Source organism: Hyla sarda, chromosome 4 (assembly GCF_029499605.1).
Source record: "Hyla sarda isolate aHylSar1 chromosome 4, aHylSar1.hap1, whole genome shotgun sequence".
Taxonomy (NCBI): Eukaryota; Metazoa; Chordata; class Amphibia; order Anura; family Hylidae; genus Hyla; species Hyla sarda.
Window position 1 is genome coordinate 189,439,944 of NC_079192.1, and position 144,179 is coordinate 189,584,122.

The window sequence follows — 144,179 nt, forward strand, 5'->3', positions numbered from 1 at the left end:
TGATTCGTACTCTGATTGGTCCCCGGTAATTAGTGGTGTACCCCAAGGTTCAGTACTGGGCCCGCTGCTGTTTAATTTATTTATCAATGATATAGAGGATGCTATTAACAGCTCTGTTTCTATCTTTGCAGATGACACCAAGCTTTGTAGCACGGTACAGTCTATAGAGGATGTGCATAAGTTACAAGATGACTTAGATAGACTAAGTGCCTGGGCATCCACTTGGCAAATGAGGTTCAATGTTGATAAATGTAAAGTTATGCATCTGGGTACTAAGAACATGCATGCATCGTATGTCTTAGGGGGGATTAAACTGGCAGAGTCACTGGTAGAGAAGGATCTGGGTGTACTTCTAGATCACAGACTACAGAATAGCATGCAATGTCAGGCTGCTGCTTCCAAAGCCGGCAGGATATTGTCATGTATAAAAAGAGGCATGGACTCGAGGGACAGGGACATAATACTCCCCCTTTATAAGGCATTGGTACGGCCTCACCTGGAATATGCTGTTCAGTTTTGGTCGCCTGTACATAAAAGGGACACTGTGGAGCTGGAAAGGGTGCAGAGATGCGCGACTAAACTAATATGGGGCATGGAACATCTTAGCTATGAGGAGCAATTAAAGGAGTTACAATTGTTTAGTCTTGAGAAGAGACGTTTAAGGGGGGATATGATAAACGTATATAAGTATATAAATGGCCCATACAAAAAATATGGAGAAAAACTGTTCCAGGTTAAACCCCCCCCCAAAGGACGAGGGGGCACTCCCTCCGTCTGGAGAAGAAAAGGTTTAGTCTAAAGGGGCGACACGCCTTCTTTACCGTGAGGACTGTGAATTTATGGAACGGTCTACCTCAGGAACTGGTCACAGCAGGAACAATTAACAGCTTTAAAACAGGGTTAGATACATTCCTGGAACAAAATAACATTAATGCTTATGCAGAATTTATAAAACTACCTCCCTTTCCCTTATCCCCTTACACCCTTCACTTCAATTCCCTGGTTGGACTTGATGGACGTATGTATTTTTTTAACCATACTAACTATGTAACTATGTAATTACTTATTGTCCGCGTACTAAGAATGTTAAGGCTAATGCCTTATCTTGGAGTTTCAGTGCTTCTCAGCCTATTGATTCTAATCCAGAGACAGTCCTCCCAGAGGGTGTGGTTACTTCAGCAGTGCCCTCAGATTTGACGTCTGAGATATTGAACAATCAAGGTTTGGTTCCTCCAGGGACTCCCAGAGGCAAAATCTTTGTATTCAGTCAGTTTTGTCTCCAAATTATTTAAGATTTTCATTGTTCCCTGTTGGCAGGTCATCCTGGTATTCAGGGTACAAGGAAATTGCTTCAAAGGAAATTCTGGTGGCCAACTCTCACCAGGGATGTGGAGACTTTTGTGAAATTTGTGATCCAGCAAAGACTCCTCAGATACGTCCCTCAGGAGAGTTGTGTCCATTGTCTATTCCCAATAGGCCCTGGACTCATATTTCTATGGATTTTATGACTGATCTGCCTCCATCTAAGGGAAAGACTGTTCTATAGATGGTGGTAGACAGGTTCAGTAAACAGTGTCATCTCAACTGAGAGCAAAGCATGTACACCTTCACTGCCCTGGACCACCAAGGACTGTAGCACTAACTCTTTTACTGTTCTAGATCAAATGTAACCTTACATCTTGCTCAGGGGTCATTTTCTGTACAAGTAGATTCATAAGGCTAGCGTCTTGTTAGTAAACCCAGAAATCTTGTTAGTAAACCCAGAAATATTTGTTGTTCACCACCATTCTACATAAATGACCTATCAACTCTAAAATTGTGTGGATGGCGCAATAAAGAAATTGTAGACACTAGGCACATTAGCAATTCATTTTATTTTCCTTAGTATGCACCAAATATATAATTTATAAGAAATGACAAGTAATTATCAATGTCTTTGATGCATAGAAAATATCTTCCTATAAAATGCAGTCACATAGCAAGCACCATGTGATATTGGCTCCGCCCTTATAACAGTGCTACGACAACCAATTATATTATTTAGAGACTGTCCTGATAGAGGTCACAGAGATAACAATGCATATAAACATTAAAAATCTAAACTGTAAGTTAACTGAAACTTGAATCAGTTTACATAAAGGGACACAACTAAACTTTGATTTGAAGCTAGAAGATTTTTCTCTCGACCACATTTCCGAATACAAGAGGTATAACTAAAAAAAAACTCTGAGCCCAGTTTTAAAGAGTAGCTTATGGTAGTTTATAATGCTTGTTGGTTATTTTGTGCTGCATTATTAGAATGTACACAAATTGTATGAATGTCAGTGATACTGCTGTGACCATGTGCACATTTTGTAAAGAATAAACTACAACATAAAATATATTAAGAAAATATTAAAAGTATCTAATCTAGAAACCTAAATGCAGTTTCCCTGTAACCAACCGTAACTATATTATGTCTCTATGACCTCTATCGCTTCCCCTTGCCCTTTTACCCCAAAAGTTCCCTCCCACAAATAAAAATAGAAAACAAAGCGCATATAAAACAAAACAGGTAGCAACATTAGAAAATAAAACACCAACCATACTGTAAAGGAAGATTTTGTAAAAAGCAGAAAGGACATGGACGTTGTGGGTGTTGCACATTTGTTATTGTATACCATGCCATTATCCTAAAGGAAAGTTCTTAGGTCAGACGAACAAAGGCACTTTGTGAATTATTGCTATGACAGTTTTTTAAATCAGTGCATTTACATAAAAAAAGGATAAGAGCCTGTCTCTCACTGGCAAGTTAGTAGGCCTCTTGCAAAGCCTATTGGGCTATGAATAAATTCTCAAGGCACTGAGACTTGAAAGGGACTTCCAGGAACATTCTGGTCACCCCACTTGACAATGAGGATGTAATCCCCTTTGTCTTTTACAGTGTAGGTCACATTGTACAATCGATTTCCCACGTGCTTCACATATACTTCCTCACATGGTGTCTTTGGCCCATGGACTCCTACCATCAGCATGTTGGTGCCTATGGAATAAAAAAAAAAAAATGAAGTCCATTGTAAATAAATCTAGTTTTAGTCATAAACTAAATGCATATACAATAAATGCATAAACAAATTATTCTCTCTCTCTCTCTGAGAGCATCATTGTTGCTTTTCCTCTCCTACAAGGTTTAGGTAGGAAGACCATGCAACACTGGGTACTCTGCTAGTAAGGAATAACATCCCCATCCCGAACCTCCGGGTAATCAGCTGTTATTGCTGATTGAAACTGTGACAGGTACATACATTATTCATTTTCCAACCAGATGTATTCAAGTTACATTTCGGCTCAAGCAAGAGCCTTTCTCAAGTCTTGAGACAGTCACTAGTTTAAAGGGGTTCTCCGGTGCTTACACATGTTATCCCCTATCCAAAGCATAGGGGATAAGATGCCTGATCGCGGGAGTCCCGCCGCTGGGTACCCCCGTGATCTTGCACGCGGCATCCCATTTGTAATCAGTCCCTGGAGCATGTTCACTCCGGGTCTGATTACCGGCGGCGTGTGACGTCACGCCTCCGCCCCCGTGTGACATCATGCTCCGCCCCTCAATGCAAGCCTACGGGAGGGAGCATGATAGCTGTCACGCCCCCTCCCGAAGGCTTACATTGAGGGGCGGAGCATAACGTCACATGGGGCAGAGGCGTGACGTCACACGCCGCCGGCCCGGTGGTCGCCCGTAATCAGACCCGGAGCGAACACGCTCCGGGGACTGATTACAAACGGGGTGCTGCGTGCAAGATCCCGGGAGTCCCCAGCGGCGGGACTCCCGCAATCAGGCATCTTATCCCCTATCCTTTGGATAGGGGATAAGATGTGTAAGCACCGGAGAACCCCTTTAAGCTGAAACATCATCTGAATACATGTGAATAACTGAATATGTTACTAGTGCAGTCATCTGTTTGCTGTTGCCTTTTCTATGGACTCCTGGGAAACATCTAATCAAACCTTGGTGAAAATGTTGCATACAGCCCATAATTTATGTGAAATGTCTATTTGTTTTCCCTTTCATTCTGTACATTAACAAATGAATACATGCAATTGTACATACATACTTTGTTATTACTAATTCTCACCTGCTTTGCTGCAATCTACCGTGAAGGTGTTCTTCTGCCCAACAAAGGCTTTTGAAAGACCGGGGCCTCTAGAGACTACTTTGGAAGCATCAGATGCAAATTTAGGCACTGCCATTCCATAGCCTCCTACAGAGGCAGAGGACTTTGTTACTGTCTCTACGAGCACCGTAGAGGTTTCATGCAGACTGTGCCCACCAGAGAGTCTTGCTCCTATTTAGAATATAAAGAAAAAATGTTGTGTAACATAAGAATAGAATGCTTAAAGGCATCAACAAGAATAGCATGCTTAGGTTTTGTTCTTAACTTACCTGTCACACGGGCCTTGAATGGACTTCCAACTATGTGTTGAGGTCCTCCATATTTGATTGTGATTAGATAATTTCCAGGAGCCATTGGTGTGTATGCTACTTTATAACCCTCAGGAGAATCTTGGCAATCTAACTTAACTTTTGAAGGCCCATCAATTGTTACAGATAGGGATCCAGACCCAGCATTCAAAGTATGTACTACAAATTCAGAAGGTCTTCCTGTATAAATAACACAACCCGAAAGACAAAGGTAGGATTAGTGTAGGGCAAGGCCAATTGTATCAATCCTAAAATTGTATCAATACTAATTAGAAATAATACTGTTGCATCACTAAAGCAATAAAATAATAACTAAATCAAAGTAAATATAACAAGTAATGGCTGCTAGGGTTGATCACTGTTCAACATAAATGAAACAATACAAAACAAAAAAATTCTATTAATTCTGCAAATCTTTTTGTGTACCACAAATGTTTTCATGATGCAATACTTTTTATATAGTATAACATCTCTTACCAGTGACTCCACCCTCAAGTCCAGGTCCATAGGCTGTAACCAGTCCAGGATCACCAGCCTGACTCTGCTCACCCACACGAATTTTGAAAGGACTTCCTGGGATATGGCGTCCATTGAACTTGACGTCAATTGAGTGAACTCCATTTTCGTGAGGAATGAAACGTATTGAGTATTTATCTACAAGTAAAATAAAAAAAATGATGGTTATAAAACACATAAGCTTTATACTTTATATCATACACCACATAAACTGTATAATAGATTATAGTTATCTCTTACCACTGTCCACTTCTGACACGTAGCATTCTTCTACAATACCAGATGGTGTGTGTACTTTAGCTTCTATTACACCACGAGCTCCATTTAACTGTACTGCAAAAGTGGCTGGTTGATTCACCTTCAATCCAGTCTCCTAGAATGATATATTAAAGATTTACTCAAGATACTGGGCAGTACTGAAACAGCTACAGCTCTATTACATAAACTGTTGTTATATATATTTATTCTTAAAGATTCTAAGTAATAATACTTTACCTGTAGGCTAGTGACAGTCAGTCTGCGTGCATCATCTGAACGAGAGGCTACTGGCACCACAAATGGGCTGTCAGGGATGTGCTCATCATTGAATTTAATGGACACTTCATAGTCACCTGGATTACAGATAGTATTACTTAAAAATTGGCATCTTTAATCACTACTAACTGAAGAAGTTAACATAAGTTCTACTGATTAATAGAATCTATGTAAAATGCATAAGCTTACCATCTTCCTGTACAATGTAGGACACTCCACAGGACCCATCCTTGCGATCTTCAAAAGAAATCTCTGCTTTACTGGGGCCTTCAACTGCAATGGACAGACCACCAGCCCCAGCCTCCCGAGTCCATATGCTGAACTCAGCTGTAGGATTAAATTACAGATATGCAGAAATATTTAGATATCACTTTAACAAAAAATGTCTGCCATATTTATATTAATTCTTTTATGACTACTCACTTGGGACTCCTGCAACTCCCTGCTCCAAGCCAGTGCCTCCTGCTCTTACTTTGTGGGCTCCTCCTTCACCCATCGGGCCCACTGTAAACTGGAAAGGACTTCCAGGGACATGTTGGCCTCTATACTTTACACTGACAGTGTGAGCTCCCATCTCTTGTGGAACAAAGCGCACACTGTATGTGCTGTCTTCTCCATCAATGATCTCTGCATCTGCTGTTTTTCCAGAAGGGCTGGTCACTTGAGCTGTCATATCCTGAGAACCTACTTCACCTGGAACAGATAGAGAGCATTACTTAGTAATGTATATTTACATAGATTTCATCTTTAGTTATTGGAATAAAGTGAATACAGTATTACACTGCAGACCCTACCTTCCTGTCGTGCAATGCTGCTGAATGATCCTAGACTCTCCCGGCCAAGAAAGTCTCCAAAAACATTGTGAAAGGGGTCACCTCCAACCTGTGTAGATTCCTCTACCCGCACTTCACGCTTTGTTTCACCTCCACGTGTCTTGCTGATCTCTGTGCGTTCTGTCCGTGTATATGTATGACTGCTGCGTGTGAATGTGCGTGTAAGGCGCTCTTGGGCTGATACCATTTGGAACCAGTTGCCTAAAACAAAAAAGGGAAAGACACAACATATGGTTTAAAGATCAGTTATAACAAAGGCTTACATAATACAGTTTTCAATACCATTGTACTAAATATCTTGGTAACACTTTGAGTTGTTCATAAGCTACACAATTTAATCGGGCTTCATACCTGGAATCTTGAGGTTGAGATCACATGTGCTACCAATACTGGCAATAGAGGGAGCTTGGCGTTTTCTAGTTATGCTCTCTTTCATACGTCCTTCACCTGTCACCTTCACCATGAAAGGACTTCCTATGGAATACATAGGGGTACATTGGAAGCATGGATTAGTGTTTGTGTGCGACATGGAGAATACATATAAAAAGTTTTAATATATCTAACCGAATGCATGAGTGAGCACATACTTCATGAACCATGTAAGTAAAATCTGTACATTACAAGACCATTATCATCAATGTTGTGTTTTACATACTGGGGAATATATCTTTAACCATTTCACACACTTTGACTCAGCCTAGATGTGATGTAAAATGACGAATTGTACTGCTACTCAAGTAAACAGAACTCTTTTAAAGTGTGTCACATGCATATATCTACACACCTGGTACATGTTTCTCTGCAAACTTGATGTTTATAATGTACGTTCCTGGCTCAGTAGGACAGTAAGACACTTTGCATGTTCCATCTTCCACATCCTCGCAGTTTATATCAACCTTGCTTGGGCCTTCAATAGACAATCCTAAACCTCCATATCCTAAAGAAAACAGAAAAAAATGTTATTCACAGAAAACAGCAAACGCATTGACATGTAGAAATATATTTGGAAAAATACTTGAGACTTACCTGCAGTTCTGGTGTCCACTATGAATTCAGACACCTCAAATGTAATGCCTTCTAGCAGTCCCTTTCCTGACACTTTCACTTTGCTTGCATCAGCAATCTCTGACTGTCCAACCATGATCTTGAATGGGCTGTTAGTGACGTGTTTTCCATTCTTCTTCACACTGACCACATGCTCTCCCACCTCTTTGGGAGTGAAGGAGATTCCTGCAGTTCATGATACATAATTTATCAACATTTAGTATATAGAAGGGTTGTAGTGAAGCAGGTATGTACCTATGTAAAGCTGCATTCATTTTCTTACCAATATGTCTGTTAGGGAGTCTCTTTAGAAGACATGGCTCCTCATTCCCAGATGGAGCTCTGATGCTGGCAGTTAATAGGCTTAGATCTGTCTCTGTGATCTTGAGGGACACATCGGTTGAGGTTCCCACATTGAGTTGGGAAGTTCTCATGGAGTCATCGCCTATTGGGATATAAATAATATCATGTTTTACAAAATATATTGGTCTGTACAAAAAACAGATGTATACATGTAACACCTATCATGTGTTCTAACGAATCACAAAGAGGTTCTATAATATAACTTCTAAGACAATTACACACACTGAACACTAGAGGCTGCCAATGATCAATGACGTTTTACAATCTAAATGAGTCCACAGGACAAGCCTTCCAAAGCATTTCATTAAAATTACCTGTGATTTTGGCTGTAAATGGACTGCCTGAAATGTGCTTGTCATCAAAGCGCACAATGATGTTGTAGTCTCCAGGAGCAGTAGGCAGGTAGGATACTGTGCATGTACCATCTTTATTGTCCTTGCATGTGATTTCTGCCTTTGATGGACCTTCCACAGCCAGTGACAAGCCACCTGAGATAGGACAAAAAATTGAGATATTTGGTTCTTTAGTCTAATACTAAAACATGTAAAATCACATATAAATTTATATACATAAAAACAATGAGCTCAAGGGAAAATGGTAATTTTAAAGAACTGTTTGTGGTGTTGCCTACCTTCTCCAGCATCCTTTGTAACAATAGTAAATGTGGCGGGCTTGTTTACCATTCCATGGCTAAGCCCTGGTCCATATGCACTCACATGTCGGCTGTTAATAGCATCTACATAAAACTGCAGTGGACTCCCTAAAAATAAAGGTATAGTAACATGAATGTAACGCTTTAAACCTGGTAAGTAAAACAGCTTAGAAACATTACAGGCCCAAGCACAGGAAGACAAAATGATTCTGGGGGACCAGCCTGTCTCTACACAGAGTAAGCCTACACTCACTTTTTATTTCTTCATATATAGTGACCCCTCGACCTACGATGGCCCCGGCATACGATAATTTCAACATGTGATGGCCTCTCAGAGGCCATCGCATGTTGAAGGCAGCATCAACATGCGATGCTTTTGTATATCGGGGCCATCGCATAAACGGCTATCCGGCAGCGCAGACTGCTTCAGCTGCCACCGGATAGCCGTTTACGGTGCCCTGTGTGGTCTGCTGACGATCACTTACCTTTCCTCTTCAGGATCCCCTGCATTGCCGGCGCTCTCCATCGGCGTCATCACGTCGCTGCACGTGCCGTTCCGTCATCCAATAGGAGCGGCATGCGTAGCGACGTGATGGCGGCGACGGAGAGCGAGGATGCATGGGAAGCAGAGGGCTTGCTGGAGCGAGTGGTTGTAGACCACTGTCCTATACTTTACATTGCACGGATCCCTCAACATGCGATGGTTTTAACAAATGATGGTCCGTTTGGAATGGATTACCATCGTATGTTGAAGGACCACTGTACTTTGTTGTTATTAACTGATTCCAAAATCAGGTCTAAACGGGATTGTCTTCTGCAGGACCTTTGAGACCTGTTGTCACTATAGAACCTAGGCCCATTGCCATATTCATAAAGGTTTGGTTGTATTTTTTTTTTTTACTTAAATGTACTAGCCTAAATATTCCACCATACACATCAGTTCCACATTTATTTCTTCTAATCTACATATTTAATCATATGAGTTACCTGGAATGTGATTTCCATCATATTTTATGTCCATTTCATGCAATCCCTTCTCCACTGGAGCATATTTCACAGTAACAGTGCCATCTTTGTTGTCAGTGATATTGGGTCTAGCGGTCCTGCCAGATGGCATGCGAACCTCACCTAGATAATGGATAAAGAGAATGTTCACCTTTTATACAGTTTAGTTACATTACTAATCAAGCAATTATCCTGATTTATAACATGTTATACAGTCCAGAGCTGCATTCATAATTCTAATTGTTTATTAAAAGCTTGTGGACATGGTAGCCGGAGTTCATACAGATGATTAGTTATAGTGGGTTTTCCTACAACAAATTCCTGTGAAATGTTTGGTGTAGAGACTACAGTTTGCAAAATGCAAATCACCAGAGAGAAGTCTTTAAACATGAATTGTTTTATGTTGTTCATTACATCCATTACCTAGTTATGTAGTGTTGTAGAACATTTAAAAATATTTCCCCAGATTTATCAAGCTGTGTGAGAGAAAAAGTGGAGAGATTTTTCCACAGCAGCCAATCACAGCTCAGCTTTCACTTTACCAGAGCTTGTTACCTGAGCTGTGATTGGTCGCTGTGGAAAAATCTCTCCACTTTTTCTCTAACACAGTTTGATAAATCTGGGCCAACGGCCCATATTTATCAAACTGTGTTAGAGAAAAAGTGGAGAGATTTTTCCACAGCAGCCAATCACAGCTCAGCTTTCACTTTACCAGAGCTTGTTACCTGAGCTGTGATTGGTCGCTGTGGAAAAATCTCTCCACTTTTTCTCTAACACAGTTTGATAAATCTGGGCCAACGGCCCAGATTTATCAAACTGTGTGAGAGAAAAAGTGGAGAGATTTTTCCACAGCAGCCAATCACAGCTCAGCTTTCACTTTACCAGAGCTTGTTACCTGAGCTGTGATTGGTCGCTGTGGAAAAATCTCTCCACTTTTTCTCAAACTGTGTGAGAGAAAAAGTGGAGAGATTTTTCCACAGCAGCCAATCACAGCTCAGCTTTCACTTTACCAGAGCTTGTTACCTGAGCTGTGATTGGTCGCTGTGGAAAAATCTCTCCACTTTTTCTCAAACTGTGTGAGAGAAAAAGTGGAGAGATTTTTCCACAGCAGCCAATCACAGCTCAGCTTTCACTTTACCAGAGCTTGTTACCTGAGCTGTGATTGGTCGCTGTGGAAAAATCTCTCCACTTTTTCTCAAACTGTGTGAGAGAAAAAGTGGAGAGATTTTTCCACAGCAGCCAATCACAGCTCAGCTTTCACTTTACCAGAGCTTGTTACCTGAGCTGTGATTGGTCGCTGTGGAAAAATCTCTCCACTTTTTCTCAAACTGTGTGAGAGAAAAAGTGGAGAGATTTTTCCACAGCAGCCAATCACAGCTCAGCTTTCACTTTACCAGAGCTTGTTACCTGAGCTGTGATTGGCCGCTGTGGAAAAATCTCTCCACTTTTTCTCAAACTGTGTGAGAGAAAAAGTGGAGAGATTTTTCCACAGCAGCCAATCACAGCTCAGCTTTCACTTTACCAGAGCTTGTTACCTGAGCTGTGATTGGTCGCTGTGGAAAAATCTCTCCACTTTTTCTCTAACACAGTTTGATAAATCTGGGCCATAATCTCAACCAATATATACATAAATACAGTTTATACTATCTGATACTATTGTTATAATATAGGGTCATTCTTGTCATATTCAAAGGTAGGTTGCCTAGAAGTGGGTTATACCCAATTTTTTCAGTTGTATGTAGGTATACAGTTTATATAAAGTGATAACATAACTGAAACAACACAAGTTCTGGAGTGGTGATTGGACTAATGTACCTGTAATCTCTCCTTTCTGCACAGTGAATGGAATCACTAAATTGAATGGCCTGAGCATGGTGTCCAAATTATCAACAGGAACAACAGGTTCTTCAGTAGCCTGTAAAGTAAAGCAGGGCCATAAGTAGTCTAAGCACTCAAAAAATTACCAGCATCAAGAAAAAGTGTGAAAATTGTGAAACATGATAAAGAAACAAAAAAGACAATTACAAGCAAGATAAAGAAAATCTTATGCGATGTCTATCAGGAGGCAAAGGAAAGATAAAGGTGGATATAAGAAAATATAATTATATGGTCCACAAAACAAATGTGAAACTAAAAGCGAAAATCCATCCAAATATGATCTTTGGACAGAGGAAATAAACAAGTGAATAGATCAAAGTTGGGGAGTCTGTAAGATCAGACCTTGATCAAGTTACAAAACTAGAGAGCATCCAAAACCTTTTGCTTCAGTTCAGAGGTTTCTGTTATTGTAATTCTCAAATGCAGACTTTAGATAGCAGAGTTCTATATACTCCACCAGGAGTCAGTGTTTAACTTATTATTAACAGATTATTAGTTTCCCCATAACTTAACACTGTTGCTTGTATAGAATTTGGCTGGTTCTGTTACCTTGACGGCATGTGATCCATACTTAAAGACGTACTCCAGGGGTTAAGACATCTTATCCCCTATCCAAAGGGGGCGGAGCCATCACGTCACTATGCTCCGTCCCCGTGATCGCTAGTAGTCAGACCCGGAGCGAGCATGCTTCCGGGGGCTGATTCTATTGGGGTGCGGCGTGGAAGACCACAGGGGGTCCCCAGCGGTGGGACCCCCGCGATCAGGCATCATATCCCCTATCCTTTGGATCGGGGATAAGATGTCTTAGCGCCGGAGTACCCCTTTAAAACCAGTTATTCTAGACTTAACTATTACCCAATGTTCCTTCACTTCTTCAAATGTACAATTTATAATTTTTCACATCCCTAATGAATAAAGTGGACAGCCTAGACAACCCCTTTAAGACTAAGGCCTCGTCCACACTGCGAACATTACACCCACGGAATTCTGTTTGCAGCAGAGTTTTTCAATAGAATTCTGCTGCTCTGTTCAGTCTGTGGATTCACCGCAGCAGAATTATGCCTGTGGAAAGTACATCCACACAAAGAATGAACATGATCATTCTTTGAGTAGAATTCCGCTGGGACTGTATTGCCATCTATAGAGACGGCAATGTCCGCACAGTCCAACCTGCAAGTGGACATTCAGCCAGGGGCTCTGCAGCCATGATTGACAGGCGGAGAAGCCTTAAGACCTGGCAGCGTGTGACGTAGAGACCTCTCTGCCTGTCGATCATGGCTACTGAGCGCGATTACAGGAAAAGAGCCAGGACTAGTTCTGCCCTGCCCCATGCCCCTAGGACTTCTTGGTGTTTAGTGGTATATTTTGCATGCTGGATCATAAGTCCTATTTTCAGGCACTTACACCACTTGGTTCATACTACAAGGAGATGGTAGGAAACAGAATTATTTATCTTCTACACACTGGCCATAGTTGTATAACCCCAATGCTGATGACAGCTTCCCTTTAAAGGGGTACTCCACTGGAAAACTTTTTTCTCTTTAAATCAACTGGTGCCAGAAAGTAAAATTACTTGAAAATCTTAATCCTTCCAGTACTTATCAGCTGCTAAATTACTTCTATTAAAAATCATTATCCTTCCAGTACTTATCAGCTGCTGTTATGATACACAGGAAGTTCTTTTCTTTTTTAATTTCCTTTCAGCCTGACCACAATGCTCTCTGCTGACACCTCTGTCCATTTTAGGAACTGTTCAGAGTAAGAGCAAAACCCCATAGAAAACCTCTCCTGCTCTGAACAGTTCCTAAAATGAACTGAGGTGTCAGCAGAGAGCACTGTGGTCAGGCAGAAAGGAAATTCTAATGCAAAAGAACTTCCTGTGGATCATAACAGCAGCTGATAAGTACTGGAAGGATTAAGATTTTTTAATAAAAGTAATTTACAAATCGGTTTAACCTTCTGGCTCCAGTTGATTTAAGAAAAATGTTTTCCAGTGGTGTACCCCTTTAAATTCATAGTTATACCATATAAATGTACTGTACATAGCTAGCACAGGATAGAATGCAAAAAAGTATAAGCAGTATATAGGAAAGTAATAAATAGATATTAGAATTCTAAACAGATAGGGATAGAGCAATGGAGCTAGGAGTTCTCTATTATACCCAGTGAGTTGGATAGCCAGGTAGGTGTGCAGCATAGGGCTGATGTAACTGCACAGTGTCACATGGCTCTTCTATGATTGGGATGGTATCACAAGCCTGGCAGGAGGAAGGGAAGGGAATAATTAAATTATGTTAAGGGAACAAGTTAAATTGGGAATGTTACACATGGACCATTTCTCACCACTTGTTGGAAACCTACCACCACATGGAAGGGACTGTTGGGAATGTGTTCTCCACCAAACCGAATGGTGATGATGTATTTCCCTGGTTCTGGTGCTGTGTAGTAAATGTCAAAAGTACCATCCTGGTTTTCCACCACATCGACGTCAAGTTCTGCCCCATCTGGTGTAGACACCTTACAGGTAACTTTTCCCTTTCCTGCAGCTTTGGCATCTACTGTGATGACTGTCTCCTCTCCAATTTGAATGGTGGGTCCTAGGCAGGCTCCTGAACAACCCAGGTAACAATATTAATTTCTAGATACAGTAGTGGCAAGTCACATATAAAAGCACATTTGTACCAATACATTAAAATAAAATCATCCAATTAAAGGGGTACTCCAGTGGAAAACATTTTCTTTTAAATAAACTGATGCCGGAAAGTTAAACAGATTTGTAAATTACTTCTATTTAAAAATCTTAAGCCTTCCAGTACTTATCAGCTGCTGTATGCTCCACAGGAAGTTCTTTTCTTTTTGAATTTATTTTCTGTCTGACCACTAGTGTTGAGCGGCATAGGCCATATTCGAATTCGCGAATATTCACGAATATATGGACGAATATTCGTCATATATTCGCGAATATTCGCATATTCGTTATATTCTCGTTTTAATTTCGCATATGCGAAAATACGCGTATGCGAAAATTAACATATGTGAAAATTCGCATGTGCGAAAATCCGCCTAGGCTAATTTTCGCATATGCGAATTTTCGCGCGCCAGTCTCACACAGTAGTATTACAGCCTTCTTTACACCACACAAGCTGGAAGCAGAGAGGGGTGATCACTGTGATGTGTACTGTGAAGAAAAAAAAACAAAAAAAAAACGAATATTCATAATTACGAATATATAGCGCTATATTCGCGAAATTCGCGAATTCGCGAATATGCGATATTCGCGAATAATATTCGAATTGCGAATATTCGCGAGCAACACTACTGACCACAATGCTCTCTGCTGACACCTCTGTCTGTGTCAGGAACTGTCCAGAGCAGGATAGTTTTTCTATGGGGATTTGCTCCTGCTCTTGACAGTTCCTGACATGGACAAAGGTGTCAGCAGAGAGCACTGTGGTCAGACAGAAAATACATTCAAAAAGAAAAGAACTTCCTCTGTAGTACACAGCAGCTGATAAGTACTGGAAGGATTAAGATTTTTAATTAGAAGTTATTTACAAATCTGTTTAACTTTCTGGCACCAGTTGATATACATTAAAAAAAATAGTTTTACACCTGAGTACCCCTTTAATAATAAATCAGGCAGATTTTTGTTAAAGCAGTACATAAAAAACTTACCTAACCCATGTCCTCCAATGGACACTAAAAGAGAAAAAAAAATGTATTTAAGTAAAGGAATACATGTTTAATAATATATTCTATATTACATATTTACATTATATCTTCAATCAATTAACATTTATTAATTCACCATCGCTTTAATGCCAATATGCAGTATATCACAATATTGTTTAGAGATTGTCATCTTTTATATTGGAGCTCACCTGTCACTAAGCACTTGCTGGCATCACCAGTGGGTACTGCATGAATACGGAAAGGAGAGTAGGGAATTTCATCTCCACCGTACTTAATGGTAATAGTATATCTTCCCGCCATGTCTGGCACATAAGACACTGTGTAGGTACCATCACCATTACCCCGAATATTTGCTTTCTTTGGCTTTCCTTCAGGGTCCTGTGTAAAAGCAAAAAAGCCATTGTTATATATATATATATATATATATATATATATATATATATACGGTATATATATATATATATATATACCGTATATATATATATATATATATATATACATACATACATACATATACAATCAAATCTTGTGAACATACTTCTACTGAAAAAAACTAAAGTCTGTCAATTTTTGTCTTCGACGGATAGAAACCAATCAAAGCTCAGCTTTCGAGTCTCAAAATGAGCTGTGATTGGCTGCTGTCTAAGACAGATTTAAGACAAATTGTTACATCTGGTAACTTGCTACATTATGCACATAAATACATCATGAAACATAAGATGCTACTATATGGCAATATTAAAGGGGAACTCCAGAACATACAAATTGTCGCCCACACTGCCGGCAGTAAAAAAATAAAGCTGTACATACCTTCCTCCGCTCCCCCTGGGGCCTCCGGTAACCGGCTCCGGTCTCTGCCGTGATCCTCTTCCCGGTTGCCGGTGGTCGGAGAGTGTTACTGCGCTCAGCCAATCACCAGCCACAGCAAAGTCCGACTCGGCCGGCGATAGGCTGAGCGGCAGTGTGACGTTTTCGGCCCCGGCCGCAGGTGCCGGTGTAGTGAAGAATTTTGTGTCCTGAAGCGTTTTCACTGCCGCTTAACCTATCGCCGGCCGAGTCTGACTTTGCTGCGGCTGGTGATTGGCTGAGCGCAGTATGATTCATCCGACCTCCAGCAACCAGGAAGTGGATCGCGGCGGAGACCGGAGCCGGTTACCGGAGGCCCCGGGGGAGCGGAGGAAGGTATGTACATCTTTATTTTTTTTACTGCCGGCAGTATGGGCGACAATTTTTATATTCCGGAGTTCTCCTTTAATTCCAACTCTTAAACTTCCTTGCAGTTTTATTGAACGAGTTCTACATTTCCATTTCAATCCAAGTACCATTTGTGGTTGCTACCTCTTTCTATACTACTAACAGCAACTCTTCAACTTAATCATATCTGCAGAATATCATGTATCCAGAGTTGTGTGACTCACTAATGCCTGTGTGAATATTTCTCTCCTGCCAGATGGTGACTGTTATCTGAGGATTAATTCTTGTATTGACTGAGCTCCAACCTTCTCCATTACATGCCCACCTATTTAATTCAGCCACCAATAGAGTATATGTCTGAGAGTAACGGGAGTGGACACTTTTCATTTAACATTTGGTAAAGTGTAAATATGACTTGTTTTCAAATACAAAAGAGGTTGAAAAGCAGATCACATCAGGCACATCTTGCATCTTATAGTGAAAAATAATAATAGTGAAGCAAATATAAAGAGAATAACAGATACAATTATAACACACCCTATTAGCTAGCTCCCTCAAATATATACATATAATAAAAGCATAATACAGTTGACAGATTTTCTTTTGTTTTGATTTAACTTTCCCTATTTTTATTACTAAGTATTTTTTATTATTTTACTTTGTAATTTAGACTGAAGTTTGAAGAATTTCCCCTTGCTTCCACTAGGTGGAGATTTACTGTCACTTCTCAGCAGTGCCGAAATATGAATGAGCTCATTCTAACGGGATGTACAAATCTCCCAGCTGCTCAAGAAGCCCTCAAAGGGGTTACTTGTTTTTATAAATATACCATATGGACAGGGATTGTGTTCTTAGATAAGCAGTATTTCTGTTAACTATTTTATGGCAGTGACAAAGGTAAAAGAAATAGTGGATAGAAAAGTGTCAGAATTATGGATCAACAGCCACATGCTTTATATACTTTATATACTTTTACTGTACTAACTGTCAATATAGTAATAGGTTGATTACATAAGTATATACTGTATTTTTCGCCGTATAAGACGCACTTTTTCTACCCCAAAACTGGGGGGGGGGGGAAGTTGGTGCGTCTTATACGGAAAATACCTGTCCTATTGCGGTGGTCCCTGCGGCCATCGACGGCCGGGACCCGCGGCTGATACAGGACATCACCGATCGCGGTGGTGCCCTGTATTAACCCTTCAGATGCGGCGATCAAAGCTGACCGCTGCATCTGAAGCGTAAATAACACTAACCCGGCTGTTCAGTCGGGCTGTTCGGGACCGCTGCAGTGAAATCGCAGCGTCCCGAACAGCTTACAGGACACCGGGAGGGACCTTACCTGCCTCCTCGGTGTCTGCTCCCTGCTGGGATCCCCTGCATGGCCGGCGCTCTCCTTCGTCGTCATCACGCCGTCATGCGTAGCGGCGTGATGGTGTAGCAACGTGAGAGCGAGGATACCGGGCAGCAGAGATGTTCTGGAGTGACGGGGACACCCCGGGGACGCTGCAACAGCGATGGAGGGCGACATCCAGGGCAGCGGTGATGAGCGGTGACGGTTCCAGAGCGGCGGTGACACGTGAGTACTACCTCCTATACCAGTGGTCTTCAACCTGCGGACCTCCAGATGTTGCAAAACTCCAACTCCCAGCATGCTGGGAGTTATAGTTTTGCAACATCTGAAGGTCCGCAGGTTGAAGATCACTGTCCTATACTTTACATTGTATTTCAGAATCTTTATTTTCTAGATTTTTATCCTATAAAATTAGGTGCGTCTTATATGCCGGAGCGTCTTATATGACGAAAAATACGGTATGCTGCAGTAAACCAGTTTAATTTACATGAAGCATTATGCGTTATACTCACCAGAATTTGAACAGTCAGTAGTCCCTCGCCCGCATCACGAGCATCAATGGTAAACTCAACAGGCAAGCTGGCTGGAATACCTGCTGTGTTGAGACCTGGACCACTGGCACGTACTTTGCTGGCATCATGAGTAGGCAGCACCTTGATCTTGAAGGGGCTACATAAAAATAAATCAGAATCTCAGAATCTGTGGACACATTGTGATAAGGCTTTTAATGTTCTTAGGTAACCACCTTACCTTCGTGGCACTTCCTGGTCCGCATATTTTACAGATACTGTATATGGGCCATCTGTGGCAGGAGTATAGTTGACCGTGTGAGTTCCATCCCCATTATCTCGTACATCAACTGGTTCTGCCAAACCTATACAATTCAACACAAGATAGGAAATGGATATTTTACATAGAAACAGTCTCTTTCTTAATAATAAGCTTTTCCTTTTATCGCTCATAGGTACCTGATGGTCCATGTACCAACACTTCTAGAGGTGCCAGTCCAGCCTTGCTGCAATCTACAGTAAAGGTCTGGGGAACATGTGCTCTAACACCAGCTCCTAACCCAGGTCCTGAACATTTCACTTTGCTGGGGTCCACCACCTCCTTTACTGGCACACGGAAAGGACTTCCTGCAGAAGATAAGAACTTTGTAATTAGACTATAGTTCATACTTGGCTCTCTCATATAGTAGAACAAGAAAATGACATTTAATTTACCTGGTATTGGTCGCCCACCGAAGGTGATATTGACATCGTACTCTCCTGGTGTGAAAGGGATATATTCCACACTACAACTGCCATCTTTATTGTCTTTGCATGACATCTTTGCTTCAGAAGGACCTTCGATTGCAAGTCCAAGACCACCAGTGCCAGCACCCCTGTAGTAAGACAATCACATTTCTGTAATCTGGAAGGTCATTTTTGCATTTCATAGAGAAAGTTTATTCATCGTGTTAAGAAATGAAAGATAAGCCTCTTATTTGCTGGATCCCATAGCAACATCTATTTCTAAGAACTATGAGCACTATTCCCATGTTTGTACAATATTTTGGATATCTGTTCCTCAGTTTTTCATAGTCTCAAAATCTGTCTTGTTATGTGCTACTGTCACAAATACATGATAAGACTTGTACCTGTGTAAGGAGCACATTTTCTGGACAGGTTTTTAGTTCCAGAATGTAAGCAGTTAAAGGGGTACTCCGGCGCTAAGATATCTTATCCCCTATCCAAAGGATAGGGGATAAGATGCCTGATCGCGGGGGTCCCGCCGCTGGGGATCTTCCACGCCGCACCCCATTAGAATCAGCCCCCGGAGCGTGCTCGCTCCAGGTCTGATTACTAGCGATCACGTGGAAGGAGCATAGTGACGTCACGCCTCCGCCTCCGTGTGACATCACGCTCCTCCCCCTCAATGCAAGCCTATGGAGGGGGCGTGGATAGGGGATAAGATGTCTTAGCGCCGGAGTACCCCTTTAATGTTTCTGTTCAATTACTTCAAGCTGATATCTGGAAAACTGTAAAGTAGGGCTCTTTATTCTATCTGAATGTATATAATGTCCGCACCTTGTTTCTACAGTGAAGCGATTAGACTTGTTGAGAAGTCCACCTTCTAGCCCAGGACCATATGCTCTCACACGTGATGGATCGCAGCCTTCGGTTACAGGGACTCGGAATGGGCTCTTAGGCACTGGAACCTCGTCGTATAGTACCTCTACTAAATGAATGCCTGTGGATTTAGAAGAGAAAGGTGAAAAAACATCTACTGAAGAGAAAAAATCACATAAGCTATAAAGTTTTTTGCATGTTTAATGGTATGATCAAAAAGCATAGTAAGTTAAATTAAACCTTTATGTCAGTGACAGCTGCAGGGTATGTTTGCAAGTCAGTTGCAGAAAATTTGCAGTGTTTCTATAGAAAAACAAACCTTTGTATTTAAAATCATTTGTAGATCTGCTGCAGAAAATCAGCAGCAGATCTACAGTGTGTGAACATATCCTTACAGTCAGTCAGCAACCAAATTAATTTTGACCATTACATTTTATGATGATGATTCAGGGCTGTATTTGCCACTCGTAATGTGTACAGTACAAGTGCCTAATGCAGCCACAAGCTGTAAATATGGCCATGCAGTGATTTCTTGCAATAAATTGTTTATACTTGCTTCTTACCATCCTCAAAAGCTGTGTACTGTACAAGATATGTGCCATCCCCATTATCAGAAATAAAGCTTTCAGAGACAGCACCAGAAGGGCTGATTATGCGGGTGGTCACATGACTTCCACCAGTCTTTGTCAATGAGCGAGCATCCACAGTAAACTCTGTAGTGACCTCACGTAAGACGCCTGACGGAGGAAAATAAGTACTATTACATTTTCTCTAATAGTGCTTACGGATACAATAATACATGTTAACACATTTAAACCTGTTTAAAACCTGATTTATAGCCTTAAAGGGTTACTCCGCTACCTAGCATCTGTAACATTGAGTTCCGAACACTGTGTGCGGGCTTCTGTGTTCACGCCCGCCATCAGTGGCCGTAGCGCCCCCTTCCCATAGACTTTCATCGAGGGGGTAGGCTGTGACATCACGAGGGGGCGGACGTGAACACGGAAGCCCGCACACAGCGTTCGGAACTCAATGTTCTGGACGCTGGGGAGCAGAGTAACACTTTAAAACTTCAGAGTTAAAATCTTTCAGTGATACTTGCTGCTTTAGTAGACACTGCATGCTAATATAATGTAGGGGCAGCTAACTGTCCCACTGCATTATGGAAGGTCACGTAAGCTGTTAGGGATCTGTCTGGTGAAAAACTCACTGGCTGTTTCCAACGATGACCAGCCAGTTCTATTGGACATGAAAAAAACAAATAATAAACAAGTTATTCTTACCTACTCCAGTCCACTGTAACTGCTGTTCTACCTACTGCTGTTTCCCCGTTGCCCACTGTTTCTGCTGGCTTCTAGGACAGGAAGTCAAACCAGGACCTGTTCGCTCAGCCAGTCACTAATCACAGAGGTGTCTTGCTTAGGCCAGTGATTGGCTGAGCAGGCAGAGCCTGCTTCAACACCATGACAAAAAGCTAACAGAAACAGCAGCAGGAGATCAGAAGTGTGTGGAATGGAAACTTTGGTGGACTGAAGTAGGTAAGTATGACTTGCTTGTTATATATTTTTCATGCCCAGCAACATCTTTTATTTTCGTTGGAATACTCCATTAAGTTTCAAGGCATCTTAATTCTTAAACTATACCAACTTCCTCCATGTAGTACTACTTAATTTTTTTTAAATCTACATAGATCTACTGGTAAATCTGCAATTTCAAACTACTATTTAATAAAGTGCAGCAGTGATAGTGCTAATCTATACATATATTTAATTTGACTCTATACATTTTCATCAAACATACAACATATATTTTAACAGTTTACTCAGCATACTCACCTCTGGGCTCTACCCCTGGACCATAGACCTTCACTCCACTAGTGTCCACAGCTGGTTCCACATTAACCTGGACTGGGAATTTTGGAACTGCATGTCCACCGTATTTGATCGTGATGGTGTAAGCTCCAGGGCATGATGGGATGTATGTAATACTGTAGGTACCATCACTGTTATTTTGAATAAGAACCTCAGCTTTAGCCCCTGAATCTGACAGGATCTCAATGGTGAGCTCAGCATCACCAGCTTTGGAGCAATCCACAGTAAAGGTGGCTACCTCACCAGCCTTTCCCCTTTCTAAGCCAGGTCCACTTGCGGTCACTTTGCTGGGATCAAACACTGGCCTAATGTCAGCTTTGAATGGTGAACCAGGGATATGGGCATCTGCAAACAAGATGTTTATAGAATATTCTCCTGGTTCAGTAGGGAGGTATGAAACTGAACAAGAGCCATCTCCATTATCCTGGCATTCAATCTTGGCTTCACATGGTCCTTCTACTGTCAGACCAAGACCTCCTGTACCAGCTCCTTTGGTGTCAATGGCAAATGGAGCAGGCTTGCCCACAAACCCACCTTTCAGCCCTGGTCCATAGGCACGAACCTAGATTAAAAAAAGTAAAATATATAGTATGTAGCTATCCATGTAAAATCTTAATACAACATCCAGGTTGAGCTGCTTAGTAAAGGAGATGCCTTTATTCCATTATAGGCTTTTTTTAATGTAAGATCTTACTCTTGGTACTATTATGTTCTCTATTTCCTTAAGTTGCAGTACATTTTGTAATTTCCTTTAACCAATAATACATGATGTCTTACATATGCTAGGAAAGGAATTACAGGATTCAGGCACAAACTAAATAAATGAACAAATAACTACAGTATGTCTGCCAAGATCTAAACCCACATTTCTCTACACACTGCATTAATGAAACAGTCACATCTGGGTAGAAACAGTAACTATGAAATAGATATGATACCGATACAAGAACCTTTATGTAAGTGAATCAAGATTCTCTGCCAAACAGGAACATTTATGGTAAGGTAATAATAATGCACTGAACTTTCCCAGTACATCCTTACTATATGGTTTTCCCAGATGTCAGGATTTATATATAGTATATGTAGTATTCAGTAAAAGAAGGTGTGGGAGAGGAAGATTATACTTGCTCTGTGTTACATAATGATCATTTAATCCAATGACCTTTGAAGCACACATACTTTACATCTTTAGTATACCATTGTCATGGGACAGTTCCTTTACGTTGCCTGGTCTAATCTGACACTTATTTATCTTAAGATGATCTGTCAAAAATTCATCCAGCAGTAATAATATATAGGAAATGTAGTAAAAGGATATGTTTGGGGTATACATTCTCCACCCCGGAATATGAGGTTTCTCCAGGGGCTGTTTGCATATCTTAACCAAGGGTTTATTTAAACATAGCTATGTCTCCCCTGCTTTCCTGCCTGCTCCGGCCTGACACTCACCCTGCATCTTGCACACACAACAATGAGAAACATATGGCTTAAAACCATGCATGTGCCAGGAATGAAAAAAGAGAGCAGAAGAGAAGAATAGAGACCAAACATGAATGATGTAGGTAGAGCAGCGAGGTGAAAAATATTATGAAGTCAGAGCAATAACAGTGAATGAAGAAAAACGCAATTTAAAATATATAAGTTAGCATGACATATAAAGTTAAGATACATTGATAAAAAAAAAAACATACACAGTTCTATTACCTTAGAAGGATCAGGAGGCATTACTGCCTCCACTGAAAATGGGCTTCCTGGCACAGGATGGCCATCGTAGCTAATATCCACCTTGTATGGTCCCTCCTCAGGAGGCATATATTTTACAGTGTGAATTTCACTGGTAACGCCAGTCTCCACCTTGCAGGGAATTGGACGACGTGATGGAGATGTGATCTTAACATCTACCTTTCCCTGACCGCCAGCTCCACTAGTATTAATGGAGAATTCTTGATCCTTTCCAACATCCACTTCTGTAGAATTGGAAGTAAAAAATGATATTAAACTAAAAGAAAAGTTGGGGAGTGAGCATACATATTTAAGTGCACAAATTTGTTTTATACTTATTATTATTAAGATGTGTACAATATACTAAAGGAACTTCATTTTATAAAGCTGTTACTCACTATTGTTAAGTCCTTGCACTTTAACCTTGCCAAGATCAAGAGGTGGAGCCACGTTGACAATAAAGGGACTTTTAGGGATGGGATCCCCTCCATATGTTACTGAGATGCTTATATTACCCTGTTAAAACAAAAGAACATGAGTGCATGTGCTTTCACATGTATGCAATAGATACATTTCCATGTACTACCAGCTACCTTTAGAAGTAACTACCATCCGCTAAACAATGTGCATTGACAGTGTATGAGTGGCCAACAGTGTACATGAATGATCATAGACTATAAAGGGTAAGCATACCTGTTGCACAGCTGTATACTTCACAGTGTATGAGTAGTCATGGTTGTCAATAATTTCAAAGTCTTGAACTACTTCGCTCTTTAAGGTCCCAGTAAACTGGACATCCAGCTTGGCCTTTCCAGCACCCTTGGTGTACACAGTGAAATGAGTGGGCTTACCAACTTCCACCCCTGTATGTAAAAAAGAGTTTTTTTGAGGAACATTATCTTTTGCAACATAGCATGATATGCCTGGCACAAAACATCATAAAGTAAGCAACAAGGTACTATATCTGGTAAATGCAACAATAAACAGATCTTTATATCTGTGTACACAGAAGCATCATTTTTGTTCTGATTTTAATAAAGGGGTATTCCCCTCTCATAAAGTGGTTTTCCACTAATACCCCCAATAATCATTAGCATGAAAAGCCCAGATTGCTGATTCAGCATTGCTTTCCTTCATTGTTTCTTCCAGCACAGCGGCATTCCCTTCCACCCATCTGTGCATGGAAGTGGAGCTAGCTCTTTCATGTGAATGACACTGTGTTGGGAAAGACTGTAAAGATGCCCTTCTTTAGGCATTTTAGGATAATCAATAACAAAATGTAGTCACTGTACTTTTTAGTATCACTAATCCTTTCTATACACCAGCTGCCTAATAACTGATGATATCTCTCACCTGTGCGGCTGAGCCCTGGACCTTCTGCTTTTACTTTGTTGGCATCATGTGATGGGTCTACCTTGACTCGGAAGGGGCTTATAGGTATTTCCTGTAGAAGAAAAAGGTATTGGGATATAAAAACTGGACTATTGTCCCCTAGGGGCATGTTTCACACTTTTTTTGCATTGTAGAAGAGCATGAAATTCAGCATTTTTATTAACACAAATGTTTGTAGCTAATTTGCTCTTACCTGGTCAGCAAATAAGACCATGATGGTATACCTCCCAGCTCCCGGTGGAGTGTATTTCACAGTGAAGGTATCATTATCATTCTTAATAATGTCAAAATCAATATCTGCTTCAGCTGGTCCCACAACACCAGGGGCACATTTAATCCCAATGCTAACATCCCCTGTAGACAGATAAACACAATGAAATATTCTCAGTATTAACCTTGATTAGAATATACTGTGCTCCAATATTCTCCCACAAGAAATAAATATTGGAATGTTGTGGCTTATTGTTAGAAGTCCATTACCTTGTCCTGCCTCACTGCAGTCCACAGTGAAATAAGTTGGCTCATTGGCTTTCAGGCCTGTCTTTTCAACACCAGGTCCATAAACTTTAACTTTGCTGGGGTGACTACCTTCACCCACTAACACCTGCATTAATAAGATAGATGATTAAGGTACAGTACTAAATATTGACTAGGTGCGCATAATACTTTTAATTATTATACAGTATTACAGGTTTAAGGAAAACACCAACTACACTACTATCTTACAGAACCTTACCCGGTATGGGCTGTTAGGGATGTTAACCCCTCCCCATGAGATGATGATGGTGTGCTTGATTGGTTTGATTGGTACATAAACACACACGTATGTGTTGTCCCCATTGTCCTTGATCTTTATGTCAATGGGTGTTCCCTCTGCATCCTGTAAAAAAGATGAAATTAAATATGTATTCATGTTTACTTCACAAACTCATTCCCATTCATTCAGATGTATAAACTCAGTATTTGATGTATTCCAAAAAGTTTACCTGTGCATAGATCTTCAGCTCAGCGGTTCCAGCAGCACGGGCATCAATGGTGAACTCAGCAGGGTGTTCTACTATGCAGCCTGTGGGTTCCAGACCAGGACCAAATGCTTTCACCTAAAAATAAGAATAACTATTCTAAATATTTTTTTTTTCAAAAACTTCCTATGTATTAGACTGATCTAAAAAAAAAAGCTCAATGTATATTTTTGTAATACAGTGCAGTATTATTTTTGTCTTCCTGACAGAATGTCTCACGAGCTCCTAGTCAACTTGTAGTTCATGAGCTGGAGATATCTTCTGTTCCTTTGATGCTAGTAATAGTTTTCCAGTCATATAAATTATGTTTGGCAAGGAACGAGGGATTAGAAGATGAGCCCACAAAGGTCACAGCCCAGTTAGACAAATGTCTCCCTCCCTCATAACTTGAAAAAGAACAGCTGGTGTGACAGACAGGGATAACTTTGAAATAGGAGAGGGAAAGCTAGTAAAGTGAAGGTGAATGGGCATGTTAAGCAAAAATGACCTCAACTTTTTTTTATTGGAAAATGGAAAATATGATAATTGAAAGATCGTTTTGTGCTACTTTTTTATTCCTCACTAGAGAGATTCATATGTTGATGCTTCCACTGTGACTATTATAGGTCAGCCTAAATATTATATGTAACTAATACATTTGCCCCCTAAGAGCCATCTAAATTTTACTCAGATGATCATATCACTTGGCTGTTACCTTCTCTGGAAAGCCTTTGTTGCTTGCTGGTAGAATGTGGGCAATGAAGGGGCTATCCTTGATATCTTCATCATCACAGATCACATGCACAGCATACTCGCCAGGCTCAGTTGGCCAATAGCGAACATCACATGATCCATCTCCCTTGTCATCACATTCAATTTTTGCCTGGGAGGGTCCTTCAATGGAAAATCCTAGAGGAACAAATATGAGGTTATAATAGATATCAGGAACAGTAGGACATATCATTAGCTTCTTGTATCATATTTACCCCTTAAAATACTTACCAAGTGTTCCAACTTCTGTACCGATGGCTTCCACTACAAAATCTGCTGATTTGCCCACCATGCCAGTCTCCAGGCCAGGACCCCATGCCCGCACTTTCTGTACTCCTACTTCAGGGCTAATATGGACCTCAAATGGACTGTATATGAGGAAAGATGATGTAACATGAGAATGTAGACTGAAAAATATAGTACTAGCAGACAGAATATAGGTTTCACAGAAAACAGAAATTATTAAAACTTGGGACATGTTACGAAGATTACGGGGGTCTGACCACTGGGCCCCCTGCCATCTTGAAAATAGGGACCAGAGTCTTGCGGGTCTAAGCATCTATCTTGGGCAGCTCCATAGACAATGAATAGAGCAGCGGCGTTCATGCTGGTATCAACACTCCATTCAAAAACAAGACTCATATCCCCGTTCTCAAGATCATGGGGGTTCTAGCCACCAGATAGGGGATATGTATTTTAACTTGGAACACCCCATTAAGGTAAATTGGAGCCTGGAATCATACAAATTTAACCATAAAATTACAAAGCAGCAATAAAGGCAAAATACTGCAGCACCATGAATGGAAACAAACAGCCTACTTTTTTTTTATCCCTGAAAGAACTTTGCAATATAGGTCCATAAAGCTAGTATATACGTTTTATTGTATTTTGTTTTCTTGATGGATAAAGTTAGAAATGACTTTATCCTCACCTTCTGGGAATTGCGTATCCACCCCACGTGATTGTTACAGTGTACTTTCCAGGCACCACTGGATAATAGTCGCACTCATACACACCATCCCCAACATCTTTGACTTTTACTGGCTCCTCTGTGCCCTCTGTTAAAAAGAAAAAGGCAATAAGCAACTTATGTAATAGCCTTCAAGGATAGTCTTAATCATTATATATAATAAGGGTGCGTTCCCACAGGGCGTATATGCAGCGTATTTGATGCTGCGCAAATTTTACGGCAGCAGCAGGAAATACGCTGCGTATCCCTTGCTCACTATACACACAGGGCTTTCCGGCAGCAGCCCTATGTGTGTAGTGAGTTTTGGAGGCGGGGCCGTGTACCGGCGTGTCTGTGACACGCGGCCTCACCTCCCAAACTCACTACACACATAGGGCTGCTGCCGGAAAGCCCTGTGTGTATAGTGAGCAAGGGATACACAGCGTATTTTCTGCTGCTGCCGTAAAATGTGCGCAGAGTCAAATATGCTGCGTTTACGCCCTGTGGGAACGCACCCTAAAAGGTATGAATATATAGTGCTTGAAGAACAGTTTGTTATAATAAATGAACTGTAAATTCAATATATCTACTTACTGGGTCCTTTAACTGATACTTTCAGTTCCCCACTACCTGCTCCTTTGGTAAATACTTTGAAATCAGCAATTTCCTTAACACGAACACCTTTTGGCTGAAGTCCACGACCTGAAGCTCTGCAGGCATTAGGGTTACAAGCTGCAAGAAAAACAAAATGTGTTTTATCCATGACTGTTACACAACTAACACAAGTTAAATCTACTTAAAATGCATAATACCTATAATTTGCAAGGCAACACATTGTAACCAAAACATGTTTTTTTCCTTAGGACATTCAGCATAACTGAACCCTGAATCCCAGCAAATGTCCACATGTTATGTAACGTGTGCTTATTCCCGAGTGCTGCGTATTTGTATAAGAATTCAAAGCCACATGCAAATGCAAATAATAGACATACAAAATATTCTATTTATCATTTGAAGAGTGCGGTCCCCAATGGTGCACCTGGTTCTTTTATGATGACAGGAGTAAAAAAAAAAACATATTTTTAGTACTGGGAAAATCTGCCAAAAAAGCTGTTACTATATTATGGCTCACACATGATAAAATTATACAAAACATATGGCCGTAAAATAGGCATAAAGAAAGAGCCTTATTTTTATGTAATAATGTGCACTATGGAAGGCTATGGTAAAATGTCCATCAGTGCACACACTCTTTAAAGGGGTACTCTGGTGAAAACCTTTTTTCTTTTCAATCAACTGGCTCCAGAAAGTTAAACAGATTTTTACATTACTTCTATTAAAAAATCTTAATCCTTCCTGTACTTATTAGCTGCTGAATACTATAGAGGAAATTCTTTTCTTTTTGGAATGCTCTCTGATGACATCACGAGCACAGTTCTCTCTGCTGACGTTACTATAATAATAATAATAAGTCTTTATTTATTGTTGTCCTTAGTGGGATTTGAACCCAAGGCCCCAGCACTGCAAGGCAGCAGTGCTTACCGCTAAGCCACCATGCTGCCCTTAGCATACATCTGCTATGCACGGTTGCTAAAATGGACAGAGATGTCAGCAGAGAGCACTGTGCTCGTGATGTCATCAGTGTTCCAAAAAGAAAGGAATTTCCTCTGTAGCATTCAGCAGCTAATAAGTACTTGAAGGATTAAGATTTTTTAATAGAAGTAATTTACAAATATGTTTAGCTTTCTGGCACCAGTTGATTTAAAAGAAAAAAGGTTTTCACCGGAGTACCCCTTTAACAAATTCCATTGCAGACATTAGCAATACAGCCAGGACCTATCCTTGCTCTAAAGCCAGTTCATGGAATAAACCTTATGAAATTGCCTCTACGAGTGATGGCGTCTTACTTCTGCATTAAACTTTAATGTGTGTTTGAATGCAATGTTATAAAAATAAAGATGAGGATTATGATGATGATGATTATAAATATTATTTTTGTTATTATTATTATTATTAATCAACCATATAAATATAGTGGGGATGTTCTCTATAATTTTCTGCCATTTTTCCCCATTGACTCCAATTCTTCTAACAATAGGTGGGCATTGCTTTGGGCAGGTCATGCTCATGGCATGCAAGGACACAGTTGTCACTTTTTGTAATACAGTGGTCCCTCAAGTTACAATATTAATTGGTTCTGGGACGACCATTGTATGTTGAAACCATTGTATATTGAGACCAGGACTCTATGGAAACCTGGTAATTGGTTCTGAAGCCCCAAAATGTCATCCAAAAATAGGAAAAAGTGAGAATTAAAGATGAATAAGTAGATAACTAATATAGATAAAGCAAATCCTTCCATATAATAATAGGAACGATCTGCTGGGAGCTGTAAATCCCTGTCTATGTCAGTGTTTCCCAAGCCGTTGGCTGTCCGGGCATGCTGGGAGGTGTAGTTTTGCAACAGCTGGGGTCACCCTGCTTGGGAAACACTGGTCTATGTAGTGGACAGGAGCTTCTTCAAGATCCTGTACAGTACACAGTGTCCTAAAAAAGTAATGGAGTCGCCCTCACCTGGTGTCCAAAGGAGCAGCTAACCCTGGTACAGGTAAAGTATACAGAACCTGTAGTACCTCCCTGTACTGTAGAGGACGCTACCAGACACCAGTCAGTGCATACACTTCAGTAATACAGGGGTTTTACCAGTGAATGCCCATTTTGATTGGTCAGTTCTTCCAGCCATTGACACGTTTCACAGATCTGGACTGTCTGTACATTGTATGTTGAGTCTGGTTTCAACTTACGATGGTCCAGATAAGACCATTGTATGTTGAAACTATTGTATGTTGAGGCCATTGTAAGTTGAAGGATCACTGTATAAGCTCACAAAATGACTCCCATGCACAAGCTAGACTACTCTATCTGGGCAAGCCATGCTACGGCTCTTGCCCTTTCACTCTTGCCAGGCCATACTAACTTGACTTGCGTGGTTTAGGTTTGGGTGGAGGAGGGGGAGCCACTTTCTTAGCTTTTTCAGGAGGCGGGGTGGCAATAGCCTGAGGGGTGACCTGAAGGGGAGGGGTGCTGAGAGCCGGGGGCAAGACTGCAGCTATTGGAAAAGCAAAGAAACATAGGGGAAAGAAAGTCAAATAAAGCAAAGGCGACTTATGCAGAACGCTTAATTACACAAAACGATGACGTAATATAAAAGCACACAATGACAAATACATATTTAATGACAGACAATGACTGATTCACATTCACACACATGCACTGATCCATGCAAACTACTGTATGGAGTATGTGGGCATTTACTGGCAACAGTTTGTAGATTTATATGGCAATCTACCTGAAAATAGTAATAATGGCTCAAATAAAATAAGAGTTAACTATTAACAGAAACTCTGCCATCGATCAACAATCATTTGTGGTGCTTCACATTTACATAAAAAGCTGAATATCTTAGTCAATACTTTATAATTTTTTATTTATTTTTAGATAAGGTCCTGGAGGTTTCTTCTCTATTAGTTACTAAAGCTAAGTTCAGTAGCAGACAACTAGAACTTATATCCTAGAAATATGGGGGCCATCAGGATTTGGAAAGCATCTTGAGATATAACTGGAAAAATTTACAAGAAATGATCAAATTGGTATAAAAAACAGTAAATCAAAGTATTTGTAAAGTTGCTCCAGAACATTTATAGCTTTAAAATTTGAAATGTTTTAAAAGTGGAAAGATGTTTTAACCCCTTAAGGACCAGGACCATTTTGGCCTTAAGGACCAGACCAATTTTATTTTTGCATTTTCGTTTTTTCCTCCTCGCCTTCTAAAAATCATAACTCTCTTATATTTCCACCCACAGACCCATATGAGGGCTTGTTTTTTGCGTCACCAATTGTACTTTGTAATTACATCACTTATTTTACCATAAAATGTATGGCGCAACCAAACAAATATTATTTATGTGGGAAAATTGAAAATAAAACTGAAATTTAGCAAATTTGGGAAGGTTTTGTTTTGGAAGGTTTTGTTTTCACGCTGTACACTTTCTGGTAAAAATGACATGTTTTCTTTATTCTGTGGGTCAATACAATTAAAATGATACCCATGTTATATGCTTTTCTATAATTGCACCGCTTAAAAAAAATCTCAAACCATTTTAACAAAATTAGTATGTTTGAAATTGCCCTATTTTGACCACCTATAACTTTCTTATTTTTCTGTATATGGGGTGGTGTGAGGGCTCATTTTTTGCGCCATGACCTGTAGTTTTTATCAGTACCACATTTGCTTAGGTTTTACTTTTTATAAATTTTTTATAAATTTTTTTGGGGAATAAAATGTGACAAAAAAAGCAGCAATTTTGGACTTTTTTTTTTATTTTTCTACATTTACGCCGTTCACCGTATGGGATAATTAGCAATATATTTTAATAGTTCAGACTTTTACACACGCGGCGATACCAAATATGTGTATTAATTTTTTTCACGCTTTTTTGGGGGTAAAATGGGAAAAACGGACATCTTACTTTTTTATTGGGGGGGGGATTTTTCAAATTTTTTTACTTTTTTATTTTACATTTTGTAACTTTTTTTTTACACTTAAATAGTCCCCATAGGGGACTATTTATAGCAATCATTTGATTGCTAATACTGTTCAGTGCTATGTATAGGACTGTGCTATGTATAGCACTGATCAGTGTTATCGGTCATCTTCTGCTCTGGACTGCTCGATCTCAGACCAGAGCAGAAGACCCCAGGAGACAGCCGGAGACAGGTGAGGGGACCTCCAGCTGCCATGCTGGATGATCATCTATTCAAAGTACCGCACTGCCGCAGATGACATGATCTGTGTTGATCACAGCATCTGAGGGGTTAATGGCAGACATCCGCGTGATCGCAGGACCTGCCACGTATGATGCGAGCACCGCTCCCATGCTCGGGGTCATGGCGGCATGTAAATGTACGTCATGGTGAGTTAAGTACCACGGCACCATGACGTACATTTACGTCCATTGTCATTAAGGGGTTAAAGGGGTAGTCCAGTGGTGAAAAACGTATCCCCTATCCTAAGGATAGGGGATAAGTTTGAGATCGCGGGGGGTCCGACCGCTGGGGCCCCCTGCGATCTCTCTGTACGGGGCCCCGGCTCTCCGCCGAGATAGCGGGTGTCGACCCCCGCACGAGGCGGCGGCCGACACGCCCCCTCAATACATCTCTATGGCAGAGCCGGAGATTGCCGAAGGCAGCGCTTCGGCTCTGCCATAGAGTTGTATTGAGGGGGCGTGTCGGCCGCCGCCTCGTGCGGAGGTCGACACGCCCCCTTCCAGCGGGCTGTCGGGGCTCCGTACAGGAGATCGCAGGGGGCCCCAGCGGTTGGACCCCCCGCGATCTGCAACTTATCCCCTATCCTTATGATAGGGGATAAGTTGCTCACCACTGAATCACCACTGGACTACTCCTTTAAAGGCATTGTTTTATAAAGACAACACATTTTTTAAAGCAATATTTGGCTCTTTGTTCAACTCATAGAAGCTCTTTGCTCTGGATCATTAAAAGGGGCTCCTTTTGAGGGAGCATATAGAAAGAGGTTGTCTATAAACCCTTTCAGTTTATTAACTTGCATGCCCACAAACATGTGTAAGAGGACTTATAGGTGATAGATAGTAGATAGATAGATAGATAGATAGATAGATAGTAGATAGATAGGAGATAGTCAAAAGGTGCTTGATGAAGAGTTTTCAATGAACGAGAATGACTAGTTAGCAAAACATAACTATAGATGAAAGACTGTATGAGACATAATTTAGAACACAAAATATGATGACACTGCACAGGACTTGTTCCCGACAATGATTTTGCTCATATTTGACAGAAGATATAAACTTACCTTCAGAAATGTTAACAACATAAGGACATTTGGGAATCTGAGCTCCAGCAAAGGTAATACAGATCTTGTGAGGTCCCTCCATATTAGGTCTATAAGTGCAGCGATAGATGTTGTCACCTTTGTCTTCCAGAACAACTTCCACTGTGTCCTGACGATTCTGGGGATCAACGATGACCACACCAACATCACCAGAACCAGCACCTGTGGAAACAAGGCAAACATATACGTCTAGTATCTATATCACATCATTGTATAATACTTTTCTGTGAAAGACCACCTCCAGAATCCATAAAATCTGCTTTATTTTGCTAAACCTGGTATATATATTTTTTCCATAAAACCATTACTTTAAAGGGTACTCCGCCTCTAGACATCTTATCAGTTATCCAAAGAATAGGGGATAAGATTTCTGATCGCTGGGGTCCCGGGATCTCGGCTGCAGCACACCGCTGTCATTACTGCACAGAGCGAACTCGCTCTGTGCATAATGACCGGCGATACAGGGGCCAGAGCATCGTGATGTCACCGCTCCGCCCCTTGTGACATCCCGGTCCGCCCCCCTCAATACAAGTCTATGGGAGGGGGCTTGGCGGCTGTCACGTACCCTGCCATAGACTTGCATTAAGGGGGCGGGCCGTGATGTTACAAGGGGCGGAGTCGTGACGTCATGATGCTCTGGCCCCTGTATCACCGGTCATAATGCACATAGTGAGTTTGCTCTGTGCATTAATGATAGTGGGGTGCCGCTGCCAAGATCCTGGTGGTCCCCAGTGGCGGGACCCCAGGGATAAGATGTCATGGGGTGGAGTACCCCTTTAATATATCTTGAATGGTCCATTGATGTTATAATGTTACTGTCTACTAAAATCATCATCAACAAATGAGATGACATTTACCTGCTGTGTAGATATCAAAGTATGTAGGCTTGTTGGCAACATTTCCCACAGGTTCCAGACCAGGTCCTCTTGCTGTAACTTTGTTAGCATCTCCAAGAGCCATGGCTACGTTGACATCAAATGGACTCTTATTGATGTTCTGACCAGCAAACAACACGGTAACCTATAGGTTACAAGAGTAAATCAGGGTAAATATTTATAACTGCATACAAAGTTCCATTGAGTGTATAATTACTAGTGATGAGCTATGTTCGTTCACTTTTTTGCATGGAAAATTTGCATAAAAATTTGTATGTGAAAAAAAACAAAAAACATGAATATTCTTCATTATGAATATATAGCACTATATTCTAAATATTAGGGAAATCGCCAAGTGCCGATATTCACGATAAAAATTAGCATTACGAATATTCGTGCTCAACACTTATAATTACTTAAACTGTAATATCAATATAATAGTCTAAATAGTTTTGTGCTTGCTAAAGGGGACCCTTGAAGCTTTGGGGCTCTAGTGAAAAAGGGACTTGCAGGGTCAGCAAACTGATACAAAATTACTTTATAATGTAAATGTTTTTAGCCTCCCCTTCAACCCCCATTGGGTTTCTTTATTGATGCAAAAGGAAGAACGGACCCTCTAAGAAAGGATTTTTATTTAATATATCTTACAGTTTAAAGGTTGAGTAAGCTGACAATTAAATTAACAAGCATTATTGTGATATTGTTAGTATCCAATGATAAAGAATAACATCAATATAGTAACTACAGATCATAATAAAAGTTCATAATGTTCTTGACTGGTATATTTGAAAGAGGCAATAGGTTTATGTGTCTTACCTTGTGGAGGCCTGCCACCTTTGGCACATAACTGACTGAGTATGTTCTTTTCTTGTCATTGTTGGGGATAACTTTGGCCTATGAAGTAACGTAATAGATTAAGAGATAAAGCAAAGGAAATACATCTTTTAAATGTTAGCCCTCATTTAAAGAAGGTAATAAAATTGTTAATTAATATAGAATAGACATGGCCATGTAATGATAATTTCGAGAGATATCGTATTTTTCGCCGTATAAGACGCATTTTTCTTCCCCAAAACTGGGGGGGAAACGTTGGTGCGTCTTATAAGGCGAATACACACCAATCGCGGCGGTCCCTGCGGCCATCAACGGCCGGGACCCGCGGCTAATACAGTACATCACCGATCGAGGTTGATGCCCTGTATTAACCCTTCAGACGCGGCGATCAAAGCTGACCACCGCGTCTGAAGCGAAAATAACACTAACCCGGCGTCCCGAACAGCTTACAGGACACCGGGAGGGACCTTACCTGCCTCCTCGGTGTCTGCTCCGTGCCGGGATCCCATGAATGGCCGGCGCTCTCCTTCGTCATCATCACATCATCGCGCACGCCATCCTGTCATCCAATAGGAGCGGCGTGCGTAGCGACGTCATGGCGGCGACGGAGAGCGAGGATACCGGGCAGCAGAAACTTCTGGAGCGATGGGGACACCCTGGGGACGCGGCGACAGCGATGGAGGGCGACATCCAGGGCAGCGGTGACGAGCGGTGACGGGTCCGGAGCGGCGGGGACACGTGAGTACTACCTCCTATACCAGTGGTCTTCAACCAGCGGACCTCCAGATGTTGCAAAACTACAACTCCCAGCATGCCCGGACAGCCGTTGGCTGTCCGGGCATGCTGGGAGTTGTAGTTCTGCAACATCTGAAGGTCCGCAGGTTGAAGATCACTGTCCTTTACTTTACATTGTATTTGGTTCAGAATCTTTATTTTCTAGATTTTTTTCCTATAAAATTAGGTGCGTCTTATATGTCTTATATGACGAAAAATACGGTATTCTTTAGGATGCGTTGTGATGTACACTCTTTTTTTCATTTCCTTATTATTAGTAGTGAAATACCCCTGAGTATGCTTGTTTTAAAGAAAATGTAACAATGCTACAATATTGAGTCTTCACCTCTTCTGTGTGTCCCTCAGGATCCTCTACAAAGACTAGCACTTCACCAAGACCAGCTTCAATAGTCTCCACGGTGAAAAAGGCCGGCTTCAAAACCATGTTTCCTTGAGGTTCAATACCTAGAAGAAAAATGACCATAATATGTAACATGCAGCACCGGATCACAAAGGTTATGTTTAATAGCCATAAAAGGATTACACACGATAAGGTCCTAGCATATAGCAGTGCAAATACTAATGGGACTCTTCAGTATTCCCAAATAGAAAAAATCCCCAGCACTCACGTTTCTGTTTATGTATTTGCATCAAAAAACTTTTTGATGCAAGAGAACTTTTTTCTATTTGGGAATACTGAAGTTACCTTTACTGTGAATCCGATATCACCGCGTACTCTAAGGGAAGGTCCGTTTCCATATACTGCAAATCCCTCCATGATAAACTGTTAAAGGGGTACTCCGCCCCTAGACATCTTATCCCCTATCCAAAGGATAGGGGATAAGATGTTAGATCGCCGTGGTCCCGCTGCTGGGGACCCCGGGGATCGCTGCTGCAGCACCCAGCTATCATTACTGCGCAGAGCGAGATCGCTCTGCACGTAATGACGGGCAATACAGGGGCCGGAGCATCGTTACGTCATGGCTCCGCCCCTCGTGATGTCACGGCCCGCCCCCATCAATACAAGTCTATGGGAGGGGGCGTGGAGGTCGTCACGCCCCCTGCCATAGACTTTCATTAAGGGGACGGGCCGTGATGTGATGAGGGGCGGAGCCATGATGTCACGCTGCTCCGGCCCCTGTATCGCCCGTCATTATGCACAAAGCAAACTCGCTCTGTGCAGCAAGGATGGCGGGGTGCCGCAGTGGCGATCCCCGGGGTCCCCTGCAGCGGGACCACGGCGATCTAACATCTTATCCCCTATCCTTTGGATAGGGGATAAGATGCCAGGGGCAGAGTACCCCTTTAAGTGGTGCTGATCATTCCTTTTCAAGTGTTACTAATGGGACTCTACATGGGGCCTCAATGAGGTATTATATTCTTACATAGAAGCAGTGCTGCTAGGGGTAAACACCTCTGCAATATGGCATAAGTTAAAGGGGTACTCCCGTGGAAAACTTTTTTTTTAAATCAACTGGTGCCAGAAAGTTAAACAGATTTGTAAATCACTTCTATTAAAAAATCTTAATCCTTCCAGTACTTTTTAGGGGCTGTATACTAAAGAGAAATCCAAAAAAGAAATGCATTTCCTCTGATGTCATGACCACAGTGCTCTCTGCTGACCTCTGCTGTCCCTTTTAGAAACTGTCCAGAAGAGGAGAAAATCCCCATAGCAAACATATGCTGCTCTGGACTGTTCCTAAAATGGACAGCAGAGGTAAGCTGACAGCACTGTGGTCATGACACCAGAGGAAATGCATTTCTTTTTTGGATTTCTCTTTAGTATACAGCCCCTAAAAAGTACTGGAAGGATTACGTTTTTTTAATAGAAGTGAATCACAAATCTGTTTAACTTTCTGGCACCAGTTGATTAAAAAAAAAAAAGTTTTCCATGGGAGTACCCCTTTAAAGATGAAAACAATATTTGTTTTCTTATGGACTGTCACAAAATCGCACAGTGAAAAAGGAGAGGAATGGGTGTTCAGTGTGGGCCTGTAGATTTCTACAATCTGTATTTTGAATCTATGTCAATCTCTGTAACATATCTATGAGTGCTAACAAGAGCAACAGCTTTACCAACAGATAAAAGAACACCAAGGAGACAAAATAATGAAAAATATTTAAAAAAATGTTAGTATTCCGGTGACTGTGATAGTATTGGAAAATGTTGTAAATCTAAGAAAACAGTAATGCACTTAAAATAGTTTATGAAAGTAATATGTCAAGACTAGAGATGAAAATCGAAATAAGCTTGTGAATGTTAACATATACTACAGTATATCTTATATGGAATAACTTGATTTGGGACTATAGTCATGCTCACCGACCTTCAGCCTCTCCCGTTATTGTATTTGATTTATTAATGGTAAAATGGTACACATGGTAAAATCATAATAAGAATACGGTTGTAAAATAGGAATAAAAAAACTTCCCGTAATGTGCTTTATGAAAGTCAATGGAAAGTCCATCAGTGTACACATTGTTAAAAAAAATTAAAATAAAAAAAGCCTATAATTCCAACCGTTAATTAATTTTTTACATTTTTTTTTTATATTGTGTGTACTGACTGTGGCTGTTCCATAAACTTTCATAGAGCACATTATTAGATTAAAAAAAATATGTCCGTTTTTCATTCCTCTTTTAGAGCTGTATTTTTTATTTTGATTTTACCATGTGTAAACCCAGCCTTAGTATCTATGGCATATATACAATTCTTGATCACAAAGACACAGGCCCTTATTTACAAAGAGTGTTGTGTAGGTTTCTTTGTGGGTTTTAATTCCCTACAATTTATTTTCCACGGTATTTACTAAGGTTTCCCTACATTTTCCACTTTCCCTACATTTTGCTTTTTTTTTTACACATGTTCTGATCTGTAGGGTTTTCCTCAGCTCAAATCCACCACATTTTATGTCGAAACCTTAGTAAATATGTTTTTTTTTTTGTGAAACCTATGGAGACCACGCCCCCTTCCCCAGCAGCCGCGCCCCTTTTTCGTATTTTCTTAGCAAAATGGAGAGTTAGTCGGGGTTTTTTCAATTCTGGCGCAAAATCTGGCGCAGGTGGTATGACTAAGGCTCAACATTCGGGCCGAAACGCGTCACTCTGTATGTTCTCCATGTGCTGAAGCAAGATTAATAAAGAATTCATCCGATCCATCTGCGCTGGACACTCTCTTTATTCACAGACAGAATTTCTGGCGCAATGCAACAGAATCTGGCGCACAACCCGACAAAACATGTCGGGTTTACAATAGTAAATGAGGGCCACAATCCCTATATAAGTTCGTACAAACAGTGATGCCCAAGTTAAGATTCTGGAAATTCTGTTTGTATTCCGCTCTTTTTCATGGACATCTGAGTTGTATTCATAGCAGTGACCAAGCTACGTTTTCATTTTTTCATCTGCAGAACTACATGGAGATACTGGGACGGACTCAGTAAGGCCCCACTGGAGCTTGTTTTGTGGTCCTGCCTGTCTTCTCATTGTCCACATTTGGGAGTTTTGGCAGAAAGCAGTTTGACTGCTGCAGATCAACATATTGTTACAATCGTGACGCTGCCAAGTAGAGATGGAGCAGAGCGGATTGAGAGCATGAGCTCACCCAGACATCGTGTTACACTAACAGAGCCAGCAGAAAAGGAACTGCGGGGGCTACCTGATCTCCCACTTTAACCCTTGCCTGCTAACACAAGGGTTCTATTTTTAAAATTGATCTAAAAATACAAGCCTTATTTGAATAATTAGGAACTTTTTTTCCCTAAATGTTCTCATATAGTCTGAACATAATATTTAATATAGAATTCAAAGAACATTTTTGAACAAATGATTCCCATACCTGGACCATACGCAATGGCTTTCTTGGGATGCAGCTGCTTAGATCGAAGTGGTGCACCGGGCTTCAGCTTCGCCTTGGGGAACTGGGACAGGTAGGTCATGACTGAGTGTTCATCTACATTTGGATCCACAATCTCTTCCGGTGCGATGACCTACAATTCATAGCAAGAATAAAGCTAGTTAGAGATGGCAAGATATTGTGAGTAGTATATAGTAATCCAATTGTAATTTTATTTTAATGTACTTGCAAGAATGGCAGACAATATGGCTAGATGCACCATGGTTGAAGGCAGTCTTGACAGTAGGCATGCAGGCTTTTCATATAAACCAATGGTCTCCAAACTGTGGCCCTCCAGATGTTGCAATACTACAACTCCCAGCATGCCCGGACAGCCGTTGGCTGTCCGGGCATGCTAGAAGTTGTAGTTTTGCAACAACATCTTGACGGTCACACTTTGGAGAGCAATCATATATAATATAATGACTGGGTCCTATTAGTGAGATTGGAAGGTGAAGAGACACATAGGTCAGTGGCAACCATCTATATAAATCTACTCTTTGTATTAACAGGTATGTTATATAATGATTTAAAGGGGTTATCCAGGAAAAAACTTTTTTTTTATTTGTCAACTGGCTCTGGACAGTTAAACAGATTTGTAATTTACTTCTAAAAAAAAAATCTTAATCCTTTCAGTACTTTTTAGTTGCTGAAGTTGAGTTGTTCTTTTCTAAGTGCTCTCTGATGACACGTGTCTCGGGAACTGTCCAGAGTAGAAGCAATCCCCTAAGCAAACCTATTCTACTCTGTGCAGTTCCCGAGACAAGCAGAGATGTCAGCAGAGAGCACTGTTGCCAGACAGAAAAGAAGAACTCAACTTCAGCAGCTGATAATTATTGGAAGGATTAAGATAGAATAGATTTTGAATAGAAGTAATTTACAAATCTGTTTAACTTTCTGGAGCCAGTTGATATATAAAAAAAAGTTTTTTCCTGGAATACCCCTTTAAGGCTTACTTCTCACTTGATCGCACTATTCCAAATGTTATTATTGTTCCCCTTCCAGTAACTTCATAAACGTATTATCTGATGTTGTTTCTTTTTGTTTATTTTATGTTCATCACATGTCCACAGTCATTGTCATTTTCCCCACAATATCCTGTATTATCTTTGTTGTTCTGTATTTAACTTTTTCTCTTCTATGTGCCCACGCAAGAAGATGAGATCATATTCGATTATATCTTCCAGCATATTGTACAGCTAGTAAGGACTAAAGAATTTTTCCAAAATTTTACTCAGGATTATATCTTCCCTATGCAAATAACTGAAAAGTACATTGACTATACAGACGCCCATTGATTTCACAATGCTGCTGATTAGTATCTAGCATACAACATATAACAGTCACAGGAATATACCAATTTTTGGACAGATTTATCAGTCTGTATGGGACCATAACTGCTTAAAACAACCAATCACAGCTCAGCTTTCATTTAAAGGGTACCTTTCATCAAAAAAAAATTGATATATTATAGATTAATGTATGCAGAATAACTTTCCAATAGCATGTTATTAAAAAAATATGCTTCTTTCTATTTAATTTTCCACTTTGAAAAAATGACCACTATGGGTCTCCCTACCAGTTCTTTTTTATAGATTTCAGACTCATGCAGGAGTCCTAAATCTCAGACTGCAGCCGGAACACAGACAAACTCAGCACTGCTCACTGGCAGGGAGTTAGTCTGTGTTCCGGCTGCAGTCTGAGATTTAGGACTCCTGCATGAGTCTGAAATCTATAAAAAAGGACTGGTAGGGAGACCCCTAGTCATTTTTTCAAAGGGGAAAATTAAATATTTAACATGCTATTGGAAAGTTTTTCTGCATACATTAATCTATAATATATGAAAAGTTTTTTTGATGAAAGGTACCCTTTAAGCTGCGTTGTTTAAGATATGAAAGCTGAGCTGTGATTAGTTGTTATGGGTAAAACCTAACAGTTATGACTGATAAATCTGAGCCTTTTTGATAAAATATATTTATTTATTTAGTTTATTTAAAAATTATTTTGATGTACTGTTTAATGGAAAATTCTGATTCTCTCACCTGTGGTACTCCGAGCCAGTCATCTGCTTGCTGCATTGCCTCCCTTGCATTCTCCACAGGCTGGTTGGGGTCCCATGCTTCCCAGTCTGGGCAGAGGCCTACAGAATGAAGAGTGTACGTTGTTAGTTAACCTGTAGCACCTATATTATGAAGGTCATTACAAGTTAACCAGCAATACTGGCCTTTATGGCCATCTGATCGGGACCTAACATTGTAAATTCCCCCAGACAAATCTGGCAATGCTACAGTAAGAAAATGTTCACATTCTAGTTATGGATTTCATGTGTTAAATGTGTAGCTTAGATCTGGAATGGACGTACATTGGTGTATTTATTGGAAGTCAAAAACAAAATGCAGATCATAGTAAATACTGTAAATGTCTGTGACATTATTACATGTATGTATTAAATTCATTTTAGAGTACAGCAACATACATCGGTGCTGTAAGGTAGTAAATAATGAAGAATATAAAGGCACATATGAATCAGTAATATGCAGGGGAAAGGAATGAAGAACTGTATCCATATGACTTGTGTTATCCACTTAAATGATTGTGTAAACTAGGATATATTCTCTCCCTCTTGCCTTATATGAGATTACACACTTCTCTCCTCCACCCTCCTTCTCTTTGGCAGGCAGACAGACTGCTAAACTGGATAATGTTATTACTGCATTTCTCCCTTGTCATAGAAGGGAACAGGCAGTAGCATACAGTAACACTGAAAACTGTTCTGTGCATGCACATAAATGAGAATTTATCCTGACCTGTCCACTTCAAGAATTAAAGGGGTACTCCCCCCTTAGACATCCTTTCTCCTATCCAAAGGATAGGGGATAAGATGTCTGATTGTGGGGATCCCGCACCCGGCATTCATTTAGAGCATCGTTTGCAGCGCTGGAGGCTCGTGACTTCATGGTCACACCCTGCTCGTGATGTCACAGCCACGCCCCCTCAATGCAAGTCTATGAGAGGGGGCGTGGCGGCATTGACTTGCATTGAGGGGGCATGACCGTGGCGTCACGAGCGGGGGGGGGGGCATGATTGTGGCATCACGAGCGGGGCGTGACCGTGACATCAAGAGCCTCCGCTCCACTCGCCAGTCAACCATCACAGAGCGAAATTCACTCAGTGCACCGGATGTCTGGGGTGCCGCAGCCTTTGGATAGGGGATAAGATGTCTAGTGGCAGAGTACCCCTTTAAAGACTTTCTCCAAAGAACTTAGAATTCAGCTCACCATACCTGCATCCAATTCTTCCCTCCCTTTCTTATGGTGCCCAGAGGCACAGGTACACCAGACAAAACAAAAGTGGGAAAAGTCCAGCTCCATGGCAAGGTCCAGTTCCAAGATAATTTTTATTGAAGTTTACAAATCATTAAACTATTACAGGTCCCTGAAATGACTGACGCATTTCAACCTGGTCTTTGCTCATGGCCAAATTGGGGACCTGTAATGGATTTTATGATTTGTTACTTCAATAAAAATTACTTTGGAACATGACCATAACGCAGTGCTGGACTTTTTCTACTTATAATAAAACCTTACTAACATATTCACAGTGGTGGCTTGAACATTTTGGGCTTTGAATCAAAAACTTAACAGTCATGTGTTCTGTACTTGACTTTTTCTTTTGAGGGGGGGGGGGGGTATATTTGTATTAGATTCCCACAAACCATAACCTATGACACAAGACTAAAGTGATGCTAATAGGGTCATCCATCTTCTATGCTGCCTATAATACTATTTCATGTATATGTATACATATGGCAGATATTGAAAGAAAGCAGGAGCACACATAGCACAGCTTCTTATTCCCCATCCCAGACTATTCCGAGGGAGGGGTCCCAGGGATATCTAGGAATATTTTTGTCTATGACCTAATACTTGGATGCTGATCACAGGGATCCAGATCACCCATGGGTTGGAATGCAATCTGTATGTTATACTTGTTAACCTATTTATTACTAAAAGGGCCTAAAATATAGGTATTGCTGAGACTTTTCCCAGTATGAAATATCATAAAATGGTACAGTACTCTAAACTGGACCTAGCATTTTCAGCATCATATATTTTATGAGACATTGCCTTTCTACGGCTTGTGTTAGCCTTAACATTCACTTAAAATTTTTACATTTCCTGGGATAGATGCAGTATTTTATATTAGAGTTTTTCAGTACATGGCGTCAAATAAAATTGGCAACTAAATTCCTTTACGGTTATTAGACTAAGGACATCTTACTTACCTGGCGCACAGTTATCTACCAGTGCACCCAGTGCCTTGCCATCCTGCCAGTCCCTATGGAAGTTAGTGATAGGCAATTGTGGTATCTTATTCTGAATCCACCCCAGAAGTCTTTGCTTTGGTGTTTGCTTCTTGATGTCTTCTTCGTCCTCATCCTCCCACATAGGCATAGAAATAGAGTAGTGCAGAATGAGTGTCCAGATAAGACCCAAAATCAGCTTGAGATTTCCATCCACAATTGCTTTTGAATCTGAAAATGACAGGAAAGAGACACGATATTAGTATAATATCAGTATCAATATCAATATTAGTGTAGTAACCCTTTAAAAAACTATCCTTATCATAATCTAATTACTTTACTGTAAAATAGCACTTTCTTGACAAGGATAAATTGTGCATATAGGCATTGTATAATGGTGCTAGTATCATTACTTTGCTCGATCAGGCACTGGGCATAAGCGAACCATATAGACAGAGCATTTTAGATATTTTATTAAGTGGATACTTTGGTAGTCACAGATTTTATTTTAGGGAAGGTAGCTTAAAGGGGTACTCCGGTGGGAAAAATTTTTCTCAAATCAACTGGTGCCAAAAAGTTAAACAGATTTGTAAATTCTCTGCTGACCTCTGCTGTCCATTTTAGGAACTGTCGAGAGCAACATATGTTTGCTATGGGGATTTTCTCCTTCTATGGGGATTTTTTTCCTGCTCTGGACAGTTCCTGACATGGACAGAGGTGTCAGTAGAGACCACTGTGGACAGACAGAAAAGAAATCCAAAAAGAAAAGAATTTCCTCTGTAGTATTCAGCAGCTGATAATTACTGGAAGGAATAAGATTTTTTAATAGAAGTAATTTACAAATCTATTTAACTTTCTGGTACCAGTTGATTTAAAAAAAAAAAAAAAAAAAGTTTTCCACCGGGGTACCCCATTAAGGGTCTATTCACATGGCAGAATTTCAACTTGCGCAATTCCGCTCAAATTAAAGCCCATAGACTTCTATGGGATTCTGAACTCCCATTCACACTTCTGAATTTCCGCTTACCGTGTTAATAGACCCTTAGTGTTTTAATACCAGTTTTATTTACATTTTGTATGTTTTCTCATTTAATTAGTGGGTTCATTTAAATAAATTTTTTTACTAACAATAACGGCTACAAAACAAATGAATGATGTAATGTTCTGGATCACTGTATCATAAAGAGATTATATTAGCAAGGAATCATTTATCATACAAGAAAGATTAATTCCTAAAAAAGTATTTTTTCACAAAGTTTCTATACAGTAATAAAATTTATAGTCTATAAATCAGTCACACAGCTGTCATATTGTAGAACAGGTGCCGACATGAGTCATTGGCTCATTTAACTCCTAGTTCTATTAAAATATTAATAAAATCAACTTTCCAGGAATAACATGTAGCTTAAATTCTTCATGAGTCTCCTTGTCATCTATATGTTAAGTATAGCCCAGTACACACCCTGCTTCACCATACACCCAATTCACCTGATTCCAGTATTATCTGTTGTCTATTGAGTCATTGAGAGTCTTTGGATAGTTTAGTATTTAATCTGCTTTAATCATTATGGGACTTTCTATGATTATGATATAATAACTTAATCCGTATATACTGTTGCACTGATCTATACATAGCCGAAAAACCCCATAATTGTGTGTTATGCAATCTCTTATTGTGCAAATAAAACATTAGAGCATTTTCACATTGTTCTCGCAAACATTGTCAACACAAAGGTCAAAATGTTTTGTCTAGACAGAGAAATATCATCTTGGGTTCTATTAGATCTGACAACAGTACAACATTTAGAAAGGAAGGATAGAAAATGTGCGGAATGCCGAACATTCTGCACATCACATTTGAATGTTCCGGCGGACACTCAGCAATGTGCAATCTCATAGATGGCAATTAGAGATGAGCGAACTTACAGTAAATTCGATTCGTCACGAACTTCTCGGCTCAGCAGTTGATGACTTATCCTGCGTAAATTAGTTCAGCCTTCAGGTGCTCCGGTGGGCTGGAAAAGGTGGATACATTCCTAGGAAAGTGTCTCCTAGGACTGTATCCACCTTTTCCAGCCCAGCGGAGCACCTGAAAGCTGAACTAATTTATGCAGGAAAAGTCATGAACTGCCGAGCCGAGAAGTTCGTGACGAATCGAATTTACTGTAAGTTCGCTCATCTCTAATGGCAATGCATTTCCAATGCAGAATCCGCAGAAAGAATAGACATGTCTATTATTTCTGCAGACACTGGGATCTGGAATTCACCTGCATAAACATCTTCCGTGTTTGGATTTCCAAACAATCTGTCTGCTGCTCTTGCAAAACTACAACTTCCAGCATACTGGAGGAATAAATTGATCCCTTAGAGCCACCTATCGCATAACCTCTTTTTTAATGACTTGCGTAGATAGTTAAAAAAGATACCTGGTATATGATTGTCCGCTATGGACTACTCTGCTTATTTTGATGCCAGTTTGTACATGAGACTGTATTGCTGTGCCACATACTCATAAATATGTTAGTGAATAGGTAGTTTAAAATTCGGCATATATTTTTATACTAGCTGAGTGCCCGGCATTGCCCGGTTTTTCCTTCCTAATCCTTGTTGTGTAGGAAAATCAACAGAGGAAGCTTTTGACTTCATATCCCGTCCTCATATATTGTTGTCATATCCCAACCTCATATCCCGTCCTCATACCCCGGCCTCCTATCCCGACCTCTTATCTCAACCTCCTATCCCGACCTCCTATCCTGTCCTCCTATCCCGTCCTCCTATCTCGACCTCCTATCCCGACCTCCTATCCCGACCTCCTATCCCGTCCTCCAATCTCGAGCTCCTATCCCGACCTCCTATCCCGACCTCCTATCCCGTCCTCCTATCTCAACCTCCTATCCCGTCCTCCTATCCCGACCTCCTATCCCGACCTCCTATCCTGACCTCCTTTTCCGTCCTCATATCTCGACCTCCTATCTCGACCTCCTATCCCATCCTCCTATCTCGACCTCCTATCCCGACCTCCTATCCAGACCTCCTATCCCGTCCTCCTATCCCGACCTCCTTTCCCGTCCTTTTATCCCGTCCTCCTATCCCGTCCTCCTATCCCGTCCTCCTTTCCCGACCTCCTTTCCCGACCTCCTATCTTGACCTCATATCCCGACCTCCCATCCCGTCCTCATATCCTGACTCGTAATATGTATTGAAATATCTCCAGCCGTACGGAAGTTATGTGAGAACATACATTTCCCATTGATTTGCATCAAAAACCCTGATCCTAACAAATGGGGGTATTTAAGGGTTAAATTAACTAGCCTATATTTTAAGTGGACATATAAGTAACATGTGACCAAGTATTATCGAAATATCTCCAGCCGTTTGGAAGTTATGCAGTAACATATATTTCCCATTGACTTCTATGGGACTTTAAACATAAACCCTGCCCCTGGCAAATGGGGGTGAGTAAGGGTTAAATCCCCTACCCTATGTTTGTTGTTGACCTATAAGTAACATGTGTGCCAAGTTTCATGTTAATATCTTTAGCCGTTTGAAAGTTTTTGTGGAACATACACACATATATACATACATACATACACACACGTTGAGTTTTATACATATAGATGTAGCTTGCTGTTATAAACTTTCTTCACACAAATGTCATGGTTTATGTCAATTTTCCATTAATTGACACAGGAAGAATAATGTAGTCTACTATGCTGTTCTGGTCAGTAAAAACGAACTCCTATTGACCCATTATAACTCAACGAAATCTGACATTAAGTCAAAACTAAACCTAAAGCGACTATGCTGCCAACATAAAACATGGAATATATATATAGATATATATATATATATATATATATATATATACAATTTTCAACTGTAGTGCTATGTTTAATACATTATTTTTACCGTTTGCCTATGAATAACATGATACTTTTGCATAAACATAATGTGGATGTGCTGTTTTAGCCTATAAGAAGGAATAATATGTACAATATATACCTACACATTATATTTTAGTATAGCACAAAGCACTGTACACGCAATACAAGTAAAGGAGTACACAACCACTTATGTGCAATATGTCAGATGTAAACACTAAGTCATGAGTCATGCGTTCGCTCCACTCCACTTTCTTCTCAGTTTTTCCATAAACTATAAAAGAACAAAGGAAAACAAAATGCCCAGGAATATAAAGCAATGGAAATGTGGAGATGTGACGAGTTTAGGTAACTTGTTAAAGAAACACTCTGGGAAAATGTTAATTAATTTTATTTTATTTTTTGCTTATACCATGCAATAGGCTATTATTAGAGAATAATGCAGAGATTTTTGTATATGCCTTGTGCTTACCTGTTTTAGCTTATGTGGCAGGCATGGGTTTGCTGCTATACTGAGTGCAATTTCTTTACTGAATTGATTTCCTAATGCTGTCTACATTTCCCATGTCTTTGAAGAGAGAGTGTGGAGATTGATCACTGCATCTGGTTATCTATCTATCTAAAGGGGAACTCCGGTGGAAACAAGTGGAAAACAAATACTTTCAAATCAACTGGTGTCAGAAAGTTAAACATACTTGTAAATTACTATATAAAATCTTAATCCTTCCAGTACTTATCAGCTGCTGTATACTACAGAGAAAATAGTGGACTTCTTTTCTGTCTGACCACAATGCTCTCTGCTGACCCCTCTGTCCATGTCAGGAACTGTCGAGATTAGAAGCAAATCAACATAGCAAACCTATTCTGCTCTGGAAAGTTCCTGACACGGACAGAGGTGTCAGCAGAGAGCACTGTGGTCAAACTGGAAAGAACTTCACAAATTTCTCTGTAGTATATCTGTAGTATACTACAGCTGATAAGTACTGGAAGGATTAAGATTTTTAAATGGAAGTAATTTACAAATCTGTTTAACTTTCTGGCACTAGATCATTTGAAAACATTTGTTTTTCACCGGAGTTCCCCTTTAATGTTATTGGTGCTGGAGATCACCCAGGTAAACTAATTTGACTTATTAGGTTGAAGTCAGTTCACATGATGGGCCATTTTGTTATTCAAGTATGCATTTTTGTATTTAAAGTGTGTTTTTTAGAGAAATATTGCCATGAGGCGAAAAGGATGTGCCTATAATCACAATTTAGGTGTTTTTTAAAGTCTTAAAGGGGTACTCCAGTGAAAACCCTTTTTTTTTAAATCAACTGGTGCCAGAAAGTAAAACAGATTTGTAAATGACTTCTATTAAAAAATCTTAATCCTTCCAGTACTTATTAGCTGCTGAATACTACAGTGGAAATTATTTTTCTTTTGAAACACAGAGCTGTCTGCTGACATCATAAGCACAGTGCTCTCTGCTGACATCTCTGTCCATTTTACGAACTGTGCAGAGTAGGGGAAAATCCCCATAGCAAACATATGCTGCTTTGGACAGAGATGTCAGCAGAGAGCACTGTGCTCATGATGTCAGGAGACAGCTCTGTGTTTAAAAGAAAATAATTTCTGCTATAGTTTTCTGCAGCTACTTATATGAAGGATTAAGATTTTTTAATAGAAGTCATTTAAAAATCTGTTTAACTTTCTGGCACCAGTTAATAAAAAAATAAAAATAAAGTTTTCCACCGGAGGACCCTTTTAAGGTAGTGATCTATGATGCGGTCAGTTTGGGTCATTGGACCTGCGTTTTGGACAGGGACATTCAGCTCCAATAACGATGCAAAAATGTCATATAACTCTTGTGTGAAACCATCCATAGGTTGCGATCACACGTCAGTATTTGATTGACTTTAAGCCAAAACTAGAAGAAAAAAGTCCTAAACACAGAAAAAAATATAATGGATACATTTATGCTTCTATTTCTTGAGTCTCTCCAGTCCTGTTAAACTGATAGATGAAAACATACTGGTCAATTTCTAAAGTGTGAATGCGGCCTAAAGGTAATTGTAGAAGAAAGTGTATGGATACGTGCAGTGCACAAACTTCACACACTCACACTAGAAGGTAGAAGATTGTCTGGGGACAGCTGCCATAATAAAAGAATGCAATCGTGACTCCAGATCGGCAGGCTTTCGTGTTCTCAGCTGTTTCCTGCTGTAGAATCAGGACCAACTGTTGAAGTCGCTGGACCAAGTGGGTGACACCTGTCACTGAACCGGCAAGCCTACACCACCTGCCCCATAGCAATAATCCAACTCTGTTACCCCCCATAGTCTCGTCTGTTCCGTAATTTAGCAAAAGAGGCAAAGAGTGCACAGTAGGAGTCTCACTATGTCAAAATGTAATGGGTCTCTATACTGTACAATGTTGCAATAAAAAAAGAGTCCACCTAACCGGTATGCCAGACCTGCCCTACAGCAGTGGTCTTCAACCTGCGGACCTCCAGATGTTGCAAAACTACAACTCCCAGCATGCCCGGACAGCCAACGGCTGTCCGGGCATGCTGGGAGTTGTAGTTTTGCAACATCTGAAGGTCCGCAGGTTGAAGACCACTGCCCTACAGTATGAGTTTCCTAATCAGTGTGCATTCAGATGTTGTGAAACTACAACTCCTAGCATGCCTGCACAGGCAAAGGCTGTCCAGGAATGCTGAGAGTTGTCATTTTACAACAGCTGGAGGCACACTGGTTGGGAAACACTGTCCTAGAGGCATGTCAAAAGTTAGAAGTGGTCAGAGTCTGGGAAGTAAGACCCCCACCTATCACTAGATAGAGCCAGGAGAAGCACTCGGCTGAGCGTTTCTCCCCCTGGCTTGCTGTGATCTCTAGAGATGAGCGAACTTACAGTAAATTCGATTCGTCACAAACTTCTCGGCTCGGCAGTTGATGACTTTTCCTGCATAAATGAGTTCAGCTTTCAGGTGCTCCCGTGGGCTGGAAAAGGTGGATACAGTCCTAGGAGACTCTTTCCTAGGAATGTATCCACCTTTTCCAGCCCACCGGAGCACCTGAAAGCTGAACTAATTTATGCAGGAAAAGTCATCAACTGCCGAGCCGAGAAGTTCGTGACGAATCGAATTTACTGTAAGTTCGCTCATCTCTAGTGATCTCCATATCAATTACAATGAAAGCCGTCTCCTGCATCAAGAAGTAACAGGCAGCGAACTGGGGATTCAACTGCCTAGCTGCGTGCTTCTTCTGGCTATATCTAACAATTAGTGAGGGTCTGAACACCCAGATAACGAACGGTTGACAGTGGCAGTGCCCATGATCTTGCAAGGTCTCATTCACATGACAGAATTTCCAAGTGGAATCTAGCATAAATATTCTGCTTGGAATTTCTGGTGCCACAGCCTCTCATTGTTTTCAATGGAATTCTATGCACCCAACACACAGCAGAATTACTACATTGAAAAAGTCTGCCGGGAAATTCAAATTCCAGACTCTGCAGAAAGAATGAACATGTTCACTCCCTCAGCGGAATCCTCATGGGAATCCATTGCCATCATTTCCGAGTGGCCCTAGCACCGGTAGCCACAAAAAAAAACCTCCGATATTGTGCCGTGTGAATGGGCCCTAACACTTCATGTAGAACGTCTGCCAAAATCTTTCTAACATCTTAGGGTGCGCTCACACGTCGGAATTCAAAAGGAATTCGAGCAGAAAAAATTACGTCCAAAAAATTGAAATTTCATTTTGCGCGGAATTCATGCGGAATTCGGGTGGAATGCGCGCGGAAATGCGCACGGAATTACACGCGGAAAGGGGGAAGAAGGAAGGGGAGGGTTTGTGGGAGGGCCGAATTGGCCATTTTATGATTGTGCTAGTCAGAAATTAGAGCTGCAAGTGTTATATAAGCCCCAAAATGTCCCGAAAAAAATCTACAAACAAATTACAAGTTGATGTGGATGACGAGTAAAAAAAAGGGTGGAGTGTGGGGTGGAGAATGGGTGTCATCCTTTTTCCATGGGCTGTCTCTTCTACATTTTTCCGCGCGAAGTCCGTGCGGAAACGATCTCGGGCGTCAAATTTTTTTCCCACTGACTTCAATTGAATTCTGCTAGCGGATTCCGCTTGAAGAATGAACATGCTTTTTCTTCAAGCGGAACGGAATTCAGTGTCGGAATTCCGCTAGCGGAATTTACGCTGTGTGAACAGGACAGCGGAAATTACATTGAAGTCAATGGCAGAGAAAATGGCAATTCTTTTGGAGCGGATAATTCAAGAGGAATTACTCGAGTAAATTCCTCTTGAATTCCGACGTGTGAACGCACCCTTAGAAAGGACCATTGATAAGAAATGTATCATAACAGAAGATCATTAAAAGCTTTTATAGTCATATTAGGAGACTATATTGCCTACAGGATGAATCCAATTGGATATATAAACAGAGGGAACCTAGCATATCTCTGGCCAAGTGAAAGACCACAACTGAGTCAGTTTGCCTGTAGCTTTTGGACAGCACAGATGATTTGTTTAAGGAGGGCGACCCGACTGTCAGATATGTCACTTGTCACTAGTGCACCAATGATAGCTGTCTGATGACTTTTTGCCTTCTAGGTAGTTTCCTCACAGCAATGTAACATATTTTTCGCCCTATAGGACGCATCGGCATATAAGACGCACCCAATTTTAAAGGTGCAAAATCTAGAAAAAAAAGATTCTGAACCCAACAGTGATCTTCAACCTGCGGACCTCCAGATGTTGCAAAACTACAACTCCCAGCATGCCCGGACAGCCGTTGGCTGTCCGGGCATGCTGGGAATTGTAGTTTTGCAACATCTGGAGGTCTGCAGGTTGAAGACCACTGGTATAGGAGGTAATACTCACGTGTCCCCGCCGCTCCAAACCCGTCACCGCTGGCCTGGATGTCGCTCAATCGCTGTCGCCGCGTCCCCGGGGTGTCCCCGACGCTCCGGACATCTTCTTCCCCGGGATCCACAATATCCGTCACGTCGCTATGCACGCCGCTCCTATTGGATGACGGGACGGCGTGCGTGACGACGTGATGACACGGAGCAGACACCGAGGCACGGAGCAGACACCGAGGAGGCAGGTAAGGTCCCTCCCGGTGTCCTGTAAGCTGTTTGGGACGCCGCGATTTCACCGCGGCGGTCCCGAACAGCCTGACTGAGCAGCCGAGTTAGTTTCACTTTCCCTTCAGTCGCGGCGGTCAGCTTTGATCGCCGAGTCTGAAGGGTTAATACAGTGCATCACCGCGATCGGTGATGTCCTGTATTAGCCGCGGGTCCCGGACGTTGATGGCCATGTCACGATGCCGGCTGGCAGGTAGTGGATCCTCTGTGCCAGAGAGGGATTGGCGTGGACCGTGCTAGTGGACCGGTTCTAAGCCACTACTGGTTTTCACCAGAGCCCGCCGCAAAGCGGGATGGTCTTGCTGCGGCGGTAGTGACCAGGTCGTATCCACTAGCAACGGCTCACCTCTCTGGCTGCTGAAGATAGGCGCGGTACAAGGGAGTAGGCAAAAGCAAGGTCGGACGTAGCAGAAGGTCGGGGCAGGCAGCAAGGATCGTAGTCAGGGGCAACGGCAGAAGGTCTGGAAACACAGGCAAGGAACACACAAGGAACGCTTTCACTGGCACTAAGGCAACAAGATCCGGCAAGGGAGTGCAGGGGAAGTGAGGTGATATAGGGAAGTGCACAGGTGAACACACTAATTGGAACCACTGCGCCAATCAGCGGCGCAGTGGCCCTTTAAATCGCAGAGACCCGGCGCGCGCGCGCCCTAGGGAGCAGGGCCGCGCGCGCCGGGACAGAACAGACGGAGAGCGAGTCAGGTAGGGGAGCCGGGGTGCGCATCGCGAGCGGGCGCTACCCGCATCGCGAATCGCATCCCGGCTGGCAGCGGAATCGCAGCGCCCCGGGTCAGAGGACGTGACCGGAGCGCTGCCGCGGGGAGAGTGAAGCGAGCGCTCCGGGGAGGAGCGGGGACCCGGAGCGCTCGGCGTAACAGTACCCCCCCCCTTGGGTCTCCCCCTCTTCTTAGAGCCTGAGAACCTGAGGAGCAGACTTTTGTCTAGGATGTTGTCCTCAGGTTCCCAGGATCTCTCTTCAGGACCACAACCCTCCCAGTCCACTAAAAAAAATTTTTGCCCTCTGACCTTTTTGGCAGCTAAAATTTCTTTGACCGAGAAGATGTCCGAGGAGCCGGAAACAGGAGTGGGAGGAACAGACTTGGGAGAAAAACGGTTGAGGATGAGTGGTTTGAGAAGAGAGACGTGAAAGGCATTAGGGATACGAAGAGAGGGAGGAAGAAGAAGTTTATAAGAGACAGGATTAATTTGACACAAAATTTTGAAAGGACCAAGATAGCGTGGTCCCAACTTGTAGCTAGGGACACGGAAGCGGACATATTTAGCGGAGAGCCATACCTTGTCTCCAGGGGAAAAAACGGGGGGGGCTCTTCTTTTCTTATCCGCGAACTTCTTCATGCGTGATGAAGCCTGTAAGAGAGATTTTTGGGTCTCTCTCCATATGATGGAAAGGTCACGAGAAATTTCATCCACAGCGGGCAGACCAGAGGGCAAGGGAGTAGGGAGGGGGGGAAGAGGGTGACGGCCGTACACCACGAAAAATGGGGATTTGGAGGAAGACTCAGAGACCCTGAAGTTATACGAGAATTCGGCCCATGGGAGGAGATCTGCCCAGTCATCCTGGCGGGAGGAAACAAAATGTCGCAAATAATCACCCAAGATCTGGTTAATCCTTTCTACTTGTCCATTGGACTGGGGATGATATGCAGAAGAAAAATTTAATTTAATCTTGAGTTGTTTACAGAGAGCCCTCCAGAATTTAGACACGAATTGGACGCCTCTATCCGAGACAATCTGCGTAGGCAACCCGTGAAGACGAAAAATGTGTACAAAAAATTGTTTAGCCAACTGAGGCGCAGAAGGAAGACCAGGAAGAGGGATGAAATGTGCCATTTTGGAGAATCGATCAACGACCACCCAAATAACAGTGTTGCCACGGGAAGGGGGTAAATCAGTAATAAAATCCATACCAATCAGAGACCAAGGCTGTTCGGGGACAGGCAGAGGATGAAGAAAACCAGCGGGCTTCTGGCGAGGAGTCTTATCCCGGGCACAGATAGTGCAGGCTCGCACAAAGTCCACAACATCCGTCTCCAGAGTCGGCCACCAATAGAAGCGGGAGATGAGTTGCACAGATTTCTTGATACCCGCATGACCTGCGAGATGGGAGGAGTGACCCCATTTGAGGATTCCGAGGCGTTGGCGAGGAGAAACAAAGGTCTTTCCTAGAGGAGTCTGCCTGATGGAGGCAGGAGAAGTGGAGATCAGGCAGTCAGGTGGAATGATGTGTTGCGGAGAGAGTTCAACTTCTGAGGCATCCGAGGAACGAGAGAGAGCATCGGCCCTAATGTTTTTATCGGCAGGACGAAAGTGAATCTCAAAATTAAATCGGGCAAAGAACAGAGACCACCGGGCCTGGCGGGGATTCAGCCGTTGGGCAGACTGGAGGTAGGAGAGGTTCTTGTGGTCGGTGTAGATAATAACAGGAGAACTTGATCCCTCCAGCAGATGCCTCCATTCCTCAAGTGCTAATTTAATGGCTAGAAGCTCTCGATCCCCGATGGAGTAGTTCCTCTCCGCTGGAGAGAAGGTCCTAGAGAAAAAACCACAAGTGACAGCATGCCCGGAAGAATTTTTTTGTAGAAGAACAGCTCCAGCTCCCACTGAGGAGGCATCAACCTCCAATAGGAAGGGTTTGGAAGGGTCAGGTCTGGAGAGGACGGGAGCCGAAGAAAAGGCAGACTTGAGTCGTTTAAAGGCGTCTTCTGCTTGAGGAGGCCAGGACTTGGGATCAGCATTTTTTTTGGTTAAAGCCACGATAGGAGCCACAATGGTAGAAAAATGTGGAATAAATTGCCTGTAATAATTGGCGAACCCCAAAAAGCGTTGGATAGCACGGAGTCCGGAGGGGCGTGGCCAATCTAAGACGGCAGAGAGTTTGTCTGGATCCATCTGTAGTCCCTGGCCAGAGACCAAATATCCTAGAAAAGGAAGAGATTGGCATTCAAACAGACATTTCTCAATTTTGGCATAGAGTTGGTTGTCACGAAGTCTCTGAAGAACCATACGGACATGCTGGCGGTGTTCTTCTAGATTGGCAGAAAAAATTAGGATATCGTCCAGATATACAACAACACAGGAGTATAACAGATCACGAAAAATTTCATTGACAAAGTCTTGGAAGACGGCAGGGGCGTTGCACAGTCCAAAGGGCATGACCAGATACTCAAAGTGTCCATCTCTGGTGTTAAATGCCGTTTTCCACTCGTCCCCCTCTCTGATGCGGATGAGGTTATAGGCGCCTCTTAAGTCCAATTTAGTGAAGATGTGGGCACCTTGGAGGCGATCAAAGAGTTCAGAGATGAGGGGTAAGGGGTAGCGGTTCTTAACCGTGATTTTATTAAGACCGCGGTAGTCAATGCAAGGACGTAGGGAGCCATCTTTTTTGGACACAAAGAAAAATCCGGCTCCGGCAGGAGAGGAGGATTTACGGATAAAGCCCTTTTTTACATTCTCCTGGACGTATTCGGACATGGCAAGAGTCTCTGGGGCAGAGAGAGAATAAATTCTGCCCCGGGGTGGAGTAGTGCCCGGGAGGAGGTCGATAGGGCAATCATAAGGCCTGTGAGGAGGTAGAGTCTCAGCTTGTTTTTTGCAGAAAACATCCGCGAAGTCCATATAGGCCTTAGGGAGACCGGTTACTGGAGGAACCACAGAGTTACGGCAAGGGTTACTGGGAACCGGTTTTAGACAGTTCTTGGAACAAGAGGACCCCCAACTCTTGATCTCCCCAGTGGACCAATCCAGGGTAGGGGAATGAAGTTGAAGCCAGGGAAGTCCAAGGAGAATTTCCGAGGTGCAATTGGGGAGGACCAAAAGTTCAATCCTCTCATGATGAGATCCGATGCTCATAAGAAGGGGCTCCGTGCGGAAACGTATGGTACAGTCCAATCTTTCATTATTTACACAATTGATGTAGAGGGGTCTGGCGAGACTGGTCACCGGGATGTTGAACCTGTTGACGAGAGAGGCCAAAATAAAATTTCCTGCAGATCCAGAGTCCAAGAAGGCCACTGTAGAGAAGGAGAAGGCAGAGGCAGACATCCGCACAGGCACAGTAAGACGTGGAGAAGCAGAGTAGACATCAAGGACTGTCTCACCTTTGTGCGGAGTCAGCGTACGTCTTTCCAGGCGGGGAGGACGGATAGGACAATCTCTCAGGAAGTGTTCGGTACTAGCACAGTACAGGCAGAGGTTCTCCATACGGCGTCGTGTCCTCTCTTGAGGTGTCAGGCGAGACCGGTCGACCTGCATAGCCTCCACGGCGGAAGGCACAGGAACAGATTGCAGGGGACCAGAGGAGAGAGGAGCCGAGGAGAAGAAACGCCTCGTGCGAACAGAGTCCATATCTTGGCGGAGTTCCTGACGCCTTTCGGAAAAACGCATGTCAATGCGAGTGGCTAGGTGAATAAGTTCATGTAGATTAGCAGGAATTTCTCGTGCGGCCAGAACATCTTTAATGTTGCTGGATAGGCCTTTTTTGAAGGTCGCGCAGAGGGCCTCATTATTCCAGGACAATTCTGAAGCAAGAGTACGGAATTGTACGGCATACTCGCCAACGGAAGAATTACCCTGGACCAGGTTCAACAGGGCAGTCTCAGCAGAAGAGGCTCGGGCAGGTTCCTCAAAGACACTTCGGATTTCCGAGAAGAAGGAGTGTACAGAGGCAGTGACGGGGTCATTGCGGTCCCAGAGCGGTGTGGCCCATGACAGGGCTTTTCCGGACAGAAGGCTGACTACGAAAGCCACCTTAGACCTTTCAGTGGGAAACAGGTCCGACATCATCTCCAGATGCAGGGAACATTGGGAAAGAAAGCCACGGCAAAACTTAGAGTCCCCATCAAATTTATCCGGCAAGGATAAGCGTATCCCAGGAGCGGCCACTCGCTGCGGAGGAGGTGCAGGAGCTGGCGGAGGAGATGACTGCTGAAGCTGTGGTAGTAACTGTTGTAGCATAATGGTCAGTTGAGACAGCTGTTGGCCTTGTTGCGCTATCTGTTGTGACTGCTGGGCGACCACCGTGGTGAGGTCAGCGACAACTGGCAGAGGAACTTCAGCGGGATCCATGGCCGGATCTACTGTCACGATGCCGGCTGGCAGGTAGTGGATCCTCTGTGCCAGAGAGGGATTGGCGTGGACCGTGCTAGTGGACCGGTTCTAAGCCACTACTGGTTTTCACCAGAGCCCGCCGCAAAGCGGGATGGTCTTGCTGCGGCGGTAGTGACCAGGTCGTATCCACTAGCAACGGCTCACCTCTCTGGCTGCTGAAGATAGGCGCGGTACAAGGGAGTAGGCAAAAGCAAGGTCGGACGTAGCAGAAGGTCGGGGCAGGCAGCAAGGATCGTAGTCAGGGGCAACGGCAGAAGGTCTGGAAACACAGGCAAGGAACACACAAGGAACGCTTTCACTGGCACTAAGGCAACAAGATCCGGCAAGGGAGTGCAGGGGAAGTGAGGTGATATAGGGAAGTGCACAGGTGAACACACTAATTGGAACCACTGCGCCAATCAGCGGCGCAGTGGCCCTTTAAATCGCAGAGACCCGGCGCACGCGCGCCCTAGGGAGCGGGGCCGCGCGCGCCGCTACAGAACAGACGGAGAGCGAGTCAGGTAGGGGAGCCGGGGTGCGCATCGCGAGCGGGCGCTACCCGCATCGCGAATCGCATCCCGGCTGGCAGCGGAATCGCAGCGCCCCGGGTCAGAGGACGTGACCGGAGCGCTGCCGCGGGGAGAGTGAAGCGAGCGCTCCGGGGAGGAGCGGGGACCCGGAGCGCTCGGCGTAACAGGCCACATGGACCGCCGCGATAGGTGTGTGCATTCGGCGTATAAGACGCACCAACTTTTTCCCCCCAGTTTTGCGTCTTATATGGCGAAAAATACGGTACTTATAGTCTATAAAATCTGTCAATGGCTCAAGCACATTCTCATGCACATGCATATTTATAAAGCATCTGGATGCCATATTTGCATGTTTTCTTCATGCCTGACAGTTCGCAGTTTGCAGATGGGGTTTATTTAGTCAGACCATACCAGCTGACAATGTAGATCAGACATTTTACTTATTTTGCAACATTTGTCTAACCCTATTGTTTCAGGGGGGATGTTCCAACATTTAGAACCACCACATTCTCACATATTTATGCTCGGAATCCGGGGGTATTCCGGATTTATACATCTTATCCACTATCCAAAGGACAGGGGATATGATGTATGATCACTAGGGTCCCACCGCTGGGGACCCCGGGATCTCGGTGCAGCCCCCGACTGTCATGAATGGAGGGGGCATGGCGTGACGTCCCGTCTCGGAGGCAGCACCCGGCACAGAATGTCGGGGGCTGCACCGAGTTCCCCAGTGGCGGGACCCTAGTGATCATACATCTTATCCCCTATGCTTTGGATAGGGGATAAGATGTATGAAGCCAGAATACCCCTTTAAATGTTTGGCACAGTATATATCCAGTAAATACTGTGCCAAAATTTATAAATATGCCCCCTAAACCCATGTAGTTATTAATGGTGTACATGTACCTTAGACCAGGTTCAGACTACAAATGACTGACGTATTTTATTTTACACCCGCATATAGGCCTGTAATCAATAAAAAAGACAGTGTTTTTTTGGCTGATTCTGGATGAAAATGCGCACCTAAAATAAAATACACTGTCAAACTCTATGAGGTGCGAACCAGGCCTTATACTTCTATGGTCAGTAGTATACAAATTAACTCACATCAGCAAAAATTGAACAGATTCACTTATCATTAAAGGGGTATTCCAGGCAAAAACTTTTTTATATATATATCAACTGGCTCCGGAAAGATAAACAGATTTGTAAATTACTTCTATTAAAAAATCTTAATCCTTCCAATAGTTATTAGCTTCTGAAGTTTTCTGTCTAACTGCTCAATGATGATGTCACGTCACAGGAGCTGTGCATGATGGGAGAATATCCCCATAGGAGCTGCACAGCTCCCGCGACGTGAGTCATCAGAAAGCAGTTAGACAGAAAACAGCAACTCAACTTCAGAAGCTAATAACTATTGGAAGGATTAAGATTTTTTAATAGAAGTAATTTACAAATCTGTTTAACTTTCCGGAGCCAGTTGATATATATATATTTATATAAAAAAAGTTTTTGCCTGGAATACCCCTTTAAATCCTGGATATTATTTCCATGTTTTCTAAGGAACGTATAATGCCAGTAATTACTGATGTACTTGCTCCAGGGGTATTTATAACACTATGACATAGTTTTCATTTTTAAATGCTGAGTGATCTATTTTCTCAAGCAACAGGTGACGCAAATGTAGTTATATGCTGAAACTAGAATTGTCTGCTGGTATTTAGGTGGACAACTGAAGATTGAGAAATCCGCATAAAGGAAAGAAAAAATGACAATTACCCAAAAAGCAATGGAATATATCCTATGTAAAAGGCAAACCATACTCATTAGGGAAAGAAAGAAAAAGCTTGGGCGAAATATGTCAGAACTCTGGGGTAGAGTGGAGTATACACCATAAAGACCCTTGTTGCTCCCCTTTGCTACCTGTTGTAGGTATGCTCTCTCCAGAAGAACTGTAGTGTTATAAATTCACAGTGCACGTAACCAGCATAAAGGTCTATTCACACTTCTGAATTTACGCTTGCGGAATTCCGCAAATGGAAATTCAGAAGTGTAAATGGGAGTAGGGAATCCCATAAAAGTCTATGGGGGGTATTTATCAAAGGATTTATGTGTTTTTTTAATGTAACTTTGGCGCAATGCTTTTGGCGCAGTGTCTTTTTGCGCCAAAGTTTGGTGCATTTTCTCCACTGTCATTTTTACAACTTTATCAAAATCACACGGTCCTGTGTGTGATTTTAACTTTAGTCAGTAATTTATCATTTGCGCCAATCGATCTTTGGTGCAATTTTGCGCCATTGGGGTTTTTTTTCACCGCCAAGAAATTTTGCACATGGAAAACACACTTAGCAATGTCAGAAAATATAAAGGCGGCAAAATACATTAAAAAAATGTTTTTGTGAAAGCAGCGACGCCTCCAGGGCTGCTCAATACCATCCTGCGACATAGTTGTCTCTGAGGATCCTTCACCCTCCGTTGAGCCAGGATTGGACATGGCCACACAGGTTCAGGAAAGGTAAGCACTAAAGCAGTGGTCTCGAACCTGCGGACCTCCAGATGTTGCAAAACTACAACTCCCACCATGCTCGGACAGCCAACGGCCACACAGGTTCAGGAAAGGTAAACACTAAAGCAGTGGTCTCGAACCTGCGGACCTCCAGATGTTGCAAAACTACAACTCCCAGCATGCCCGGACAGCCGTTGGCTGTCCGGGCATGCTGGGAGTTGTAGTTTTGCAACATCTGGAGGTCCGCAGGTTGAAGACCACTGCACTAAAGTAACAAAAAAAAAAAATCCATTTCACATGGTGGCTATAAACCCCACAAAAGAAAATAACTCATGTCGCTTGCTGATATACTGCAGGAGGGACTCCGAAATGGCTGCTCTACAGGGTAAAATACAATGTCCTCTGTGGTGGTAAGTTCTGTGTAAATGGCGCTGTGAACAGCTGATTTCAACATTTGAGCTAAAATTACTAACAACGTGCACCAAATGATAAATTTGGGGCATGTCCAGGAAAACCAAAGTGAAAAAAAGAAGGGTAAAAAGAAACTGTCAACAGGCAAAATTGATAAATACCCTCCTATGAGCTTTATTTTGAGGCGGAATTCCACAAGCATAAATTCTGCCTTGGGAATAGCCCCGTAAGGATAGGTTCACACTACAGAATCTCTGGGCAGAGATTTAGCCATCGGCACTAGGACCGCACGGACTGCATTGCTGTCCCCATAGATGGCAATGCATTTCTGGGTAGATCTTTTGGGAGATCTGCTCAGAAATGCATTGACATCTATGGGGACGGCAAAACAGTCCACACGGTCCTAGTGCCGCTGGCTTGGTCTCCGGAAGAAATTCTGCCCAGAAATTCCACAGCTGACACCCTTATGGGGGCTTAATTTGCTATAGGGCCTCCTCTTTCATATGTGCCATTGAGAAGGGTCTCTTTATCCATATGCATTATTTTGTCATAATGTTATCTCCTGGAGTCATTCTCCTTTTTCTAGAGGCAGTGTATTTATTTTGTGTCATTTTTTAGAAGACATGGATTAGGGCTGTGTGAAATTTGATTGGAACTATCTGAATCTCCTTTACACTGGGTTGTATGTTTCAGGTTGTACTCTCTAAATGGTTCTCGAACACTCTCTGCTATTTGCTGTGTCACTGAGACTTTCCATCCCCATTGGAAGCCTCAAAACTACAAGGACAGGAGACCAGTGACAGCTGTGTCCCAGGATGCCAGGGTGGAAGAAAGGAACTATGCCAAGACCAGCCCATTAAACGTTTCACTGTCATGCTTAAGATCAATCTGCCATCTAAAATGAGTGGTACATATATTTATTATTATTAGTTATTGCTGAATAGAACACTCATGCTGCCATAGCCGGAGCCAAATGTTGTGCTCAAATGTCACAGTATGTTATAGGATATTAATAATAAAATGAGGCATTTCACATATGGTTTAGATTTCACACTCTTTGTAATGCTTTCACAGCGATCTAAACTGTAAAGCAATGTAGTCTATACAGACAGGCGTCAAAATGAAGCCTTTTTTATTGCTTTCTTTGCTGTCCCTTTTCATAGACTGTGTTAATGTCTGTTTAGGCAGCTAGCAACTTCTGCAGCGGTTCCTTTTTAAAGGGGTGCTCCGGTGAAAACCTTTTTTCTCTTAAATCAACTGGTGGCAGAAAGTTAAACATATTTGTAAATTACTTCTATTAAAAAATCTTAATCCTTCCTGTACTTATTAGCTGCTGAATACTACAGAGGAAATTCTTTTCTTTTTGGAATGCTCTCTGATGACATCACGAGCACAGTTCTCTCTGCTGACGTTATTATAATAATAATAATAACACTTTATTTATTGTTGTCCTTAGTGGGATTTGAACCCAAGACCCAGCACTGCAAGGCAGCAGTGCTAACCACTGAGCCACCATGCTGCCCTTAGCATACATCTGCGATGCATGGTTGCCAAAATGGACAGAGATGTCAGCAGAGAGCACTGTGCTCATGATGTCATCAGTGTTCCAAAAAGTTTTTAATAGAAGTAATTTACAAATATGTTTAACTTTCTGCCACCAGTTGATTTAAAAGAAAAAAGGTTTTCACCGGAGTACCCCTTTAACCCCTACATACACAATGTCCCTGATTTACTAAGAGTGGAGTGTATTTTTTTTTTGTGGGTTTTAATTCCCTACAATTTATTTTCCACAGTATTTACTAAGGTTTCCCTACATTTTCCATTTTTCCCTACATTTTCCTTTTTTTACACATGTTCTGATCTGTCTGGTTTTCCTCAGTTCAATTCCACCACATTTTATGTGGAAACCTTAGTAAATATGTAGGGTTTTTGTGAAAATGTCGGGAACACGCCCCTTTTATGTGACCCGCACCCTTTTTCCAACAGACATGCCCCTAAAATGGAGAGTTAGATGGGTTTTTCATTTCTGGCACAGACAGAATTCTGGCGCATTGAGACAGAATTCTGGCGCAAATTCTGGCGCAGACAGAATTTCTGGTGCAATGCGCCAGAATCTGGAACACGACCCTACAAAACATGTTGGGTTTACAACAGTAAATCTGGGCCAGTGGGTGTTGGTTGCTATATGCTGTTATCGGTCATTTAGGAATTTAAATGTTGCGAGTAGCAGAGATTGTGAGATATAAATAGCTAAATGACAGATCACGGCATAAAAAACGAGCCATCATACCTTATAGACAAAAAAGTAAAAAAAAAAAAAAAAGATTCAGGAGTCAGAATAGAGCAATTTTATGCAGATTTGAGTTTTAAGAAAAAGTTGTATTTTTTTAAGTTAAGTAAAACTAAAGCTATATAAATTGGATATTATACTGACTGACAGAATACAGATAACATATCAGTTTAATCATAATTTGCATGGTGTAAAAAAAGAACCCCAATTAAAATATGCAAAATTGGAGGGTTTTTATTTTATTTATTTTTTATTTTACCCCACAAATAATTTTTCAGTTTTACTGTTTATTAAAAACTGTCATTAGAGACTACAATTGGTCCTGCAAAACAAGCCCTCATGTGGCTCTGTTGATGGAAAAATAAAAAAATTATGGCTTTCAAAATGCAAAAATGAAAGTTAAGCTGGTCTTGAAAGGGATATTAAAAGTTTGCCAGCTTATGCAACATCAGATACTACTGTGGAAATTGTTTTCTGGGCATAAGAATTTTTGATAAATCTGGGCCGACATGTCTTGTCGGGTCGTGCACCAGATTCTGGCGCATCGTGCCAGAAATTCTGTCTGCGCCAGAATGTGCACCAGAATTTAAAAAAAACTGACTAACTCTCCATTTTACTGAGAAAACCCGAAAAAGGGGCATGACCGTCGGACCTGTTTAGAGAAAAAGTTGACCAGTTGCCCATAACAACCAATCAGCTTGTTTATTTCATTTTCATAGGCCTTGTTAAGAATGAAAGAAGCAATCTGATGCCTTTCCACAGGTTTTGATAAATCTCCCCCTAAGTGCAAAAACTGAAAAACCCTGAGTCCCCAAGGGGTTAATCTTGGGACAATCCAATACACATACATGTATCTGTTATCATTACGGAAAGCCCCATTAGCAAACTGATAAATGAAATGTTAGACATATAGCGTGCACCCATCTGTGAAGAGACACCTTGAGATATGAGATCAGTACTTCAGGCCAAATACAGTAATTATAGCTGAATATGCCAGAACATGGAGATACAGTAGTCCAGAACTGATTTATGCGGCCTTATATCTTTACTGAGATCTAGTGTTTACTTTACACTTGTCGTCTGCACACTACTTACACTCATTTACTGTGGGAATATTTTACTTGTGGAGGCCACATTACCCTATTACTATCACTGTTCATTCAACCATTTCATTCATCCAAACTAATATGCCACCAGAGCATATAAAACATATAAATCCAAACAATACAGGCAATAGGTGTACGATGCTTTTATCCATCCAGGTTATTCTGCTCACAAGGGAATACATGCTGGGAGGGAAATTATTACTGCTAATCATTTAAAGTAAGGAAGCCAGATATCGGAAACAATGGCAGTAGTTCCAGTCCAAGGGTTTTTACTATTCTTTGAAAATTCTATTCATTTTATAGTCATTTCCTATTTATAGCTGCTTTTTAGAAAGCTGGAAGATAAAACCTTCTCTGTAAAAAAACCGTCCGGCATAGTTTCCCTCCGGCGTGCACCGGAGGGAAACTGATGCTTGAACTGATCCCATTCATTTGAATGGACAGTTCACAATCATTAAAGAATTTTGACGCCGGATGGTTGGACACGCCGGATGGCACCAGATAGGGGAACGCAGCTTGCCATACAACTGATGACATCTTGTCACCAGTTGTGGCATCTGTTGTGTTGAGATCTAGGCTGAGTTCACCTGTGCCAGACATGTGTGAACGCAGCCTTACATGTCTAAAATGATGAGAAGTAAAAGCTTACTTTATATGAGCAGTATCATTGGGGTACAGGCTTGAAGCCTTTGGCTTCTTTTCTCTGGTAACCCATGAAATCACTTGCTGTGTACACAATTAACACTATGTTTTTAGCAAGTCAGGCTATTCAGTGGCAAACTCTGAAAAAGTGATGCTGGCGTACAGCTTAAAAGGTTAAGCTGTACACCAGCATCACTTTTTGAGAGTTTGCCACTGAATAGCCTGACTTGCTAAAAACATAGTGTTAATGGTAATGGACTCGTCTGTAAAGTGTTACAGACGAGCCCATAACCATTAATGGGCCAAATGTAGTCTAGTTGTGACTATCCCCTGTCTGTGGCTACCATGTCCTGCACAGACAGAGAATATTAAGTAATAGATGGAATGTAGTCAAAATTCATTGACATTCAAATCATTAAAGTCAATGGGCCTCCCAGCAACATGTTGGTCTACACATCAGCATCCTTTTTTTGACAGAATGCTGAACATCAGCATTTTAGTCAGTATTTTTAGTCAAAACTAGTCCTGAGTAAAAAAACAAAAAACAAAAGAAGATGACATTCTTTCTATTTCTCTGTATTGGTTCCACTCCAAAATTTAGCTAAAAATAGTGGCTAAAATACAATGAGTGAATCCAGCCTAATTGTCACTATTTAAAGGGGTATTCCAGGAAAAAACTTTTTTTTTATATATATATATCAACTGGCTACAGAAAGTTAAACAGATTTGTAGATTACTTCTATTAAAAAAATCTTAATTCTTTCAGTACTTATGAGCTTCTGAAGTTAAGGTTGTTCTTTTCTGTCTAAGTGCTCTCTGATGACACCTGTCTTGGGAAACGCCCAGTTTAGAAGCAAGTCCCATAGCAAACCTCTTCTAAACTGGGCGTTTCCCGAGACAGGTGTCATCAGAGAGGATTTAGACAGAAAAGAACAACCTTCACTTCAGAAGCTCATAAGTACTGAAAGGATTACGATTTTTTAATAGAAGTAATTTATAAATCTGTTTAACTTTCTGGAGCCAGTTGATATATATAAAAAAGTTTTTTCCTGGAATACCCCTTTAAGCTACTTAGGAAGTGACAACTGATGTGAATTGAAGTTTGGATCCATAAAAAGCCTTTAAGTTACTGAATTACCAAAGAACAGGGGGCAAAGAAGCTTTCATAACATCAAAACTTATATATATATACAGTGATCCCTCAACTTACGATGGCCTCAACAATAGTTTCAACATACAATGGTCTTTTCTGGACCATTGTAACTTAAAACCAGACACAACATACAATGCTACAGACGGTCCAGATCTGTGAAACGTGTCAATGGCTGGAAGAACTGACCAATCAGAATGGGAATTCACTGGTAAAACCCCTGTATTACTGAAGTGTATGCACTGAATTCCTGTCTGGTAGCGCCCCCTACAGTACAGGGAGGTACTACATGTTCTGTACTACTCTTTACCTATGCCACAGTTAGCTGCTCCTTTGGACACCAAGTAAGGGCGGCTCCATTTTACTTTTTTAGGACTTTGCGTGTACTGTACAGGACCCTGAAGAAGCTCCTGTCCTCTACATAGACAATGATTTACAGCTCCCAGCAGCTCTTTCTTATTTTCATATGTAAGGACTTGCTTTATCTACATTAGTTATTTACTTATTTTTATTTAATCCTCACTTTTTCCTATTTTTGGATGATATTTTGGTGGCTTCAGAACCAATTACCAGGTTTCCATTGAGTTATGGTCTCAACATACAATGGTTTCAATATACAATGGTTGTCCTGGAACCGATTAATATTGTAACTTGAGGGACCACTGTATACACACACACATATATATATATATATATATATATAGTCAAGCAAACCACTGTCCAGGGAACCAAAGCTTTATCCATAAAAGATGTTGCAGACTACAAGCAATGTACAGTATTTCGGTCAGTATTTTGCATCAGTATTTGTATGCCAAAACCAGTAGAGAGTTAAAAACACAGATGCTGCACATACCTTTCTATTATAGTTTTATTTCTATGTATGTTCCACGTCTGATTTTGATTTTCATATACTGATGCAAAATACTGACAGAAATACTGCTGTGTGAAAGTGGTCTTATTGGAAGATCTGGTGCTTTGGGGAAAGCTGGGCCCAGTTGAAGCTTGGCTTTAGTACACAGCTCATGTGTTTCCTCTCTATCTAGAAGTATCTTTTCTATATTTGTTATACTTAGAGGTTTTCTTGTATAACAAATTGCCATCTGTCTTTAAAGTTGGATTGGCATGCATTCTTTGTATACATTTCCTGAGTATAAATAACCCTTCAACTGGGAGTGTATATATAAATATTCAATTATAAGTAGAAATACTGAGAACATATGTATTTGGCTGCTAACAAATAAATCGTTTTATTTGCTTAAAGAAAGGGAATAAAATGTAAAATAAATAATTTCATGTAGGAATCTTGTGTTTAGCAACCTAAAGCATAAATGTCACCAGGTCTTTTGTGTTTAAGAAGATCTAGAGTTCACGGACCATGGTCGATGCTAAGGTATTCAATAATGCTACGGTATTTCGTCAGTATTTTACACAAGATTTCTGTTACCTTCTCATTCATGTGAATGGGGGTTGCATATATTCATGCACTTGTCCTCAACCAAGCCCCAATCAAATGAATGAATCTAATTTTAAGATGGATTCCTGAATATACTCTATGGCTGGGTTCACAGACTGTATTTTGGGTCAGTATTTTTTAGCAACATTAAATATAAAAATAATTTTTTTTTGTTTGTTGCTTCCATTCCTGGTTATAGTGATAATACTGACTATGAGGAGGCCCAAGATATGGCCCAATAGAGTATAAACCCAGCCGAGCTATGCTTTATGAAATGCTAAAGAGAAATACCACTTCTAACTCCAAGGTTACTTGTATTGCTTTAAAGGGCTGGTCTGGAAGAAAAATTTTTTTTTTACGAGGCTGTGAAGGATGTAAAAATAGTAAACAAGCTATAGTAACTTCCTTCGGTTCAGCTGCTACGCCAATGGTCCTGATCCCACATCGATCACCATTCCTTTCTGGTCCTGTGATGTGCCGACTCCACAGGAACTCCTCTGCTCAGCCTATCATTGGCCAAAGTCGTGTCCTGTCTCAGTCAGTGATTGGCTGAGTGGGCAGTCCCTGTTTGGTTGGCACATCACAGGAACCCAGAAGAAGATGTTACCAGCAGGGGAGCGATGGCGTGGCAGCTGTTGGAGGGAAAGGTCAGGGAAGGATAGTATAGCTTGTTTATTATTTTTACATCAACTCCAGCCTTGTAGATTTTTTTTTTTCCTCGGACAATCCCTTAAATCATAGCATATCTATGCTGGATGGGTTCAAGACAGCTGTTGAATATATGGATAGCAGTATCTCTGTGTACTGTCTATTATTGGGTGGATGAGACTGCTATTCATAGCAAAGCTGTATGAAATGCATCTTATGTTTGCAATATTTCAAGCATACTAGGGTTGGGCATCTTCATGGTTATAAGTATCCACGACACTTGTATAGAGGAGAATTATGGGTTCTAAAAATGCTAATAGTGCTCGGCCATTTTAAGAGGGGCAGAGGCTTAGAATGTTGATATACACATTCTATGCATAAACAAAGATTATAAGTCTTTTCTGTATAACTGTTCTGTATCTAGTTTATTAACACCAGTGCTTGCTATTGGTAATGTATCTCTGGATATCACATGTAACATCTCAATTGCCCAGTTGATTTAACTGGTAATATAGCTCCTGCTATCTTATTATGGTGGCTGGACAATATACCCTATTTTTCGTCATATAAGACGCTCCGGCATATAAGACTCACCTAATTTTATAGGATAAAAATCTAGAAAATAAAGTTTCTGAACCAAATACAATGTAAAGTATAGGACAGTGATCTTCAACCTGCGGACCTTCAGATGTTGCAAAACTACAACTCCCAGCATGCTGAGAGTTGTAGTTTTGCAACATCTGGAGGTTCGCAGGTTGAAGACCACTGGTATAGGAGGTAATACTCACGTGTCCCCCGCCGCTTCGGACCTGTCACCGCTGCCCTCGATGTTGCTCTCCTTCGCCGCCATGACGTGGCTACGCACGCCGCTATGCAAGCCGCTCCTATTGGATGACGGGACGGCATGCGCGACGACGTGATGATGATGAAGGAGAGCACCGGCCATGCAGGGGATCCCGGCATGGAGCAGACACCGAGGAGGCAGGTAAGGTCCCTCCCGGTGTCCTGTAAGCTGTTCGGGACGCCGCGATTTCAATGCGTCGGTCCCAAACAGCCCGACTGAACAGCCGGGTTAGTGTTATTTTCACTTCAGACGCGGCGGTCAGCTTTGATCGCTGCGTCTGAAGGGTTAATACAGGGCATCACCGCGATCGGCGATGTCCTGTATTAGCCGCGGGTGCCAGCCGTTGATGGCCGCAGGGACCGCCGCGATAGGTGTGTATTCGCCTTATAAGACGCACCAACTTCCCCCCCCCCCCCAAGAAAAAGTGCGTCTTATACGGTGAAAAATACGGTAGGTTCAAGAAGTAAAGTATAAACATATACACCAGGTTAATATAAACCTTTGTCTTACTGTCCTGCTCATTCTGTTCTCACACAAAATGTCAGCTATATCAGTAATGACAGCGCTGCTCTGTGTCACTCACACCTGTCACGTCTCCTCATGTAGGGGGTGGGGAGCACAGGCAGGGCTTATCTCTTTCAGCTCTATGCCTACAGAGAAATCTGCTTACAGTTAGTTAGGAATCCTGATACTATGTTACAAGTAATTCACAATGAATCAAAATTATACTCAGACCAGCTACATGAAACAATGTTATAATGCTACTATGTATGGATTATTTGCTATGTGTATTCCTACCAAACATATGAACTAGTTGGACGTGTCATTACATTACTATGCACATGTGATTAGGATGTAAATTATAATTTTTTTGGGCATTCACAAGGTAGTGAATTGATAAAGTAACCAGTAAAGAAATGATTGTAGATCTTAGAAACATAATGGGGTTATCCAGCATTTTACTTTCTTTAGTTATCAGGCCGAATTGTTACTGTTGTATATTTGTTAACTGTAAAATCTTGAAAATATAGAAAATACCTTCTCAGCCAATCAGTAGCTGCAAGGATGATCCAGATCAATCAATGATTGGCTGTGGGGCTTTTTTAAAGGGGTTGTGCGCTGCCCTGCCTTTCGGAGCTCCGCTCGCAGCGTCCGGAAGTTTATTATTCTGAATGCTGTGTGCGGGTTTCCGTGTTCGCGGCCGCCCCCTCGTGACGTCACGCCCGACCCCTCGTGATGTCACGCCCAGCCCCACAACGAAAGTCTATGGGAAGGGGGCGCGACCGCTGTCACTCCCCCTTCCCATAGACTTTGGTTGAGGGGTCGGGCGTGACGTCACGAGGGGGCGGCCGCGAACACGGAAGCCCGCACACAGCGTTCAGAATAATGAACTTCCGGACGCTGCGAGCGGAGCTCCGAAAGGCAGGGCAGCGCACAACCCCTTTAAGGAGCCTCTAAGCAGAGGAACGGTGTCATCGGGGATGGTGCAGGTGGATAATGTGTTTTTAGGTTGTTTGTTTTTTACCTAGCCTAACCTTCTAAATCTCTTAACACTGCTGTCACAGTGTCCTTCCACTGTAGTTTTTGATGAATTTTTTGAGCCACAGCCAGTAGTGGAACCATCAGAAGGGAAAAGTATAAGTCTTTTCTTTGTATTCCACATTCCTATTGACTCCACTTCTGGCTGTGGCTCAAAAAGTTGCATTAAGAACTTCTACAAAATCTGCAACCTTTTTTTCTCAAATGCTGTGACAGCTTTAAGGTGACCCTATACAGGCAGATGCCTCGTGGCTGCAAACACAACCTGATTGCTATACTGATCATTTTATTAGATCGAAAACCCTGCCATGTATGGCCAGCTATATCGGCATTATGGTTATGCACTCTTCATTCAGATATCTAAAAAGTATTTTAGTGGCAGGGGGTGAGGTATTGGGTGTGTGGGATTCTTCCAGTAGAAAAGAACTAAGTGGATGGAATTTTAGGAGACAACTGGTGCTTGTGAAAAAACGTGAATCATACATACATTACACATGCTTTAATGTGGTGCATTCCCAAGTGTGCAAGTGTTCGAGATTGGATCCCAACTGGGGACGAAATTGATGTAAGTTATTACATTAGGTTTTTGTGTAGAATGAGTAAGTAATATATTGGTACTATTCAAGAACCTGGAAATGAATACATTGTATTAAGTAAATTAAGCCCATTTGGAGCTTAGAATCTGTTCCTATGTCAAAGTAGGACCAACCATGTAGAGCAGGGCCAAGTACTGAAAGGGCTTTAGGAAATCCACTGACCTGCAAGTACTTAAATGTTATAAAGCCTCGGTTAAATGATAATGCTCTTCAAAACTTAGGTAACTGTTGAGACTCAAGGTTTTAGATTCTAGTTACAGCAGGGATGCTTATGACTAATTATGCTAAGAAAACAACTCTGACCTATCTAGGCTTGGACTTTAGAAGACCTCTGAAGGTGTCCTGTGGTATCTGGTACCAAGATGTTCACAGCACATTCTTTAAGTTCTGTGTATTTTGAGGTGAGGCCTCAATAGATTGGACTTGTTTTTCCAGCACATTCCACAGATGGTAGATCGAATTGAGATCTGGTTAGTTTGGAGTCTGGCTGTGTTATCCTTCTGAAAGATGCCACTGCTATTTGAGAATTCTGTTACAATGAATAGGTGTACGTGGTCTGCAGCAATATTTAGGAAGGTTGTATATGTCAAAGTGACATCTACATGTATGCCAGGACCCAAGGATTCCCAGCAAAGCATTGCCTAGACCTTTTTACCACAGTGCATCCTGGTGACATCTCTTCTTATAAGCAAAGCACATGCACCAAGCTGTCTACGTGATGTTAAATAAAATGTCATTCATCAGACCAAGTCGCATTTTCCTAACTCCATAGTCCATTGTTAATTCAGTGTGATACATCCAAGCATGAAAAAAACTGTACAGTAGCATCTGACGTGTTTCGGATGTAACTCCTTAGTCATGACAACAGTTCACCAGTTGTCCTTCCTTGGTAGGTGCTAACCACTACATAATGAAAACATTCCAAAAGACCTGTTACTTTGGACATGCTCTGGCCTGGACTATTAGCCATCACAATTTAGTCCTTGTTATAGTTGCTTATATATACTTATGCCGGTGTTTTCCAAACAATGTGTATCCAGCTGTTTCAAAACTACAACTGGCTGGCTGTCCGGCTATGCTGCAAGTTGTAGTTTAGTAACAGTTGGAGGCACACTGTTTGGTAAACACTTGCCATATGCTTGCCTATTTTTGCTGCTTTTAGCATTTTAAGAACTGACTGTTCACTTGTTGCCTTATACACCCACTGACAGGTGGCATTTTTACGAGATAGTCAATGTACTTCCCTTATAAAGTAAATAACATGGCTGAACAGGTCATACATACAACCACAGTGCCGAGGAGTCCACTGATATCCTTACTTTAGAATATTCACTCCTCCACCCACTGAACATTGATTACATGCCTCCAGGTATTTACACTGTATTGTAGAATGCCATGGTTATAATCCTAAACAGTGTAAAAAGATATGGAGTTTGTAAGTAATGTGCCAGATGTCAATAGTTATGATGGTGCAAAGCCCAGGGACAACACAATGAGGATGACATAAACTCCATACACTGGATTTTAAGCGGGGATTTTAGTATACATATGCTACAATATGTTACCTGATAATTGTATTTTCACAAGGCTAGGTCAGACAATGGACTTGTACATAAGCAGTAATAGTGGTGTAATGCTGGGATTTAGAAGTGATGTCATGTGAAGACATCAAGTCCATTCTCTAACTGCTTAATAACGTGACAGTGACCCTGATTTACTAAGAGTGTTGTGTAGGTTTCTTAGTGGTTTTAAATTCCCTACAGTTTTTTTCCCACGGTATTTACTAAGGTTTCCCTACATTTTCCACTTTCCCTACATTTTGCTTTTTTTTACACATGCTCTGATCTGTTGGGTTTTCCACCACATTTTCTGTGGAAACCTTAGTAAAAATGTTTTTTTTTTTTTTTTTTGTGAAAATGTCGGGAACACACCCCTTTACGGTGACCACGCCCCCTTTCCCAACGGCCACGCGCCTTTTTCGGGTTTTCATAGTAAAATGGAGAGTTAGTCGGCTTTTTAAATTCTGGTGCAGACAGAATTTCTGTCGCAATGCGTCAGAATCTGGCGCACAACCTGACATAACATGTCGGATTTGCAATAGTAAATGAGGGCCAGTGTGTATGCCTTTCCCATGTATACATTATTGCAACATAATAGCCAAACATAATAATTTAAATAACTCTTAGTCTACATATAAATATAACTCTGGAACTTTCTCTTTTGAGAGTTATAAACGTGCTTCATATCTGTACATACACAGATATTATATATTGGCTGGTGAATAGCTCTCGCAGCTTTATGTTTATTGCTTTATTTTTTATAAAACATGGCGGGACCATTGTATAAAGCAAGCACTTTTAGGGTGCGTTCACACGCTAGTAACTAGCAGCGGATTTTCCATTCATTTGAATGGGTCCGCGGACAGTCTGCAAATCTGACACTATTGCAGACTGTCTGTGGACTCATTTAAATCAATGGCAGCATAACTCGCAGCAGATTTCCCGCAGCGGAAAATCCGCAGCTAGTTACTAGCGTGTGAACGCACCCTTACCTATGTTTCATCCCTATTTTCTATTTTTTGTAAGCAGGGCCCTCACTACTCAGTCTGAATTATTAGTTTGTTACTATATAATGTTGTATTTTTCTTTTGCATTTACCATCTAAAGTGCTGCAGAATATATTCTTGATATCTATATACATATATATATATATATATATATATATATATATGCATTAGAGTCCTTGAAAGGCTAAGTTTCCACTTGGTTTTTTGGAATACTGCCACTGCAGTTTTTGAGCCAAAGTCAGAAGTGGATCCATAAGGGAGGAGAAGTGTAAGTCCTTCCTTTATATGTCCTATTCCTTTTGAATACATTTCTGGCTTTGGCTCAAAAACTGCAGTGGCAGATATCCAAAAACTGCCAGAAAAAAAAACAAGTAGAAACTTAGCCTTAAAGGGGTTATCCAGGAAAAAACTTCAAATCAACTGACTTCAGAAAGTTAAACAGGTTTGTAAATTACTTCTATTAAAAAAAATCTTAATCCTTTCAGTACTTATGAGCTGCTGAAGTTGAGTTGTTCTTTTCTGTCTAAGTGCTCTCTGATGACACGTGTCTCGGGAACTGCCCAGTTTAGAAGCAAATCCCCATAGCAAACCTCTTCTACTCTGTGCAGTTCCCGAGACAAGCAGAGATGTCAGAAGAGAGCACTGTTGCCAGACAGAAAACAACAACTCAACTTCAGCAGCTGATAATTATTGAAAGGATTAAGATTTTTAATAGAAGTAATTTACAAATCTGTTTAACTTTCTGGATCCAGTTGATATAAAAAAAAAAAGTTTTTTCCTGGAATACCCGTTTAAGTGGCAATAGGCATCAAGAATTTTAGATTTCAATTGGTAGTTCATATGAAATAAAGACATTTTAGTTCTGGCCACTTTTCTAGCCCTGCCTTTTTGTAGTGCCATATAATACCCTAGGTAGACAAAAGTCCTTGGGTGCCCTTTTCTATTCAGTCATACCTTACTTACATTCATTTCCAAAAAAAACAACAACTCTGTGACAAGAAAGCATTATAGCTTCCACAAAGTTTGTCACCTAGCTTTCCTAATATAAAAAGAATGTAGCAATGTATGACTTGGGTGACTGCCCCTATCTCAGTTTAAAAGGTTGCCATATTGGTTTTCGCCTAAATTTTCCACATGTAGATGCAACATAGATACAAAGTGAGAGTGAATCTAAATGTTTAAATATTTGCTTTTTTTTTTCTTTTTACTTAAAATGCACTGTAATATATAACTATACTAAAACTCCATGTTATTAAAACATTTGTAATAGAAGACATGTTAAAGGGGTACTCCACTAGAAAACATTTTTCTTTAAATCTACTGGTGCCAGAAAGTTAAACGGATTTGTAAATGACTTCTATTTAAAAATCTTAATCCTTCCAATACTTATGAGCTGCCATTTGCTCCACAGGAAGTTCTTTTCATTTTGGATTTCCTTTCTGTCTGACCACAGTGCTCTCTGCTGACACCTCTGTCCATATCAGGAACTGTCCAGAGTAGGGGAAAATCTCAATAGCAATCCTTTTCTGCTCTGGACAGTTCCTGATATGGACAGAGGTGTCAGCAGAGAGCACTGTGGTCAGACAGAAAGGAAATCCAAAATGAAAAGAACTTCCTGTGGAGCATATAGCAGCTGATAAGTACTGGAGGGATTAAGATTTTTAAATAGAAGTCATTTACAAATCTGTTTAACTTTCTGGCATCAGTTGATTTAAAGAAAAATATTTTCCAGTGGAGTACCCCTTTAACTACTAACAGTCTAGTTCAGTGTTTTCCAACCAGGGTGCCTCCAGCTGTTGCAAAACTACAACTCCCAGCATGCCTGGACAGCCTTCGGCTGTCCAGGCATGCTGGGAGTTGTAGTTTTGCAACAGCTGGAAGCACCCTGGTTGGGAAACACTGGTCTAGTTATTGCTCTCTGTTATCAGTCACACAATGGAAGGCTAACTGCAGAAGTGTTTTCTTTGTTGATCACACAGCACTGCACACAAAAAATTCCCTGTAATCCTACACAATCCTATATAATTGTTAGAACAATATCATAGTGAGTTACAGTTTATTGCTGCTTAATACCACCTCAGCTATAAGTGGAAAAGCAGGTTTCATTGTGATACAGAATGATTATAAAGCTACAGTAAATCGGAATGAATGAAACTAAATTTGAAATATTTTGGAATGTTGTTACAATTTATGAGACCTTATTGCTTAGAAATAAGTTGGATTCCTACTAACCACAACCCCCAGTGCATTCTCTAATACAAGCCACAAGTATAATTTGTGTCAGTCTAAGGGGGGGGGGGGGGGGGGGAAGGGGGGGTCTCCCAAGTCTTGCCAAGTGCAACTAATTTAGGAAAGTTATACTCCAATACTTAACAATGTGATGAGATACCACACTGGGTACAAACTGGCATTGTTCAGTAGCTTGTACAAATGACACGTTTTTCTGGCATTTTTATGGTGTTTGTGTGTATTTTAATTGCCTAAAATCTGTGGTCAGAGGTTACATTAAATATACCGTGAAGTATAGAAACACACTACCTACAAAGTGTTTTGGTTTCTGTTTGGTGTCAGTGACGTTTGCCACTGTCATTGCCACCAGAACAGCACTAAAATCACTATAAAAATGCTTGAGATTCATAGTTAAACACACTTAAAGGGGTATTCCAGGAAAAAACTTTTTTTTTACCATATCAACTGGCTCCAGAAAGTTGAACAGATTTGTAAATTACTTCTATTGAAAAAATCTTAATCCTTCCAGTACTTATCAGCTGCTGGAGTGGAGTTGTTATTTTCTGTCTAACAGTGCTCTCTGCTGACACCTCTGTCTGTCTCGGGAACTGTCCAGAGTAGCAGCAAATCCCCAAAGCAAACCTATCCTGCTCAGGACAGTTCCTGAGACAGACAGAGGTGTCAGCAGAGAGCACTGTTGCCAGACAGAAAATAACAACTCAACTTCAGCAGCTGATAAGTACTGGAAGGATTAATATTTTTAGATAGAAGTAATTTACAAATCTGTTTAAAGGGGTAGTCCAGTGGTGAAAACGTATCCCCTATCTTAAGGATAGGCGATAAGTATCAGATCGTGGGGGATCCGACCGTTGGGGCCCTCCGCGATCTCCTGTATGGGGCCCGGCTCGCTGGCTAGATAGCGTGTATTGACCATGAAGCGGTGGCCGAAATGCCCCCTCAATACAACTCTATAGCTGAGCCGGAGATTGCCGAAGGCAGCGCTGCCATAGAGTCATATTGAGGGGGCGTGTCAGCCGCTGCTTCGTGCGGTGGTCAACACGCCCCCTTCCCACGGGCTGTCAGGGCCCCATACAGGAGATCGCCCCAGTCGTCGGACCCCCCCACGATCTGAAACTTATCTCCTATCCTTAGGATAGGGGATACGTTTTTCACCACTGGATATCTCCTTTAACTTTCTGGAGCCCCGGTTGATATGAAAAAAAAAGTTTTTCATGGAATACCCCTTTAAAGTTAAACTTCATCAGCAGTGTGTATGTGAATTGGCACTAACAATGGATATATTTGTACCACATTCATATACGTTGATGCCTGCCATGATATCAATAAAGAACTGTCTTTCAAAATACAGTGGTCCCTCAAGTTACAATATTAATTGGTTCCAGGACGACCATTGTATGTTGAAACCATTGTATGTTGAGACCAGAACTCTATGGAAACCTGGTAATTGGTTCTAAAGGCACCAAAATGTCATCCAAAAATAGGAAAAAGTGAGAATTAAAGAAAAATAAGTAAATAACTTTTATAGATAAAGCAAATCCTTACATATAAAAGTAAGAAATATCTGCTGGGAGCTGTAATCACTGTCTATGTCATTGTTTCGCAAGCAGGGAGGCTCCAGCTGTTGCAAAACTACAACTCCCAGCATGCCCGAACAGCCAAAGGCTGTCCGGGCATGCTGAGAGTTGTAGTTTTGCAACAGCAGGGGCCACCCTACTTGGGAAACATTGGTCTATGCAGAGGACAAGAGCTTCTTCGGGGTCCTGTACAGTACACAGTGTCCTAAAAAAGTAACATGGAGTCATGTAATACCTCCCTGTACTGTAGGGGGCGCTATCAGATACCAGTCAGTGCATACACTTCAGTAATACATAATAACTGAATGGTCAGTTCTACCAGCCATTGACATGTTTCACAGATCTGGACTGTCTGTAGCATTGTATGTTGAGTCTGGTTTCAACATTGTATGTTGAGGCCACTGTAATTTGAGGGATCACTGTATATCTATACGAAACCAGAGAGAGAAATCATGGCTAGAAGATTTTGGTGCTATCCATTACAAGAATCTAGCCCCATGGGGTCCTATGAAACATGTGCTCCACATTGAAGATGTTAAGTATTTCATTTTGATCTACTGTTTGTCAACATACACAACATTAAACAATATGGGATGGGGACATAACCACTCATCTTTACCTATAGACACCAGCTTGATGTGTTCTCTGTCCAGGAATTCCAGTGCCACAGAGACATTCTCCAGCTTCATCTGCCTGAAGTTGGGTCTGGAGTGGTACTTTCTATACATCTTCTTCTGACTTAGTACCTCTAGCAGGGCAATAAGCTTGAGGCCATCCGTCAGGTCTTTCTGAAGGTCCCCTATTCGCTTGTTCATACATTTGAGATGTTCATTGCACCACCTTGTGAAGGTGTTCTGCTGGATCTTCTTCCAGGGGGCATCTTCTGCCAGGTCTTTCTCTGTAGCTGGCATCTCGTCTGCTTCCTCGCTCTGGTACTGCTGATGTTGGTCGTAGTAGTCGTTGGTGCTCATGATGGCTTTTTATTTGGAGCTTTCTGCTTTTTTATATGGGGTGGAGAAAAAGAGAGGGGGGGGGGGGGGGTGTAAAAACTGCTGGATCCAAAGCCACACTGTGAAATCGAGTTCAAACTGCTGAAACAGAGCTCAACAATCAAATTAGTTCCCTTATTATTCGTCCTCTTGTTGGAAACAGTGAGATGTTTCTTGGCAAGTTCTGGTTAACCCTTGCACGCCCCCTATAGTAGTGGGACAGGGCTGGGAGAGTTATCACTGAGCAGTAGGCTTCCACCTTTCTACTCCTTCCTGTCTTCTGTTTCCTTTCAGGGAATCCTTTCTTTGTGGAAAAACAGAGGTGCGGAGATAGATAAAGCAGCAGAACTGTGATAAAGATGGGGAAAAAAAAGAAAAATAATGTAGCAGAAGAGCTGGTCCAAGAGATGGAGATGTCCAAGAGAGAGCAGGAGAGACAGCTGAGAGCAGGAGAGACAGCTGAGAGCAGGAGGGTTTAGCAACTTGTTTGAAAGTGTGGAGTGCTGGATGGAGATGGTTTTAAAGAAAACTGATCCCCCTCCCTCTTTAGTCCCCTCTCAGGCTCCCTCCCCCCAACGTCAGAGGCATGGACTCCCAGGAATGCCTTAGCCATGACCATATACAACTAAGATGAGTATTTTCTAATCCCCAGTGAGATAGTGAGCAGGGGCTGGATTGGGTGCTATGGATAGCAGGACTTGTGATTGGTTTGCATAGCCCATGCTCCAACTGCTTGTAACATCTCTGTATTTTTAGATACCCCATGTCTGGGAAGGGAGAGGGGGCAGAGGGAAAGGATCTTACAACACAAGTTAACAAAAGCAGCAGATGTAATGCAAAGGAGACCCCCACCTCCCCAAGGGAATCACCTCCCCCCCAAAGCATATTATGTCAGTTACATATGCCAGTACAGTGGTCCCTCAACATACGATGGTAATCGGACCATCGTTTGTTGAAACCATCGCATGTTGAGGGATCCGGGCAATGTAAAATATAGGACAGTGGTCTACAACCTGCGGACCTCCAGATGTTGCAAAACTACAACACCCAGCATGCCCGGACAGCCAACGGCTGTCCGGGCATGCTGGGTGTTGTAGTTTTGCAACATCTGGAGGTCCGCAGGTTGAAGACCACTATTAGTGGAAGTTGTACTCACCTGTCCCCGCCGCTCCGAATCGTCACCGCTCATCACCACTGCCCGGGATGTCGCCGTCCATCACTGTCGCCGCATCCCCGGCCTCTGCTTCCCCGGCATCCGCGCGCTCCGTCGCCGCCATCACGTCGCTACACACGCCGCTCCTATTGGATGACGGGACGGTGTGCGCAGTGACGTGATGACGTTGATGGAGAGCGCCGACGATGCAGGGGATCCTGAAGAGGAAGAGCGGGAGCCCTGAGGACAGGTAAGTGATCGTCAGCTGACCACATGGGGCACCGTAAACAGCTATCCGGTGGCAGCTGAAGCAGTCAGCGCTGCCGGATAGCCGTATATGCGATGGCCCCGACATACAAAAGCATTGTATGTTGATGCTGCCTTCAACATGCGATGGCCTCTGAGAAATGATTGTATGTCGGGGCCATCGTAGGTCGGGGGGTCACTGTATATGGGAAATAGATTTACAATATATTTAGAACTTGAAGAGGCTACAGGTACTTAACTTATGTTGTGTATTTCTGACAGCACTGACAAAAATTGCTGACAGTTATAGTCAATTTGCGACATTTTAAAGTATACAGAATGTTGGACACATATATAACGTGCGCAACACTATGACATCCAAGAGATTTCAATGTACGGAAATATTTGACTAATTAAGTGCGATGAAGTTGACAAACACAGCTGTTATAGCCAGTGAAGTAGTGATACATGAGATTGGCAACAGCAGGCAGAGCTTATTTTCTAATGTCGGTTTTAATAAAAAGTAGCAGAATATGAGTTGAAATAGCTCTTGGCTGGAAAAACAATGCAACATGAACGTGATCTGGGGCCCCCCTTGATTATACTATGGATTCCCTTTAGTCTGGATTATTCTATGAGACAACACATACAAATCTATTCTGTCGTTCTCGCTTTTTAGGTCTAAATGACGTGTGCTGTGTCACCCTTCCCTGGTTGCTGCCTTTCCAGTATATTCTCCTTAGTAAGAATTCTTCAGATAGAAACACAGTCATGTACTTAGTGCTGGTGAGGTACCCCTGGGTGACATCACTTTGTGAAGGGTCAGAGGTGAGGACACTGACTCACTAAATATTTCCGTGCTTAAACTGGGCTGCAGGCATGGAACATGTTAATGTAGGTCACTATCTGTCTGGGAATGCTCATTAAATGTGTCCAGCAGAAAGGGGACATACTAAGGGGATGTCCTAGAGTTTTAGAAACTAAACTAACAGCAGGAAATGTTATATGGAAGAAAAAAAAAACAATACTTACCTGTTAAATCCTCCTCTGCTCCCATGCCCATGATGGTCACTGCCTTTCTTAAAGGACAACTGCAGCGGCATTACACTTATCCCCTATCCACAGGATAGGGGATAAGTGTTTGATCGCGGGGGGTCCGACCGCTGGGACCCCCCCCCCCCCCATCTCCCTAACGGAGCGCTCATGGTGACGTAGCGTCGAACTAGAGGTCGATGTTGACGCCCCGTCTCCTCCCCGTCCCCATACAGTTCTATGGGAGAGGCGGGGAGGCACGAACGCTGCCTCCCCGCCTCTCCCATAGAGGTGTATGAAGGAGGCGTGCCGGCCGCAACGTCATGCTGCGGCTGGCACGCCCCCTGCACGGGACAGCCGCGGCCCGTACAGGAGATTGCCGGGCGCCCCAGCGTTCGGACCCCCCGCAATCAAGCACTTATCCCCTATCCTTTGGATAGGGTATAAGTGTTTGTAACGCTGCCCATGTCCTTTAATTTTCCTTGAGCACTGACATGCTGTACACCCACACAACCAGTGCGGTATTGCTGGTCAGTGACTGGCTGCAGCGGTTTTATCGATGTAAGATTTACACTTGCACTATGGAATATCTCCCGGCAGGTATTTCGAGTACAGAAACCACTGCCAATAGCCATCACTGCTAGAACCACATGGACCTGCACCGTAACCATTGATGGCAATGCAGTCTGCACAGATGTCTGCTGATAGAATGAAAATGAGTCCAGAATTTCAATTTATGCAACAGAATGTTCTGCCGTGCAGCAGAATCCCATCCAAAACAATGGAAGGCTGCTGCATCGGAATTTACGAATGGAATTTCCCCACTCGGAAATTCAATAGAGTGAACGTACCCTATGGTAAATAATTACCTAAAGGGGTACTTTAGTCTAACAAAACGCATCCCCTATCCACAGGTTAAAGGATAAGTGTCTAATCGCGGGGTGGGGAGTTTCCAATGCTAGGACCCCCTGAAATCTCCTGAACAGAGCCCTGTCTCAGCAGGCTCAACTTACCCAGACACGTCTTCTACCCTAAGCGCTCCGACTCCCACCTTCAGGAACGCACTCAAGGTGACCCGGAGTGATGGTCTGCTCAGCCAAACACAGGCTGAGATATTAGTTTAGAGTTTTTCTAAACCTAAGTACCCCTTTAAGGGAACTAGGCAAAGACTGGCATGGTCCACCAAAGCATCGGTGCTGGAGCAAAGGGGTATTTGAGTAATGACTGTTTGTTTACTTTATAGCATTTCCGGCAGGTAGTTTACATTTTTTTAAAGGCTATTTTTTTACAAGTGTAATACATGCGCATGTCTATGCTGATATTATGACCAGATGTCCTGACCCAACTGCGGGTCTGATGGTCCAAACTACCAGTTTTATTTGAACTATTACAGCTATAGTGCACTAATGTTAACTCTTTATATAGGTGAGATAGACAAGTAGATGCCATTGCATGGAAATGTTGCTGTCTCTGACAGCTTCCCATGCTATTAATGGCTGATCACAAAGGGTTCCAGAAGTTGGACCTCTTGCTGTCAGTTTAAAGGGGTACTCTGGTGGAAAACCTTTTTTTAAATCAATTGATGCCAGAAAGTTAAACAGATTTGTAAAGCACTTCTATTAAAAATCGTAATCCTTCCAGTACTTATTAGTGGCTGTATACTACAGAGGAAATTCTTTTCTTTTTGGATTTCTTGTCTGTCACGACCACAGTGCTCCCTGCTGACACCTCTGTCTATGTCAAGAACTGTCCAGAGCAGGAGAAAATCCCCATAGCAAACAGATGCTGCTCTGGACATTTCCTTAAATGGACAGAGGTGTCAGCAGAGAGCACTGTGGTCATGACAGAAAAGAAATCCAAGAAAAGAACTTCCTGTGGAGCATACAGCTGCTAATAAATACTGGAAGGATTACGATTTTTTTAATAGAAGTAAAGAAAAGAAGGAAAAAAGTTTTCCACTGGAGTACCCCTTTAACATGAAGATAAGGTTGTCCTTATGTGAAAACCTAATAACAAATTGTTACGCCGAGCGCTCCGGGTCCCCACTCCTCCCCGGAGCGCTCGCTTCACTCCCTCCGCTGCAGCGCTCCGGTCACGTCCTCTGACCCGGGGCGCTGCGATCCCGCTGCCAGCCGGGATGCGATTCGCGATGCGGGTAGCGCCCGCTCGCGATGCGCACCCCGGCTCCCCTACCTGACTCGCTCCCCGTCTGTTCTGTCCCGGCGCGCGCGGCCCCGCTCCCTAGGGCGCGCGCGCGCCGGGTCTCTGCGATTTAAAGGGCCACTGCGCCGCTGATTGGCGCAGTGGTTCCAATTAGGGTTTTCACCTGTGCACTTCCCTATATTACCTCACTTCCCTTGCACTCCCTTGCCGGATCTTGTTGCCTTAGTGCCAGTGAAAGCGTTCCTTGTGTGTTCCTTGCCTGTGTTTCCAGACCTTCTGCCGTTGCCCCTGACTACGATCCTTGCTGCCTGCCCCGACCTTCTGCTACGTCCGACCTTGCTTCTGCCTACTCCCTTGTACCGCGCCTATCTTCAGCAGCCAGAGAGGTGAGCCGTTGCTAGTGGATACGACCTGGTCACTACCGCCGCAGCAAGACCATCCCGCTTTGCGGCGGGCTCTGGTGAAAACCAGTAGTGGCTTAGAACCGGTCCACTAGCACGGTCCACGCCAATCCCTCTCTGGCACAGAGGGTCCACTACCTGCCAGCCGGCATCGTGACAGTAGATCCGGCCATGGATCCCGCTGAAGTTCCTCTGCCAGTTGTCGCTGACCTCACCACGGTGGTCGCCCAGCAGTCACAACAGATAGCGCAACAAGGCCAACAGCTGTCTCAACTGACCGTTATGCTACAACAGTTGCTACCACAGCTTCAGCAGTCATCTCCTCCGCCAGCTCCTGCACCTCCTCCGCAGCGAGTGGCCGCTCCTGGGATACGCTTATCCTTGCCGGATAAATTTGATGGGGACTCTAAGTTTTGCCGTGGCTTTCTTTCCCAATGTTCCCTGCATCTGGAGATGATGTCGGACCTGTTTCCCACTGAAAGGTCTAAGGTGGCTTTCGTAGTCAGTCTTCTGTCCGGAAAAGCCCTGTCATGGGCCACACCGCTCTGGGACCGCAATGACCCCGTCACTGCCTCTGTACACTCCTTCTTCTCGGAAATCCGAAGTGTCTTTGAGGAACCTGCCCGAGCCTCTTCTGCTGAGACTGCCCTGTTGAACCTGGTCCAGGGTAATTCTTCCGTTGGCGAGTATGCCGTACAATTCCGTACACTTGCTTCAGAATTGTCCTGGAATAATGAGGCCCTCTGCGCGACCTTCAAAAAAGGCCTATCCAGCAACATTAAAGATGTTCTGGCCGCACGAGAAATTCCTGCTAATCTACATGAACTTATTCACCTAGCCACTCGCATTGACATGCGTTTTTCTGAAAGGCGTCAGGAACTCCGCCAAGATATGGACTCTGTTCGCACGAGGCGTTTCGTCTCCTCGGCTCCTCTCTCCTCTGGTCCCCTGCAATCTGTTCCTGTGCCTCCCGCCGTGGAGGCTATGCAGGTCGACCGGTCTCGCCTGACACCTCAAGAGAGGACACGACGCCGTATGGAGAACCTCTGCCTGTACTGTGCTAGTACCGAACACTTCCTGAGGGATTGTCCTATCCGTCCTCCCCGCCTGGAAAGACGTACGCTGACTCCGCACAAAGGTGAGACAGTCCTTGATGTCTACTCTGCTTCTCCACGTCTTACTGTGCCTGTGCGGATGTCTGCCTCTGCCTTCTCCTTCTCTACAGTGGCCTTCTTGGACTCTGGATCTGCAGGAAATTTTATTTTGGCCTCTCTCGTCAACAGGTTCAACATCCCGGTGACCAGTCTCGCCAGACCCCTCTACATCAATTGTGTAAATAATGAAAGATTGGACTGTACCATACGTTTCCGCACGGAGCCCCTTCTTATGAGCATCGGATCTCATCATGAGAGGATTGAACTTTTGGTCCTCCCCAATTGCACCTCGGAGATTCTCCTTGGACTTCCCTGGCTTCAACTTCATTCCCCAACCCTGGATTGGTCCACTGGGGAGATCAAGAGTTGGGGGTCCTCTTGTTCCAAGAACTGTCTAAAACCGGTTCCCAGTAACCCTTGCCGTAACTCTGTGGTTCCTCCAGTAACCGGTCTCCCTAAGGCCTATATGGACTTCGCGGATGTTTTCTGCAAAAAACAAGCTGAGACTCTACCTCCTCACAGGCCTTATGATTGCCCTATCGACCTCCTCCCGGGTACTACTCCACCCCGGGGCAGAATTTATCCTCTCTCTGCCCCAGAGACTCTTGCCATGTCCGAATACGTCCAGGAGAATCTAAAAAAGGGCTTTATCCGTAAATCCTCCTCTCCTGCCGGAGCCGGATTTTTCTTTGTGTCCAAAAAAGATGGCTCCCTACGTCCTTGCATTGACTACCGCGGTCTTAATAAAATCACGGTTAAGAACCGCTACCCCTTACCCCTCATCTCTGAACTCTTTGATCGCCTCCAAGGTGCCCACATCTTCACTAAATTGGACTTAAGAGGCGCCTATAACCTCATCCGCATCAGAGAGGGGGACGAGTGGAAAACGGCATTTAACACCAGAGATGGACACTTTGAGTATCTGGTCATGCCCTTTGGACTGTGCAATGCCCCTGCCGTCTTCCAAGACTTTGTCAATGAAATTTTTCGTGATCTGTTATACTCCTGTGTTGTTGTATATCTGGACGATATCCTAATTTTTTCTGCCAATCTAGAAGAACACCGCCAGCATGTCCGTATGGTTCTTCAGAGACTTCGTGACAACCAACTCTATGCCAAAATTGAGAAATGTCTGTTTGAATGCCAATCTCTTCCTTTTCTAGGATATTTGGTCTCTGGCCAGGGACTACAGATGGATCCAGACAAACTCTCTGCCGTCTTAGATTGGCCACGCCCCTCCGGACTCCGTGCTATCCAACGCTTTTTGGGGTTCGCCAATTATTACAGGCAATTTATTCCACATTTTTCTACCATTGTGGCTCCTATCGTGGCTTTAACCAAAAAAAATGCTGATCCCAAGTCCTGGCCTCCTCAAGCAGAAGACTCCTTTAAACGACTCAAGTCTGCCTTTTCTTCGGCTCCCGTGCTCTCCAGACCTGACCCTTCCAAACCCTTCCTATTGGAGGTTGATGCCTCCTCAGTGGGAGCTGGAGCTGTTCTTCTACAAAAAAATTCTTCCGGGCATGCTGTCACTTGTGGTTTTTTCTCTAGGACCTTCTCTCCAGCGGAGAGGAACTACTCCATCGGGGATCGAGAGCTTCTAGCCATTAAATTAGCACTTGAGGAATGGAGGCATCTGCTGGAGGGATCAAGATTTCCTGTTATTATCTACACCGACCACAAGAACCTCTCCTACCTCCAGTCTGCCCAACGGCTGAATCCTCGCCAGGCCCGGTGGTCTCTGTTCTTTGCCCGATTTAATTTTGAGATTCACTTTCGTCCTGCCGATAAGAACATTAGGGCCGATGCTCTCTCTCGTTCCTCGGATGCCTCAGAAGTTGATCTCCCTCCGCAACACATCATTCCACCTGACTGCCTGATCTCCACTTCTCCTGCCTCCATCAGGCAGACTCCTCCAGGAAAGACCTTTGTTTCTCCACGCCAACGCCTCGGAATCCTCAAATGGGGTCACTCCTCCCATCTCGCAGGTCATGCGGGCATCAAGAAATCTGTGCAACTCATCTCCCGCTTCTATTGGTGGCCGACTCTGGAGACGGATGTTGGGGACTTTGTGCGAGCCTGCACTATCTGTGCCCGGGATAAGACTCCTCGCCAGAAGCCCGCTGGTTTTCTTCATCCTCTGCCTGTCCCCGAACAGCCTTGGTCTCTGATTGGTATGGATTTTATTACTGATTTACCCCCTTCCCGTGGCAACACCGTTATTTGGGTGGTCGTTGATCGATTCTCCAAAATGGCACATTTCATCCCTCTTCCTGGTCTTCCTTCTGCGCCTCAGTTGGCTAAACAATTTTTTGTACACATTTTTCGTCTTCACGGGTTGCCTACGCAGATTGTCTCGGATAGAGGGGTCCAATTCGTGTCTAAATTCTGGAGGGCTCTCTGTAAACAACTCAAGATTAAATTAAATTTTTCCTCTGCATATCATCCCCAGTCCAATGGACAAGTAGAAAGAATTAACCAGATCCTGGGTGATTATTTGCGACATTTTGTTTCCTCCCGCCAGGATGACTGGGCAGATCTCCTTCCATGGGCCGAATTCTCGTATAACTTCAGGGTCTCTGAATCTTCCTCCAAATCCCCATTTTTCGTGGTGTACGGCCGTCACCCTCTTCCCCCCCTCCCTACCCCCTTGCCCTCTGGTCTGCCCGCTGTGGATGAAATTTCTCGTGACCTTTCCATTATATGGAGAGAGACCCAAAATTCTCTCTTACAGGCTTCTTCACGCATGAAGAGGTTCGCGGATAAGAAAAGAAGAGCTCCCCCCGTTTTTTCCCCTGGAGACAAGGTATGGCTCTCCGCTAAATATGTCCGCTTCCGTGTCCCTAGCTACAAGTTGGGACCACGCTATCTTGGTCCTTTCAAAATTTTGTGTCAAATTAATCCTGTCTCTTATAAACTTCTTCTTCCTCCTTCTCTTCGTATCCCTAATGCCTTTCACGTCTCTCTTCTCAAACCACTCATCCTCAACCGTTTTTCTCCCAAATCTGTTCCTCCCACTCCTGTTTCCGGCTCCTCGGACGTCTTCTCGGTCAAGGAAATTTTGGCTGCCAAAAAGGTCAGAGGGAAAAATTTTTTTTTAGTAGACTGGGAGGGTTGTGGTCCTGAAGAGAGATCCTGGGAACCTGAGGACAACATCCTTGACAAAAGTCTGCTCCTCAGGTTCTCAGGCTCCAAGAAGAGGGGGAGACCCAAGGGGGGGGGTACTGTTACGCCGAGCGCTCCGGGTCCCCACTCCTCCCCGGAGCGCTCGCTTCACTCCCTCCGCTGCAGCGCTCCGGTCACGTCCTCTGACCCGGGGCGCTGCGATCCCGCTGCCAGCCGGGATGCGATTCGCGATGCGGGTAGCGCCCGCTCGCGATGCGCACCCCGGCTCCCCTACCTGACTCGCTCCCCGTCTGTTCTGTCCCGGCGCGCGCGGCCCCGCTCCCTAGGGCGCGCGCGCGCCGGGTCTCTGCGATTTAAAGGGCCACTGCGCCGCTGATTGGCGCAGTGGTTCCAATTAGGGTTTTCACCTGTGCACTTCCCTATATTACCTCACTTCCCTTGCACTCCCTTGCCGGATCTTGTTGCCTTAGTGCCAGTGAAAGCGTTCCTTGTGTGTTCCTTGCCTGTGTTTCCAGACCTTCTGCCGTTGCCCCTGACTACGATCCTTGCTGCCTGCCCCGACCTTCTGCTACGTCCGACCTTGCTTCTGCCTACTCCCTTGTACCGCGCCTATCTTCAGCAGCCAGAGAGGTGAGCCGTTGCTAGTGGATACGACCTGGTCACTACCGCCGCAGCAAGACCATCCCGCTTTGCGGCGGGCTCTGGTGAAAACCAGTAGTGGCTTAGAACCGGTCCACTAGCACGGTCCACGCCAATCCCTCTCTGGCACAGAGGGTCCACTACCTGCCAGCCGGCATCGTGACACAAATCATGCAAAAAAGGATAAGAATAACCTAATTCCATGACCAGAACAAGAGAAATTTGGTTTACAAATGAGATACATTTTCCATCAAACTTTTCCAAGTTGATAAACCTGAGACTGTCACCTAAAATCAGGGGCAGTTGGCAGACGTAGAATGAGACGGTTTCTTCCAGCTGGTGATACCGCCTAATAAGGATATGTGAATAATGGTGCATGTTTTAGGCATCTCTGTGAAGTAAGGCAGCAGCCTCACGGCTCAATAAATATTGGAGTGAAGCAAAAGTATGCAAGCAGTGTGACTAGATTCTGTAGTTTATCTTACTAACACTGTGCCGTGAAAAAATAATATAGACACTGATATTGCACTAATGCTGTGTTTCTTTACTCTTTTATTGACATCATATGAAAGCAAAATCAACTTTGTACAGAATTACCGTATATATTCGAGTATAAGCCGTCCCGAATATAAGCCGAGGCCCCTAATTTCACCCCAAAAACCCAGGAAAAGTTATTGACTTGACTATAAGCCTAGGGTGGGAAATACATCATCCCCCCCCATGTCATCATCCAGACCCCCGTCATCATCCAGACCCCCGTCATTATCACCCCCATCATTATCCCCCTCGGCATCATCACCGCCTGTCAATCCTTTCTCAGTGGTCTTCAACCTGCGGACCTCCAGATGTTGCAAAACTACAACTCCCAGCATGCCCGGACAGCCATCTATTTAGTCTATGTTCCTATAGCAGGACAATTTATGGCCCATCTTAGTGTGAATTCTCCACATCTATTGTCTTAACCCCTGCATATTTGTGAGATGTAACCTGTGTCTTCTACTTGTGAGCTTAGATTTGCTTTGGACGTGATAAAGGGAGGAATCCTGAAAGCTAGTCTCTACAAAATACTGTTAGTCCAATAAAAAAGGTATTACAAGATACTGCAACATTTTATGATTTACATCTGCATCACTGGACTAATACGGCTACTCAAATTTACTATATATATATATATATATATATATATATATATATATATATATATATATATAAAGCAAAAGAGCAACAGTACTCTAAAATCCGGAAGATATAAAGGAGAAGGTGCAGGCAACCTGTGAAAGGATCAAGTCCAACGATCCATCCAGATATAAAAAAGGAAAATCAGGGCAGCACTCCAATAACGTGAAAAAAGGTAAAATTTATTCCATCAAAACAATGTACAAAACAGCAGCGACGTTTCGATCCTCTCCAGGATCTTTTTCAAGCTGAACTAAACAGATTTGTGATTTCTTTTATACACAGTCATAAAGTGAAACAATTATCAATAAAGTGTACTGTCAAAATACAATAAAGTGCAATTAAAGCAAAAACTGTGTACAGTAGAGTGATCAATATACAATGTAAGGCTCATATATCCTTCTTATAGTACAGACACCTGGCCCCGAGCGTCCGAGGGTTTTGGTGGGGTCCGGACGTACCCGAGGAGATTGGGTGGGTCTGGACTGACACCCACCCATAATATGTACTTATTATATAAGTCATGTTAGTAGGGGTGACCCACGGAATAGGGGTTTTTGTGACCTAAATCCGGTCTATCCTAATTCAATAATGCCTTGCTATTTGCTCTGAGAAAGTGAGGTTTGAGAGAATATGAATCCAATATCCACTTATTATATTCAGTTGATTTTATTCCCTGTATTTAAAGAAAAAATTCTTATAATTTTTTTTCCATTTTTTTCATTTTTTTCTTTTTTTCATTTTTTCATTTTTTTCATTTATTTTATCTTTTATTTATTTATTGTTTTTTTTTTTAAATGTTTCTATTTATTTAAATCCACTTACCTGGAATTGAGCATTGGCGGCATGGGGTTGGCATGGAACCCTGCCTCGTGGTCACCGGTTTACTTATTGACTGCTGCGTTATAATGTCCGTGATTTGTTATTCTTGTATTTGTATGATTTTCCTATGTTTTTCTATGTAAGGGAAGCTTTTCCAATTCTCAAGATGGCGCCCTCGCACCAATTTCTTTGGTGCGCAGGCGCAGGTACGTGACCATGCACGGACGGACTAGCCGGCATTGCGCACAGGCCGACATGTAGTGACGTTTGCAAGTCGGAGATCTCAAACCAATGATTAACTATAACGTCATGTTAGGGGGCGGGCTGGCACAGATGGCGCTTCCGGAACGCCGAGTGTCCATGCACGCCATCACACACGCTTAAGGTATAGTGTTACTGTAATTATTCCTCTGATTGTTTGACTGTTTTTAATTATAGGCAATCTTATTGTTTTAAGATCACTGTAAGCACTTTAGTATCCAGTTTTTCTGGATACTTGTATATGCACTTTGCTCATAATAAGAAGGATATATGAGCCTTACATTGTATATTGATCACTCTACTGTACACAGTTTTTGCTTTAATTGCACTTTATTGTATTTTGACAGTACACTTTATTGATAATTGTTTCACTTTATGACTGTGTATAAAAGAAATCACAAATCTGTTTAGTTCAGCTTGAAAAAGATCCTGGAGAGGATCGAAACGTCGCTGCTGTTTTGCACATTGTTTTGATGGAATAAACTTTACCTTTTTTCACGTTATTGGAGTGCTGCCCTGATTTTCCTTTTTCATATATATATATATATATATATATATATATATACAAAAATGAGCAATGTGCATAAGATATAACTTTTAATACATCATTTAAAAATCCCTCAAAATGTGATGTAACCTAAAAAGCAAAAAAAATCACATAAACAAGGGCCCAGATTTATGAAACTGTGTGAGAGAAAAAATAGAGGGATTTTCCCACAGCGACCAATCACAGCTCAGCTTTCACTTTACCTCAGCTCGTTAGCTGAGCTGTGATTGGTTGCTGTGGGAAAATCACTTTATTTTTTCTCTCACACAGTTTGATAAATCTGGGTCATATTTGATATCTGCGCTGCTACACAGAGAACCACATAAGTATGTCTACATGGTCATCTACTATGTGATGTGGTGGAGCGGGAGATTCACATCATTGACAAATCTGCAACGACTGTGTGATGTCATCATGTCCATATACCAACATTTCTGAGAAATGTTCCAGGACCTTGTGGAAAGTATGCAACAAGGAATAAAGGCAGTATTAAAAGGTGGTTCCATTCAATACTAGCAATGGGGAACCCCTCTATATCTATTGGTGGGGAGATGTTCTAGAGAAGTCTTTTGGAGTTATTGATAAGAATATGGAGGAATTGTAATGTTTAAGCAAGAAAAGCGTAGCTATAAACTACAAAGTAGAATGAATTTGTGATCTTTATTAGCAAACTTAATCTGTTCAGTATATGTAGAGTATCATGTGCTGAAAAAGCAAGTTAGATCCAATGTGCTTAATCCGTCTTTACCCCAACATCTGCGATCAAGGAATTGTTGGTACACCCCCTTAATCATTGGATATTTACACTCATCTGCTGATATTCTGCTCAACAGCACTGTTGTAAGGGCGCACTGAGCTGTGTTAACAAGAGAATAATTGTGGCCCCAGTGGAAGGAATTGTTACCAAAAACATAAACAGTCAAGCAAACTGTTGTGCACTGGAACATATGAACAACCAAAAACAATGCACACACAACAAAGTACCTAAAGGAGATTACTGTTTATTAGCAAAACCTGACTTCTCATGGTAAAAGCAGGAAACAGCAAATGGAGTACTTAAGTCTGGAAAAGAGGTATAATTAGGGGGTCAAGTCCTGGAAAAAAAATGATGGAACTCATCTAAGATTTCCACTCAAGGGCTGGTCCTCCAGAGCTTCAGCTAATGGGAACGGTGTTCCTGCTGTGAAAAAAGTGCATGAACTCAGTTCCCATGCGTTCCTGCAGGACTTGAGCCCTGGGTATAATGTAAACTCCAGCATTACAAACAGTTCAAACCAGATAGTACATACAAACATAGCAACATTGGAACCAAAGAAACAAATAATAAAATTGTTACTCATGTGCAAACTCAAACCCATGTGCATCTATCCCAACGTATGTTTCACTATAGGGCACTTTGTCAGGGTACAAAGTGTGCCCTATATTGTTCAGTCTCATCCTTGGGTACTATTCATTGATGTGCACGGCGCCTTTACTGTTTTCATGGATATATTTTGTATTTTTTGCTGATAAAGAGTAATCTCCTTGAGGTACTTTGTTGTTTGTGCATTGTTATTAGTGGTCCTCAGTGGAAGGTAGTATAGTTAGACTGTGTGAGAAATCTGAACAACCTCAGTGGTATATGTATGTACAGGCACAATTTACTGGCATACATAAGATGCCAATAAATTATCACTATACAATTTATGTAAAATAATTTGTAAGGTAAAAACATATATTACTAACAAAACATTCGAAAAGACAAACTTTTTTTGTTATTTAGGAAGTTAGACAGAAAACATGAAAAACATTTTATTTAATAAAATCTGTCATATTTGATATTCCAGCCACACTGCTGAATCTCCATCCAGAGATATCCAGGGTGGATAATCTGTCTACAGTGAGTGGCTCTGAAATCATTGGTGCTATGACCTTGCCAACCTGCGCTGTCTCCATAGACAGCAGTACAGACCAGCGGAATTCTGCCAAATACAATGGGAATACAATGGGATTCTGCTTCAAGCTGAATTCCGTGGCGGAAATTTACCAGTGGAAATTCAGCAGTGCGGACAGAGCCTTAAAGGGGTACTCCCACCCTAGACATCTTATCCCCTAACCAAAGGATAGGGGATAAGATGTCTGATCTCGGGGGTCCCGCCGCTGGGGACCCCCACAGTATTGCATGCGGCACCCACCTGTTTTTTGTGCAGAAGCACTGGAGGGTCTGAGTTGCGACTACGGGAACGGAAGTCCCTGACGTCAGGCCTCCACCCCTTCTCATAGACTTTCATTGAGTCGACGGATGTGACGTCACACGGGGCGGAGTCCTGACGTCACGGACTTCCGTTCCCGTAGTCGCGACTCAGACCCTCCAGCGCTTCCGCACAAAAAACAGGTGGGTGCCGCATGCAATACTGCGGCGGGACCCCCGAGATCAGACATTTTATCCCCTATCCTTTGTATAGGGGATAAGATGTCTAGGGTGGGAGTACCCCTTTTAAAGACATTTTAAAGTCCTAAACATGTCAATTCTAGCTGTGGAAAGAGTGAGCTGAATATCCATTTTACATTTTTTTATTCCACAGGGAAACCACTACCAAAATTCTAATAATGTTCCTCTAATTTCCAGGAGACTGGCTTCAGAAATATTTTGCAGCAAATTCACAATGTGTAAACCAGTTTATATTAGGCTTATCCACGTAAGGAACGAATGGCAGCATTTTGATTGTGGCCCAGAATTAAATTCACGAAAATGAAGTTAACAAAAAGTGGAGAGGGGGGCTGTTCCTTATTGAAGGAATCTGAAAATATATTTCCATATACATATAGCTGAGATTGATGATATAAAACATAAAAAATTGGGCTTTTCTAAAGCTGTCTTCCTGAGTGGGTTGAAGGGGTTGTCTAGTGGAAACCACTCAACCGCTATCCACAGAATGATCTTCATAACGGAGACCTGGCTCCCAGAGAGTACAGCACTCAGGCATCTTCTACATTCTCATAGAAAGGAATAGACCATGTACTGGGGCCCCGTTCTGGTGATAGTTGGGTGTCCCAGCAGTCAAATTGCCCCACAATCAGACATTTATCCCCTATCCTGTGGATAAGATGTTTTCCACTGGAAAACCCCTTTAAATCAACCACAGCTATACAGTGATCCCTCAACTTACAATTGCCTCAACATACAATAGTTTCAACATACAATGGTATTTTCTGGACCATTGTAACTTGAAACCAGACTCAACATACAATGCTAAGGACAGTCCAGATCTGAGAAACATGTCAATGGCTGGAAGAACTGACCAATCAGAATGGGAATTCACTGGTGAAACACCTGTATTACTGAAGCGTATGCACTGACTGGTGTCTTGTAGCGCCCCCCCCCCCCCCCCCCCCCCACACACACACACAGTACAGGGAGGTATTACATGTTCTGTACTACTCTTTACCTATGCCACAGTTACCTGCTCCTTTAGACACCTAGTAAGGGCGGCTCCATTTTACTTTTTTAGGACATTGGATGTACTGTACAGGACCCTGAAGAAGCTCCTGTCCTCTACATAGACCAGTGTTTCCCAACGAGAGTGCCTCCAGCTGTTGCAAAACTACAACTCTCAGCATGCCCGGACAGCCAAAGGCTGTCCGGGCATGCTGGGAGTTGTAGTTTTGCAACAGCTGGAGGCCCCCTGATTGGAAAACACTGAAATAGACAGTGATTACAGCTCCCAGCAGATCTTTATTTCTTTTATATGTAAAGATTTGCTTTATCTATATTAGTTATCTACTTATTTTTCTTTAATCCTCACTTTTTCCTATTTTTGGATGACATTTTGGGGGCTTCAGAACCAATTACCAGGTTTCCATAGAGTTATGGTCTCAACATACAATGGTTTCAACATACAATGGTTGTCCTGGAACCGATTAATATTGTAACTTGAGGGACTACTGTACATATATATATACATTATTAATGTTGTTATTGCTAGTATCTGCTTTTTTGTAGCAGTAGAATTTATACATTATACTTCTAGCTAGTGTCTCCATGCTGTAAACTAATTTTCAATTTATAAAAATTATTATTTCAAAAAACAAAAATTAATCTTTTTCATTCTTTCAGTGTTGTGGGGCAAACAACACATTTTTGACCCTTTTTCTTCTTTGGAACAATCTTGGGGGCTGGAAACAGTCAAACACCTTTTGCACTTCCTCTGTTTATTATTCTGTATTTTCCTGGAACATCTCTGGAAAATGTATTTGTCCAAATTCTTAATTCACATATTTGCACAGGGAATAAGTTGAAAGATAGGGAACATGCAAGTGTTAAAAAGAAATCCCTATTGTAATAATGACCATTTTATATCCGGTTGCTTATATTATCGCTAATAAAAAAGAAAGTTTTGCTGTATATGCAGAATTTTTGCTTTAAATATATGCATTAGTGATATGTATCTATAAAGTAAGCCTGTTCATGGGTCCTCTATAAAATAGCAACTTATTGAGGAATAAATCATTACAATAACCCTAGACCCAGAAGCAGGTCCGCCACAGTTGCTTGCTGTGTATTTCTTTTTGCCAAAACTGGGAAATGGTCCAACACAGAAGTTGAGGTACAAAGGAAAACTTTATAGTAATCAACTTTTTTGGATCTGGTCCCAGATTTAGAAAACAAATGCGGGTAACAAAGGTGAAATCGCCGATGTGTGACCCTGATCTAAGAAAGCTCATTGGAACATAATGAGCTTCTGTTGGTGAGGTCATATAATATCAAAGTAATACTTCATAGGAAGATTCCAGGATGACAAGATTTATCTTCTGGCGGAAGCATACCTGCTATGAGACCAATGAAGATCAGCTATGTGGGACAGTTGGGCTTTAAATTGGAAAATTTTTAGGAAATAAAGCCTATCTAACAAATATGAAATATATATCATACCATTTTCTAATGCCCTTGGGGTAATTTCTCACGATTTTTGAATCTTAGCTTGAATGTCAATCATTATTGTCACTATGCTGTCATTGTTATGTAATCAGTGATCATTCCACAGGTGTATAGTATTGATACCAGAAAAACCTCTGACAACTGTACTACAGTGAAACCTGAGAGGGACCATCCCTTTGAGAAGACAGCCCCCAACCCCCATCTGTGACCAATTTTCTTCCAATTATACAATAAGGGCACTACCTCTATATATGTAAGCCATCCACTTTTCCAACCAAAGACCACTTATTGTTATGTCACACTGCCCCACGTCACCGTAGAATGTGTTAACTGGGACATGAAGGAAGAGATGCTTCCAACATTGTGCCTCATCAACGGAGCTGAGAGAGAATTTTTAGCACCAGTGAGCATCACTGGAAAGGCAGCATTAGGAGGGAGGCTGTCAGAGATAGGGACAGTGTAGCCCATGTCATGCTGCGTTCGGGACTTGAGAGGGGAAGCCATGAAAGGAGCCAGGAATGAGAGGAGCCATGTTTGGGGACAGGAAAGATTAGAGGAGCCATGCAGGGGACTAAAAATAATGGGTGAGCCATTTTGGGGACCATGATTGAGTGAGGAGCCATACTAGGGACCATGAATAAGCAAGCAGCCATTCTGGGGACTATGAATGAGATAGAGATCCATGCTGAAAGCTAGGAAGTGGTGTAACTACTCAGGACCAAGAATGAAATATTAAGCCATGCTGGGGACCAAGAATGAGATTGGGAACCATGCTTGGAGGAAGGTGTACCATATTGGGGACCAGTAATTGGACACCGGATATAAGTTATGATGACTCTTTCATCATTATTTGTATGCTATACTGTAAATGTTTGCCAACTATAAATCTATACCCCTATAAAAGACAATTTTTTGCCCAAATTTGGGGGGTCAGCTCAAAGAGAGATTACTGTGTTTGTTGCTTTATTTAATTTAGTTTTTTTTGTATTTTGTAGTACAGTTTAGGAAAAAAAAACCATAAAGGTGCATTTATCAAGACCGATATCTCTGCTGATGGTCCAAATGAATACCCTGCCAGCTCACAGGCTCATAGGATTTATGTAGAGGCTTCGCCCCCACATAAATTCCTGCGCATCAAGGCTGCATGTACGCTGTCCCCGAAATCTCTGCCAGCTCTAGACCTTCCCAGCACAAAAATGAAGCAGCTTTTTGCTTGTTTTCGCCACTATCATTATGAGATATGCCCTCCTTAGTATCAAAATACAATAAAAGTCTCTCACTGTTTTCATCTCACTTGTAACCTAGAGACTGATCTGGCAGCTTCAAAATTTGAAGACTTAAGAAAAATGGCACAAACAAAATCTTTAAATTTTGAATGAAATACATGATTGTAATTATACAAATCTCTATACAGCATGATAAAAAAGTGATATACTATAAATAAAGTTTGCAGTACAAGTTATAACTATATAAATAAAGTTTACAGTAGAAGCTATACCTATATATGCTGAGTAAAAGTTTCCATACCCTCTTCAGTCTTTATGATCATCAAGAGCCCCCCCCCCCCCCCTTCTGGACTAAATGTGATCTCTTAGAGACATTTCTTGCTCTGTTATTTCTTGGCAAGCTGTGATACTTACAGAAGGTTGATGAGAAAGAGTTCATGAGATCATATATGTAAAAAAATAGGAGGGGCATAAAATCACTGAATTGAAGCTAGAACATTGCAGCTGCACACTGCTGCTCTCAATGGGTTGTTTTAGCATTTTTTACTATTCTGTCATTTATGTAGATTTTTGATATGATTTAAAACAGTGAACTACAGCCTATGACTATACAGCTGTTTCAAGGCTACAACTCCCAGAGGCACCCTCGGGCAATTGCAGTTTTACAACAGCTGGAGAGTTAATAGATAGGTACACTATTGCCAAAACTACATTACAATATAAAAAAAAGGCATTTACCTAATTTATTATTAGTGGCTGGATTTTTTGAGGTGAAGACAGTTATTTTTAGAAAATGACAAAGACTCACTTCTGTCAAATTACTGGATCATATCCAATTTGACAGATTTTATATGTAACCAATTAAATACAGATTGTATTATTCTGAGTGGCTCACAATATGGCAATCCAAGGTTAAATTACCCAAGAAAATGGAATGGGAATCAAAAGAAAAACTATATATATACTATGTATAGTTGTTTTTTGTTTTTTTGTTGTTGTTGTTTTTTTGTCATTTTGCTCAACATTCCCTTCTACCCTTTAACATTTGGTGGTCCTGTGGACACTGGCCTACATATACTGTACTTGATGTGCCAGAATTTTGACACCATGTTTGACCAATTCGGAATATTGGGATGTGTTGAACGGGGGAAATATGTATTATTATTTTTGTGCCTGGAAGAATAGTAAAATGCACCATGCTCAACGCTTCAATTTCCTTTCACCAAAAGGGTGTCGCCAATGATTGTCAATGTTTAATATTTCTCCTTTTCTTTATAATTTTTTTAACATTTCAATAAACATTAATTACAATTCCCAACACAGAGGAAGCTCTGTAGCACCCAAAAGAGCATATTGTACTGATGCAAGTTACAGGTTCCAAAAGAACAGAAAGAAGGGAAGGTAGAAGAAAAAAAGCATACAGGAAGAGACAAAAGGGAAACTCATCAGACAAACAAACACACCACTAACCAGCCACATACAGAGAGAGAGGCAAAAACATGAGGGAAGGGGAAGAAAAAGAAGGATTTGAGGCAGGGGCAAACAGGGGAAAATAGACTAGTAAGGACAACCAATAATACCACATTTTGTTATAGCTTTCCAAACAATTGGGTAAATGAGCAGTCAACTCCTGCAAATGCTGGATCTACATTTGAATAGAACATACGGTTTTTACTTTGCACATGCCCATTTGAAAAAGTTAAAATGTTAAAAAATTTATTTATTTTAAATAAAATTTTCAAAAACATATGTTTTTTTTTTTTTTTTTTTATAAAAATGGACGAAACTGTATGCATTTTTAAAAACAGTATATTGTTTAAAAACGCATACAATTTACTTTTTCCAATACGTTTCCATCCGGATTTTTAGAAAAACTTTAGAAAAACTGATTGAAAAATGTATGGCAAAAACGTGGTGTGAACACAGCCTTAGGCTGAAAGAGGTAGTCTAGGTGGGAATAATGATCATGGGGGAGATTTTTTAAAACCTGTCCAGGGGAAAAGATGCTTAGTTGCTATTGGCAACTCAGCAACTTTTTCTCTGACAGTTTTGATAAATCTCCACCCCTGGAAAATGAGAAAAAAGTGAAGTCCTTAAAAGGGTGAAGAAGTCTCCAAACATCAATTAACTGGAAGGACTGGAGAGAGTGTTTTGCCTTCCAAAGAGCTGGGAAAGAGAGCACAGAAGAGCCAACAGAGGTATCATGTAAGGGATCCATGGCTATGTTTACCTACCAGCAGCAGAACCCCATCAAAAAAATCCTTAACTGAAAGCCCACCTATCCCTGATTTGGAAGATACACCATCCCCAAGGTGCAAAGAACCCCTGAAAGCTGGCCCTTGACAAATAAGAATCTACCAATGTCATCTGATCGATGGCCAAAGTATTCCAATTCAGTATACCTAGACATAAGAATCGATACTCCTTTAGTTTTGGGGGAGTCAGGGTAGCAACTGTGGTATGCCAGAAACCTATTATTGAATGAATGCAACTGAAGCCCGCTTACTCCACAACAGCCATAGCAAAGCAGAATGATTTACAGTAATATTCAACCCCTGGGCATTGAGAGAGACAATAGTTACAGACACCATAGATACAGTTTGGACCCCCACTAGAGGAAAACACTAAACACACATGATAGACAATGGAGAGACCAGGGAAGGAAACACAAGGGGGAGGGAGAGAAAAGTAGAAGATAGACGAAAAGAAAAAGGGGACAAGAAAAAGAAAAGAGAAAACTAGCCAAAGGGAAAAAACTAGCCCAGGAGAAGCGGGCTAGATACTACTAGTGAATAATGCAGAGCACAAGGAGGAGAAGAAGGAGAAGTATAAGAAAGTAAGCATATACGTGCATCACCCAGATTGGTATTTGAGAGAAAGAATCCAAAATATAATAACCGGGCATTTGTCTCCTCTCCTTGTATACAATTTAAGAATAAATAAACCATCTTTCAACACCCCCTTATGCCAAAATAATTTTGCCCTAGGTCAACCAGGGAAAGAGAGGGAACAGAAGCAGAGGAAATACCCCAGAGCAGCAGACATAAACAACGACTTCCCAGCCTCCCCCCACAGTTTAAGTATAACAAGTATAACAGAAACCATAGACCTCTGAGGGCCCACTATAGGAACCCAATAACAAAAGAAGGGTCTGGACAGGTCACCAGAGCGGTTCCGCTGTCTGGGAAAAAGCGCTGGAAGAGACTGTGCTGCAAGTTGGAGAACACGGAGAGTCCAGTTTGGGGGTGATTGATTGCGAGTGATTCCAAGAGGAAGAGGAAAGCATCAGACAGATCAGCAGGAAATTAACCAAGAGTTCAGTCCCAGCGTTGCTAAGCACAAGGTGGAATGGATGGTCCCATCTATAAGTTGCAACTACTGTCTTGGCAGCCTCAAGCAAGGGTTTGAGCAGCCTTCTCATTGCCAACATACGGCGGGATACATCAGGAAGAAAAGTCACAGAACAGCTAAATTCATTGTACCCTCCTCCCAGACCCTGCAAAGCATAGCCTCCTTTTGCTGACAAAAAATTACTTGGCAGAGCAGATCATGAGGCCTGTTCCAGTTCAAGGAGCGTTGGCCGCCCAATCCTATAAGTGTGGTCCAATTCTAGACGTGCATTATCATGAGCCCCCAGACAACGATTAAAAAATAGTTGCCATAACACATACCAATTTGTCTCCCACAAGTGATTTCGAACGGCCCCATTGTTACGGAGACTTTGATTCTCAAAGATTGTCAATATGTAGAGTAAAGTCTCTCAAAATGGCGGCATGAGATGAGAGTTGGGTGGCCAAAGCCAAATAAGCAGCTTTAAGAAAAGTAACAGAAGCCGCAACTGCAGTGATGGATCTGTTGATGTAAGCCAAGTCCTGGGCATGACGAGTCTCTATGCGGATCATATGCATGTCTAGTTCTAGTTTTGGTGACTAAGGCCTACAACATGCACTTGAGTTCCGCAAGAAGAAGTGGCTGAGAGGCAGTTGGCATGGCATCTGACATAGCTGGAGAGCAGTGAGCGTAGTGGCAATTCTGTCTAGGAGAAGCAGGTAGGATTGATTGAGTTCTGCCAAGGCTGCATGATGGAAGCATGAGGAGGAAGAAGACAGTGCCAAAAGTGAGATAATTAGGGAAAGCAAACTGAGTACCCGAACCTTAGGCTTTTTGGCCTCTGTTTTGTGGGTCTTTAGGTTTGAAAATTAAAATTTCTGTCACTAAAAGTAATTGTTAAAAATAAATCCACTATCAGGGATAAGGGAGTGAGTGGTATGACTCTGGACCTGGCCATTTGCCTTCCTTTCATGGCGGATGTGGTGTCAATGTATTATACCATGCTATATATATATATATATATCAGTACGATATTTTGTGCTGAAAACGCCCCTTTGGCTTATACTCGAGTGAACAAATATTTATATATCGGTGTAGGGGTGGGCAGGGCCATCCATCTTCTCTACAGGGACCATCCACATTCCCGGTGGGAGGGTATGCCGGTTCAGGCTATCCATCTTCACTGGGAAGCCCTCTTCTCCGCTCCGGTCCCGGACTAGTGACACTGCATGGACAACGTTGCGCATCCCTGCGCAGCAGAATCCTGTGATGTCAGGGGCGTCCCTGTGCATGGACGTCCCAGAGCGGCGGCGTCAATGCAGCATCACTGGTCCGGGGCCGACCCGGAGCGGTGAAGAGGGCCTCCCAGTAAAGATGGACAGCCCGGAGCAGCACACCCGGGCTGTCCAGAACTCAGAACTGGGAGGTAAGTAGACAACGATGGGGGCCTGTATGAGGACGGTGGGGCGGTCTGGATGATAACAGGTGGGAAATTGACTGGGGTGATGATGACAGGGAGGGGGTCTGGATGATTACAGGGGGGGGTTTGACAGGGTGTGATGATGGCAGGGGTGATGATGACGGGGGAATAATGACGGGGGTCTGGATGATAACAGGGGGTTGACAGGGGGTGATGATGATGGGCAAATGATGACGAGGGGGTTTGGTTGATGACATGGGGTGATGATGACAGGGGGTCTGGATGATGACAGGGGGGGATGATGTATTTCCCACCCTAGGCTTATACTTGAATCAATAAGTTTTCCCAGGTTTTGGGGGTAAAATTAGTTGAGGTCCAGTCACGTTAGCTTTAGCGGGGATTTAGTTTAGAACTCACGGTTTAGTTTAGGCTGAGGCCGGCAGGTTTTCTGGCCTAGCTTGTCTTTGAAAGTTGCATTGTTCCATCCTGCTATTCTGGCATCCACGAGAGCAGCAACCCAAGAGAGCGATCATTGGCTACAGTTCTCTTATATGGGCAGGGGCTGGACCAAAGCTGATTGGTCCAATACTTCTGTCAATCATCTTTACATAGAGTTATGGGTAATCAGATGACTCAAGCACCTCCAATGGTCCTCCAACATACCATATAGGAATCAACATAGTCACATGACCGAAGGTCCTGCGACGCTACCAAGGTAAGTACTAATATGCATTATATTAAATATATACATTATTAAATATGTACACTTAAACCTTATAAAATTAGAAGAGAAGGAAGAGGCGACTAGGGGCTGTCCCACCTGGGGGACCCTACCTGAACGTAGTAACTCTGACTTTGGGGACCACCATATAAGGTACGGTATGCAATATGGTACCGGGACACCACAAACTTAAAATAAGTCGGCCTCGACATCTGTCCCCTAAGACAGAGGGACGAAGTGAAGGTTGATTTATAACAGTCCTGTGCATAATTTTTCAAATGTCCATTAGTCAGGCTGTATAACACTATAAGGTTATTTAACTTTTTTTTAAGGTACAAACATATGCACGGGTAAACTCATGAACAGGATTTCTTGGTTCTTGAATTTAGTAACAGGATGATATTATTATACATGAGATACATCCTAACACTTTTACTTAACAATTTTGAATCTCACTAGACATTTTTGAATCTCACAAGACATTTTTAAATCTCACTAGACATTTTTGCCACACTAGTTACCTGTTTAGTACACTGAGGGTTTTACTGGTTTGCCTGAGGCTATCTACCAATAAACTAGTTACTAGGGTCCATTGGCTACACGCACTTATCCCTAGAACACAACAGATAAACCTTACCTAGGTTACCTTTTTGATTACGTGTATTATTTTAGCTCGCAAAAGCACCTACTGGATGGGCAGGGCATCTTGCACACGTAAGAGAAAGAAGAGAACAGTTAGTGTACATAACAGTGGCAGGAATTGGAAAATGACATAGGCTACAATTCCTAAAGCGTTCACTTGAGTGTGAGATATTTTTGTTGTTTGGTGTACTAAGTTTAAGTGAGGTAAGTAAACGTGAGTGATTCGTTTGAGGTACTATGTGTACAGTACTACTTGAGAGGTCAGTATTGGTACCTTAAGGGTGGTATTCCCTGTTTAGACCTTTGAGATGGATTTGGTGATGGGTGACGGAAATTTTACTCCCAGAGGAGCTGAGAGAGCCACCTACTAGCAACTACTACAACATCTATTATTTATATTTCTTTTCTTTTTGTGCACACGTGCATAAAGCTAATTTTTTTCCGTGTACAAGAACCATTTACATTTAGTTACCTTACCACAAATATTTATTAACACTCCAACAAGGTTCAGGTGCATTCACCTGATAAGTGCAATTTGAGCAAAAGAATATTACGTTACTGTTGAGGTATTTACATGTAAACAGACATGCAAGTATCATCAGTCCACCTGCACTAAGAGTCCACATATCACGGCTATCGCTGGTTAGCCGGGCACACACTTACGAATCTCCTACAGCTAAGAGTCTCTTGGTCTAAGGACCAGACGCAAAAGCTTAGTGGTTACGGTTTCAACTGGAACAGTCTTAGCAATAGTCCTGCTAGGCACACTTCTTAAACGTTGCAGAAAAGTCTGTGAAGGCAAAGCTTTAGAAAAACATGAATGTCACACTTCAGAAGAAACTCTTGCAGTGTCCTGCTCCTCTTCTGGAACCTCTACCTCTCTCAACATCAGAAACAGGCAAAGAATTGATGTGGCTTTCCCACACCACATTAGGGAGGGTAGAGTGGGACACTGTAGGTTTAAGATTTATAGTTGGTGCTAGTTGAGTTGGCCCCACCTCCTCGTCGGAAGTGGGCCGCAGCACTTTCGTTGGTACCTGGTGAGCAGGCCAAACCTCTGTGCCGGGAGTAGGCCTAGGTACTGTGGTTGGTGCCCGCAGTTTAGGCCAAACTTCCTTGGTAGGAGTAGGCCTGGGCACTTTGCAGGAAACGGAAGGAAGTGGCTGCTGCTTTAGAAACTCCTCCTAAAGGCTCGTAGGTGGAGGCATCAGGAGCAGGCCATTTCGGCCTCAGCTGGAAGGGGTCCATCTCCCAACCAGTGGATGGAAAATACTTGAAAGGAAGCTGGGTTGGAGCTACTGGTCTGGTGACTGTGGCAGCCCACTCTCCTCGCAGGCCCTGGACGGGTGTGTATTCCACTATCTCAACCACCTCCATGGAATGGAACTTTTTGTTGATGTATGGCCTCTGAACAGCTCGACGGTTTACGAGGCTGGTATTGCCGGTGTGGCAATCAATGAGGGTACCGTAGCCTCTGACCTTGTCGAACTTTGCCACTGTTGCTCTGCAACGTTCCAAGGGCTTCTCCCTTTCTCGGGGATAGTCCCACATGCGAATATAGAGTGCCTCCATTTCTTTGGTGTTTTCTTGGTAGCGGATCATCTCCTCATGAGGCAGATGCACATGCTTGGGGCATAAAGTTCTCGGTGTCGGGCCTTTAGCTTTTCCATCAAGTCGGCCATTTCCCTCTGTGCCTTAGAGACCGGTGGAAGGGACTTCCCAGGCAGGGGTTGGAGAACATCATGCATGTACTGGATCATTTCGGGTTCATCCCCAAAGGTCCATTTAGGCAATCTTAGTGAGCGCGGTCGTGCACTCGGCAAAGCAGACAGGGGTATTTCTGGCTCAGGGCTGGTGGAGGAAGAAAATGCAGCTTCTGATGGGGTACTTACAGAAGACTCCTCCATCAGGATCTCAGCCCAGGAACCCCATGTCCGGTGGTGAGGGGACAGTCTCACCGGTGAAGTGCTCCAGGTGTCCCAGCAATTTCCCCTGGAGGGGTATCCGGCCAGTCATCGTTGAGCAGTGGGGGAAGATTGCAGGCCCCCACTGCTGCAGACGGTTGGCAAGGTCGTGGAATAGTTGGGCTGTGACCGCCGCAACTTTCTTTTGCTCCGGCGCCATCTTGGTGCTCACGCCACGTGGAACGCTGCTCTCCGCCATGTCTGTACTCTCCATCTCTTCCTTGTGCAGACTGAAGAGGTCACTGTGCAGGGCTCCTTTTATAATGGCTTCTCCAAAATGGCTGCCGGACGGAAGGACGTCATCGGTGCAGCCTCGACTTCCGGTCCCCCCGGAAACAACAGCAGTGAATTTAAGTTCCCTTTTGGCTGCGACACATTTACTTGATAGCCACGCCCAGGGAAGGGTCGTGGCACAGCCTGGGCCTTTTTCGCATGCTTTTCCGGCAGCAGGTTAACTCTTGCATCGCTTACCGGACCAGAGGATCGTAGCATATATTCACTTCTCACTTTACACATTTCTGCAGCCAATACATTTTCGCCTCCCCCCTTACTTTTCGCGTGTGCTCTCTGCACGCAACACCATCCACACGATTGCGTACACTTAAATGGTGCTTCGTAGCACATTGATAAAGTCTTTGACATAGGGGGAGTACACTTTAACTGGTGGCAACAGCTGGAGGCACACACCCGTATCCTGTTCGTAGGATGCCAAAAAGCTATGTGATAGCCTGGTCGAGTAGGGTATATGGGGTGTAGCTGTGCAGTAATTAAAGGGTGTCTGATTAACCCTTTATATTCGTGATGCCAGGGTGAGGGCTATTCCCTACAATGCTTGTCCTACCGCCACCCTTCCCAAGAGGGATAGGGAGGTATGGAATAGTTGAATGTCCACAACCGGAGAGTTTGCTGAAAACAGTCGGAACTTTTTCTGAAGATTTTATGCAAGCTTCATAACCGGAACAGTCTCTATACAGGCAAAGTCTCTTAGAGATTGACAGTAGTTGGGACCTTAAGCGTTTTAGAGTCCGTAGACTGATATGCGCTGTTCCGCTGGATTTAGGGGATTTAGTTGAGGTCCAGCAGTCACGTTAGCTTTAGCGGGGATTTAATTTAGAACTCACGGTTTAGTTTAGGCTGAGGCCGGCAGGTTTTCTGGCCTAGCTTGTCTTTGAAAGTTGCGCAGATCCGTCCTGCTAGTCCGGCATCCACGAGAGCAGCCACCCAAGAGAGCGATCATTGGCTACAGCTCCCTTATATGGGCAGGGGCTTAACTAAAGCTGATTGGTCCAATACTTCTGTCAATCATCTTTACATAGAGTTATGGGTAATCAAATGATCCAAGGACCTCCAAAGGTCCTCCAACATACCATAGAGGAATCAACATAGTCACATGACCGAAGGTCCTGCGACGCTACCAAGGTAAGTACTAATATGCATTATATTAAATATATACATTATTAAATATGTACACTTAAACATTCTAAAATTCGAGAAGGAAGAGGTGGATAGGGGCTGAACGTAGTAACTCTGACTTTGGGGACCACCATACAAGGTACGGTATGCAATACGGTACCGGGACACCACACCAGCATGCTGGGACAGTACAAAAGAGTTGTACATGGCAACCTGTACCAAGTAGACCGCAACTGTTTTGTACCACTTTTTGCACCACTTTTTTGCGCATGGCCATGTATGGCTTGAGGACTTGATCAGAGAGATCAACTCCCCCCACATACCGATTGTAGTCCAGAATACAATCGGGCTTGAGGATCGGTGTTGTGGTACCTCGCACAGGGACAGGTGAGCTGCCGTTACCATGAATTGTGGTCAGCATAAGGACATCCTTCTTATGCTTATACCTGACCAGCAACAGGTTTTCATGCATAAGGGCACGGGACTCACCCTTGGGCATAGGATTCTGGATCAAATTTAGAGGGAGGCCTCTCGGTTTTTTCCATACGGTCCCACAAGTGGACGTGGATCTGGCGGCAAGGGATGTGAACAGAGGGATGCTGGTATAAAATTTGTCCACATACACGTGGTAACCCTTATTCAGCAATGAGTGCACAAGGTCCCAAACTATTTTCCTGCTAACACCCAGAGTGGGGGAACATTCTGGGGATTCAATACGGGAATCTCTTCCCTCATATACTCTAAACTTATAATTGTACTCGGAGGTACTCTGACAAAGAGTTTCACGCCATACCACGCCCGCTTTGAGGGAATATACTGGCGGAAGATGAGTCTCCCCTTAAAACTGATGAGACTTATCTACCGAGAGCTCCCTGAGCGATACGTAGGCCTCCAAAAATTTGGCCCCAAAGTGATCTATGACCGGCCTCACTTTGTAAAGCCGGTCATAGACGGGATCACCTTGGCAACAAACTCAGGAATCCGTGGCTGATAACCCTCTGGGGGTCTCCTGACAGGTTCACCGGGAGGGGGCTCCAGTACACTTGTCTGGGTGGTCGGACTCCTTGTACTTGTGTCAGCCACTGGGTCACTTTCATGGGGGGTGCGTGGCCTCGCCTGGCGGCATCTCCGCTTCCGTACAGGGGGCTCATCATCAGTACTAGATGATGAGGAGGACGAGGAAGAACACAGGAATGTAGGATCTTCCTCGTCCTCACTGACAGATTCGGAGTTGAAGGCAAGAAAAGCGTATGCCTCCCCCGCCAAAAATGCCCGGTGAGCCATCGCCTTTTTTCTATGGTGGCAGGGGGGGCTTTGATGGAGGGGGGGGAAGGGGGTGTGTGTGTGAGGGGGGGGGTATGTAGTGTGTGTGCTTGGTGTAACTTTTATATATAACGATGTGCGATTATAAATCACACACTGTTATGTGGGGGGGGGGAAGAAATGCTGGATCCCCCAAAAAAATGGGGGGGACCAAATGCAGAGCCCTGAACCCCTAATAGGGCCCAGGTCACGCTGAAAAAACTACGATGGACCCTTAAGGACCGGAAACGCCGCAAATCACTGGTGTGAATTTACCGGTCATTTGCGGCGATTGCTGACATGGGGGGGTCTGATGACGCCCATGGCCATTTGCGCGGGGTGCCTGCTGATCGATATCAGCAGTCACCCTGGTCTGGTCCCCGCCCAGCACGCGATGGGGACCGAAATTCCCACGGGCGTAAAGGTACATCTTGGGTCCTTAAGTACCAGAGTGTCAGGGCGTACCTGTATGCCGTGGGTCTTTAACTGGTTAATGTGTAACTTGTGAGGTTTGATGTTATCACATAGTGCATATTATCTTTATTCTGTAGGTTAATACAATTACGACAATACCCACCCAGTTTATGTAGGCTTTGTTAATGTCCATTTCTATAGAAACTGTTATTGCCTTTTAAAAATATGGAACAATGACATAGATTGAATTCCGTCAGATCAGTTAATATATCCCAACAAAACAGAAGGGCCAGCACACCTGCGTGCATATGGATGCATACACAGACATGGGACAGCAGCCCTGACAGAACAGTCCAACTTAAAGAAAAATATGGAAAAAGAAAAAAGGGAAAGTGCTTACCTCCTCCGTGCCCGTGCAATCAGTCCTCCTTCACTGTCTCCAGAATAAAAGTCCAAGTAGTCACAGCACTGGTAAAACCATCCGTTTATTGTAATTCCATTAAAATCAACAGGATACAAAAAAGGTGCGCAATGACAAGTTCGAGGTAAAACCTCCCCCTCTGACGCCTTTCCGCCCTACTGGGCCTTAATCATATGATCACCTCTATGATTAAGGCCCGGTAGGGCGGAAATGCGCCAGAGGGGGAGGTTTTACCTCGAACATGTCGGTGTGCACCTTTTTTGTATCCTATCGATTTTAATGGAATTACAATAAACGGATGCTTTTACCAGTGCTGTGACTACCGGTACTTGGACTTTTATTCTTAAAGAAAAATATGCAACACAGTTATCTTCAAATAGTATCTTCTTTTTTGGTCATAAATGTGAAAGCAAGCCACATACAGACAAATGTGAAAGCAAGCCACACAGTTACATGTTAAAGGGAATCTGTCAGCAGTGTCACTGCACTAACCTGTTGGTACAGGCAGGTAGTCCTGGTGACACTGATGAGAACGATACATACCTGTCCCTGATCCGTGGTCTTATTCTTACCCTATTTTCCTACAATCCTTCGGTTCCGGGGTAGCTTCTTGATGTCATCGCTGCTGTTTTCCTAATTCTGCTCACAGCGGGGCCCAGCAAAGAAGCAGCAGCGGTGAATTCAGGAAGCTCCGCCTGTGCTCCAAGCCAGCCCCAAGACATAAGGATCAGAGGAAGAGAGTGGTAGAATGGGACCACGGATTGGAGACAGGTAAGTATGGTTATCATCAGTGTCACCTGTTCTACCTGCCTTATCCAAAAGGTTAGTGCGGTGACACTAATGACAGATTTCCTTTAAGTATATACCCTTCTCTTTTTTGAGTTTACTGAGGAGTAGGATGAAGCTCAGAAGTAGGCTTTGTTTCTATTCAGTGATCACTGCAGTCATCACTTGATTTATAGACTATTGCCCAATGTACCCATAAGATTTTGGCAGGATCACAGCTGTGACACATAGCCCTGCTCATTGGCAACTGCCAAGAACGATAACTGATCTCGGCAAGTTAGATGCCACTGTCTATAATTATCACAACATGCAAGTGATTTGTCAGAATGAGGGGTTCCCTCTGTCACCCCATTAGATGCATCGCCACTCCCAGACAGACAGTGGGTCATAAATAACAACAAAGTCCTATTCAAAATTCTAAAATAAACAATGTAATTTATTAAAAACTCTTTGGGGTGTATTCACACAAACAGTATCCTGGGCTTATTTAATGATACAGATATGAAGCTGTGTTTAATCATTTAGTTTACATTGAAATCTGCAGCATAAAATCTGGAGCATCAAATATGCGCAGGATACTGTACGTGTGAATACAACCTTAACCAGCAATACAATAACAACTCTTTCACATTAAGGCCTATTGCAAGCTGAGCCATGAAATGAGGAAAGAAAAAGACAAGCAATATAATTTAATAGATACATTTTATAGATAATGACTAAAAAGAAAGGATAAACTGAGAAAGAACTGGAAGGATAAAAAAAACATTGGGAGGGGGAGTCTCATATTTCTCCTGTGATGCTGCTCCTAGAATAGCAGATGATGTGTGTGGTCACTGAGCAGGATGTATGCAACTCATGTCTGGAACACTGACACGGCCTCTTTACTAACCACCCCCTCTACACAGCCCTCACCCCCTACAAGAGCTGCAGAGTCACTGTCACACTACGACCTTCTCATTGACGTTGTCACTTCACCGTCATAATTGTAATCATAGAATACACATCTTTCACACTGGCTTCTTCAAGCTTCGTTCCACTAACTTTATGTGCTAGTAGATTGTAAATATGTCCCGATATCTGTATGTATGTATATAGGGGGGAAATGTTCCAAGACCAATATTACTGTCTAGATACACTAGATGTATTAAGAGGAACAATTTGGCACACCTCTCTCACTGTCCATGAGCCATATAAGCTGGAGATAATTTGGCATAACTTACACCACTTTTCAATGTAAGTTATATTTAATCTTCTGGGCTACAGGTGGCTATGCCCCTCCCAATAACCCCCTGTAGGCAGGACAAAAATATAAGAACACAAAAATGTAAAAAAACAATCGTTTTTTTGGAGAACTGATTTGTGGGGTTAAGAGTGACTACAGGGGTGAGCTGTTTTACATATGGCTTATCCATCATTCTCAACAGAAGAGATTCAGAAGATGACACTATACTAGAGATGTTATCATTTACCAAAGCACAGACTGAATGTCTTATCCTCCCCAGTTTTTCCACTGGTCCCTACACACATCTTAATAAAGAGTTCTATTCAAAAATGTGTCTGAATCAACATGTAAACTAATAAAATGGTCCATTAATCATTAAAATAACTGAAGAGCAATGATTTCATGGAGTGGGAATGTAATAGAAGAGATCTGTCCTGGATACAGAGACATCAGTTATGGTAATAAATTGTGTTAATGGTAACCACAATGTTTGGAGAAAAGAAGAGTGTAAGAATCTGGAACATCAGAGTCTTCACAAAACATTTGATATGTTCTAGGGACACATCAAAAGTTTCCCCCCATTGAGGTTTGGGTGTTCAGAACCTGACCGATCTATAGAACGAGTTGAGAGAAGACCGCGCTTATCACGTTTTCTCTCCCATCTCTGTGCCACATGACTGAGACAGCCTCATAATGTAACTTAATGGGGCCATCTTCAGCAGTGCGCTTCTTCCCACTAGTTCTAAGGATCTTTAGTGTCTGACCAACCAGACCAGACCGATGTCCCCAGGTACCTAGTAGATCAAGAACAACCTGCTTTGGTTTTCATACAAATTTTCCATTTGTCCTTTTGGTGACATGTAACTTACAGAATAACTGACATAGATCCATTGACTACCATTTCAGTGGGGTTTTATCTATCAATATGTTGCACATTTGTTAGTAATAAAAGTGTTAACATTGTGCACCATATTTTCCATAGTACCCTCTTCCATCAAGCAACATATAAGAGGTGAAGCAATGTTTTTTTGAAGGGGACAGTTAGGGGTGGGCGGTATGGCCAAATATGTGTATCGCGGTATTTTTGAAACTTATGGCAGTTCCACGGTATATAACGGTATCCCCCCCCCAAAATTTATTATTAGCCCAGCGCTGCACTGTCCCCATCGGGGTAAATATTCACGTCAAGTCAAGCGCTGCTCTCCTCATCCTCCTGTTTGTTGCGGCGCCGGCGCTGACACTCTATAGCTATATCCTTATGCCCGGGCTGAAAGAGGTAAACAAAAATAAATTTTAATGCATGTTCCTACGTCGGCCTTACGCTCTTCCTGGGGACATGAACGTCGGAGAGCCGTCAGCCTATCACCGGCCGCAGCAATGTTCCGCCTCGGCCTGTGATAGGCTGAGCCCACTGTCATGTAAGAAGCCGGCTTCTTACATGACAGTGCGCTCAACCTATCACCGGCCGAGGCGGAACATCGCTGTGGCCGGTGATAGGCTGACGGCTGTCCGACGTTCCATTCCCTAGGAAGCAGGTCCGGACCGATGGGGAAGGTGAGTTAAAGTTTATTTTGTTTACCTTCTGCAGCCCGGGCATAGGGATACAGTATAGAGCAGTGGTCTTCAACCTGTGGACCTCCAGATGTTGCAAAACTACAACTCCCAGCATGCCCGGACAGCCAACGGCTGTCCGGGCATGCTGGGAGTTGTAGTTTTGCACCATATGGAGTTTGAAGATCACTGGTATAGATTGTCAGCACCGGCGGCCGCAACAAACAGGAGGACGTGGAGGGCAGTGCTTGCGGGTACCATATGTGAGTATTTACCCCGCTGGGCTAATAATTAATTGGGGGGGGGGGCAGAACAGCGCTCACGGGTCATATATGATTAGTTCCCCGATGGGCAAACGCTGGGCTGATAATTCATTCATTCCCGAGGGGCCAAACCGGTATGGGGAAAAATTAATATCGTGGAGCACAAAAATTTCGGTATTCGGTATGAACTGGTATACCGCCCAGCCCTAGGGACAGTATGATTTTACATGACAGTGCGCTCAACCTATCACCGGCCGAGGCGGAACATCGCTGTAGTGTTACAATTACACAACCCCCTTTATGATATATTGTAGGGAATTTGACACCTGTTAGACTGTTTTTTCTAGAAGCAATATGGATATCATAAATGTTCATTTGGTTAACCACTTAGTTATCTGGATTGGAAAGCTTTTGGGGAATTGACGCTGTGTATATAAAAATTATTATTACCCAGATATATGTAATAAACAATGGTAAACATGCCAATTGAAATTCATTTTTAAAAGCACTGAAGACACAGACATACAGATGCAATAGTGCCAGATACAGTTTCCTTCAGTGTGCTGTCTAATGAACTCATGTTATTCTCACATAGCTGTGACCTTACCACTCTATATAAATCATCTCTATAGTTGGATTATGGCATTAGTATAGGTATTCTTAGAACATTCTGGTCATAAATACTAATCTCTGATTCAGATACAGTCACTTACAGATCAAGTTGCAAGAAGCCTCTGAAAAGCTTCCCATGTCAGATCTATACCTAGCATATACACTAAGATGTATAAATAATCATGACTGCTAGGATTCTTAGAGACAATGAAGCTATGGCTGGTTTAATGCATATATATAATGTGGCATATGACCAGTTAATAAACATTATTATGGACATGTTTACATAGTCATATATTGTATCCACATAGATCAAGGCGATCTGCATGTGTGATTCTAAGACATTTATTTGTGCTGTTCCAGACATTCAGAAAGCAGGGCCATATTATGCACGGGATCACTTGAATTTTCACCGGCATTCACAGTTCTGTTGGTTGTTCCTGGAAACACAGGACAAGTTGCTGACAAACACATCCCTAACAGTGTTATAATTTAGCTGAACTTTTATGACACACACCCCGCAGGCAATTTTTGTAGTAGTTTTCATGGTGATACTGAGCAATGGTGATTTTGAGTTTGGGTCAAAGAAAGGCATCAAAAACTGCAGCAACATTTGAATAAAAAATGGTACTGTATGTGAGAAACTGTAATGTTGGTCAGACAGGGTTTCCTACATTAGGTTTTTACCAGGAAGAAAGCACCCAGCATCCAGGTTGGAGTAAAAACTGGGTATTCTTTATTGGATCATTTGCATGTACACGATACTGTTGATACTACTTGGTTTTGGTACATTAGGTTTTTGCACAGTGCATCATACTGCCCCTCCCGAAAGCTATGTGCAAAAGTTGCATTGGACTGGAATTTGACCAAACAGAGGAAATGTTTCCGAGGGCCCACCCTAGATTTTGTAAGTCTTCTTTAAAGAGTACCTGTCACCAAACTAAACTTTTAATTTATTGTTCCTTATGTAATTATAAGACACTTTGCTATTTACTTGCTGTTAAAATTCTCAATCTTTAATTGTTTTTAATGTGATTGAAACAATGGCCACTAGGTGCTCTTTTCCCTGCGCAAGCAAACAGTTAGTTTGGTCTTGTCATGGCCTGGCAGGAGACCAAACTCAGGAAGTGCGTGCGGGGCATGGCGTGGCACAGCTCTCACAGGCTTCAGTGACATCATGTCTGCTGGGGAACGCCCACTTTCTTCTGCCGGGAGCTGACTCAATGTGAGCAAGGGGAAAGGTATGATACACAGCTTTTCGAGCTCAGAAGAAAATTTTAAGAGCAGGAGGGTGGTTATGAGTAGTTAGGGAATATAATCTAAGTTAGGTTAGAAAATATGGTTTGATGACAGGTACTAGTAATTATTGCTCACCCAGGTTTTAATAGGATATAGTTTTTAAAGTCAGTTTTCTACACCAGTCTTTCTTAACCTTCTAGTCTAGTTTCACTTTCTGATAAAAAGTCCAACCAAATACCCCAAAAAATCTATATAGCAAAAAAGTACACTTACATCCAGCGGCAGGGGGTGTATTCTTAAATTGAAGCCATTCACTGTTACTGCTTTTTCCATTCGGCCCAGACCACCATGAAGATTTTTTTCCACCTACAATTTGTCTCTGCAGAATTGCCAAACAAACATCTTAGGCTCTTTGCTATAGTATCCCAAATGGTTGTAGTGGCCCATTTAGCCCCCACTTTTTTCCCCCACCCCCATACACACAGCAGTTAGGGCCCCTTGTGCCCCCACACAGTAGCAAGGTCCGTTTTTGCCCACACATTCTAGTCACCTTGGTGCCCAATTGTAAGTAGTTAATTCCCCCTTTGTGTTCCCTTGAGGTAGTCAGGTCCCCCTTGTGCTCCTTTTCCGCATAGTATTCAGGCCAATTAAAAGAAATCTCTTTCTGTAAGCCTCTTGTGCTGTTCTAGACATTCAGAGACCCATATTAGGGGCACAATATTATGTCAAGGCTTGGGCCCACCAGAGTACAAAGGATCCCATCTAACCCTGTGCATAAAGTTCATGTAGTCATTTGGTAAGTAATATTGAGACATTTCAGCTCTAAACCCTGCAGAATTGTGAATACAGCTCTGGACTATAATGTACATTGTACCTCATTACAAATATAAGTCATGCATTGTAGTTACTTATATTTTAATTATATTGGTAATTTAAGGTTTAGTGGTATGTGCAAAGGTGTAGTAGACTAGAAGCAAACAGATACGGTATTTTTCGCCGTATAAGACGCACTTTTTCTTCCCCAAAACTGGGGGGGAAAAGTCGGTGCATCTTATACGGCGAATACACCCCTATCGCGGCGGTCCCTGCGGCCATCAACGGCCGGGACCCGCGGCTAATACAGGAAATCACCGATCGCGGTGATGCCCTGTATTAACCCTTCAGACGCGGCGATCAAAGCTGACCGCCGCGTCTGAAGGGAAAGTGAAACTAACCCGGCTGTTCAGTCGGGCTGTTCGGGACCGCCGCGATTTCACCGCGGTGGTCCCGAACAGCCCGACTGAATAGCTGGGTTAGTGCTTACAGGACACCGGGAGGGACCTTACCTGTCTCCTCGGTGTATTCTCCGTTCAGGGATCCCCTGTATGGCCGGTGCTCTCCTTCCTCATCATCACGTCGTCGCGTACGTGCGTCGGCGTGCGTAAAGACGTGATGGCGGCGACGGAGAGCAAGGATACCCGGCCGGCAGCAAAGACGTTCCGGAGCAACGGCGATAGCGATGGAGCAACATCCAGGGCAGCGGTGACGGGTCCGGAGCGGCGGGGACACGTGAGGATTACCACCTATGCAGGGGTCTTCAATCTGCGGACCTCCCGATGTTGCAAAACTACAACTCCCAGCATGCCCGGACAGCCAACGGCTGTCCGGGCATGCTGGGAGTTGTAGTTTTGCAACATCTGAAGGTCCACAGGTTGAAGACCACCATTGGGTTCAAAATCTTTATTTTTTTTAGATTTTGCACCTATAAATTGGGTGCGTCTTATACGCTGGTGGTACTTTCTTTTCCATGTAGGCCACTGTATCAATCTATCTGCATTTCTATCCATTTTACATCATTTTTCTATGTGTTTTATTTTTACATGCGTTTTAAATTCACACACAAACCTTGAAATTCTTTTGTGACATTCATGACACTCTGAAACTCTGATGGATAGAGAAGGGAAAATGAATTTGCCAGGTGAAAGATCTGAGGACAATACCGCTAACTAACTTTATTGGAGAATCAATAAAGAAAGTTACTGTTGAAGATCTACTCATATTTAGTTACGTTAAAAAAAAAAACATATTTATTGACTGTGTAAAATGCATTGGCCAAATAAAAATAAAAAAGATATAGCATAAAGGAAAGCTACTATTCCTAATGTTTTTATCCCAGCTGGAACCATTTTCAGTTTTTGTATCAGAGACAGGGAAATTTGTACAACAGTGAACCCATCATAGTTCAACTACCCAATGATATAGGAATGTAAACATGAATCATATGATTAATCTTCTGCTAACTTTCTTCTTTTTGTTTGTTTACTGGCTTTCTCTGTAGTGTCTCTTTTTTAGTTGTACGCTACTTCACAATGTGTGGATAGTTAAGCTTTGCTTGTGTCATTATTTTGTAGACTGCACACTGTTCCTTTCAGTCCAGTCATAAAAAATGATTTACAGTACTAGTAACATGCATCTTTTCTTACATCACTTTAGTGTCACAAGAGACTGACCCTTTCACTAGAACTAGTCATTCATGACGTCACCTTCTCCCAAGAGGGACAGACCTTTTAACTCATTAAAACATATCAGTGTCATTGGGTCACTCAGCTCATATTTCATAGGAAGGGACGTGCCAGGAAAATACTTCATGCTTGGACTAGAAGATAGAGAATAACTCTTATAATCTTTCTTTTAGAAATCTAAGATCATTTTCTCAATTATATGCATATAATACCTTGCAATATCATGGTCTGGTAAGAAGAACCAAAAAATCCTCCATTGAAAGACTGAACTACACCAGCCAAAACCTGGGAAATGCATCAGTATAGTTATGCCAGTTATATGTGGCATAGTGGCACTTAAAGGGTACCTCTCATCAAATAAACTTTTGATATATTTTAGATTAATGAATGTTGAATAACTTTCCAATAGGATGTTAATGAAAAATATGCTTCTTTCTATTATATTTTTCCCGATCAGTCCTGTCAGCAAGCATTTCTGACTTATGCTGGAGTCCTAAACACTCAGAGCTGCCAGCCTGCTTTGTTCACAGCCAAACAGGCTGTGCACAAAGCAGGCTGGCAGCTCTGAGTGTTCTCCTTTGTGAACAAAGCAGACTGGCAGCTCGTAGTGTTTAGGACTCCAGCATGAGTCTGAAATGCTTGCTGCCAGGACTGGTAGGGAGACCCCTTGTGGTCATTTCTTCAAAGTGGAAAATTAAATAGAAAGAAGCATATTTTTTAATAACACGCAATTGTAAAGTTATTCTGCATACATTAATCTATAATATATCAAAAGTTTTTTTTGATGAGAGGTACCCTTTAAACAAAGGCATTGAACATTACCACTATTTAACCCCTTAACGACGCAGGACGTATATTTACGTCCTGCGCCGGCTCCCGCGATATGAAGCGGGATCGCGCCGCGATCCCGCATCATATCGCGTCGGTCCCGGCGCTAATCAACGGCCGGGACCCGCAGCTAATACCACACATCGCCGATCGCGGCGATGTGCGGTATTAACCCTTTAGAAGCGGCGGTCAAAGCTGACCGCCGCTTCTAAAGTGAAAGTGAAAGTGACCCGGCTGCTCAGTCGGGCTGTTCGGGACCACCGCGGTGAAATCGCGGCGTCCCGAACAGCTGATCGGCCACCGGGAGGGCTCTTACCTGCCTCCCCGGTGTCCGATCGACGAATGACTGCTCCGTGCCTGAGATCCAGGCAGGAGCAGTCAAGCGCCGATAATGCTGATCACAGGCGTGTTAATACACGCCAGTGATCAGCATAGGAGATCAGTGTGTGCAGTGTTATAGGTCCCTATGGGACCTATAACACTGCAAAAAAAATGTAAAAAAAAGTGTTAATAAAGGTCATTTAACCCCTTCCCTAATAAAAGTTTGAATCACCCCCCTTTTCCCATAAAAAAAATAAAACAGTGTAAAAAAAATAAAAAATAAACATATGTGGTATCGCCGCGTGCGTAAATGTCTGAACTATAAAAATATATCATTAATTAAGCCGTACGGTCAATGGCGTACGCGCAAAAAAATTCCAAAGTCCAAAAAAGCGTATTTTGGTCACTTTTTATACCATTAAAAAATGGATAAAAAGTGATCAAAAAGTCCGATCAAAACAAAAATCATACCGATAAAAACTTCAGATCACGGCGCAAAAAATGAGTCCTCATACCACCCCATACGTGGAAAAATAAAAAAGTTATAGGGGTCAGAAGATGACATTTTTAAACGTATAAATTTTCCTGCATGTAGTTATGATTTTTTCCAGAAGTGCGACAAAATCAAACCTATATAAGTAGGGTATCATATTAACCATATGGACCTACAGAATAATGATAAGGTGTAATTTTTACCGAAATATGCACTGCGTAGAAACGGAAGCCCCCAAAAGTTACAAAATGGCGTTTTTTTTTTTATTTTGTCGCACAATGATTTTTTTTTCCGTTTGGCCGTGCATTTTTGGGTAAAATGACTAATGTCACTGCAAAGTAGAATTGGCGACGCAAAAAATAAGCCATAATATGGATTTTTAGGTGGAAAATTGAAAGGGTTATGATTTTTAAAAGGTAAGGAGGAAAAAACGAAAGTGCAAAAACGGAAAAACCCTGAGTCCTTAAGGGGTTAAATGAAAGTTGTCTGAAATTGTTAACATAAATGTGTTTGCCTTTGCCAGCAAAGAAGTGGCATGGCGTGCTCTCCTTTGCCATTTTTTTCTCCAGAAAATTGTCTATGAACAAGAACAGGTAACACCTGCTAAGAGGTAAAGTAATAACTATATTCTTTAACATGAATAAGCATGAATAAAAAGGATAGGTGAAAAAACTATCTAGAAATCAGGGGTCAAGTCACGGGAAAAAGTGTGGGAACTCACCCAAGGGCTGGTCTTGCAGGACTCCTGCTAATGGGAATGGTGTTCCTGCTGTTCCCATGCATTCCTGAAAAACTTAAAGGGGTACTCCGCTGCCCTGCTTTGGAAGCTCCGCTCCCCAGCGTCCGGAAGTTTCTTGTTCCACATGCTGCGTGCGTCGTGCCCCCTTCCCATAGACTTTCGTTGAGGGGGCGGGCGTGACGTCACGAGGGGGCAGGCATGATGTCACGAGGGGCGGTCCTGAACACGGAAGCTCGCACGCAGCGTTTGGAACAAGAAACTTCCGGAAGCTGGGCAGCGGAGCTTCCTAAGCAGGGCAGCGGAGTACCCCTTAAGTCCTGCCAGAAATGCATTTCACTTTATTTAGCATAGCACTGAACAGTGAATGCAATCTGATGATTGCATATCAAAGTAGAAAGTTTCTAAAAATACATAAAACCCTCCTCCTCTAATAAAAAATAAATCACTTATTTGATATTGCCACATGTGTAATTGTCTGAACTATTAAAATATAATGTATAATGAAACCACACGGTAAATAGGGTAAACGTAAAAAATACCAAACAGCAAAAATACCAATTTTTTATTATATCATACATCAGAAAAAATGAATAAAAAGTGATCAAAAAGTCCCATTAAAACAAAATGGGAAATCACAGCGCAGCAAAATGAGCCCTTATACATCCCGTAGATGAAAAAAATATAAACGTTATATTTTGTTAAAAAAAAGTTTGACTTTTTATTAAAAGTTGTACAATAATAGAAAAGCTATCTAAACTGGTTATCATTTTGATCGTTAAAAGAAAAAAAAACAACAATACCCTAACAGGCAGGTAAAGGCCCCTTAAGGACCATGAACGTATATTTACGTATGTGGCCGGCTCCCGTTATGTGAAGCGCGCTCCGGAGTTGAGTGCGCTTCATAACCGGACACTCATAGCTGAGTGCACTAATACCGGACATCACCGATTGGGCTGATGTCTGGTATTAACCCCTTTAGACGCTGAAATCAACTTCTAAAATGGGAGAAATCAATGCCGGTTAGATCAGCGGAGCTGTTCGGGACTGCCGTGGCCAAATCACGGAGTCCCGAACAGCTAAGAGGACAGCGAGTGGGTGCTTATCGTCCTTCCTGCTGTCCGATCGTCGCTCCATTGCTCCAAGCCTTAGATTCAGGCTTGAGCAATCTAGCACAGGTAACACTGATTCATGCTATGCTATAGCATTGTTCAGGGTATGCAATCTAAGTATTGCATTTAATAGTAAAAATTTATAGAAAGTGTAAACAAAAAAAAAAGAAAAAAAATGTAATAAATGTGATTTAACCCCTTCAGTAATAAAAGTTTGAATCACCCCCCTTTTTCCATTTAACCCCTTAACGGCCAAGCCCATTTTCAGCTTAACCCCTTAAGGACTCAGGGTTTTTCCGTTTTTGCACTTTCGTTTTTTCCTCCTTACCTTTTAAAAATCATAACCCTTTCAATTTTCCACCTAAAAATCCATATTATGGCTTATTTTTTGCGTCGCCAATTCTACTTTGCAGTGACATTAGTCATTTTACCCAAAAATGCACGGCGAAACGGAAAAAAAATCATTGTGCGACAAAATCGAAAAAAAAACGCCATTTTGTAACTTTTGGGGGCTTTCGTTTCTACGCAGTGCATATTTCGGTAAAAATTACACCTTATCATTATTCTGTAGGTCCATACGGTTAAAATGATACCCTACTTATATAGGTTTGATTTTGTCGCACTTCTGGAAAAAATCATAACTACATGCAGGAAAATTTATACGTTTAAAAATGTCATCTTCTGACCCCTATAACTTTTTTATTTTTCCACGTATGGGATGGTATGAGGACTCATTTTTTGCGCCGTGATCTGAAGTTTTTATCGGTATGATTTTTGTTTTGATCGGACTTTTTGATCACTTTTTATTCATTTTTTAATGATATAAAAAGTGACCAAAATACGCTTTTTTGGACTTTGGAATTTTTTTGCGCGTACGCCATTGACCGTACGGCTTAATTAATGATATATTTTTATAGTTCGGACATTTACGCACGCGGCGATACCACATATGTTTATTTTTTATTTTTTTTACACTGTTTTATTTTTTTTATGGGAAAAGGGGGGTGATTCAAACTTTTATTAGGGAAGGGGTTAAATGACCTTTATTAACACTTTTTTTTTACATTTTTTTTGCAGTGTTATAGGTCCCATAGGGACCTATAACACTGCACACACTGATCTCTAATGCTGATCACTGGCGTGCATTAACACGCCTGTGATCAGCATTATCGGCGCTTGACTGCTCCTGCCTGGATCTCAGGCACGGAGCAGTCATTCGTCGATCGGACACCGGGGAGGCAGGTAAGAGCCCTCCCGGTGTCCGATCAGCTGTTTGGGACGCCGCGATTTCACCGCGGCGGTCCCGAACAGCCCGACTGAGCAGCCGGGTCACTTTCACTTTCACTTTAGAAGCGGCGGTCAGCTTTGACCGCCGCTTCTAAAGGGTTAATACCGCACATCGCCGCGATCGGCGATGTGTGGTATTAGCCGCGGGTCCCGGCCGTTGATTAGCGCCGGGACCGATGCGATATGATGCGGGATCGCGGCGCGATCCCGCTTCATATCGCGGGAGCCGGCGCAGGACGTAAATATACGTCCTGCGTCGTTAAGGGGTTAAAGTGGTACTCCTGTTGAAAACTTTTTTTTTTAAATCAACTGGTGCCAGAAAGATAAACAGATTTGTAAAGTACTTCTATTAAAAAATCTTAATCCTTCCAGTACTTTTTTGGGGCTGTATACTACAGAGGAAATGCTTTTCTTTTTGGATTTCTCTTCTGTCACGACCACAGTGCTCTCTGCTGAGCTCTACTGTCCATTTTAGGAACTGTCCAGAGCAGCATATGTTTGCTATGGGCATTTTCTCCTACTCTGGACAGTTCCTAATATGGACAGCATAGGTCAGCAGAGAATAGAGATGAGTGAATCGAAGCTGACGAACCCGAATTCGTTATGAATTTCAGGAAATATTCGATTCGCAACTAATGCGAATATCGCTGTGATTCTATTGCGCGAATCACTTCATTAAACTCCATTTTACAGTGTTCCAGGCTCCAGGGCATCTAAAATGGTGGATCCACATGTCAGTACATGGGGCAAGGGACGCTGGGAAGGCGGGAAGGCAAGGCGAGAAGGGAAGTAGGCGGTATGATCCTGAATCACATGCAAGATGCAGCCTATCAGCAGCCAGTCACCCCTGTGATGTCACAGCCCTATATATTCGGCAGCCATATTGTGGCCAGCCACTTCATTCATTACACTGCAGAGAGATAGGATGGACAGCCTGTGTGTGTGTGTTACAGCAGAGAAAAGCGCATTCCAGCAGCGTTTAACATCTTCTTAGTCACATCAGTGTTCCCGTGGACGGAGAGCATTGTTTTTTTCACTGAAAAGGATTTTTCCTGCAGCTGCAGGTATTAACCTCCCAGTCACTTTCTTCAGCATTGTATTACAGAGAGGGCAGATAGTTGTGTGTTGCCTCATACATTTCAACAAGCTGCATCAACTTCATAAACCTTAGCAGAGGAGGCAGGAATAATTCAGTGTCTTTGTCCCACAAAAAATAATCTACTGGTTATACTAGTCTGTAGATGGTATAATACCCAGCAGTCCATTCCTAATAGTCTGAGACAGAGTGCAATTTTGTGTTTAGTACACAGCTTTTTTTGGCTGCAGCACTGTTGTGTACTGCTGGTGTTTTACAAAAATACATTTATTTTAAGGGTACTGTAGCGCATTTTTCTGCCCTCAACATTGCATACCGCATACGTACATTTAAGTATTGTACTATTTTGTACCTGTTAATCTGTCAAGAGCCTACATAATGTGAAAGGACAGCCAAAAGTAATCACCGGCTGGTGTTTTAAAGAAATTACAGAGTTTTTAGGTGCATCGTAGCACATTTTTCTGCCCTCCTAAGTGCATACCACATATATACATCTAAGTAGTGTACTATTTTGTACCTGTTAATCTGTCAAGGGCCTACATACTGTGAAAGAACAGACAAAAGTAATCTTCTGCTGGTGTTTTACAAAAATACTGAGTTTTAGGCGTATTGTAGCGCATTTTTTCTGCCCTCATCAGTACATACCGCATACGTACATCTAAGTAGTATACTATTTTCTACCTGTTAATATGTCAAGGGCCTACATACAGCGAAATTCCAGGCAAAAGTACTCATCAGCTGGTGTTGTACTCAGATACTTTTTTAAGTGTACTATAGAGCATTTTTCTGCCCTCATCAGTGCATGCCACATACCTACATCTAAGTAGTGTACTATTTTGTTCCTGTTAATCTGCCAAGGGCCTAGATACTGTGAAAGGCCAGCCAAAAGTAATCACCTGCAGCTGTTTTAGACAACTACAGTTTTAAGAGTAGTGAAGCGTATTGTACTCCCCTCATATACACACTAAGTATGTCAGGCAGAGAAGTGCCAGGAAGTGCACAGAGGAGTGGCAGAGGCCTAAATCGTTTAGGCAGAGGTCGCAGCAGACTAGGGGCGAGTGGCAGCAGGAGTCGCAGCGAGAGGCCTGAGCTCCTGTTATCAGCTAGCGGTCATGACTTGACCAGCAACCCATCTGCAGTTGGTTAACACGGTCATCCACTTCATCACAAGTGACATCTGACACCCCCAGTCAACAGTCGGTGGGTTCCTCAGACACAACCCTCAGTTGGCATGGCCTGGGAGCAGTCCCTGTCCTCCTATTTCCTCTGTCCTATGCTGTTCCCTCTCCTACAGAAGTATCTTATGCTGTGGGTTCAGATCCACTATTCACTGAGGATGATCTAATAGAGGACAGTCAGCAGCTACTGCCCAGCCAAGAAGTGGAGGAGACATCTGCTGCTTCCCCCACTAGGCGGGCAAGTAGTGATGAGGAGAGTGACGTGGGAGGTGGTGTTGCCAGGGTTCAGGGTCCTGAAGCAGACACTGTTGAGGAACCTGAGGAGGACATCAATGACGTACAGACACTTGTTGATGATGAAGAAGACGATTGCAATTGGGAGCCGGGTGTAGAAGGGAAGAAAAAGAAGAGAGTTGCAGGTTGCCCTTGAGGCAGCAGCTGAGCCAGCAAGACGGTAGCATGGTTGGCAGTCAGAATGGTGGCAGAAGTAAAAATTCTGGAGCCAAACATGCCTGGGGGAGACCACCTGCTTTGCGGTAGCTTACCTATCTGGGAGGTAGCGGAACTGGGGTTCCTGGAGTCGGCGGCAGTAGCAGTCAATCAGTGCGGACTGTTGATGGGAAAATCAGCTTCTCGGCGGTGTGGCAGTTTTTCATCAAGCATCTGGAGGAGGTTCACATGCAAGATATGCCGGCAGAAGGTGAAGCGTGGCCAGGGTCCCAATGTTGGCACCACGGCCCTGCGTCAACATATGCTTCGCCACCATAAAGCGGCCTGGGAGAACTGTGGCTCCGATGTAGTGGTCATGCCTGCTGCATCACCCAGTGGCACGCTGCTCCCTCTTTCAGCCAGCCAAGGCTCCACCACCTCAGCAGAAGGGAGCTGTGTGTCATACCCTCCTTCTGTCGCTCCAGATGCTCCTGCTCCTCCCAATTTTAGTCAGCCATTCCGCCAACAATCCATCCGCGAAGCCATGTCCAAGAGACAACAGTATGCACCCACTCATGTGGTGCAGAAGCTGAATGTGCTCCTGTCTAAATTGCTGGTGCTGCAGTCCCTCCTTTTTCAAGTGGTGGACTATGCACCTTTCAGAAAACAGATGGCTTGTGCCGAGCCAAGGTGGAGAGTGCCAAGCCGTCATTTCTTTGCAAAGAAAGCAGTACCAGCCCTGCACAATTTTGTGGAAGAGAAGGTGGTCCAGTCCTTGAGCCTGTTGGTGTGCACGGCAGCGCTGACATCTGGAGCTTTAACTATGGTCATGGACAATACCTTTATGGCTCACTGGGTGAATGTGGTTCCTGCACAGCCACAATCCCAACTTGGACAGGTCACACCGCTTCCTCCTCCAAGCTCACAGCCCGTTGGTCCTGTGACAGTGTGCGACATCCTCCACCGTGTCCTCAAATCCACTGCCCAGACAAGTATAAGTGGCCCTCCAGCATACCATGTGTGCAGGGCACGGCGGTGTCACGCTGTTCTTCACATAGTTTGCCTTGGCGAAAAGAATCACACATCGGAGGAACTGCTAAAAGTCATTCGTAAAGAAATCAGAGCATGGAAATGGGAACCATGGTGACTGACAACGGGAAGAACATCTTGCATGTGCTGCGACTGGGAAGGCTGAGCCATGCGCCCTGCATGGCACATGTGTTCAATCTGGTTGTAAAGCAGTGCATGAAGTGTTCCTCCCATTTGCAAAACATCCTATGGGAAGGAAACTTTGCATGCACTTCAGCCATTCATATACCACAAAGCACCCCCTCCTTGAGCTGCAGCGTCAGAACGGTATCGCGCAACATAGTCTGATTTATGACGTTGCCATACATTGGAATTCTACCCTCAATATGTTGGACAGACTATACAAACAGACAAAAGCCATCAGCGATTTCTTGATGATCCAAGTGGATAGGGGTACTCCCCTGTGTAACTTCAATATGAACCAGTGGCAGGTCATAAGTGACACCTGCCGTCTGCTCAGGCCCTTTGAGGAAGCCACATTATTAGTAAGTCGCCAGGATTACGGGATGAACAACATCATTCCACTGCTTCATTTCTTACAACACGTGTTGGAAATGATGGCTGGTCAGGGCACTGGAGACGTGGGGCCTACATCTCACGGCCACATGAGCCCTGTGGGGGCTGAACTGGAGGAGGGGCACAGTGGAGCACAGTTTAGGTTTCGCCAAGGAGGAGCAGAAGCAGCCAGAGGAGCTAGAGGGTTATGAGGAAGGCGAGACAGAGGACCCAGACACATCGTGGCAGTATGCAGTGGAGATGGAAGCAGGGAGTCCCTCTGAGTCACTTGCACAAATGGCACAATGCATGCTCACCTGCTTGCGTAGTGACAGCCGAATTGTCACCATTCAGCAGCGGGATGACTTCTGGATCTCCTTCTTATTGGACCCTCACTACGCCACAAAATAGGGGCCTTTTTTGCACCCATTGAGAGGGAGGACAAAATGACCTACTACAGAGGCATCGTATGTAGTGAGTTGGCCGATGCCTATCCGCACCATCGTCCATCCTCTCGCAGGTCTTAATCGGGGAGCCCCCTGCGCTCACCTTCCACTGCCATGGTTCATGGGGAGGGGTTGGGTGGCAGGAGCAGTACCAGCTCCATCAGCAGCAGCCTGAGTCTACAGTCGCTGATGAGTAGCTTTCTTCACCCACATAGTTAAGCAACTCATCAGCAGCAGGTAATCCTGGAGCAGGACCCTAACCAGCAGGTGGTGGCATACCTTGACATGCCCATGCCAACACACCTTGAAGATCCGCTGGACTTCTGGGCAGCCAAACTTGATTTGTGGCCGCAACTAGCAGAGTTTTCCCTGGAAAAGCTGTTCCGCCCGGCCAGTAGTGTGCCATCAGAGCGGGTGTTTGGTGCGGCGGGGGCCATAGTCACCCCAAGGAGAACTTGTCTGTCCACAAAAAATGTGGAGAGACTGAACTTTGTGAAGATGAATCAGGCATGGATCATCCAGGATTTCTAACCAATGCCTGATGTATGAGAGTAGATTGACCATGGTGCCACACCAACACTTCACAAATATGGATAGTGCCAATAGATTTAAGGTGCTGCTCCCCAGTTACAACCATTCCTCTGCATCAGACCTTTTTCACCCACCTTCGTCACTGATTACTGGTTTTGCCACCCACCACACCACTCACCGGGTCACTTTCAGGACTCCTGATGCTGCTGCTGCCACCTCCAGGCTGTTTCATTCAGCCACTATATGGTCTCCTCATGCTTCGGCCACCTCCTGTCTGTAACATTCAGACACTAAATGGGCTCCTTATGCTTTCCCCACCTCCAGGTTGTGTCATTCAGCCAATATATTGTTTTCTGATGCTTCTGGGACTGTCTTGGATATTACCTACAATTGTTTATGGTAGCACTAGCAAACATACATGCTCAATAGAGATTTCAACATTGATCTTTTAATGTTAGGGGTCGTGAAGCCCTCTTATGTACGCATCCTGCTGCCTGATCCAGGCTGTGTGTTTCAGGAACTACTTGGCTTACTGATGCTGCTGGGCCTGTGCCTACATTTTTTTGATGTTAGCACTAGCTAACATACATCTTCTACACAGATTTCAATATTCACCTTTTAATGTTAGGGGTTATTAAGCCCTCTTGTGTACTTCTGCTGCTGCCTTATCCAGGCTGTGTGTTTCAGCAACTATATGGTTTAGTGATGCTGCTGGGCCTGTGCCTACATTTTTTTGATGTTAGCACTAGCTAAGATACATCTTCTATACAGATTTCAACATTAACATTTTAATGTTAGGCTCCATGATGCCGGCTCCAGTCTGTGTGTTACAGGAACTACTATGCTTAGTGATGCTGCTGGGCTAGGGCCTTACATTCTTTGATGATAGCATGAGGTAACATACCTCTTCAATAGAGATTTCAACATTGATCTTTCAATGTGAGAGGTTATGAAACCCTCTTGTGTACTGCTGATGCCTGCTCCTGACTGTGTATTTCAGGAACTACTTGGCTTACTGATGCTGCTGGGCTTGGGCCTTACATTTTTGGATGTGAGCACTAGCTTACATACATGCTTAATTGAGATTTCAACATTGATATTTCAATCTTAGGGGTTATGAAACCCTCTTGTGTACTGCTGATGCCTGCTCCTGACTGTGTGTTTCAGGAACGACTTGGCTTACTGATGCTGCTGGGCTTGGGCCTTAAATTTTGGGATGTTAGCAGGTGCTGCACATCTCGTATCTTCACAGCAATTGCCTTCAGATGACCCCAAAGATAAAAGTCTAAGGGGGTCAGATCGGGAGACCTTGGGGGACATTCAACTGGCCCACGACGACCAATCCACTTTCCAGGAAACTGTTCATCTAGGAATTCTCGGACCTGACACCCATAATGTGGTGGTGCACCATCTTGCTGGAAAAACTCAGGGAACGTGCCAGCTTCAGTGCATAAAGAGGGAAGCACATCATCATGTAGCAATTTCGCATATCCAGTGGCCTTGAGGTTTCCATTGATGAAGAATGACCCTACTATCTTTGTACCCCATATACCACACCATACCATCAATTTTTGTGTTCCAACAGTCTTGGAGGGATCTATCCAATGTGGGTTAGTGTCAGACCAATAGCGGTGGTTTTGTATGTTAACTTCACCATTCACATAAAAGTTTGCCTCATCACTGAACAAAATCTTTTGCGTAAACTGAGAGTCCTGTTCCAATTTTTGTTTTGCCCATTCTGCAGCACCTGAAAATACGGATACTGGAAGCCTGTGCTAGCATTTCTCCTGCGGTGTTGCTATCAGTGTGTGAAGAGTGGGAGAAGAGGGTTGCATTGACAATCCAACACAATGGGCAGCACATTGAACACATTTTATAAGTGGTCAGAAACTTGTAAATAACTCACGAAAGAATAAAGTTACGTTAAAGCCAAGCACATCATTGTTTTTCTTGTGAAATTCCAAATAAGTTTGATGTGTCACATGACCCTCTTCCTTTTGCAAAACCAAAAGTTGGATTCAAAATGTCCGACTTCAAAATGGCTGCCATGGTCACCACCCATCTTGAAAAGTTTCCCCCCTCACATATACTAATGTGCCACAAACAGGAAGTTAATATTACCAACCATTCCCATTTTATTAAGGTGTATCCATCTAAATGGCCCACCCTGTATTTTATCCTAAGCATATTATTAAAAGTTAAGTTTTACTTAATGCATATCCTCAATACTTACTTATGCACACTAACACTTTTACAAAAAAGACTGTTTTCTTCTGCCTACCTACCTCAGCTACTATTCTGATCATGCCACCTGCCTGATGCCACACATCTGATGCCAAGTTCTCCTTTTCACCCACCTTTGTCACCAGGTACTAGTATTGCCACCCACCGCACCACTCTATCACCGGGTCGTTTCAGGACTCCTGATGCTGCTGCTGCCACCTCCAGGCTGTCTCATTCTGCCACAATATGTTCTCCTAATGCTGATGCCTGCTCCAGACTGTCTTATAGTGCCACAATATTTTCTGTTCATGCTGCTGCCACTTCCAGGCTGTGTCATTCAGCCACTATATGGTCTCCTCGTTCTTCCGCCACCTCCAGGCTGTGTCATTCAGCCACTATATGTTCTCCTCATGCTGCCACTAACTCCAGGCTGTGTCAGCAAGCCACTATATGTTCTCCTCATGCTGCTGCCAACTCCAAGCTGTGTCATTCAGCCACTATATGGTCTCCTCATGCTTCTGCCTTCTCCAGGCTGTGTCATTCAGCCACTATATGTTCTCCTCATGATGCCGCCAACTCCAGGCTGTGTCATTAACCCCTTAATGACGCAGGACGTATATTTACGTTCTGCGCCGGCTTCCGCGATATGAAGCGGGATCGCGCCGCGATCCCGCATCATATCGCGTCGGTCCCGGCACTCATCAACGGCTCATCGCGGCTAATACCACACATCGCCGATCGCGGCGATGTGCGGTATTAACCCTTTAGAAGCAGCGCTTAGACCGCCGCTTCTAAAGTGAAAGTGACCCGGCTGCTCAGTCGGGCTGTTCGGGACCGCCGCGGTGAAATCGCGGCGTCCCGAACAGCTTACAGGACTCCGGGAGGGCCCTTACCTGCCTCCTCAGTGTCCGATCGGCGAATGACTGCTCTGTGCCTGAGATCAAGGCAGGAGCAGTCAAGCGCCGATAACACTGATCACAGGCGTGTTAATACACGCCTGTGATCTGTGTAAAAGATCAGTGTGTGCAGTGTTATAGGTCCCTATGGGACCTATAACACTGCAAAAAAAAGTTAAAAAAAAGTGTTAATAAAGGTCATTTAACCCCTTCCCTAATAAAAGTTTGAATCACCCCCCTTTTCCCATAAAAGAAATAAAACAGTGTAAAAAAAATTAAATAAACATATGTGGTATCGCCGCGTGCGTAAATGTCCGAACTATAAAAATATATCATTATTTAAACCCCATGGTCAATGGCGTACGCGCAAAAAAATTCCTAAGTCAAAAAAAGCGCATTTTTGGTCACTTTTTATACCATTAAAAAATGAATAAAAAGTGATCAAAAAGTCCGATCAAAACAAAAATCATACCGATAAAAACTTCAGATCACGGCGCAAAAAATGAGTCCTCAAACCGCCCTGTACGTGGAAAAATAAAAAAGTTATAGGGGTCAGAAGATTTTCCTGCATGTAGTTATGATTTTTTCCAGAAGTGCGACAAAATCAAACCTATATAAGTAGGGTATCATTTTAACCGTATGGACCTACAGAATAATGATAAGGTGTAATTTTTACCGAAATATGCACTGCGTAGAAACGGAAGCCCCCAAAAGTTACAAAATGGCGTTTTTTCTTCGATTTTGTCGCACAATGATTTTTTTTTCCGTTTTGCCGTGCATTTTTGGGTAAAATGACTAATGTCACTGCAAAGTAGAATTGGCGCTGCAAAAAATAAGCCATAATATGGATTTTTAGGTGGAAAATTGAAAGGGTTATGATTTTAAAATGTAAGGAGGAAAAAACGAAAGTGCAAAAACTGAAAAACCCTGAGTCCTTAAGGGGTTAAGCCACTATATACTGCTGCCAACTCCACGCTGTGTCATTCAGGCACTATATGGTCTCCTCATGCTTCTGCCACCTCCAGGCTGTGTCATTCAGGCACTATATGGTCTCCTCATGCTGCCGCCAACTCCAGGCAGTGTCATTCAGCCACTATATGTCTCCCCATGCTGCCACCAACTCCAGGCTGTGTCATTCAGCCATTATATGGTCTCCTCATGCTGTCGCCAGAAATAGCTGTTTTTAACCCCTTAAGGACGCAGGACGTAAATGTACGTCCTGGTGAGGTGGTACTTAACGCACCAGGACGTACATTTACGTCCTAAGCATAACCGCGGGCATCGGAGCGATGCCCGTGTCATGCGCGGCTGATCCCGGCTGCTGATCGCAGCCAGGGACCCGCCGGCAATGGCCGACGCCCGCGATCTCGCGGGCGTCCGCCATTAACCCCTCAGGTGCCGGGATCAATACAGATCCCGGCATCTGCGGCAGTTCGCAATTAAAATGAACGATCGGATCGCCCGCAGCGCTGCTGCGGGGATCCGATCATTCATAACGCCGCACGGAGGTCCCCTCACCTTCCTCCGTGCGGCTCCCGGCGTCTCCTGCTCTGGTCTGTGATCGAGCAGACCAGAGCAGGACATGACCGATAATACTGATCTGTTCTATGTCCTATACGTAGAACAGATCAGTATTAGCAATCATGGTATTGCTATGAATAGTCCCCTATGGGGACTATTCAAGTGTAAAAAAAAATGTAAAAAAATGTAAAAGTAAAAGTAAAAAAAAAAGTGAAAAATCCCCTCCCCCAATAAAAAAGTAAAACGTCCGTTTTTTCCTATTTTACCCCCAAAAAGCGTAAAAAACATTTTTTATAGACATATTTGGTATCGCCGCGTGCGTAAATGTCCGAACTATTAAAATAAAATGTTAATGATCCCGTACGGTGAACGGCGTGAACGAAAAAAAATTTAAAAAGTCCAAAATTCCTACTTTTTTAATACATTTTATTAAAAAAAAATTATAAAAAATGTATTAAAAGTTTTTTATATACAAATGTGGTATCAAAAAAAAGTACAGATCATGGCGCAAAAAATGAGCCCCCATACCGCCGCTTATACGGAAAAATAAAAAAGTTATAGGTCATCAAAATAAAGGGATTATAAACGTACTAATTTGGTTAAAAAGTTTGTGATTTTTTTTAAGCGCAACAATAATATAAAAGTATGTAATAATGGGTATCATTTTAATCGTATTGACCCTCAGAATAAAGAACACATGTCATTTTTACCAGAAATTGTACGGCGTGAAAACAAAACCTTCCAAAATTAGCAAAATTGCGTTTTTTGTTTTAATTTCCCCACAAAAATAGTGTTTTTTGGTTGCGCCATACATTTTATGATATAATGAGTGATGTCATTACAAAGGACAACTGGTCGCGCAAAAAACAAGCCCTCATACTAGTCTGTGGATGAAAATATAAAAGAGTTATGATTTTTAGAAGGCGAGGAGGAAAAAATGAAAACGTAAAAATTTAATTGTCTGAGTCCTTAAGGCCAAAATGGGCTGAGTCCTTAAGGGGTTAATAGCGATTTGCCACAAATAAATTTGGCGAATTGGCCAATTCTAATTTTTCAAAAATTCGCTCAACTCTATTAGTGATGGTAGCCTTTATTACTTTGGTCCCAGCTCTCTGTAGGTCATTCACTAGGTCTCCCAGTGTTGTTCTGGGATTTTTGCTTACAGTTCTTGTTATCATTTTGACTCTACGGGGTGAGATCTAGTGTGGAGCCCCAGATCGCAGGAGATTATCAGTGGTCTTGTATTTCTTCCATCTTCTAATAATTGCTCCCACAGTTGACTTCCTCACACCAAGCTGCTTGCCTATTGCAGATTCAGTCTTCCCAGCCTGGTGCAGGTCTACAATTTTGTTTCTGGTGTCCTTTGACAGCTCTTTGGTCTTGGTCATAGTGGAGTTTGGATCGTGACTGTTTGAGGTTGTGGACAGGTGTCTTTTATACTGATAAGTTCAAACAGGTGTCATTAATACAGGTAACGAGTGGAGGACAGAGGAGACTCTTAAAGAAGAAGTTACAGGTCTGTGAGAGCCAGATATCTTGCTTGTTTGTAGGTGACCAAATACTTATTTTCCACCATAATTTGCAAAGCAATTCTTTAAAAATCAGACAATGTGATTTTATGGATTTTTTTTCTCATTCCATCTCTCATAGTTGAGGTATACATATGATGAAAATTACAGACCTCTCTCATCTTTTTAAGTGGGAGAACTTGCATAATTGGTGGCTGACTAAATACTTTTTTGCCCCACAGTATAAGTAGAAGGAAATAAATAACCTGGCATGTTGGTGGCCACAATGGATCCACCATAAATGTAAAGTTATGCATCTGGGTACTAATAACCTGCATGCGTCGTATGTCTTAGGGGGGGATTAAACTGTCAGAGTCACTGGTAGAGAAGGATCTGGGTGTACTTGTAGATCACAGACTACAGGATAGCATGCAATGTCAGGCTGCTGCTTCCAAAGCCAGCAGGATATTGTCATGTATAAATAGAGGCATGGACTCAAGGGACAGGGACATAATACTCCCCTTTATAAAGCATTGGTACGGCCTCACCTGTAATATGCTGTTCAGTTTTGGGCACCTGTCCATAAAAGGGACACTGTGGAGCTGGAAAGGGTGCAGAGACGCGCGACTAAACTAAAATGGGGCATGGAACATCTTAGCTATGAGGAAAGATTAAAGGAGTTACAATTGTTTAGTCTTGAGAAGAGACGTTTAAGGGGGGGATATGATAAATGTATATAAGTATATTAATGGCCCATACAAAAAATATGGAGAAAAACTGTTCCAGGTTAAACCCCCCCCCCCCCAAAGGACGAGGGGGCACTCCCTCCGTCTGGAGAAGAAAAAGTTTAGTCTCAAGGGGCGACACGCCTTCTTTACCATGAGAACTGTGAACTTATGGAACAGTCTACCTCAGGAACTGGTCACAGCAGGAAAAATTAACAGCTTTAAAACAGGATTAGATACATTCCTGGAACAAAATAACATTAATGCTTATGAAGAAATATAAAATCCCATCCCTTCCCCAATATCGCGCCACACCCCTACTCTTCAATTCCCTGGTTGAACTTGATGGACATATGTCTTTTTTCGACCGTACTAACTATGTAACTATATTGGCAGTCACTCTTGCATAGCAGCTCTTTATTAGGGTACTAAGTGGGGGGTTCTGGGAACAACCACTAACTCCTTATGCACCAATAGAACATTTGAACAGGGGTTCATATCCTGAGACAAACTCTAACTAGTATGCACCCATTAGATACAGCTAATTGTCTTGATATCATGGACTAATTCTGTGGTGACACGGAGTGGTGTTAGTGGAGATATCCGATCACTGCGTGATGCCAGGGCACCGTTATGCTATACACAGTCCGAGGTTGGGGACATCTTCTCCTGGGCCAGACACGGGGAGTAAATGAACACACCGACGTCAGGTTACGGATATCTGTCTTTACTGAGTTGGGTGCAGATGGTAATACACATACAGCCTGCTTTAGGCGAGAGAGTACAGCATAACCCCTTGGGAGCCTTGTTGCCTTGCTGGGACTTGTGGTGCTTTCACCAAACAGATTAATACTGACTTGTGAGACGGAAAAATGAATCCTGGTAAGTAGGGTCCTGTCAAGGTACTGAAGCCTTTTCCGCAGGGGCATGAACTACCTCCTTGTGAGTAATCCTTGCAGGATGACCAGTTGAGAGATTAGATTTGAACTAGGCCTCTCCTCAGAGCACACAGCACACACACCTGAACCAAACTGTAGCTCAGCTAGCTGGAACTAAACTAGAACTGGGGTAATCCCCCCCCCCCCCCCCCACACACACACACACTACAATACATAGGGGAGACTTTAGGGGTTCCCATTGGCAGGCATGTTCACATGGGGTTCACTGCTCTCATTTAAAGGTACAGTAACATATAAAAACATATATACTCATAACAATAAGATAATTAATTTAGAAAAATATATTATTTGTGCAATAAAGTATGAACATCATTAATGTAACAATAAGTCCTTTGGTGGGCCCAACACCGTACGCTACCAAGCTGTCTGAGACAGTCCAAAGCCCCAGGACAGCCATTGGTGCTGGGACACCACAACTCAGTGCAAGACATTGACCATGTATATATTCTGTTTCTTGATACTTTAAAAGTATATGTTATTCATAACTTTATTTTTCAAACTTTTTCACAATAGTGTGGCAGCTTTTTTGGGGCTTTGCATAGATATAAGGGGTTACAAGAGTGAATTAGACAGCTGCCCCTCCATCTCCCTCCTGAGGGGTTGTCAGCTGTGTCTGGAATACAGGCTGTCCTGGTCTGGATGAGTCAGCGAGCACAGGGGGCTGCCTCACCCTCTAATTCAAGACTGTGACATCTAGACCATCTGACTGAGCCACTGTAAACCATCATCTTCTAATGTGACCACTTATTTCTAGAATACTGCTAAGACATTTTAGCATACTCCAAGATGCACAGATTACCACAGTCCTAAACTAAGCAAAGGATTAACAGATACTCTCACATTGAAACCTGCAGATCTCTCTTTTTAACACCTGAATCACTCAAAGATTAGACACTACACAGACAAAAGTATGGGGACACCCCTCCCATGCATTATTTTGTTTGTTTCAACCTAAACAAAACAGATATTTTATTAAAGGGGTACTCTGAGAAAAAAAAAAAAAACAGCACTCACCTGCCTCTTTCCCCCATAGCCTTTGGTATTGTGGTGCCCACAGCAGTGTCTTGCCAGTGAATGGCTGGCAAGGCTGGCAATGACAAACTGGCCATAGCCCCTGTCTCTGCCACGCTTAACATCCTGGTGCTGTTGTTAATACTTCACATTACCACTCATCCAATCACTGCCTGAGGCAAGACCCCACTGCAGACAATGATTTACATGTACATTACATTATACAGTGAGGCTTCATAATGAGGCTGTTATCAGCAGCCGCTACTCACAGTGAATAACAGACATCACCAATCACAGTAATTTCAATCTTAACCTCGAAATTTTACATATCTTATCATAATAACATAGCATTGTTCTGTATTAGCAATCAAGTGATTGCTTATAATAGTACCCTTTGGGAATCTAAAAAGTATAAATAAAATAACTAAGAAAAAATAAAAGTAAAAATAAAAAAGGCCCTCAACTAAGAAAAATAAAATTACCCCCTTTTCCCAATCTTCAATTGAAAAAATAAAATCTGAACTATTAAAATATATGATTATTTTTCACATACCATAAACAGTGTTAACACAAAACAATACCAGAGTCCAAAATTGCTGATTTTTGGTCACATTATATCCCAGAAAAAAAAATGGAATAGCAAGTGCTCAAAAAGTTGCACCTATAAAAATGAACCCTCATACAGCCCCATAGACAGAAATAAAATAAGTTATAGGGGGCAGAAAAGGGTCATTTTTAGCATTCTTATATTGTTAAAAAAAAAAAGTGTGACTATTTTTTTTTTTTTTAAAGTAGTACAATAATACAAAAAAAATAAAAGCTATGTGGATGTGGGAGTCATTGCAATTGCATTGATCCACAGAATAAAGAGAACATTGAGTTTTACTGTAAAGTGATCTGCATAAAATCAAAGCGCCAAAAAATTGCTAAATAGCTTTTTTCCATTTTCTGCACAAATAAACATATATATATATATATATATATATATATCCCTAAATAAAAATAGCCATGAAAACCATGTCCACAGACAGCAATGCATTTTCATGTCCAAAATCTGAAATTCCAGGGCAGATGTTTCACTGTGGAAATTTTTCCATGTGCACGGTGCAACAGAATCTCATTGAAAATAGTAACAAATTTCTGAGCGGCAAATTCTGCAGTGTGAAAGGGGCCTTAGAAGGCGAGGAAGAAAAACCAAAAATGCTAAAATTTAAATAAGCTCTGTCCCAAAGGCCAAAATACACTGGGGTTCATTTACTAACTTGATACCGACTTTTTTCTTGGGTTTTCCATCTGTAAAACTCAAAAAGGGGATGTGGCCACTGCGAAGGGGGCGTGGTCATGACAAAGGAGGTGTGGTTTTGAAAAATCCCAACATATTTACTAAGGTTTTCACATAAAATGTGGTGGATTTGAGCTGGGGAAAACCCGACAGATTAGAACAGTTGTAAAAAAAAGCAAAACGTAGGGAAAAGTGCAAAATGTAGTGAAACGTTAGTAAATACCTTGGGAAAATACCTGTAGGGCATCAAAATCCACAAAGAAAACTACACTCCGATCTTAGTAAGTAAACCCCCCTGTGCCATAAAGGGTTAATCAAACAGTGTTGACTACATTTTATGTCTGATTATTTCAACTGAATTACCAACTGAGGCTCCTAACAGATGTGAGCCTAGCCTTAAAGGGGTGCTCCACCCCTAGACATCTTATCCCCTATCCAAAGGATAGGGGATAAGATGTCTGATCATGGGGGTTCCTGCCGCTTGGGACCCCCACAACATAGCATGAATCACCCACCTGTTACTGCTCCGGAAGGGCTGGAGGGTCTGGCTCCCGACCACGGGGACGGAAGATCGTGACGTCACAACTCCGCCCCCGGCCCCTCAATGCAAGTCTATGGGAGGGGGCGTGACGCTCTCAATAGCGTAAACTCTAAACGCACAGTCTGAGCCTGCGTGTATTCTTGAAATAAGATGCAGCAGCGCCTAGCAACTTTGCCTATGTCATTGAGGTGTTTACGTTTGGTACAACCAATGTATTTCAGGTTACATTCTATACACTCAATGACATAGACAACGTTGGTCGGGCAGCAATTTAAAAGCTAAAAGGTCGGGATGAATTTTTACCAATATTATTCAAGGAAATATGATCAATATGAAATATGAACAATCATGCAGCCTTTGGGTAATAAGTGGGCTAATACCGAATCCTGTTTCAGCACATGTAAATGTCTCAAAATAAGGCCACGGCTATGTTGAATTGAGGAGAGTAAGCTAGAACAGGTTTAATTGCAGATTTTTGGAGACATAAGTCATTTCTATCACGTTTATCAACAATCTTTTTAGCTACTTCTAGTTGTTTATGGGAATATCCTCGCTTATGTAATCTATTTATCAATTCAACCTTCTGAGCTTGATATGTCTCTGTGGTAGAATTGTTTCTCTTAAGACATGTCAATTCACCTATAGGGATGGCCCTGGTTGTATGCCTGGGATGGTTGCTGTCAGCCATTAAAAGAGTATTGACCGAAATGGGCTTTCGATAAGATGTAGACTGTACAGCCTTCCCCGGAGTTCCAACCAGAGTAAAATCAAGGAAAGACACAGAATTTGACAAAGTTTTAGAAGTGAAGCTGAGGTTGAACTGATTGTTGTTAATACAGCAGCAGATATTCCATTGTGTGCACAGTAAATTCTACTGGACTTTCCTGGAGCGGAATCTCCATGCTGAATTCCAATGCCGAATCTGGCACAGAAATTCTGATGTGTGAACATGGCCTAACAGCTTCAACATGAAGCTGTAGACTCCACAAACTTACAGAGCCAGGTTACTGAATGCTTAAAGTGTACATGTCATCAACAAAAACTTTTTATATAATGTAGATAATACAATTATATGTATATTTGTAATTTACATTGGTTAAAAAAATGTATATATTTATGAGTGAAAAAGTGTTGTCCCTGCAGCCATTACCTGTGAGGAGTCCAAATACAGGAAGTGAGGGCAGGACAAGCATAGCTCTGTGCAGGCTCCTGACTTGTCAATCATCCTCATGTGTGAGCCCGTAGCATGTCATAGAGCTCACTGCACAACGCCCTGCTTGTCCTCAGTGTACAGAGCCCTGCTTGCCCTCAGTGTACAGAGCCCTACTTGTCATCAGTGTAGAGAGCCCTGCATGTTCTCACTGCACAGAGCTCTGCTTGTCCTCAGTGCACAGAGCCCTGCTTGTCCTCAGTGCACAGAGCCCTGCTTGTCCTCAGTGTACAGAGCCCTGATTGTCCTCAGTGTACAGAGCCCTGCTTGTCCTCAGTGTACAGAGCCCTACTTGTCCTCAGTGCACAGAGCCCTGCTTGTCCTCAGTGTACAGAGCCCTGCTTGTCCTCAGTGCACAGAGCCCTGCTTGTCCTTAGTGCACAGAGCCCTGCTTGTTCTCACTGCACAGAGCCCTGCTTTTCCTCAGTGTACAGAGCCCTGCTTGTCCTCAGTGCACAGAGCCCTGCTTGTCCTCAGTGTACAGAGCCCTGCTTGTCCTCAGTGTACAGAGCCCTGCTTGCCCTCAATGTACAGAACCCTGCTTGTCATCAGTGTACAGAGCCCTGCTTGTTCTCACTGCACAGAGCCCTGCTTGTTCTAAGTGCACAGAGCCCTGCTTGTTCTCACTGCACAGAGCCCTGCTTTTCCCCAGTGTACAGAGCCCTGCTTGTCCTCAGTGCACAGAGCCCTGCTTGTCCTGCTTGTACACCTTAATAAAATGGGAATGGTTGGTGATATTAACTTCCTGTTTGGGGCGCATTAGTGAGGGGGGAAACTTTTCAAGATGGGTGTTGAGCATGGCAGCCATTTTGTAGTCGGCCATTTTGAATCCAACTTTAGTTTTTTCAATAGGAAAAAAATTAATCAAACTAAAAGGGAATTTCACAAGAAAACCAATGATGTTCTTGGTTTTAATGTAACTTTATTCTTTCATGAGTTATTTACAAGTTTCTGACCACTTATAAAATATGTTCAATGTGCTGCCCATTGTGTTGGATTGTCAATGCAACCCTCTTCTCCCACTCTTCACACACTGATAGCAACACCGCAGGAGAAATGCTAGCACAGGCTTCTAGTATTCATAGTTTCAGGTGCTGCACATTTCATATATTCACAGCATAGACAATTGCCTTCAGATGACCCCAAAGGTAAAAGTCTAAGGGGGTCAGATCAATTGGCCCACGATGACCAATCCACTTTCCACCAAACTGTTCATCTAGGAATGTTTGGACCTGTCACCTAATGTGGTGGTGCACCATCTTGCTGGAAAAACTCAGCGAACGTGCCAGTTTCAGTGCATAAAGAGGGAAACACATCATCATGTAGCAATTTCGCATATCCAGTGGCCTTGAGGTTTCCATTGATGAAGAATGGCCCCTCTATCTTTGTACCCCATATACCACATCATACCATCAATTTTTGTGTTCCAACAGTCTTAGAGGGATTTATCCAATGTGGGTTAGTGTCAGACCAATAGCGGTGGTTTTGTTTGTTAACTTCACCATTCACATAAAAGTTTGCCTCATCACTGAACAAAATCTTCTGCGTAAACTGAGGGTCCTGTTGCAATTTTTGTTTTGCCCATTCTGCAGCACCTGAAAATACGGATGTTGGAAGCCTGTGCTAGCATTTCTCCTGCGGTGTTGCTATCAGTGTGTGAAGAGTGGGAGAAGAGGGTTGCATTGACAATCCAACACAATGGGCAGCACATTGAACACATTTTATAAGTGGTCAGAAACTTGTAAATAACTCATGAAAGAATAAAGTTACGTTAAAGCACATCATTGTTTTATTTTGTGAAATTCCCAATAAGTTTGATGTGTCACATGACCCTCTTCCTTTTGAAAAAACAAAAGTTGGATTCAAAATGGCCGACTTCAAAATGGCCACCATGGTCACCACCCATCTTGAAAAGTTTTCCCCCTCACATATACTAATGTGCCACAAACAGGAAGTTAATGTCACCAACCATTCCCATTTTATTAAGGTGTATCCATACAAATGGACCACCCTGTAGATTACAAATATACATATAATGGTATTATCTACATTATATAAAACGTTTTTGTTGATGACACTGTTAGCACATAATGCATTATGGTCTTCTATCTTCTGTTTTATCACTTATTACAGTTCTAAACTACCTGTGGAAGTGACACCTGTGGATAAGTCATCAACTGCCGAGCCGAGAAGTTCGTGATGAATCAAATTTACTGTAAATTAGCTCATCTCTAGTGAATATCATTAAATTCCATACTATTACCTCTGCTCTATCTTTTCCTCTTATCCCTTGTCATTTTATTCATTCATTACAGAAAATTCTTTGCTGCAGCTGAGAATGGTGATAAGACAACAGGACAAATAGCAGTCATTCACTGAATGCCAGACACATGTCCACCTATTAATAGCAAGGAATGTCATCTGTCAGACAGCAATTTACCAGTTTTATGGATCAATTTCACTGGACAAAAGGTTGTTACACTTCCTTTTATCAGATTATTGGAGGCCCCTAAACTTCATCTGTGTGTATAAAAGTCTTCAATGAAACCAGACATCCACAGCGGGAAAAAAAAATCTTCTGACTAGGAATATACTCTCAATTGTGTTGTGATATGTGTATTCTCTAGCAATAGGCACTACATAGGGAAGAAGTGTTCCCCAGTTGCCCATAGCAACCAATCAGATTGATCCTTTAACCTCTTGGGGACCAAGGGCATACAAGTACTCCCTTGCCTCCCTGTACTTAAGAACCAAGGGCGTACCTGTATGCCCTGGTCCCCTAACCAGGGTTTGAAGCGTGCTCACAAGCTGAGCACGCTTCAAACCCGGTGGGTCCCTACTGCTATCAACAGCCAGGACCCAGGGTTAATGCCAGGCACCGCCGATCAGGGCGATGCCCTGCATTAACCCTTTAGACGCAGCAATCAAATTTGATTGCGGCATCTAAAACTAAAGTAAAATGATCCTGGCAGCTCAGCCAATGTCCCGATCAGCTGAGAGGATAGCAGGAGGGCCCTTACATGCCTCCTCGCCTCAGAGCTCCGGCCATCTGGACTAATCAGACCCTCACAATTGTGATGCGGTGGTCTGATAAGTCTGGCAAAGTCCCACAGATATTTTAGATGCCATGATCAGTACTGATCACAGCATATAAAGGGTTAATAGTGGACAACCACTTGATTGTTGATGTCAGAAGTTAGCTGTGTGTCCCGCAGCCATCTTGTTCTAATCACCATGTTGTCACTGTGCGCTAAATACCAAGGCACAGTGACGTACATGTATGTTCTGTGTCCTCTAAGGCAGTGGTTCTCAACCTTTTTCGCAACTGTACCCCCAAAGGGTGAAAGTATGTCCGCGGGTACCCCTTGCGTGTAAGTTTGCATGGAACTTACACGCGTGGGGTACCTGTGAACAAAATAAGTAATAAAAGTACTTAATTTCATAATGGCGTGTGCTTACTTTTCTAATGCAATACTTGATCCCCTTGTGCCATTATTCCCTCCTCCATCTTAATACCCTTATGCCATTATTTCCCCCTCCGATCCCCCTGGGTCAATATATGACATACATACAATAACATCCTCTCATACTGTGGTGTTACACTTAGTTCACCATGCTTACTAGGCCTTTGTCTATCCTGTTCGGCGCACTGACGAGTGGCGTCCTTCTGCACTGTGCCGGCACCTCCGCGCAATATCAGGGAAGACACACGTCAGGCCTGGCAACCACTGTAGCTCACAGAAAGTGGCTGACTGTGGCGTCCAATCCCCGCTCTGCGCTGACAAATACTGGCTAATGCATGGCCGGTATTTGTCAGCGAATTGCCATACCCCCGCATAACCCTTGGCGTACCCCTGGTTGAGAACTCCTGCTCTAGGGGTTAAAGAGTTTTTATTTTTAGTTTTTATGGCAACAGAGATGTTGTTGGAGAACCCAGAAGACCCGTAAAAAATTAACCAGTCAAAATAAAAATTGGTATTATTGCTATGGGATTATTTAATCCTTCAGGCTTAACTGCATGATTCTGTTCTGCACAAAATGTCATGTGTCCGCTGGCAGACAGAAGACTTTTCCTAATATACTTAAGACTATTACGGTATTCATTTTTATAAGATGCCAGTATGTAGCCTGAGATTTCTCACCCTTCTCTAACCTTACAGAAAAGACACAGGAGGACCACATCAGTGTTTCCAAATTAAAAGTGGATTGCAGGCTAGGTATCCACTATGATTTTTTTTGGGTAGTTTTGCCTGAAAAAAACCCGCCCAAACGGCCGCACAGCGGTTTTCCGTGGGAAGTCAATAGGGAAAAGCAAAATGCCACACCCAATTTATGTTTTGGTTTGGATTTTTTTCCCTGATCCCGGCATTTTGCTGCAATTTGGCAGTTTTGCCAAATCACAGCATGCTGAGACTATG

At 42.8% G+C, this 144,179-nt stretch overlaps 1 protein-coding gene across 3 annotated transcripts; it reads right to left on the minus strand.

Annotated features, from left to right (window-relative positions):
* Positions 1–1,855: 1,855 nt before the first annotated feature.
* FLNC (filamin C) lies at positions 1,856–79,195 on the minus strand. Of its 3 annotated transcripts, none has more exons than XM_056573116.1 (48): positions 78,810–79,195; positions 43,935–44,183; positions 41,692–41,789; positions 39,593–39,743; positions 36,101–36,219; positions 34,963–35,040; positions 34,129–34,291; positions 33,233–33,433; positions 27,937–28,074; positions 27,325–27,451; positions 26,625–26,761; positions 26,338–26,531; positions 25,608–25,721; positions 25,358–25,501; positions 25,102–25,225; positions 24,815–24,975; positions 24,583–24,673; positions 23,923–24,092; positions 23,628–23,745; positions 23,212–23,474; positions 21,472–22,069; positions 20,200–20,373; positions 19,595–19,757; positions 18,749–18,909; positions 18,494–18,661; positions 18,276–18,399; positions 18,038–18,194; positions 15,166–15,355; positions 14,960–14,983; positions 13,646–13,893; positions 13,447–13,542; positions 11,222–11,321; positions 9,389–9,529; positions 8,381–8,509; positions 8,064–8,237; positions 7,670–7,831; positions 7,369–7,572; positions 7,127–7,279; positions 6,694–6,816; positions 6,304–6,543; positions 5,933–6,202; positions 5,699–5,836; positions 5,471–5,586; positions 5,216–5,348; positions 4,937–5,113; positions 4,421–4,639; positions 4,113–4,322; positions 1,856–3,022 (listed from the first exon to the last, which is right to left on the minus strand). In XM_056573116.1, exons 1-48 carry the CDS (start codon positions 79,159–79,161, stop codon positions 2,835–2,837), a joined length of 8,172 nt encoding a protein of 2,723 aa, XP_056429091.1. In that variant the 5' UTR covers positions 79,162–79,195; the 3' UTR covers positions 1,856–2,834. The 3 variants fall into 3 exon arrangements, with proteins under 3 accessions (XP_056429091.1, XP_056429093.1, XP_056429092.1); XM_056573118.1 differs by lacking the exon at positions 78,810–79,195 and adding an exon at positions 47,959–48,059; XM_056573117.1 differs by lacking the exon at positions 13,447–13,542.
* Positions 79,196–144,179: the final 64,984 nt, after the last annotated feature.

Excerpts from the sequence above, each read along its gene's own strand:
- FLNC (XM_056573116.1), bottom strand. The coding sequence starts at position 79,161 with ATGAGCACCAACGACTACTACGACCAACATCAGCAGTACCAGAGCGAG. Across the intron at positions 25,502-25,607 it reads AGCTGAAGATCTATGCACAG|GATGCAGAGGGAACACCCAT; the intron begins GTAAACTTTTTG and ends TCTTTTTTACAG. Across the intron at positions 5,349-5,470 it reads TGACTGTCACTAGCCTACAG|GAGACTGGATTGAAGGTGAA; the intron begins GTAAAGTATTAT and ends ATATCATTCTAG.